The sequence below is a fragment of the Hemitrygon akajei genome, chromosome 7 (genome assembly GCF_048418815.1).
Source record: "Hemitrygon akajei chromosome 7, sHemAka1.3, whole genome shotgun sequence".
Lineage (NCBI taxonomy): Eukaryota > Metazoa > Chordata > Chondrichthyes > Myliobatiformes > Dasyatidae > Hemitrygon > Hemitrygon akajei.
The window spans coordinates 182,163,328-182,282,195 of record NC_133130.1 but is presented as its reverse complement, the minus strand read 5'-3'; the positions used below and the strand labels follow the sequence as shown (position 1 = coordinate 182,282,195).

General features: G+C 43.4%; 1 protein-coding gene and 1 long non-coding RNA gene across 2 annotated transcripts; one reads left to right on the top strand and one right to left on the bottom strand.

Annotated features, from left to right (window-relative positions):
• Window positions 1–47,548: 47,548 nt before the first annotated feature.
• Window positions 47,549–106,331, top strand: urm1 (ubiquitin related modifier 1). Its single transcript, XM_073052810.1, has 5 exons — window positions 47,549–47,609; window positions 54,612–54,682; window positions 86,876–86,957; window positions 104,774–104,822; window positions 105,824–106,331. The coding sequence occupies exons 1-5, from the start codon at window positions 47,575–47,577 to the stop codon at window positions 105,890–105,892; spliced, it is 306 nt and encodes a 101-aa protein (XP_072908911.1). The 5' UTR covers window positions 47,549–47,574; the 3' UTR covers window positions 105,893–106,331.
• LOC140731258 (uncharacterized) lies at window positions 99,409–108,169 on the bottom strand. Its single transcript, XR_012099758.1, has 2 exons — window positions 107,872–108,169; window positions 99,409–100,183 (listed from the first exon to the last, which is right to left on the bottom strand). It is a non-coding gene; the product is annotated as an uncharacterized lncRNA (long non-coding RNA).
• Window positions 108,170–118,868: the final 10,699 nt, after the last annotated feature.

The window sequence follows — 118,868 nt, the reverse complement described above, 5'->3', positions numbered from 1 at the left end:
AGCCATAGGAGCAGAATTAGGCCATTCAGCCCATTGAATCTGCTTCGCCATTCCATCATGGCTGATCCTGGATTCCACTGAACTCCGTAACCTGCCTTCTCGTCATATCCTTTGATGCCCTGACTGATTAGGAAACGATCAACTTCCGCCTTAGATATACCTATAGACGTGTCCTTCACCGCAGTCTGTGGCACAACATTCCACAGATCCACTACTCTCTGGCTAAAAGAATTCTTCCTTACCTCTGTTCCAAAAGCTCACCCCTCAATTTTGAGGCTGTGCCCTCTTATTCTGGATACTCCCACCACAGGAATCATCCTCTCCACATCCACCCTATCTAGTCCTTTCAACATTCAGTAGGTTTCAATAAGATACTCCCGCATTCTTCTAAATTTCCAAAGCAGCCAAATGCTCCTTATGTTAACCCCTTCATTCCCAGAATAATTCGTGAACCTGCTCTGGACTCTCCAATGACAACAAATCCTTTCAGAGATATTGGACCCAAAACTGTTGACAATACTCCCAAGTGCAGCCTGACTAGTGTCTTATAAAGCCTCAATATTATCTCCTTGCTTTTATATTCTGTTTGCCTCGAAATAAATGACAACATTACATTTGCCTTCTTTACCACAGACTCAACCTGTAAATTAACCTTCTGGGAGTCTTGCACGAGGACTCCTAAGTCCCTCTGCACCTCTGATGTTTGAATCTTCTCCCCATTTAGATAATAGTCCGCACTATTGTTCCCTTTACCAAAATGCATTATCATATATTTCCCAAAACTGTATTCCACCTGTCACTTTTTAGCCCATTCTTCCAATTTGTCTAAGTCCTGCTGCAATCACATTGCTTCCTCAGCACTACCTACCTCCATCTATCTTCGTATCATTCACAAACTTTGCCACAAAGCCATCAATTCCATTATCTAAATCATTGACAAACAATGTGAAAAGCAGTGGTCTCAATACTGACCCCAGAGGAGCACCACTAGTCACCAGCAGCCAACAAGAAAGAGCCCTTTTTATTCCCACTCACTGCCTCCTGCTTGTCAGCCATTCCTCTATCCATGCCAGTGCTTTCCTGTAACACCAAAGGATTTTATCTTAATAAGCAGCCTCATGTGTGGCACCTTATCAAATGCCTTCTGAAAATCTAAGTAAATGAGACTTCCTCGAAGAACTAACAGATTTGTCAGGCAAGATTTCTCTTCACAGAAACCGTGCTGACTTTGACTTATTTTATCATTAGTCTCCAAATACCCTGAAACCTCATCGTTAATGACACTTTCCCAGCCACTGAGATTAGGCTAACTGGCCTATAATTTCCTTTCTTTTGCCTTCCTCCCTTAAAGAGTGGAGTGACATTTTCAATCTTCCAGTCCTCTGGGACCGTGCCACAATCAAGTAATACTTGAAAGATCATGACCAATGCAGCTGTTACCTCTTCAGCACCTTCCAGAGGACTTAATCACCTGAAGATCTTTGAGTGTGCCTTTGTAATAGCAATAGCACGCACTCCTGCTCCCTGACACTCGCAGACCTCCAGCACACTGCTACTGTGTTCCACAGTGATGACTGATGAAAAGTACCCATTAAATTCATCTTCCATTTCTTTGTCCCTCAATACTACCTCACCAGCATCCTTTTCCAATGGTACAATCAACTCCCACCTCCTTTTTACTCCTTATATAACTGAAAATCTTTTAGTATCCAGCTTTACATGATTGGTTAGTTTGCCCTCATATTTCATCTTTTCACTTATAGCTCTTTGTAGTTGACTTTTTTTTGGATTTTAAAAGCTTCCCAATCACCCAACTTCACACTCACTTTTGTTACCTTGTATGCCCTTTCCTTGGCTTTTATGCAGTCCTTAACTTCCCTTGTCAGCCACGGTTGCCTGTCCCTGCCATTTGAGAACAACTTCTGTGGGACATATCTATTCTGCAACTTGTGAACTATTTCCAGAAACCTCAGCCGTATCTGCTCTGCCGTCACCACTGCCGGTATCCTCTTCCAATCCACCTGGGCAAGCTCCTCTCTCGTAACTCCGTAATCCCCTTTATTCCATTGCGATACTGATACATGTTTCTTGTGCTTCTCCCTCTCAAATGAATTCATGAATCGCTATGAATTCAATCATATTATGATCACTGCTTCCTAAGAGTTCCTTTACATTAAGCTCCCTATTAAGATCAGAACACCCAATCTAAGATAGCCTTTCCCGAGTAGGCTCAAGCACAGGCTGCTCCAAAAGGTAATTCAACAAACTCCCTCTCTTGCCATCCAACACCAACCTGATTTTCCCAATCCCCTTGCACATTGAAATATCCCATTACAATTGTGACATTACCCTTATTACATGCCTTTTCCAGCTCCCTTTGCAATCTCAACCCCACATCTTGGCTACTATTTGCAGGCCTGTATATGATTCCCATAATGTTTATTTTTACGCTTGCAGTTTCTTAACTCCACCCACAACGATTCAACATTCTCTGACCCTATGTCACTTCTTTCTAAAGATGTAATTCCATCTCCTACCAACAGAGCCACACCACCACTTATTGCCTTTATGCCTGTCCTTTCAATATAAATATATTCTTTGATGTTAAGCTCCCAACTGTGGTCTTATCGACCAGTCTGTAATTGTACCACAAGTTCATCCACCTTATTTCAAGTGGTACACACATTTAAATACAGCACCTTCAGTTCTGCATTTTTCACCCTTTTAAATTTTCCTCTGTGGTACAATTTAACTCTGTTTTTTTGTACTACATTTACTACATGTACTAAATGTACTACATTTGTACCCTATCATTGGCTTGTCCTTTCTTACATGTTACATCCATCATCTACTAGTAAACCTGCTGGTTCATCCTCAGCTCTGTCGTACTGGTTCCCATTGCCATCCCCTTGCCATATTAGTTTGAACCATTCCCATCCCCCTTGGATTTAAGTGCAACCTGTTCCTTTTGTAAGGTCACACCTGCCCCTGAAGAGGTTCCAGTTATCTGGAAATCTGAATCCTTGCCCCTGCTCCAATTCTTCGGCCATGCATTTATCTGCCACTTCATTCTATTCCTATCCTCACTGTGGTGTGGCACAGGCAGCAATCCCAAGATTACTACCCTTGAGGTCCTTCATAACTCCCTGTATTTTGTTTTTCAGGACGGTGGTGCCATATGTACCACAACTTCTGGCTGCTTACTCTCCCTTTTCAGAATATTGTGGACACATTCAGAAACATCATGCACCTGAGAGGCAAACTACCATCTGTGTTTCCTTTTTGCGTCCACAGAATCGCTTATCTCCCCTTGACTATACAGAGTACCCTATTACGGCTGCCATCCTCTTCAGCTTCCTACCTTCTGAGCCCCAGGGCCAGACCCAATGCCAGAGGCATGGCCAGTGTTGTTGCCCCCCACCCCCCCCCCCACCAGTACAAGAAAGTGGAGTACTTATTGTTGAAGGGGTGCTCTCCCTTACATGATCTCCTGACAGTCACCCATTTATCTGTCTCCTGTAACGTTGAGATGACTACCTCCTTGTAGGTCCTGTCCTTCACCTCTTCACTTTCCCTAACAAGTGGAAGGTCACTGAGCTGTAGCAGTTCCTGACAAGGTCTGTAAGGAGCATCATCTTGATACACCTGGTGCAGATGTCACCCTCGGGGAGGCTGGAATTACCCTGGAAATCCCATATCTAACACCCAGGACAGAACATAGATGGGGCTGTGTTCTCTGCTGTTTAGAAGACCGAGAGGATAATCTCATTGAAATTGACATAATTCGTAGAGGGATTGATGGAGTAGATTCCAAAGGTGGCAGGTTTCAACTGACTGGTGCAGGATTGGCACTCAGCCTCAGAGTAGATACTCATCCATCAGGTGTATGTTGAAGAGTTTTTCAAGGAGAATTGAGAAATCATCTTCATACACTGAAGTCTCATCCATAAAGTTTTTGGACAAGGAGGAACCTGGAGGTAAGGCAGGAACATGTATCTGAGGAACAAGTTCAGCCTGGATCTTACTCAGCGATGCAATTGGCTCAACTACCCATATAACCTGCTCTTTTCGTTTCTTTGAGCAATTGTTCTTCTCCCAACATCTGTCCCAAACAATTCCTGTTTGGAGGAGGTAACAAACAGGGCAGGGAGGGAAGCTGCCAGTGGGGGGGGGAACAGGGCAGGGAGGGAAGCTGCCAGTGGGGGGGGGACAGGGCAGGGAGGGAAGCTGCCAGTGGGGGGGGGAACAGGGCAGGGAGGGAAGCTGCCAGTGGGGGGGGGCAGGGCAGGGAGGGAAGCTGCCAGTGGGGGGGGACAGGGCAGGGAGGGAAGCTGCCAGTGGGGGGGGCAGGGCAGGGAGGGAAGCTGCCAGTGGGGGGGGGGACAGGGCAGGGAGGGAAGCTGCCAGTGGGGGGGGGGGGCAGGGAGGGAAGCTGCCAGTGGGGGGGGACAGGGCAGGGAGGGAAGCTGACAGTGGTGGGGGGGACAGGGCAGGGAGGGAAGCTGCCAGTGGGGGGGGGAACAGGGCAGGGAGGGAAGCTGCCAGTGGCGGGGGGGACAGGGCAGGGAGGGAAGCTGCCAGTGGCGGGGGGGACAGGGCAGGGAGGGAAGCTGCCAGTGGGGGGGGGGGGACAGGGCAGGGAGGGAAGCTGCCAGTGGTGGGGGCAGGGCAGGGAGGGAAGCTGCCAATGGTGGGGGGGGACAGGGCAGGGAGGGAAGCTGCCGTGGGGGGGGGCAGGCAGGGAGGGAAGCTGCCAGTGGGGGGGGGACAGGGCAGGGAGGGAAGCTGCCAGTGGGGGGGGGGCAGGGAGGGAAGCTGCCAGGTGGGGGGGGGACAGGGCAGGGAGGGAAGCTGCCAGTGGGGGGGGGCAGGGCAGGGAGGGAAGCTGCCAGTGGGGGGTGGCAGGGCAGGGAGGGAAGCTGCCAGTGGGGGGGGCAGGGAGGGAAGCTTGCCAGTGGGGGGGGCAGGGCAGGGAGGGAAGCTGCCAGTGGGGGGGGGACAGGGCAGGGAGGGAAGCTGCCAGTGGGGGGGGGGACCAGGGCAGGGAGGGAAGCTGCCAGTGGGGGGGGAACAGGGCAGGGGAGGGAAGCTGCCAGTGGGGGGGGGGACAGGGCAGGGAGGGAAGCTGCCAGTGGGGGGGGGGAACAGGGCAGGGAGGGAAGCTGCCAGTGGGGGGGGGGAACAGGGCAGGGAGGGAAGCTGCCAGTGGGGGGGGGGGCAGGGAGGGAAGCTGCCAGTGGGGGGGGGGGCAGGGCAGGGAGGGAAAGCTGCCAGTGGGGGGGGGACAGGGCAGGGAGGGAAGCTGCCAGTGGTGGGGGCAGGGCAGGGAGGAAGCTGCCAGTGGGGGGGGCAGGGAGGGAAGCTGCCAGTGGGGGGGGGAACAGGGCAAGGGAGGGAAGCTGCCAGTGGGGGGGGGAACAGGGCAGGGAGGGAAGCTGCCAGTGGGGGGGGGGGGACAGGGCAGGGAGGGAAGCTGCCAGTGGGGGGGGGGGAACAGGGCAGGGAGGGAAGCTGCCAGTGGGGGGGGGCAGGGCAGGGAGGGAAGCTGCCAGTGGGGGGGGAACAGGGCAGGGAGGGAAGCTGCCAGTGGGGGGGGGGAACAGGGCAGGGAGGGAAGCTGCCAGTGGTGGGGGCCAGGCAGGGAGGGAAGCTGCCAGTGGGGGGGGCAGGGAGGGAAGCTGCCAGGTGGGGGGGGGAACAGGGCAGGGAGGGAAGCTGCCAGTGGGGGGGGGCAGGGAGGGAAGCTGCCAGTGGGGGGGGGGACGGACAGGGCAGGGAGGGAAGCTGCCAGTGGGGGGGGCAGGGCAGGGAGGGAAGCTGCCAGTGGGGGGGGGGACAGGGCAGGGAGGGAAGCTGCCATGTGGGGGGGGGACAGGGCAGGGAGGGAAGCTGCCAGTGGGGGGGGTGACGGACAGGGCAGGGAGGGAAGCTGCCAGTGGGGGGGGCAGGGCAGGGAGGGAAGCTGCCAGTGGGGGGGGGCAGGGCAGGGAGGGAAGCTGCGCAGTGGGTGGGGGGAACAGGGCAGGGAGGGAAGCTGCCAGTGGGGGGGGGAACAGGGCAGGGAGGGAAGCTGCCAGTGAGGGGGGGGGCAGGGCAGGGAGGGAAGCTGCCAGTGGGGGGGGGGAACAGGGCAGGGAGGGAAGCTGCCAGTGGGGGGGGGCAGGGCAGGGAGGGAAGCTGCCAGTGGGGGGGGAACAGGGCAGGGAGGGAAGCTGCCAGTGGGGGGGGGGACGGACAGGGCAGGGAGGGAAGCTGCCAGTGGGGGGGCAGGGCAGGGAGGGAAGCTGCCAGTGGGGGGGGGAACAGGGCAGGGAGGGAAGCTGCCCAGTGGGGGGGGGCAGGGCAGGGAGGGAGCTGCCAGTGGGGGGGGCAGGGCAGGGAGGGAAGCTGCCAGTGGGGGGGGGGCAGGGCAGGGAGGGAAGCTGCCAGTGGGGGGGGGGGAACAGGGCAGGGAGGGAAGCTGCCAGTGGGGGGGACGGACAGGGCAGGGAGGGAAGCTGCCAGTGGGGGGGCAGGGCATGGGAGGGAAGCTGCCAGTGGGGGGGGGAAACAGGCAGGGAGGAAGCTGCCAGTGGGGGGGGGGGACAGGGCAGGGAGGGAAGCTGCCAGTGGGGGGGGCAGGGCAGGGAGGAAGCTGCAGTGGGGGGGGGACGGACAGGGCAGGGAGGGAAGCTGCCAGTGGGGGGGCCAGGGCAGGGAGGGAAGCTGCCAGTGGGGGGGGGAACAGGGCAGGGAGGGAAGCTGCCAGTGGGGGGGGGGGGGGGACGGACAGGGCAGGGAGGGAAGCTGCCAGTGGGGGGGGGGCGGACAGGGCAGGGAGGGAAGCTGCCAGTGGGGGGGGGGGGGGGAGGGCAGGTGCCAGTGGGGGGGGGGGAGGGAGGGATGGGGAGTGATGGGGGGGGACGAGCAGGGAAGGGGGAAGCTGCCAGTGGGGGGGGGGGCAGGGCAGGGAGGGAAGCTGCCAGTGGGGGGGGGGGGGGGGGGGGACAGGGCAGGGAGGGAAGCTGCCAGTGGGGTGGGGGAGCCTTTAGAAGATCACTCAGACCAATTCTGACAAAAGCTGCAGGACCACCATTTCACTCTTGCTGCCCTGCCAGTGAACTGCAATTGAGGCCTGTGAAAGCACTTCTTCTTTCCGTTCAATCTCCCCTGAGCCTTACAGCTCTGGTGCAATATCCCTCCCTCCTGCATGATCTGTATTTATCCTTGTCCAGTGCCACCATCCTTCTAATTTAGCATGGCCCTGTACTTTGGACCCTTATGTTCGAGGTTTCCTGGTGTAAGTGGCATTTTGATGGGAGTTGCTGCAAGATCGAGGGAATGGGTTGAGGCACACGAGAGTGTGAACGGAACGTGAATATCAACTTGGGCAAAGGTGAGAACATTGGTTGAACCCAACTCGTTTTGTGCCCCTTTATTCAACCTTCGGCATGAAATACCCGTTCACCTGTCACTCACCCAGGGTCTGTCACTGATGAAGCAAATCCACCTGAATCTGGAATCACCAGGAGTTTGGACAGAGACTGGGTTGGGGGTGGGGGGGTGTTATTGGAGAAGTAGCTGGTGACATGGTGATCACTAGTGTGGTTGTCTGTGAAGAAAAATCTGCAGATTGCATCTTCAGTGAGAGGGAACAAACTTCTGAGTCTCCAGCGTCATCTGAATTACTTCCTCCTGCTTTAAGATTGCCCACTGCCTATGTGCAAGTACAGGTCAGGGGCAGGAATAGGCCTTGCCCTCCAGAGCCTCCTCTGCGATTTGATGAGATCACAGCTACCGGTAATCTAACTGCAGCCACATCTCCCAATTCAACTCTTTCAGGCAAAGGATTCCAAAAACATGGTCAAGTCAAGTCGCTTTTTATTGTCATTTCAACCATAACTGCTGGTACAGTACACAGTAAAAACAAAACAACTTTCCTCCAGGACCAAGGTGCTACATGAAACAACACAAAACTACACTAGACCATGTGAAACAACACAGAACTACATTAGACTTCAGACCTACGGGACTACATAAAGTGCACGAAACAGCGCAAGACAGTACAATAATTAATTAACTATAGGCACAGTAAAGGGCAAATTACAATATAATAATAATATAAATGTTTTAGCAGGAATTGAGAAAGAAATTAGCAAAAATTGCAAAGGGAGTGGAGTGGTGTTCAGTTGAGTGTGTGTGTGTGAGTGTGTAAGTTGGTGTCAGACTAGACTTTGGGAATTGAGGAGCCCAGGAGCAGAATTAGGGAGATTTGACCCATCAAGTTTACTCTGCCATTTCATCATGGCTGATCCATTTTCCCTCTCAGTCCCAATCTCCTGCCTTCTCCCCGTATCCCTTCATGCCCTGACTATCAACCTCTGCCTTAAATATACCCAATGACCTGGCCTCCACAGCCACCTGTGGCAGCGATTTCCATAGATTCACAACTTAAGAAGAAAAACAAGCTGCCACATGCCTTAAATGGTCACCCGCTTACTTTTAAATAATACCGTCCAGTTCTACATTTTCCCAAAAGAGGAAACATCCTTGTCACATCTGCAGAATTTGCTATTCTAGTTGTGTTACCTCTCACTGTGAGTAAGCAGTGTAATTCAGATAAAGTCTGGTCAGCAGCCCATCATCAATGCAAAATTATGTCAATATTTATCTGTGTCAGTGAGAAATGAATGAATGAACATCCTGACAGTGCCTATAAAAAGTATTCCCCCCCCCCCAACCCTGGAAGTTTTCATGTTTTATTGTTTTACAACATTGAATCACAGTGGATTTAAGTTGGCTTTTTTGACAATAAAACGTGAAAACTTCCGGTGGTGGGGGGGGGTTGAATACTTAGAGATTTTTAGTGCTATGAGATACTGTAGATATTTTCACACAGTAATGGATGAGGGAGTAATGTGGGGCTATTCAAAACCACAAGCCAGAAATAAATCCAAGGAATTTGACAAGGTTCCACATGGTAGGTTTATTCAGAAAGTCAGAAGGCATGGGATCCAGGGAGGTTTGGACAGGTGGATTCAGAATTGGCTTGCCTACAGAAGGCAAAGGGTCGTGGCGGAGGAAGTACCTTCAGATTGGAGGGTTGTGACTAGTGGTGTCCCTCAAGGATCGGTTCTGGGACCTCTACTTTTTGTGATTTTCATTAACGACCTGGATGTAGGGGTAGAAGGGTGGGTTGGCAAGTTTGCAGAGGACACAAAGGTTGGTGGTGGTGTAGATAATGTAGAGGATTGTTGAAGATTGCAGAGAGACATTGATAGGATGCAGAAGTGGCAGATGGAGTTCAACCCAGAGAAGTGTGAGGTGGTACACTTTGGAAGGACAAACTCCAAGGCAGAGTACAAAGTAAATGGCAGGATACTTGGTAGTGTGGAGGAGCAGAGAGATCTGGGGGTACATGTCCACAGATCCCTGAAATGCCACAGTGGAATGCACTGCCTGAGTCAGTGGTGGAGGCAGATACACTAGTGAAATTTAAGAGACTACTAGACAGGTATATGGAGGAATTTAAGGTGGGGGGTTATATGGGAGGCAGGGTTTGACGGTCGGCACAAAATTGTGGGCTGAAGGGCCTGTAATGTGCTGTACTATTCTATGTTTTATGAATTTGGGAGAGGTGTCCAGATTGAGAATGATTCAGATCACATTCTGGAGGGGTTGGGCAGTGTAGGTTGTTCGGATATTCAGATCACATTCTGTGGAAGAAGGTAGGAATAGACTATTGTGCTGAAGATCAGATACAAAGAGATGAGAGAAGTCTTGTGTGGAGCAGGAACGTAGGCATATATTTGTGTCTGGCTGATGTAAAAATCAGTGTGAAGAAGATAATAACAATGGGAAACTGTCATTCATTCCAATCTCATAGCTCCAGACTTTAAACATGAAACCTAGAGCAGAGGCTAAGATTTCTGTTGTCTGACCAACAAGAAAACGTTGCTTGTACATTGGCCACTGAAGAGTTGCTGCTGCACCAGATCAGTTGCCTGCTAGTTCCTGAACATTCAAATGAAACCCAGGTGTGCCTTACTGGTCAATGTCCCATTCTGGTCCTGCAACTGTAGTAAAACAGGCACAGGTATGCTGGGCTGGATGCCCTTGATCAACATGTCATTCTAATCCCATAACCTTCTGGCTAGAGAATAAGCAAGTGGAAAATTGAGGTGACTACGTTGCACGGTGTGGTTTGTTGAGTGCCACACCTGAAGATGAAAGTTTCCTCTATCTCTGCTGGCTGTAAGGGTTAAAGGGAATTAAGTCAAAGTTCACAGAATATTTTATTATCAAAGTAAAGATAAGTCACCATATACAGCACTGAACTTTATTTTCTTGTGGGCATACTCAATAAATCTATAGAATTATAACCATAGCAGAATCAATGAAAGACCAGAAATGGAATTATTTAAACGGCATTCACAAGAAAAATGAACACATACACATTTCTTATAAGAAAACACAATTAAAACAAAAGTCAATTTTAATTCAAAGTACATATTCACAGTGTTGTTAAACTGTAGTGATTAGGATTTTGCTGGTTGGTTCAATAATTGAGTGGTTGAAGGGAAACAACTGTTCCTGAACCTGCTAGAATGGGACCTGGGCTTCTGTACCTCTTGACCGATGGCAGCTGTGGAAAGTTGGCATGACCCACATGGTGGAGGCCTTGGGTGACTGACGTTGCCCTCTGCAGATAGGGTGGGGAGGGATGAACCCGTGACGTTGCCCTCTGCAGATAGGGTGGGGAGGGATGAACCCGTGACGTTGCCCTCTGCAGATAGGGTGGGGAGGGATGAACCCGTGATGTAGCAGGCAGAGTCCTCTAGAGACCACAGCTTCATAAGTTCTTGCATATCAGCCAGAGCATGATGTAGCCAGTTAGGATACTTTCAACTGTACATCTGTAGAAGTTTGTGCGAGTGTTTGATGATAAGATGAACCTCCTTAACCTCCCATGAATGTAAAGGTGCTAAAGTACTTTCCTTATTATTGTGTCTATGTGTTGTCAGAAGTTACAACAGTTGTGGTTAACCATCTATTGGGTAAGCTACAGACACAAGTCTTGCTCCCAGAGGTTAAACTAGTGCACCAGAAATCCAGAGCTAAACTAATACTCCAGTACATGAATCCAAATTATAAATACTATTAGTCAGGTACACTCAGTAGCCACTTCGTTAAGTACATCCTCACATCTGCAGCTATCTAATCAGCCAATCATATGATAGCAATCAATTCATAACAGCAAACAGACATGGTCAAGAGGTTCATTTGTTGTCAGATCAAACATCAGAGTGGGGAAGAAATTTGATTTAAGTGACTTTGATTGCTGTATGATTATTGGTGCCAGATGGGGTGGTTTGAGTATCTCAGAAACTGCTGATCTCCTGACAACAGTCTCCAATTGACAGAGAATAGTGCAAAAAAACAAAAAAGCATCCAGTGAGCAGCAGTTCTGTGGGTGAAAATGCTTTGTTAATGAGAGGAGTCAGAGAAGACTGACTGGACTGGTTCAAGCTGACAGTAAGTCAAATAGCCATGCATTTCAACAGTGGTGTACAGAAGAGCATCTCTGAATGCACAACACGTCAGACCTTGACATGGATGGACTGCAGCAGCAGCAGACCACACCAGGTTCCACTCCTGTACCTAATAAAGTCGCCACAGAGTGTAGATGTAGAATTGGAAGGTGATGGTGAAGTTTAGTACAGGTGATGGATCAGAAGAGGATGCAGAGGGTTGTAAACTTAGCCAAGTCCATCATGGGCACAACCCTCCCCACCATCGAAGACTCTTCAGGAGCTGGTGTCTCCAGAAACCAGCATCCATCATTAAGGATATTTTAGGAATAGTTTTTCCTCACCTGCCTTTCTGAGCGGTCCATGAACTCCTGAACGCTACCTCACTATTCCTCCTTTGCACTATTGCACTTCTTATTTACTTACTGTACCTTATCTAGTATTTTTTATGTATTACACTGTACTGCTGCCACTATACAACAAATTTCACAACGTATATTAGTGATAGTAAGCCTGATTCTGAACATGAAACAGGACTCAGATGAATTAAAACTGTTTTGTTGATGTACCATAAAAAAAAATTCTCCTTTCACCCTGCCCTCAAATTTACCTGGTCCATTTCTGACACCTCCCTCCCCTTTCTTGATCTTTCTGTCTCCATCTCTGGAGACGGCTTATCTACTGATATCTACTATAAGCCTACAGACTCTCATAGCTACCTGGACTATTCCTCTTCCCACCCTGTCTCTTGCAAATATGCTATCCCCTTCTCACAATTCCTCTGTCTCCGCCGCATCTGCTCTCAAGATGAGGCTTTTCATTCCAGGACGAAGGAGATGTCTTCCTTTTTTTAACCAAAGGGGCTTCCCTTCCTCCATCAACTCTGCTCTCAAATGCATCTCTCCCATTTCCCGCATATCTGCCCTCACCCCATCTGCCCACCACCCCACTCGGGATAGGGTTCCCCTTGTCCTCATCTACCACCTCACCAGCCTCCAGGTCCAACGTCTAATTCTCCGTAACTTCCGCCACCTCCAACGGGATCCCACTACCAAGTACATCTTTCCCTCCCCCCCCCCCCTTCTGCTTTCCACAGGGATCACTCCCTACGCGACTCCCTTGTCCACTCGTCCCCCCATCCCTTCCCTCCGATCTCCCTCCTGGCACTTATCCTTGTAAACAGAACAAGTGCTACACCTGCCCTTACACTTCCTCCCTCACCACCATTCAGGGCCCCAGACAGTCCTTCCAGGTGAGGCGACACTTCACCTGTGAGTCGGCTGGTGTGGTATACTGCGTCCGGTGCTCCTGGTGTGGCCTTTTATATATTGGTGAGACCCGACGCAGATTGGGAGACCGTTTCACTGAACACTTACGCTCTGTCACCAGAGAAAGCAGGATCTCATAGTGGCCACACATTTTAATTCCACGTCCCATTCCCATTCTGATATGTCTATCCATGGCCTCCTCTACTGTCAAGATGAAGCCACACTCAGGGTTGGAGGAACAATACCTTATATACCAGCTGGGTAGCCTCCAACCTGATGGCATGAACATTGACTTCTTTAACTTCCGTTAATGCCCCTTCTTACCCCATCCCTGACATATTTAGTTGTTTCTTTTTATTCTCTCTTTCTGCCCATCACTCTGCCTGTTCTCCATCTCCCTCTGGTGCTCCCCTCCCTCTTTCTTTCTCCCTAGGCCTCCTGTCCCATGATCCTTTCCCTTCTCTAGCTCAGCATCCCTTTTGCCAATCACTTTTCCGGCTCTCAGCTTCACCCCACCCCCTCCGGTCTTCGCCTATCATTTCGCATTTCCCCCTCCTCCCCTACTTTCAAATCTCTTACTATCTTTCCTTTCACTTAGTCCTGACGAAGGGTCTTGGCCCGAAACGTTGACAATGCTTCTCCCTATAGATGCTGCCTGGCCTGCTGCATTCCCCCAGCATTTTGTGTGTGTTTGAATTTCCAGCATCTGCAGATTTCCTCGTGTTTGACTCTCCTCCCTTTACCCAGTTTGTGTGGTTAACACTCAGCTGCCTTCATGATGGCCGAACAAGCTAGTTTAGTTCATTACAGAATTGTAGAATTGTCATAGAATTGAAGGGAATTGTATGGTACAGTAATATTTTCCTCACAATCCCTCGTCTCCTTTCTAGCAGTAGGAATAGTATCCTGAAGACCTAAACTCAACAATTAACAGCTTTTCCCTTCACCATCAGATTTCTGAATGTCCCACGAACCCATGAAGACTACCTCAGTTTTTCTTTGTACTTTTATTTAATTTTGTAATTTGAGGTAATTTTACGGAGCTGCAAAGCAACAAACTTCATGTTAATTAAGTCATTGATAATGAATCTGATTCTGATATATTTTGCCCTATATTTTAAATCTGTGTCCATTGGTCCTTTTGAAATATGTGCTCATGGGAGCAACATGTCTCTGATCTGTGATCTTGATCTGTACTCTGTGCGTCCTTAAAAAAAGGAATTATTCTCATTCATGGTCTTGAAGACCTCTACCTCAAACTTCTTTGTTCTTCTAAAGAGACTATCCCCACATTCTCCTTTTTCACTCCACTGATATCTCATCCCTCATCGTTCTGTATAAATCTTTAACCATCTTTTCGAACACCTTGACATCCTTCCTAAAGATGGGTGTTTGGTCTCAATTCAAGTGCAACACTTTGAGACTTTTGGAGATGGGTAACAAATGCTGGCTGAGGCATCACTGTTCCAATCCTGCCCAGCAAGAGTATGGGATGAGGAGCAGTCTAACAGAAAACAGCTGGATTATCTGGAGGAACTCCGCAAGTCGGGCACCAATCCTGAAGAGGCGTTTTGGCCTGTGTTTATGAGGCAACATCTACAGTTGACTCTTAGCCATCAGTCCTCAGTCCAGTCCTGATGAAGTGCCTTTGCCTGAAACTTTGACTGCTTATTCCCTTCCATAGATTCTGTCTGACTTGCCAAACAAGCTGTTTAGTTCATTATAGAATTGTAGAATTGTCACAGAATTGAAGGGGATTGCATGGCCTAGTAGAATTTTCTTCACAATCCTCCAGCATTTTGTTTGTGTTGCTCAAGATTTCCAGTATCTGCAGAATCCCTTGTCCCTGTTACCTCCTTGCATTACTCGGATCAACCACTGGGTGTCACTGTGTCACATGGAACAGTTACTCCCTTCTTTCCCCAGTCCCTTGGGATCAGGGATGGCCGGTTTCTATTCCAGTCCTGTGGGTTCTAACGTGGCGGTGGGGCCACAGTGGGACCTCTCTCCTCATCTCCGATTCAGCCACAGGGTGAGGGGTGAGGTATGTGGGGATATACGGGTGGGTCATTTGTGAGATGGTATAGCATCTTCCTTTTATTGCTTATGTGTGATCCTAACAAATAAATTTGCTTCTCAGTGATATCCTAAACCACCTCCTCCATCTGGATACCTTCTCCATCTTGAGTGGTATTAGGTCATGGATCCCAGGTGATCAATGGGGGATAATTCTCTTCTATCCAGAGGCTTTGAGAATGCAATTGAACTTTTCTCTGTGTCCGCCTGGTAATCCCTTGCCATGACAGGGTTCAGAGCAGGTCACATCTTTTGGTATCTGGCATGGAAACAATGCGGTCTGCCCAGTGGGGAATGTTGGGAGAGGACACTGACATTGGACCGTCTTTATTACTGGGGTGTGCGCTAGTGTTGGACGCAGACTGAGTGTGTCTGAGCATCAGGGACAATCTAAATGTGTGTGTGAGTGGCTGGATGAGATTCGACGGGTATCCTGGTCTGACATTGGCTGTTTACAAAGGTGGTTTCATGGTGCACAGCTTGCATAGCACAGGCAGTCAGCATTCAATTCCTGCTGCTCTCCGTAAGCAAGTCTGTATGTTCTCCCCTTGTTCGTGTGGGCTTCCTCTCGGTACTCCCACTTCCTGTAACATTCCAAAGACTGTTAGTGAGGGTGAGCGGGTTGTGGGCATCCAATGTTGGCGCCCGAAACAAAGCGATGCCTGCGGGCTCCCCCAGCACGTCCTCGGACTGTGTTGGTCATTGATGCAAACAACGCATTTCCTTATAGATTTCAATGATCAGATTTTGGGAAAGGATCCTGAAACACAGTCTCACTTCCTCTCACACAAAATATCATTCCATACCCTGTCGACCATCACAGGAGACAGTTTGGCCCACTGAGGCTCTGCTGCTCCCAGGATCTCCTGTTATACTGTGAACTGGTGGCTCCTCCTTCAGACACAACCTGTCCCTCACTGCGAGGGTGAGGGTGACCTGAGACCCAGGAAGAGATATTAAAATTGAACAGCCACTTGGTGGAGCACATTGCTTGGAGAAAAGTATTTCTAGCTACACAAGCATCTCAGAGAATTTGCGAACAACACGCCAGCCCAGAAACATCATTATATTTCTCGAGATTATTTTGTTTGATGAAGGAAACAGTGACCTTGAATGTAATTAAAAACCACAGTAGATATGGTGCTGCCTCCCACACCCGAAGAGAAAGCCTCCTTTTTGTTGGTTTCAAGAAGACTCATGATTGACCAGTGACTAAATGGATTCTGGTGAATCGGAAGCAGAATCAATTTATTTTCACTGACATTCACTCAGCGTACCTCCCGTACCTAATAAAGTGGCCAGTGAGTGGTCTTCTGCTCCTGTAGCCTGTCCACTTCAAGGTCTGATGTGTTGTGTGTTCAGAGATACCCTTCTGCACACCACTCTTGCAACACGCGGTTATTTGAGTCACGTGTCAGCTTGAACCGGTCTGGATATTCTCTGCTGACGTCTCTCAATAACAAGGCACTTTTGACTACAGAGCTGCCGCTCACTGGATTTTTTTGCATCATTCTCAGTAAACTTGAGAGTGGGGGTTCCCAACCTGAGGTTCACAGACCCCTTGGTTAATGGTAGGGGTCCATGGCATAAAAAGGTTGGGAACCTCTACTCTAGGCACTGTTGTGCTTTAAAATCCCAGGAGAACAGCAGTTTCTAAGATATTCAAACTGCTCGCCTGGCACCAACAAACATTTCACTGCCAAAGTCACTTGGATTACATTTCTTCCCTGTTCTGATGTTTGGTCTGAACGACAACTGAACCTCCTGATTCTGTCTGAATGATTTTATGCATTGACTTGCTGCCAGATGGTTGGATATTTGCATTCATGAGCAGGTGTAGCTAATAAAATGGCCGCTGAGTGTATGTCCTGAAATTTGTTGTTTTGTGGCAGCAGTACACTGAACCAATTCCACAACCTGCAATTGCGTGTTTAATATTTGAGTAATGTTGCAAATATTTTGTTTGATTAAGCATTCTTGCTTGTTTACATAATTCATTATGGATTATATGTAAAAGTATGTGAATGGCATACATCATTAGGCCAGCACGTCATATGCGTGTGCCTCGCTTTGAAGTAGAAATGAAAGTAAGACATGCATCTCCTGGCTTCTTGGTTTTACGTTTTGGAGTTACCACAAGACATAATAGTGGCAACAACGAAGTTTTAAATGAACCCGAGATGACCTTTTGAAGCACAGCAAGTTGTTCAAGTTAAAAAAAAAAGTGTAGCAAGGAATGTTTGAGTAAAAAAATACAGCATAGCTCAGTTGAGTTAAAACGAAGGCAGAAAATGGACAAATTCATGGGTTCATAAACAGTGAGTACCCAGTCATAATAATCATAAATTTAAAAAAGCAGAGATGGTTGGCTACATCAAAAAGATAGACACATTTGATTGCAGAAGGGATAACTGGCTATTGTATACTGAGCAAATTGAACAGGTTTTTTTAAGCAAATGAAGTAGCCAATGAAAAGCAAGTACCAGTTTTGCTGAGTGCATTAGATTTAAAATCATACTGTTTGCTTAGAAGTTTAACTGCTTTAACGAAACCAGCTGTAATGAGCTTTGTGAACATTGTGAAAATAATGCATGAACATTTAGAATCAAAACCATTATTGATTACAGAATGCTTTAGGTTTCATAAGTGGAATCAAATGTCACCAGGTTCAGATATGGCCCAAATGCAGAGCAAGAGAGACTGAAGCAGGTCAATAGATCACAGACTTTAATGTGAACAATGCTAAAGGGAAAAAGAAACCAATAGACGCTAGGACAAACTGGGCCTTTGACTAAAACTTTCAAATGGAAAACCAAGCCTGCACACTGCGGCTGAAAAGAACAACTAAGAATAAAACGAATACCGCTAGTCCTCCGAGTCAGCTGATGCGACAGTCCAATTTCCCTTGCAAGGTGGAGTGCAGATAGCGAAGCATAGCTGTGTCCAAGTCTCGACAAATACTACGATGGAATGAATGGAGTTAAATACTATCACAACGAGTAATAATTAGCTGACATGTGCATATTCACGAGCGCAATGGCCGAATTCATGGTTGTGACATCAAAAGGAAGGGGGGTCGATTTCAGTGTACATGGCCGAATTGAAAAGATTGTCTGAGCATTGTCAATTTAGTGATGGGCTTAATGAAGCACTGTGAGATTGTTTAGTTTGTGGAATTTAACAAGAAAATATTCAAACACAGTTCTGAACTGAAGCATGATTCGCATTTAAAAACAGTTGAAATTGCTGTATCAATTGAAACAGCAGAGATGCAATTGAATTGCAGTCAGGAATGAAAGTCAGTGTGACCAAAATTGCAATGTCTAAACAGAAACGTGCCTGGCCGAACAACTTGTGTTACCATTGTGGCAGAGGCTCACATACACCAGACCAATGCAGGTTTAAAGGCAAAACTTGCAGAAAATACAACAAAGTAGAGGACATACAAAGAGCATGTTGAACAGACATAAATGGACTGCACAGGGGAGGTAAAAAGTCAAGTTGCAGTTTCAGAAAGAACACTAATCTGCATACTGTTGTTGAAAAATCTGATAATGTTGAGAGTGACACGGGACTGTGCAGCCTTGGGATTTACAATGTGAAACTAACAGGTGGCAATCAGTATGGCTTACACCAGAAGTAAATGGCAAATTAATTAAAATGGAATTGGACACTGACTCAGCTGTTTCATTCCACAAAATGAGTTTGAATGGCATTTTGAAAGATACTGAACTGAAGCCTGCAGATAACCAACTAAGAACTTACACTGGAGAACAGATAACTCCTGTGGGAATGACATTTGTAACAATGAAATACAACAATCAATAAACCACCTTGTATATGGTAAAAATAGGAGGCCCAGCATTGTGGGGCTGTGATTGGCTGAGACAACTACAACTTCATTGGAGATCCATCTAAAATTTGATGCCACGTCCCCTGCAATAGAGTCAATTGCAAGCAAATTAAGAAAGGTACTGGATGATGCCACATCAGCATTCAAGGATGGCATTGGAAAGCTTAAACATATCAAGGGAAAAATAGTGCTAAATGAAAATGCCACACCCAAATTTTACAAAGTTCATCCTGTTCCTTATACCAACCATGACAAAGTAGCCAGTGAACTAAACATCATGGAGGCTGAAGGAATTCTTTCCGAGGTTGAGTGGAGCCCGTGGGCAACACCAGTGGCCCCAGCAGCCAAGAAGAATGGGTCTGTCAGGATCTGTGTTGATTTTAAAGTCACCATCAGCCCAGTATGAAAATAGATCAATACCCCCTGCCCAGGATAGAGGATAGATTTGCAAATCTTTCCAGATGAAGGCACTTCAGCAAAGTGGACTTCGCTGAGGCCTACCAATAAATGAAAATGAAAGCAGAGACTAAAATGTTTCTCACCATAAACACTCGCAAAAGCCTTAGACCATAAGAACATAAAACACAGGAGCAGAATTAGGCTATTTGACCCTTTGTGTTGGCTCCACCATTCAATCATGGCTGATCCCTTCCCCCTCCTCAGCCCCACTCCCTGTAACCTTTGATGCTGTGTCCAATCAAGCTCTTCCTTAAAGACACCCAACAACCTGGCCTCCATAGCTGCCTGTGGTAACAGATTCCACAAGCTCACCACCCTCTGGCTAAAGAAATTTCTCCGTATCTCTGTTTTAAATGGACACCCCTCTATCCTGAGGATGTACCCTCATATGATAACCCTTTCATTCCTGGAATCATCCTTATGAACCGCCTCTGAAACCTCTCCAATGTCAGCACATCTTTTCTTAGATGAGGAGACCAAAACTGTTCACAATACTCAAGATGAGGCCTCACCAGTGCTTTATAAAGCCTCAGCATCAAATCCCTGCTCTTGTATTCTAGACCTCTTGAAATGCAAGTTAACTTTTAGGGTGTTCTGCACAAAGACTCCCAAGTCCCTTTGCATCTCAGATTTTTGGATTTTCTCCCCGTTTAGAAAATAGTCTACACATTTATTTCTACTACCAAAGTGAATGACCATACATTTTTCAACATTGTATTTCATTTGCCACTTTCCTGCTCATTCTCTTAATCTGGCTAAGTCCTACCTATTTCCTCAACACTACCTGCCCCTCCACCTATCTTCATTTCTACATCATAAAAAGGAACAGTCCCAACATTGACCCCCGCAGAACACCACTAGTCACTGGCAGCCAACCAGAAAAGGATCCTTTTAGTCTCACTCGCTGCCTCCTGCCAATTAAACAATGCTCTAACCATGCCAGTAACTTTCCTGTAATACCATGGACTCTTAACTTGGTAAGCAGCCTCATGTGTGGCACCTTGTCAAAGGCCTTCTGAAAGTCCAAATATACAACATCCACTACATTCCCTTTATCTATCCTGCTTGTAATCTCTTCAAATAATTCCAACAAGTTTGTCAGGGAAGATTTTCCCTTTAGGAAACCATGCTGACTTTGTGCTATCTTGCCCTGTGTCACCAAGCACTTCATCACTTCATGCTTAACAATTGACTCCAACATCCTCCCAACCACTGAGGTCAGGCTAACTGGTCTATAGTTTCCTTTCTGCTGGCTTCCTCCTTTCTTAAAGAATAGAGTGACATTTGCACCATGCCAGAATCCAATAATTTTTGAAAGATCATTACTAATGGCTCCACAAACTCTACTGCAACCTCTTTCGGAACCCTAAAATGCAGTTCATCTGGTCCGGGTGACTTGTGTACCCTTTCTCCCTTGAAATAGTAGCTGCACTCATTTTTCTTCCCTCATACCCTTCAACATCTGGCACACTGCAGATGTGCTAGTGTCTTCCACAGTGAAGACTGATGCAGAATGCTCATTTAGTTCATCAGCCATCTCCTTGTCCCTGTTATTTCTCCAGCCTCATTTTCTAGCAGTCCTATATCCACTCTCAAATTTCTTTTCTTTTTTACATACTTGAGAAAGCTTTTACTCTCCACTTTGATACTGTTTGCTAGCTCGCTTTCATGTTTCATCTTCTCCCTCCTAATGATTCTTTTAGTTGCTCTCTGTAGAGCTTTTAAAAGCTTCCCAATCCTCTATCTTCCTGCTATTTTTTGCTTTGTTGTATGCCCTCACTCTTGCTTTTACATTACCCTTGACTTCCCTTGTCGGCCTCAGTTATACTGTTTTGCTATTTGAGTATTTCTTCATTTTTGGAATATATATGTCCTGCACCTTCCTCATTTTTCCCAGAAATGCACCCCATTTCTGATCTGCTGACATCCCTGCCAGCAGCTCCTTCCAATTTACTTTGACCAACTCCTCTCTCATACCACTGTAATTTCCCTTACTCCACTGAAATACTGCTACGTCGGACTTTACTTTTTCCCTATCAAATTTCAAGTTGAACTCAATCATATTGTGATCACTGTCTCCTAAGAGTTCTTTTACCTTAAGCTCCCTGATCACCTCCGGTTTATTACTTAACATCCAATCCAATATAGCTGATCCCTAGTAGAGTCAATGACAAACTGCTCTAAAAGGCCATCTTGTGGGCATTCAACAAACTTTATCACTATAATAGGCTTAGTTTTGGAGTAGCATCTGCATCTGTTAACTGACAGAAAGCTATGGACCAGGTGCAGCAAGCCAGGAGCTCAGTGTTACTTGGATGACATCACTGTTACTGGTCAGGATGACAAGGAACATCTCCAAAATCTCAAGACAGTGTTAAAAACATTAGAAGATTATGGGCTTAGTGCACAACGCAACAAGTGTGAATTCTTTAAACCAAGTATTACTTACCGTGGCCACACCACTGACGCACAAGCATTACACAAGTGTTCTGAGAAAATTCAAGCAGCGGTGGAAACCCCAAGGCCAAAGGACACGTCACAGTTGCGGTCTTTCTTCGCATTTGTCTATTACTATAACACTTCCCTGCCGAACCCGGCTACTGTGCTCCCTTCCTTGAACATAAGAAATAGGAGCAGGAGTCGGCCATCTGGCCCATCGAGCCCGCTCTGTCATTCAATAAGACCGTGGCTAATCTGGCCATGGGCTCATCTCCACCTACCTGCCTGAGATGAACTCATTACTACAGATCGGGAAGAAATGGCAATGCAACAAAACTGTGTGGGGTAGCTTTCCAAAAGGTAAAGGAAATGGTGACGTCAAACACTGTTTTCACACATTATGATCCATATCGTCCAGTGAAGCTTGCTTGTGATGCCTTGCTTTATGGTATATGTGCAGTCAGGTCACAGGTTATGGGTGATGGAAGAGAACACACCATGTGCTTTGCATCACGTTCCCTTACCGCGGCAGAGTAAAATTATGCACAGATCGACAGAAAGGCTTTGAGTCTGGTTTCAGGTGTAAAATGTTTCAACCAGCACTTGTATGGGAGAGAGTTTATCCTCATTACTGATCATCAACCACTGGTGTCCATTTTCAATCCACAGAAGGGTGTTCCACTAACAGCAGCAGCATGAATACACAGATGGGCTCTGTTTCTCAGAGGACACAATTACAAGGTCGAATTCAAGAGGACAATTAATCATGGGAATGCTGATGGATTGTCCCATTTACCCTTGGAAAAGGGAAATACCGGGAAAATTTACAAAAGAGAGCACTCTCCTTGATGTATTAAGCAGCTTGTCATAAGTTGTTTGGAAAGCCAACACACCCAGAAGATGCCAAAAGCATCTTTGAAATGTCCAGAACTGTCAAAACCACTTCCTGCAGACCCAGAGCCAACTCGTACAACCTTCATGGAGGAGGCCCAAGAACCTGAAATTGTTTCACAACCACAAGTCTCACCTGCCAAGCAGAGTGACTTCCCCTGTCAGGAAAGATGTTATCCCACATGAGTAAGAAATGCTGCACAGTAATTGGATCTTTAGGTCTGAATGGAACTATATAAATTTTACTGTGCTGTGGATGTCTGTATTGTAGTTATATTATATAGCATACTATGTATGTATGTGCGTGTGTATATATATATAAAACTAGAGAGCAATATGTTACATATTTGAGTTAGATGCACTCTATATTGAGTTGGAGTTTATAGCTAAGTGAGGAGGAATATATTGTGTATTTAATGTTTGAGTAATATTGCAAAGACATTGTTTGATTAAGCATTCTTTATTACTTATATAATTAATTATGGATTAAAAGTAAAAGTACATGAAAATCATTACAGCACCATGTCCTACATGTGCACCCGCTTAAAGTAAGAATGAATCTATGATGCTTATCTCTCAACTCCTTGCTTTTATTTTTATTATGGATAAGGTGTTGGTAAGTATTTCATTCTCCAGCAATGATAATTGATAACTCCAACCAACCAAAAGTAATGACAGAAATATTAAATGAAAAATAAACACGAGATTCTGCAGACGCTGGAAATCCAAAGCAACACACACAAAATACTGGAGGAACTCAGCAGGCCAGGCAGCATCCATGGAAAAGAATGGAAGTCAACGTTTTGGACCCATCATCGCGACTGGAAAGGAAGGGGGGAGAAGCCAAAATAAGGAGGTAGGAGGAGGTGAAGGAGTACGAGTTAGAAGGTGATAGGTGAAACCAGGTGGATGGAGAGGTATGAAGTGAGAAGCCAAGACGCACTAGATGGAAGGACTAAAGGGCTGGAGAAGAAGGAATCTGATAGGAGAGGAAAGTGGACCATTAGAGAAAGAGGAGGAGGCGGTGGGCAGGTGAGAAGAGAAGAATTAAGAGGGGAGTCAGTGTGGGGAATGGAAGAAGATGGGGGGGGAGGAAAGGGAAAATTACCAGATGTTAGAGAAATCAGTGTTCGTGTCAACAAGTTAGGGGATACCCAGACAAGATATGAGGTGTTGATCTTCCAACCTGTGGCTGTAGAGGAGGCCACAACCCAGCATATCAGAATGGCTGTGGGATTGGAATTGAAACGGTTGGCCATCGGGTAGTCCTGCTTGTTGTGGATGGTGCAAAGGTGCTCGCCAAAGTGGTCCTCCAATCTACATTGGGTCTCATCGACGTAGAAGAGGGAATATCGGAAGCACCGGATATTAAATTCAACCAAGTTATCAATCAGCATTAACAATCGAGGCCTATTTATACTGAAGTCTTGACATCATTTTTATTCATTGAAATTCATTTTTGGGTATCATTAATTTGTCATTTCTCACCTTAGTACAGTGGCTGCTGACCCATTACTGTGCTATCATTAAGACTGAGACTTTTCCCTGGGCTCCTGACAGTGGAAACAACGTTCTTGCCTCCTTCCTAATCTATCCCTTTCATCATTTTATATGTTTCTATAAGGTCCCCTCTCGCTCTTTTGCGTTCCAGTGAGTATAGTCTCAGGTAAGTCGATCTCTCCTCAGAGGCTAACCCCCTCATTTCTGGAACCAACCTGGTGAACCTTCTCCTTGACACTCTGAACAAAACGAGACACTCTAACCTGATGGCACAAATATCAATTTCTCCTCCTGGTAACCACCCCCCCCCCCACCCCTCCGCTTCCTCTATTTTGCACTTTGACCTTTTACCTCTTCACACCTGCCTATCACTTCCCCCTTGGTCCCCTCCTCCTTCCCTTTCTCCTATGGCTCACACTCCTCTCCTATCAGATTCCTTCTTCTCCAGCACTTGACCTTTCTCATCCACCTGGCTTCACCTATCACCTGCCAGCTAGCCTCTGCCCCCTCCCCCCCACCATTTTATTCTGGCATTATCCCCCTTCCTTCTCAGTCCTGAGGAAGGATCTCGGCCCAAAGCGTCGACTGTTTATTAATTTCCATTGATGCTGCCTGGCCTGCTGAGTTCCTTCAGCATTTTGTATGTGTTGCTCTGGATTTCCAGCATCCGCCGACTCTACACTATTATTCCTGGTGAAGGAAATGGGGCCTGTCACTGTGGGCTACACTGGAAGACTACACCGGGGCGGCAAAGTCGTGTGGCAGTAGTGTAAAAATATTATAGCACCAGTGACCCGGGTTCAATTCCCGTTGCTGTCTGTAAGGAGTTTGTACGTTCTCCCTGTGATGGTGTGGATTTCCTCCAGGTGCTCCGGTTTCCTCCCACAGTCCAAAGACGTACTGGTTAGTAGGTTAATTGGTCACATGGGCGTAACTGGGCTCTTTGGGCCGGAAGGGCCTGTTAGCGCGCTGTATCTCTGCCCTTGCACTTTGTTCATTGATGGGACTTTGCAGATGATTTCAAGTTAACTTCACTCACTGGCATCAAATGAAGACCTACAATTTAAAACACCGGCACTGCCTAACTAAACTCTCCCCATAGGCATTCGCTGAATGAGACAGAGACAGCTGAGATACTGAGACCATTGCGTGACCTGAGGGTTGTCCCTGTGTCGGTGGTCCGATCCCTCATGTTTGTATCAGGCCATTGCTTTCTCAATGACACTCTCAAGCATTCTTCTCTAGACTTCCATTTCCATCTTACTGAGTGGAATAGCTGGAACGGAACGTCTGCTTAGCACTAACAGCCGAAGAACTTCCATCCTGTGGACTGTGGACAGCGACCAGAGAAGGCTCCCCCTCGACGGTCATGTCCTGGTACAAAACCCAAATTCCAAAGGTGAAGAGGTTGCCCGCTTCTTTCCTGCCAGGACCTCCTGGCTTGGTTTTTCAGAACATGTAGAACCATTCCAGTATCTGTCAGTCAGAACAAGAAGGCAGCAATTCTTTGGCAGTTGTGGCATTGCTACCTTGGTGACATGGACAACTTCCATCGTAAGGTGCCAATGCAAAACTGGAGGAAAATCAATCAAAATAAACTTGAGAAGAAGTTCAACATCCACCAGGACGAGCCAGTTGGCATTTTACTTTTCTGTTTTGCAGCCATTTAATTATTTCCTCACTGGCTCACTTCAATATTTTTTTAAAATGTTTTCATTTTATACGCCAGTGACCCAATTCTGTGAAAATTCCAGCCTGTGAATCTTGGCGATACTTTTACAGTTTGGGATCCCACTCGGGTTGACAAGGCTTGTTTCCCAAATGTGGCTTTGTGCTGCACAGACAGGGCAAGCTTCTATGCTGAGTGATCTGATCTCAGCAGGAGCAGAGCAGTGACCACGAGAGAGAGGTGGCATTAGACACTATCTGCCCTTCAGGGTGGAGAATGTGGAAGAAGGCAATCTGGCCCATTGAGTCCACTGCAGGAGCAGTGTAGCTATTCCCACTCCTTTCCCTCACTCCAAAGTACCTCAACTTTTCAGACAACTGCCCAGCTCCCTTTCCAACATTACAATTGCCCCTTGCTCCCCCTCACTGCAGACAATGCACTCCACACCCTGCCAACTTGATAAGTGAAAAAAATTATCTCGTGCCACTTGTTTTTTTTTAGTCAACCATTTTCATTCTGTGTTGCCTAATTCTTGACCCCTCCAGCAATGTGAACAACTTCTCCCTGTCCACCCCATCTATACCCTTCATGATTTAAAATATCCATGTCAGGATCAGGAACAGCTACTTTCTTACTAATATCAGATCCTTGTACAGACCTGCACAACCCTAATCCTGCTTCAGTAATGGCCACTTCTTGTACTGCCATGGAGATGTCTGTGATTGTACCTCCCTCTTTGCTGTAAGATCTAGTTTTTGCACAGTTTATTTTTCTCTCTCTGTGTGATGAATATACAATGTGTATGTATGCGCCTACAAGCCTCTAGTGAAACTGCATGCACATTTTTATGCCAAATCTGTACTTCAGCACCTAGAACGATAAACTCGATTTGACTTGACTTGATAAATTTCCCAATGAGTGCAAAAACACCTACAAGTATACACAAAATTGTTTTACATTACTCTGCCTGATTGCTAAAAGCACAGTTGTATTACCCATAGGGATTGTGTGAATGAATATCTAACCTCCCCTTTAGACTCAGGTACTAAGTTTATGTGGTGTATGTGGAGATACCAATACCACATTGGCATCTTGGTCTTTCATTAATTCTATTCTGTTTAGAATACTGAACATAGAAATCTACAGCACATTACAGGCACTTCGGCCCACAATGTTGTGCCGACCATGTAACCTACTCTAGAAGCTGCCTAGAATTTCCCTACTGCATAATCCTCTATTTTTCTAAGCACCATTTACTTATATAAGAGTCTCTTAAAAGACCTTATTGTATCTGCCTCCACCACCGTCACTGGCAGTGCATTCCACACACCTGCCACTCTCTGTGTGAAAAATTTACCTCTGACAACCCCCTTGTACCTACTTCCAAGCACATTAAAACTATGGCCCCTTGTGTTAGTCATTTCAGCCCTGAGTTTAAGAGCTGAGAGGTAATGGTGCAGCTATATAGGGCCCTGGTCAGACCCCACTTGGAGTACTGTGCTCAGTTCTGGTTGCCTCACTACAGGAAGGATGTGGAAACCATAGAAAGGGTGCAGAGGAGATTTACAAGGATGTTGCCTGGATTGGGGAGAATGCCTTATGAGAATAGGTTGAGTGAACTCGGCCTTTTCTCCTTGGAGCGATGGAGGATGAGAGGTGACCTGATAGAGGTGTATAAGATAATGAGAGGCATTGATCGTGTGGATAGTCAGAGGCTTTTCCCTAGGGCTGAACTGGCTAGCACGAGAGAGCACAGTTTTAAGGGCTTGGAAGTAGGTACAGAGGAGATGTCAGGGGCAAGTTTTTTTATGCAGAGAATGGTGAGTGCACGGAATGGGCTGTCAGAGGTGGTGGAGGCGGAAACAATAGGGTCCTTTAAGAGACTCCTGGATGGCTACATGGAACTTAGAAAAATAGCAGGCTATGGGTAAAGCCTAGGTAGTTCTAAGTTAGGGACATGTTCAGCACAGCTTTGTGGGCCGAAGGGCTGTAGGTTTTCTATGTTTCTATGAAAAAGCCACGATCAATGCCTCCCACCATATTGATGCAATTGCGAAGAAGGTGCGCCAGCAGCTGTACTTCATTAGGAGTTTGCGGAGATTTGGTAAGTCACCAGAGACTCTAGATGTACAACGGAGAGCATTCTCTTCGGTTGCATCACTGTCTGGTACAGAGGCTCCAATACGGAGGATCACACAAGGCTGCAGAGGGTTGTAGGCTCTGCCAGCCTCATCACGGACACAAGCCTCCCCACCATCAAGCTCATGTTCCCAAGAGGGGGCCACTATCACCATCCAGGACATGCCCTCTTCTCTTAGAGAGGAGATACAGGAGCCTGAAGCCACACACTCAATGTTTTAGGAACAGCTTCTTCCCCTCTGCCATCGGGTATCTGAACGGTCCATGAACACTATCTCACTATTCCTCCTTTGCACCCTTTATTTGTTTATTTTTCAGTAACTTGTGGAAATTTATTGGGCCTGCACTGTACTGATGCCACAACACAACAACTGTCATGACTGAAGTCAGTGGTGGTACACCTGATTCTGATTCTGAATGGGTTGATGGACCAAACATTCTGATCTATGCTGCACAATGCTACGGCTGTAGGATTCAGACAGAAGAGCCAAGCTCTAACTCCACAGCTCATCATTGTACTTAAAGGCAACTAATCCACTAGCTGGCTATTATACTTGATTTCCCCTATGATACATTACTATTTACATAAGCTGTCTATCCTCTATAATTAATAATTAAACTCTTAATTACAGTTGTCTTGATATTCTCAGTGATGGAATATTAATAACAAACTAAAATTATTTGAGAAGTAATAGAGAACAGGACTGATTAAAAAACACTGAGCATAAGCCAGTGCTGATCTCTTCTTTGGTGATAAAGGAGCCTTGTTAAAGAGTCAGTTTTTGGCTTGTTGGTGGGGGGGGGGGGGGGTGGGAACCAGGGATCAGACTAGAGTTAAAAGTAAACTGTAGTAGGAACTCAGTGGATCAGGCAGCATCTGTGGAGGTCAAGGAATAGTTACTCTTTCCCTGGATCAGGACTGAGAAAGTAGGGGGAGGGGTGAGATATGGGATGGAACCAGGTGACGTGCAGGGTGATGAGAGAAGGGAAAAGCAAATTACACGGGAGAAGGAACTTGGATGGATAGGTGTGTGGGTGATGGGCAGATGGAGCCACATGAAGAGTGGTAAATGTTCCGCATGCATGGAGCAAGAGCGACAATGGAATAGTACGATTAAATGTTTCTACTGAGTCATGTTAGTAAAGGTTCACGCTAGGCAACTGACAGTGCAGGAGTGACGAACCGAGCCCGCCAAGACAAAAAGCACGCACACTCAAAAAGAGGGCCTGCGTGAAGGAAGACCAATCGATTCGCCACAAATATGGGGGAAATAGAGAAGGGTACCAAAGGGCAAGAGAACCCAGGAGGATTAGTGGGAGTGAGAGTGGACCACAGGTCATACCACTGGACTGTAGGCTGCCTGGATGGAATAAGAAGAGTTGTTCAGTGCTGAGATAAAGGAGAGAAGTAATGAAACACACCAGAGTGATTCTCATCCCCACAATGGAACAAAACCGTTAGGGAGTAGCAACGTAGAAGATAGAGCAGTACAGGCCCTTCAGCCATGATGTTATGCTAACCCTTTAACCTTCTCAATGATCAATCTAACCCTTCCCTCCTTCATAGCCCTTCTTCTTTCTATCATCCACGTGCCTATTTAAAAATCTCTTAAAGGACCCTAATGTATCTGTCTCTACCACCACCCCAAGCAGCGTTGTTCCACACACCCAATAGTCTCTGTGTAAAAACCTACCTCTGACATACCCCTGTACTTTCTTCCCTGCTCCATAAAGTTATGCCCCTTTGCATTAGCCACTTCCACCCTGGGTAAAAAGTCTCTGGCTATCCACTCAATCAATGTCTCTTATATCATATGTAGGCCTCAGTTAGTCTCGATAGACCATGGATTTGCAGCTTGGAAAGTTTCCAGGGTGCAGGCCTGGGCAAGGTTTTTTTATGGAAGACCAGCAGTTGCCCAAGCTGCAAGTCTCCCCTCTCCATGCCACCAATGTTGTCCAAGGGAAGGGCATTAGGACGCATACAGCTTGGCACCAGTGTCATCGCAGAGCAATGTGTGGTTAAGTGCCTTGCTCAAGGACACACACGCAGCCTCAACCAAAGCTCGAACTAGCGACCTTCAGATAACTAGACGAACACCTTAACCACTTGGCCATACGCCAACAATTGTATTATCTTATACACCTAAATTATTAAAATTTGTTCTGAACCCATGCAGATGACAGGCACAGCTCAGAACATGTATTCATTTCATTGATAACTACATTACTCTATATTCTCCAAAGTTGTAACACCACTATACCACGATGCAAAAAGTATCTGTCAAAGTAGCATGATTCATTATGGAAATTGTTACAATTGCATTCCACTGCAAAAAGGATTAATTTTCATATGCTTTGCATTGAATAAAACACACTCATAAATTAAGTTCCAAACAGTGTCACCAGAGGGCAGTGTTTTTAACAAAAGTTTGCAATGAACCATCTTTATTGCAGTTACTGTTTCTGTAACAGCCTCTGTTATGCTCACAGATAAAGAACAATGAATATTTGGACAACTGTAGTGTGTTGTGTTGAAAATAAAATTTCCAATATTAAGATGATTATAAGTATTGGCAGGGTACAAATTTTGAGCTTGAAGTCAATGGTAACTTTCTCAACAGAGGCTATTCAGAGTTTTGTGCAGAGAGGGTTTGAAGGATAGTAAGTAGAGTGGGTGGATAGAGTTAAGATACAGATTAATTTTGATCTAATTAGCAAAAAGTTTCAAGAAGCAGAAATACTATGTCTTCCTCCACTGATGGTACTGGATCTCTGAGAAAATGTGTTTTGACTGACAAAACCCAATGTGTCTGGCTTACTATAATACCAAGCTTCCAGTCACTTCATCTCATTCAATGTCGAACAGTAGGGTACAGGAATAGACCCTTTGGCCTATAATTTCTGTGCCAAACATGATGCAGAACTGAACTAAATCTCATTGAGAGTAAACTGACAATTTACAAGGATGTTTCTGGGACATACAGACCTAGGCTATAGGGAAAGATTGAATAGATTGGGACTTTATTCCCTGGAGTGTAGAGAATGAGAGGAGATTTGAGAGAGGTATACAATACAACTGCCGGTCTTTCAGAAACACACACACACACACACACACACACACACACACACACACACACACACACACACACACACACACACACACACACACACACACACACACACACACACACACACACACACACACACACACACACACACACACACACTTACTTACTTACTTACTTTCCAGCACATCAAACCAGAATGAGAATCTGGGGTGGATCCTTGCCCACCAGAAGCAGAACTAATTTGGAATTGTTGGAGGTTGATCACAGTCTGTCTGACTGCCAGTTTGTCAGGGAGAGTTTGATCCACTCAGGAAATCGGAATTTTGGTTGAGTGATTGCTGTTGGGCAATCTGTTTCTTGGCGGTTATCGGCTGAACTGGGAGGTCGGATGTACTTTTATCCATGGGATGTATACTAAGCAGAGGTATGAAACCAAAGTTGAAGCTTAAATTTACAGACAAGTATGCCCATCTCCCCGGAGACTCAGCCTTCAATTCCAGCAGCAGACACCATGCCAGGAACAACTACTTCCAATAAACATGACAACGTCCCAGTGAATCAGAATACAAATAAAAGAATGAACACCGCCAGCACTAAAATGACTCAGATAACCAGAACTCTGAATAGCAGCCAATGCATTCCACTGGTGTATCGTCAGAGATTAGAGAGATGAACTTCACCATGTCCCATTTGCCAGACAGCAATTGCTAAACGCTGTCAATCCTTGTCTCACCTTTGGACGACAGAACGTCAAGGACAACCATGGGGTCATGACTGGAACCATAAGACAAGATGGCAACTCCTCCAGCATTTTGTCTTTTCGTGTCTCTTTCTACATTTCTACCAAGCCTTCTGAGTAATTCTCATGGCTCCCAGAGTCATAACTCCAGGTCCCCACAACCCAGAGGGAGCTACACTATTGGATGTGATGTCTCACCTGTTCAGCAGTTAAACCAAGGGTCTGTTTATTCTCTTAGGTAGATGTTAGCACTGCACTATTTTGAAGAATACCATGTTCTCACTGATGTCTTGACAAAAGACTATCCCTCAGTTGTATCTAAGAACAGGTAATGAGGGGTGACCTCATTGAAACCTATCGGATATTGAAGGGCCTCGATAGAGTGAATGTGAAGAGCATGCTTCCTATGATGGGCAAATCTAAGACCAGATGACGTGGCCTCAGAATAGAGGGTCTTCCTTTTAGAGTGGAGATGAGAAGGAATTTCTTTAGCCAGAGAGTGGTGAACCTGTGGAATTTGTTGCCACAGGCACCTGTGGAGGCCAAGTCATTGGGTATATTTAAGGCAGAGGTTGATAGATTCTTGATAAGTCAGAGCATGAAGGGATACGGAGAGAAGACAGGAGATTGGGGCTGTGAGGGAAATGGATCAGTCATGATGAAATGGCAGAGCAAACTCGATGGGCCAAATAGCCTAATTCTGCTCCTATATCTTACAGTTTTATAGTAATCTGGCCATTTGTCACTCTGCCTTTTTGGAACCTTGCTGTATACCAATTGTCTGCTAAATTTCTACTTTACAAGATTTATAAAGCACTTTTAGGGCATCCTGAAAATCCCTTACTAAAAAAGTAGTACTTGCATTTAAAAATATTTTTTTTTCTTTTCAAGACTGTCCTGTCCCACCCCTACATCAAACTTTGCTGGCTCAAATCATGAGCTTCATACACCAGGATGTTGTTGGATTTATTGGCCATGGCTCTGTTCTAGATGCAGAACCATGAGGACAGACAAGGCTCTGAGTTACTCAAGAATAACGGACTCTTTGGACCATGGAGGGAAATAATCTTCTCGTTTCCCGAGACTTCTTGCTCCTCAATAAATCCGCTGTGCACAAGAGCCAGGGAAACTGGTTAAGAATTTGATTTGAGTCTGATGAATTTCATGGCTGAATAGCCTACTGGTAATTAACAGGTACTGCATTGGGAACGATCACCAGGGCAAGGTAAGGAGATGTAACTACCAGTCAGCAGGGAGCCAGCTGCCCAACAAAGAACAAAAGATAAGATTAGCTTTATTTGTCACGTGTACATCCAAACATATGGTGAAATGTGTCGTTTGTGACAAATTAAGTCAGTGAGGATTGTGTTGGGCAGCCTGCAAGTGTTGTCACGCCTCCTGTGCCAACATAGCATGCCCACAACTCACTAACCCTAACCGTCCATCTTTGGACTGTGGGAGGAAACTGGAGCAGCCAGAGGAAACCCACACGGTCCCAGGGAGAAGGTACAAAATCCCTACAGACAGCGCCCGGAATCGACTGGCACTGTACATCGTGGCGCTAACCACTATGCTACGCCCTGGACACCGTTCTACCCAGGCACACTGAAAGAGTTCAAGATCCCTCTGAGTGGAAATCAAGCAAGAGGAATTATAGAGTGGGAGGGGAAAAAGCAGCAATGGTCTCCCCTTATCCTCTGTATAAAATGCTGCAGTTATTGGTGGTCAAATGCCGATTTCAGAACTGAGATCCATAGAATTTTACTTGGTAAGTATATCAAGGTAAATTCCACCTATAGTGGGATCCAAAACAGGATGTCATAAATAGGTAATCAGTAATCTGAAATTCAGGGGAAAACTCTAACCTACAGAATGGTTAGAATGTGGAACTCACTTGTAAATGGATGGGTAAGGCAAAACATCGGATGTTTCTCAGGGAAAACCATGTAAGTTCATAAGGAACGTAGTGAGCTGGGATGTGGTCGAGGAAGGATCTTGCAGATCTGTAAACACTTTCATACAGATTTCAGACTTAAAATTGTAAGCAGTGTTGATCTACATAGCAAGCTTGAGGGACTGAACTTCCAACTTCCCAATGCTCCTGAGAGTATTTAGAGAGGAAAGGAAATGGCAGGAATATTCTCAGCTGAATCCACTGCAAAGTGAATTGCTAACTGGTTATGACATCAGCATAGCATGTCATACTTGTGCAGTTGATTTTTTTTTTGGCCATTAACTGAATGAAACTGCTTTATCACACAGCACTGTTCATGTGCAATTTCACGCATTCAAAACTTTTCTTCCCCCCCCCCTCTCTCTCTCTCTCTCTCTCTCTCTCTCTCTCTCTCTCGCTCTCGCTCTCTCTCTCTCTCTCTCTCTCTCTCTCTCTCTCTCTCTCTTTCTCTCTCTCTCTCTCTCTCTCTCTCTCTTTCTCTCTCTCTCTCTCTCTCTCTGTCTTGCCTCTACAAGACAAAAGAAAGCCAATTCACTGAGTACCACAGTCTCACAATTCTTCAGCACAAATGTCGGTAAATGGAGTTCAGCTGAGGATTTTCAGGAAGTCCAAGGGGTTATCTGCTTTGTATCCATCTGTTAGCAGGCATTGACCTTAGCAAGTTAGTAATCATGATTTTGAGAGGGTTCCATATTTATAGGGTGGCAACAATGGTAACAATATTTTAGAGTAATTGTGGGACTATACCTGGACTTGCAGGGCCATGGGGGAGGGGGGTGCAACATAAATGGGGCAAGTCAAAATCAGTTGCACAAATATAGCATGATGTGCTGCCCTAGGGGGTACGGAGAAAATGGGCAGACATACTGTAGGTGGAAATCCAAATTTACAGAATCACTGCTGAGCTTTTAAAAAGTCAAAACCTATTTTGTTTAATTAATAAAGGCACCTTAAGATCTTAAATCTTTCACTTTAGTTCAGTGATCATACTGGGTCAAGAATAACTCATGATAAGGAAAACAAAAAAGTTAGATTTATATGAAAACTTTTGCAATCTCAGAACATTCCACATTTCACATTAAGTGCTTCTAAAAGTGTTTTTCGCTCATGTCTAGCTGTGGGACCTTGGTGTTTGCATGTTGGCCGCAAGCAGTGGGCAGTACAGGAGCACCAAGGTCCCACAGCTGAATGTGAGGTAAATGACCAGACACGGGGCCTCTCCAGAGTTCAGTTCCCCCAGAACTATTTGAAACCTGTAAAATTTGCAAGTTGGAAATGTAACTATCCAGTAATATATTGAAATAGAAATATATGCTGGCCAAAGGCAATATAGTTAAAGCAGAGCATTAAACTCAACCATTCATATTTCTGTGCAAGATGCAATGATATTGCCACAAACCAAGTTTCCACATAGATGAAGATAACTGCAACCCTACAGCAGCCAGCAAGTCCACCCCAACAGTGTCCCAAACTCTCTTTATGCCTATGGGCTGTATGTAGGCTGGGTGCTCATAACCTTCGGTCTGTTTCTGCAAGCATTAATTGGGAGATCAAATCACAAATATGCTGAAATCTGCAAATGCTGGAAATCCAAGCAACACACAATAAATGCTGGAGGAACAGATCTTGCCGAAGGGTCTCGGGCCGAATCGTCGACTGTACTTTTTTCCATAGATGCTGCCTGACCTTCTGAGTTCCTCCAGCATTTTGTGTGATTAATTGGGTGATATCCATTTTCCCGCATACGAAGAGAGCTTCCAAGCTTATGCTGATTAAGTACAATGGGATTGTAGGTTTGCGTAAATAAAATGGCAACGGCATTTTAAGTTTAAGGGAAACTGTAAAACGCAGCAAAAAACATCATCACGTCAGACCAGCCTCTTCAAGTGAGCCCCAATTCAATATTGGTGGTTGTGAATTATCCATGAGTTTCCACCCCTTATGTTACCCTACACAGGCACCCCACCAAGAATTCACCAAAACCGGCATTGTGAGAGCCCGCCCGGAGCTGAGACAAGCCGCCCAGCTCGGGTCCTAGTTCCTAAGGGTGGAGGAAGAGCAGCTGCCTCTGACTCATCCAGAGGTGTGTTGACGTGCTCATGGTCCTGCCGTGATGCTAGTGGCATGGTAGCGGAATTACCCTACAGGGTCCCTACACTTCCCTGAGAGGGCTGGAAGGATGCTGGCTTTTTACTGCCTCCAGGAGGACCTCATTAACCCATTACCCTCGATGGAGAGTTTAGGTTTTAGGAATGGAGCTTATTCTATGACTAGGGTGCACCTATGTTTAGGTGCTAATGTTGACAGGTATATGGGTAGGAAATGCCTGGGCCAAACGAAAACAAATGGGACTATCTTAGATGGGCATCTTGGTTGGTATGCATCAGATGGGCCAAAGGGCCTGTTTCTGTGCTACGTGACTCTATGTTATTCAAGGTATACAGTGGAGAGCCAGAGGAGGAGATGTGGAGAATTTCTCTAGATTGTAAATTGCTGTGATCCTGTATGCACTGCTGCTCAAAGTGGAGAAAACCCATAATCTTCAAAAGGTAATTGAAAACAATCATTTGAAAGTGGACGAATTGCAAGGTCAGGGGGAAGGAACAATGGACTAATTCGACAGCTCTTTCAAAAAACAATACTGGCCCAAAGACTTTTTAACGCACTGTCCTTATTCTATAAATCTACATATTTCACTCTCTCGTGTCACATATAGAGTCCACCAGATGTTTCAATCAATGGACCTTGTAAGTGGGGGTGGGTGAGGACTGGGGTGGGGTGGTACCTACTCAGATAAATGCTGAAGGCAAATGTATTGCCTCTTTCAATGTCCATTTGCAGGCATTCAATGTCCATTTGTACTGTCAAAAGCCTTACACTTATGTATATTAAAGACTGCTATATTAAGGAGAAAAAGCATAACTCACAGTGTGAACTGTTATAAGCAGTAAGACAGGATGGTAAAATAAGGGAAAGCTTGTAGACTAAGACTTTTACCCAGATGAAAGAGACTAGTTGGTATTTCATGACAAATATATTTTAGACAATTACTTAATGTTTTTGGAAAGAGTCAGACCCAAGTTTCTAATGAACATATGCAGCGTAGTTATATTTATTCACATTTTTACAAACATCATCCTTCCCAGCCTATGAGAACGCCACTTTTTAAAAAATGCCCGGGTTAAGTGGTTTATTTTTGAGGCCTTTGTTTGACTGGTTTGCTTTAATTAAAAATACAATTCATTGTGAACACAAGGGCTCCCAGCAAGCCGCTTCCTGCATTTCCAAGGGCTCGTCGGTGTCATTCGGAGTTCTAAGGCTTCCTCTAATCCTTTATTTTTATTCAGTTTAACCTGTGCAAAGCGGCAAGGTCAGCTTGGCCCATTGCATGCTTCACTATCAATTAGCACATGAACAGGGAGACTGCAAATGGCCCCTGCAGCCCTGACAGAAGCCAATGATACACAGGATCTGCAATTCAAATCTTTCCTGGGACATTTTAAAGAGACAGTGCCCCTGTTTGTCATGGATTATGGTCAGGATCAACAAAAGGGGTGGAAAAAACATTTTTCCCACAGAGTCTGATGAAAATATTTCCCAACTTTCACCTCTTTAATCCTGAGCATCAAGTGTAAAAATAGCAAACAAGCAAATTGGTTGTGAGTATGACATTTACTTGTATGTTCCAGTGGTAATGGTAAATGCCAGAAAATGTTTTTACACGTTTCATTGGTCTAAGTGTCTTCATCTGTCTTCATGTTCGGCTCCCGTACTTGGGCTGACATTGGCACTGAGCTTGATCCCACCAACATCCAAAATTCAAACAACGGATAGAGACAGGATTAAGGAATCCTCTCTACCTCCTACTCAGCAATGAGGCAACAATGAAGTAGCTGTAAACACAAAGTACACTGCAGATGCTGTGGTCAAATCAACACGTACAAACAAGCTGGAGGAACTCAGCAGGTCGGCCCAAAACATTGACTGCTCATTTCAACGGATGCTGCCCGATCTGTTGAGTTCCTCAATGAAGTAGCTGTGCATCCTCTACCAGGGATTTTATAACATAGCACACAGGAACATAAGTGGACCTCTCACCTCTTTGAGTTCTGCCATCCAACTCATTGGCCAGTATCGTTTTTCCTCTGCTGATCTTGGCTCGGAGTCACTTAGAAACCAACAAAAATCTACAAAGCTCAGTTTAGAGATTTTCAGTTGTTTCCCCACACCCCTGCCCATTTTTACCATCCTTTGTGTTGTATCGCCTTCCTTACTTATCAGAGTATTTACACTACATACGTAGCCCCCCCAGTACAATGCAACTGGTGGTCTTCATATTGATTTGATAGCCAGCCACTAACCCTTATTCAGGATATGGACAGGGATCGATTTGATTTTGACAACTCCCCCCTTTCTTAAGCTGTATTTATTCTCGTGCAGAATGGGACCTTCTTGCTCTTCGAGCCATGCCACCCAGCAATCCCCAAATTTAATCCGAGCCTAATCACGGGACAATTTACAATGACCAATTAACCTGCCAGCCGGTACGTCTTCGGACTGTGGGAAGAAAGCGGAGCACCTGGAGGAAACCCAGGGAGAACATATAAATTCAATAGTGGGAAATGAACTCGGCTCACCTGTACTGTAAAGTGTTGTGTTAATCACTATACCTGCTTGACACCCCATGAAAAACCATGCATGGCAGAGTGGAGATACATCTCTACCAAAAGAGGTGTAAGGCGCTCCTTCCCTGCAGGTCACCATTGGACAAGGTGCAACACCTACTTAGACCCCTGATCAGGGTCATGTGAAGCCATGGGAGCAGGTGGTAGATGGCCGTATGAGCAGCCGGTGCATATCACAAGCCCTGGCTCCACTGACACCAGGTAGACAATCTCTAGAGAGTATTGATAAAGGCTGGGGTCACCCACTTACCCACTTGTAAGGACACTGCCCAGAAGAAGGCAATGGTAAACCACTGCTGTAGAAACATTTGCCAAAGACAATCATGATCAAGATCATTATCACCTCCATTATATGACATGGCACATAATGAAAAACTGACATTTAAAATCTGTCATTTTGATAACATACAAACGGTGAGACTGTAGTCTAAAAGCTGTTACAGCATCAAGGGCAAATTTCTCACTTAATTCTCTTCCTGGACTTGCCTTTAACGGGGAAAAAATGGCTAAAACATAGATCTGGGATTGCAGATCCATAATTCCTTGAAGGAGGTGTCACAGGTACAAGGGTTTGTAAAGAGAACTTCTGGCACATTGCCCTTCATAAATCAGAGCAGTGTGTACAGAAGTTGGCATGAAATGTGGAAGCTGCGTACGATGTTGGTGAGCTGAATTTGGAGTATTGCATGCAGCTCTGGTCATCCACATACAGAAAGGTATCAATAAAATTGAAGGAGTGCTGAGACAATTTACGAGGATGTTGCTGGGGCTTGAGGACCTGAGTTATAGAGAAAGTTTGAGTGAGAGGAGGTCTTATAGAGGTTTAAAGAATTATGAGGCTCCTCCCCCTGAAGCTGTGTGAGACTAGAACTAGAGGTGATGGGTTTAGGGTGAAAGGTGAAATATTTAAGGGGATCTTCATCGCTCAGCGGGTGGTGCGAGTGTGGAACGAGCTGCCAGCAGAAGTGATGAATGCAGGTTCAATTGCAACAATAACGAGATGTTTAGATAGGTACATGGATGAGGGGGGTATGGAGTAGATGAGTGCAGGTAGACTGGAGTTAGCAGATAGACAAGTCAGCCCAGGTTAATGGGCCAAAGAACCTGTTTCTCCATGACTCTGAATTTAATTCATAGACAATATTCTACATAATTATCTGTAAATATGGAATAAAACCACCCACCTGGTTTCACCTATCACCTTCTAGCTATCCTCCTTCCCCTCCCCTCCCCACTTTTTAATTCTGGTGTCTTCCCCCTTCTTTTCCAGTCCTGAAGAAGGGTCTCGGCCTGAAATGTCAACTGTTTATTCATTTTCATAAATGCTGCCTGATCTGCTGAGTTCCTCCACAAATTTTTGTGTACATTACTCTGGATTTGCAACATCTGCAGAATTTCCTGTGTTTTTATTTATTATTATTATTATCATCAATTTTTGTTTTTTGCACTTTTTCTTCTTTTGTACATTGGTGGTTTGTCAGCCTTGTGTGTAGTTTTCCATCGATTCTATAGTATTTCTTTGTTTTACTGTGAATGCCTGCAAGAAAATGAATCTCAGAGTATTAATGATGACATATAGGTACTTCGATAATAAATTTACTTTAAACTTTGAATGGGGTGAAATGGTGACTTGGAGGGGCGAAAGGCTTTCTCCTGCTTACATTACTGTTGTAGGTTTCCCAGTGACTTCCCGTGCTCTGAGAGTGTCATGGAATTGTTTTCCACTGATTGTTACCTACTAACCTTTCACCATGAAGGTGCTTGGACAGAGTGACTGGTATCGAGGTGAGCTGCCCTCTGCAGCTGGCCCGGTGTAATTAGGGGCACGGTCCTGGGATGCTGGTCTGGGATTTCACTTATCCTCAAATTGGATTTGGTAGATTTTAAGTTGGTGATGTCAAACGTTCCCTCTAATTTCGTTTTAACACTGCACAGACCAACAACTGGCCTGAGCAGGAAATTTTTACACGGCTTGAATACGGCGCAGCACTTCAAACGTTTTGTTTTGTGATATGCATACTATGAATTTTGATAATGAAAACTGGAAAACCACATACTGTACTTTTGATTTTATTTATTAATTAAAGGGTACAATGAAATACAGTACAACAAAGAAAATCTTTTCACATTTCATAAACATTTTCTCGTCTGTCTTTATTCCAGCTGAGCAGCAACGATGGCCGTGTGCGTGGGAGCATTTCAGTTACTGTGCGACCGTGCACCCAGGCATCTTAGAGGGAACAGTGGTGTTGCCTATCTTGTGCTTTGAGGTGCCGAGCACTGAGGCTAAATGGATAGTGTCATAGGGTCATAAAGAACTACAGCACAGAAATGGTCCTTCAGCCCATCTAGTTCATGCTGAACTATAATTCTGCCTAGTCCTATCAATCTACATGTGGGCCATAGCCCTCCCATCCATGTACTAATCCAAACTTCTCTCAAATGTTCAAAATGAACCTGCATCTGCCACCTGCTCTGGCAGTTCATTCCACACTTGCATTATTCTCTAGGTGAAGAAGTTCCCCCTTGGATTTCCCTTAAGTATTTCACCTTTCACCCTTAACCTATGACCTCTAGTTCTAGTCTCACCCCACCTCAGTGGAAAAAGCCTGTATACATTTATCCTATCTATCCCATACCAAATCCTGCACACTCTACGCTCCAGGGAATAAAGTCCTAACCTACTTCGCCTTATAACTCAGGTCCTCAATCCCTGACAACCTTGTCAATATTCTCTGTACTCCTTCAATTATATTGAAATCTTTCATATAGGTAGGAGACCAGAGATGCATACAATACTCTAAGTTCGGCCTCGCCAACATTGTATGCAACTTAAACATAACATCCCAACCCCTGTACTCAGTGCTTCGATTTATGAAGACCGAAGTGCCAAAAGCTCTCTTTACAAACCGACACAACATTCAGTGAATTATGGATCAGCATTCTGAGATCCCTCTGTTCTGCTGCTCTCCTCACTGCCCTCCCATTCACTGTGCAAGTCCTCCCAAAGTGCAATACTTCACGCTTGTCCGCACTAAAACCCAAATGCCCCTTTCCAGCCCATTTCTCGAGCTGCTCAAGATCCCACTGCAAGCTTCGGTAGCCTTCCTCGCTGTCCACTCCACCCCCAGTTCTGGCAAATTTGCTGATCCAGATCTTTGACAAACAACAACGGACCCAGCACCCATCCCTGCGCCACATCACTAGTCACAGGTCTCCGGTCAGAGAGGCAACCATCTACTCCCCTGAAGCCAATGTGGAATCTAATTTACCACCTCATCCTGAATACCAAGCAATTGAATCTTCCTGACCAGTCTCCCATGCAGGGCTTTGTAAAGGGCCTTGCTGAAGTCCATGTAGACAACATCCACTGCCTTGCCTTCATCAGCTTTCCTGGTACCCTCCTCCAAAGATGCTAGAACATTGGTTAGACATGACCAAACAGAGACACCTGGGAGCATGAGTACGCAGTTGACTGAATGTGGCCACACAAATAGACAGGACGTGAAGAAGACCTTTAACATGCTGGCCTTCATCAGTCAAGATATCGAGTAGGAACATTATATTACAGGTATATAAGTCATTGATGAGGACAAATTTATATATTCATTTCAAGAGGAGCAGAATGTAAAAGACAAGGATGTAATGCTGAGGATTTATACGGCATTGGTCAGACTGCACTTGGAGTATTGTGAGCCGTTTTGGGATGCTTATCTAAGAAAGGGTACTGGCTTTGAAGAGGTCCAGAGGAAGTTCACAAGAAAGATCTTGGGAATGAGCAGGTTAATGTATGAGGAGCATTTGGGGGCTTTGGCCAGTTCTCTGGAGTTTAGAAGAATGAAGGGAGGTCTCATTGAAACCTATGAAAGACCTAGATAGAATGGAAGTGAAGAGGATGTTTCCTATAGTGGGGGAATCTAGGACCAGAGAAGAGAGATGAGGAGGAATTTCTTTAGACAGAGGATGGTCAGTCTGTGGAATTCACTGCTACAGTTGGCTGTGGAGGCCAAATCATTGGGTAAATTTAAGGTGGGGTTGATAGGTTCTTGATTGCTAAGGGTGTCAAAGATCATGGGGAGAAGGCAGGAGAATGGAGTTGAGAGAGATAATAAATTGGCCATGATGGAATGGCAGAACAGACTTGATGGGCTGAATGGACTAATTCTGCTCCTATGCCTTATGATCTTATGGGACAGGCAGTATTGAGCTGGAAAGGATGCAGAACTTATTTATGAGGATGCTGCTTGGATTAGAATGCCTGAGTTATAGGAAGCAGTTGGCCATGTCAGAGTTTTATTCCCTAGTGAGCAGAAAAGTGAGTTATGACATAGGTGGATGGTCAGTGTCTTTTCTGCAGAGCTGGAGAGTCCAGATACAAGAGGAGACAGATTTAGAAGAGACCTGAGAGGTAACTTCTTTACAGAGAGGGTAGTGAGTACCTGGAGTGAGCTGCCAGAAGAAGTGGCTGAAGCAGGTACAACTGCAACATTTAAGAGGCGTTTGGATAGGTACATGAAAAGGAGGGGCTTGAATGGTTATGAGCTGAATGCGAGCAACTGGAATCAGCAGAGAGGATGCTGTCGTTGGCATGGACCAGTTGGGTCCAAAAGCCTGTATCTATGCTGTTTTATTCTCTGACTCCAGCCACCCTTTTACTCTTAATATAGCTAAAGAACCACTTGGGATTTTCCTTAATGGTACCTGCCAGATCCGTCTCATACCCTTTCTTTGCCTTTAGAATATTCTTAATCTTTTAAGTGATCTCACTTTTAAGGACTGTTTATCTCATGTTCTTGTTATTTATTGCTATTTCTTTATATTTGCATTTGCACAGTTTGTTGTCTTCTGCACTCTGGTTGATCTCTCACTGACTCTGTTATAGTTACTACTCTATAGATTTGCTGAATATGTCCATAAGAAAACAAATCTCAAGGTTGCATATGGCAACCTCTATGTACTTTGATAATAAAATTAACTTTAAACTTTTATGGTCATCAAGGGATTCACTTGACCCCAATCTACATTTCTTTTTCCTGACTAGAGCCTCAATATCTCTCATCAATCAAGGTACCTTAAACTTGCCAGGTTTATCCTTAATAGGAACATGCTGTTCCTAGACACTTGACATCACACAATCTCATACGAATATTAATATATTAGTATTCATCCTAGACTGCTTTATCTGCAGGAAAAGCACATTCAAATTGAGGTGCAGCATTTTAGTAAGAAAGATGAAGTGTTACCCCACTAGACTCCGTGTCCGGCACAAATTCTCCATAACTTCCGCCATCTCCAATGGGATCCCACCACCAAGCACATCGTTCCCTCCCCCACCCCCAACTTCCTGTTTTCAAAAGGAATTGCTCTCCATGCAACTCTCTTCCCTCTCCACTGATCTCCCTCCTGGTACTTATCCTCGTAAGTGTCCCTACACCTCCTCCCTCACTACCATTCGGGGCCCCAAAGAGTCCTTCCAGCTGAAGCGACACTTCACCTGTGTCATCCACTGTATCCGGTGCTCCCAGTGTGGCCTCCTGTATATCGGTGAGGAGGTGAGGAGGCCCAACGTAGATTGGGAGACCACATCACTGAGCACCTATGCCCTGTTTGCCAGAACAAAGCAGGATCTCTCGGGAGAAACCCGTTCCAATTCTTCTTCCCATTCCCATACCAAAGTATCAGTCAATGGCCTCCTCTACTACTCTGATGAGGACACACTCAGGTTGAAGGAGCAACACCTTATATCCTGCCTGGATAGCCTCCAACCTGGGGGCATGAACATCGATTTCTCTAACTTCCAGAAACTGCCCTCCTCCTCCCTCTCCTTCACCATTCCCTATTCCTGTTTCCCTCTCTCACCTATCTCCTTGCCTGCCTATCACCTCCCTCTGGTGCTTTTCCTCCTTCACTTTCTTCTATGATCTTCTACCCTCTCCTATCAGATTCCCCCCCTCTCCAGCCCTTTATTTTTTTCACCTATCAACCTCCCAGCTTATGGATTGTAAGAAATGCAAGAGAACATGGGAGAGAGAAATCAGGAGGACTAAAAGAAGGCATGAGGTTGCCCAAGACAGGGTGAAGGAGAATCCTAAGGGATCCTACTGATATGTTAAGAGCAAATGGATTGCTAGGGACAAAATTGATCCCCTGGAAAATCAGAATGGTAATCCATGGATGGAGCCAAAAGAGATGGGGGAGATCTTAAATGCACTTTTTGCATCTGTATTCACTCAGGAAACGGACACAGTGTCTATAGAAGTGAGGCAAAGCGGCATCAACTTTATGGGACCTATACAGATTACAGAGGAGGTGTTTACTGTCCTGAAGCAAATTAGGGCCTGACAAGGTGCTCCCTTGGACCCTGTGGTGTCAAGTGCAAAAATTGCCTGGGCCCTAGCAGAGATATTTAAATCATCCTTAGCAACAGGAGAGGTAGCAGAGGATTGGAAGTTAGCCGATGCTGTTCTGCTGTTTAAGAAACACTCTAAAAGTAAACCAGAAAATTATAGACCAGTGAGCCTGACATCAGTAGTGGGAAAGTTATTGGATGTATAAGTATCTGGATAGCCATGGATTGATTAAAGATAGTCAGTGTGGCTTCGTGCATGGTAGGTCATGTCTAACCAATCTTCTCAAGTTTTTTGAGGAAGTTACCAGGAAAGCTGATGAAGGCAAGGCAGTGGATGTTGTCTACATGGACTTCAGCAAGGCCCTTTACAAAGCCCTGCATGGGAGACTGGTCAGGAAGATTCAATTGCTTGGTTTTCAGGATGAGGTAGTAAATTGGCTTTGTTGGAGAAGACAGAGAGTGGTTGTCTCTCTGACTGGAGGCCCGTGATGAGTGGAGTGCCGCAGGGATCGGTGCTGTGTTTGTTGTTGTCATCTATATCAATGATCTGGATGATAATGTGGTAAACTGGATCAGCAAATTTGCAGATGACACCAAGATTGGGGGTATAGTGGACAGTGAGAAAGGCTATCACGGCTTGCAGAGGGATCTGTACCAGCTAAAGAAATGTGCTGAAAAATGGCAGATGGAATTTAATGCAAATAAGTGCGAGGTTTTGCACTTTGGTATGGCCAACTATGGTGAGTCTTACACAGTGAATGGCAGGGCACTGAAATGGGATGTTACGTTAAAATTATGAGGGCTAAAGATAGGGTAAATGAAAACAGCCTTTTTCCACTGACATTGGATAGGATGACAATCACAGGTCATGGCTTAAGGGTAAAAGGTGAAAAGTTTAAGAGGAGCATTTTGGGGAAACTTTTTCACTCAGAGGGTTGTGAGAGTGTGGAATGAGATGACAGCGTAGGTGGTGCATGTGAGCTCAATTTCAATGTTTAAGAGAAGTTTGGATAGGTACATGGATGGTAGGGGTACAGAGGGCTATGGTCTCGGTGCAGGTCAATGGGAGTAGGCAGTATAAATTGTGTGGCGTGGACTAGATGGGCTGAAGGGCCTGTTTCTGAGTGGTACTTTTCTATGACTCTAAGCCAGCAGTTCTTAAGATCTATTAACAGTCCTTTGGTGCACAGAAAACCTGTGCCAAGCAGGGGTCTACAACTTTAGCTAAAACAAAGTCTCATGTGTAGAGTCATTTGCTGAAGCAGAGTGTCACACGTCATGTCTCGTAAGTCCAGATCATGCTGCCTTTGGTGGCCTATAGCGAGGGTCTGTCGCTCTCTGCCTTATAATCAGTGGGCAATGCTGGCAGCACACTAACTTGAGCACCCGTGTCACACAGGAAGCTTCGCCTTGAAAGGGTGTCTTTAATTAACAACAGATGAAACCCATGGTGCTCACAGACTTCCAACGTCCTGATGCACTGACACTGTTAAAGCAGCATGGCGTTTGTGGTAAAGGCATGGATCCAGCTCCGTCTGGTCTGGAGCCACAGATGTTAGTCTGTTGACAGTGCTTACTGAGATATGGAAAAGAGGAGGAACGATGCACCTCTGCCAGGCTGAGTGTAAACTATCGGTCATTTTAGCAAGCTCTCCTTAGTCCTTCATGGATGTATTAGTGAGGACTAGGTGAACTTGATCAGGCATTTGTTGCATAAAGAGTTCTTTAAAAATACAACAAGGATGGTGATTGCCCAGAAGAGATAGTATGTGGCCATTAGTTCTGAAGGCCTAGTGTCACCCAGGCCAAGTGAGGAGAGCAAATGTTTGGTGCACTCAGACTCACCGACAGTTCAAAAGTCGGCAGTAGTTGAGTTTTCAGAGTGACATGTTTATCACGTGCAGGCAGGTCTACTAGTAGATTCACCACTCTGGTTGCAGCGGAACTACTTTGTGATGCCACACCTCAGTAATATTTGAAATTGTCCACAGTGATTTCTTGCAGCGCGAACTGGGCTTCTGCCTGTGCAAACCACGTGGTAGCATGCTGCTCCCAAACCTCCGGCAGCTTCAAAGCCACTGTGTTGGTTGACATGCCGTTCAGTAACTCTGGAATCGTCCCTGAGCGTTAGGGTCACCAGTGTAGGATTTTGCGAATAAAACACGGCAGAATCATTTCATATGCTTAATAAAAGCCGCAACCCTTTTGGTTTATGAACAAACCAAAAGCAGTTGCCTTTCACTGATTTCATCACCTCAGACACCGTCTCTTAAAGTGAACACACAACTCAGTGACAGTGTTTGTGAATTATGTAGAACAGTTTCTATTCTAAACAGTATGTGTCATCTGTCACCCATTGCATTACCCTACAGTGGCAAGGCTGGACTACACAGTTTGCTGTGGAATGGAGTCAAGGGTGCACAAGTCAGGGACAAATAAGGTAAAGGGAACACTTTCATCAGGGGAAGAGAAATGCTCTCCTGACACAGTGATTGTTGCTGTCTACAGTGAGGTATTCAAGCATCTACACATCTCCCCCTGTGACATAAGACAAAGGTGACAGATGAATCATGACCCCAAAAAAGGGCTGAGGAGGATCTGCAAGATGCAATAGCTATGGTTGGATTTTGCAGTGTGTCTAAAGCTCAAAGAGCTGGGGCCCCATCTAGATGACAGCCAAGAACCTCAAGGGCAGGAAGGCAGTCAGGGTTCATAACAGGGAAGGTTTTAGCGACTCCTGGACAGTGAGTCTGCCAAACATCAGTAATATACTCGCTGCACCCTATGCAGCTGACCTCCTGCTATTGAGAGGCTTCTGCCCACATCACTAATGAAGGGTCTCGGCCCGAAACATCAACCGTTTATTCATTTCCATAGGTACTACCTGTCAGCCTGAGCTCCTCCAGCAATTTGTGTTCGTTTCCAGCACCACTTCCGGGTTGCAGTACATCAACTTCCGGGTTCATGGGAGCAGCATGGCGGCGTCCATCGGTGTCCATCTGGAGTTCAGGTTTGTTTCCGAGCGTAAAGTTAGAAGCTTTCTGTGTGACGGGCTTTCTCTCTCTCTCCTGCCCTTCCCGATGTTGTCTGGGTTTCGGATGCGGGTGTCGGGGTCTCCGACCGGCAAGGGGTGGGATGGGCAGGCCGGGAGTGGGGTTTCTCATTGGGATCAGAATCGTGGCCGGTCCGGTTTGTAGTTGTTGCTTTAGATTTGATATTTCGCTCAGCGTAATTGTACGTTTCGAATGCAGAGCAAGGCTGAGGTCAGCGACTCGTCGCTATTCTGACCACGAAGTGCTGAACACTTACCTGTAGACTTTTAGTTTGGTCTAGGTGCCGGGGCGAGAAATGCTGAGAGCAGGTTGTGAACTGGTTTCTACGATGATAAAAAGCAGGGATAGAGTTACTAGTTATTATCATGACCGTGCAAACTTAAGATATAAATGCCTTGAAAATTAGCTTTTTACATCACAGTACCTAACAAATATGAATTAACATAAACTTTAATCAACATGAATTATACTTAACTTACATGATTAAATAAATATTATGTCATTAGTGAAGGGAATTATAGTCTGAGGTAGTGTTAGGGGTTTTCAGATTGGTTCAAGAACCTGACAGTATTGAGGAAGAAGCTGTTGTTGACCCTTGAAGTCTGGATCTTCAGTCTTCTGTACCTCCTGGCTGATGGTAGCAGTGAGAAGAAACAATGGCTTGGATGTTGGGGGTCCTCAATGTTGGATGAATATGATGCTATGATAAATATAAAAGTATATTTTGTGTCAGGTTGTCGTGATGTGCTGTTGATATGCAATCACTGTTTTTATGTAGTACGGCAAGCTCCCAAAGCCAATATTTTAAGGGTCATCTATTTTAGTGATGTTGATTTAAGTAACAAGGGGTTGTAAGTACAGGGGTTGATTCCACTGTTCTTCAAAATAGCAGCATTGGATATTTTAGTATACTAGTGAGAGGTATTTTGTTCCCAGTATTAAAACTCACGCTGGCCAGTGGTGTAGTGGCATCAGTACTGGACTTCGAGGCGAATGGTCCTGGGTTCAAATCTAGCCAGCTCCTTGCACACTTTCCATCCATGCTGTGTTGAGTGTTAACAACTTGGTCTCGTATAATGCTCAGAAAACAGCAAGATGTTGCCCAATGTACCACAAGGCGCGGAAAGGTATATAGATAATATATGAAAACTCATCCAAAAGGTCACAATCTTGGCAATGTAGGGACTACACTATTAGATTCTTACACTGCGGTCGGTCTCTGGAGTGGGCCTTGAATATGCAACTTTCTACTGCAATTGAGCCATGGTTGACACTCGTCAATGGTATTGACAAGCTGTTCTACGTCAATGCTGCACTGCAAAACTGTGCTCAAATATCTGTTGTACATATGTGATATTACTGTCAAACTATTTAATAAGTTTATTACAGTCAAGTCAAGTCAACTTTTATTGTAATTTCGACCATAACTGCTGGTACAGTGCATAGTAAGAATGAGACAACGTTTTTCAGGAACATGGTGTTACATGAGGCAGTACAAAAAACTATTACAGAATGGAATTACAGTAACAATTAAGATTTCTAGTTAATGTGATAACACTGTAAGCACCAGCCTGATGAGCCACAAAGGTTCGGGACAGGACTTTGACTTTGATGATAACACTGACTGTTCCCTCTGAGGTAAGCGTTCCCAAACACAATGGATTTTGGTTTTAACAGCATCCTTTTATCCAGCTATATCCATTAGCTGGTACAACAATTTGTAGAATAGTGAAATGTAGAGTGGAGACTCGAATCAATGGCATTCTGCAATGTGAATTCAAACGATGGGGCTTGCGGCAATTTATCTAAACTGACTTTGATCTCAACAATACCACCGCTCCAGATCCCTTTTGGCAAGTCCCATCTCTGACTTGTTCCTTCAGTAAAGTTAATGAGCATCTATTCCCTTAAAATGTCTGCAGCATTTGGCTTCATTGTGTCACCCAACTCATTTAATTTCATGTACACTTTAGGCATGGCAATGATGATAAGTGCTGATGATTTTTATTAACTTGCACTAATAGAATTCATTTTCTTATCCCACTTCTCAATTACTTGTGAAATGTGTATAAACTTAACAGTTAAATTTCTAGTTTTTAACTGCCACCGTCATACTTCACTCTACAACACGATAGAACTAGACTGGAGTTCCATTTCCCAAGGAACAACATTGCAGAATGTGTATGAACATTGACAATGTCAGCTAAGGAATTGACCCAATTGGGGGTGGGGGGGGGTGTTTTGAAGTGTGTGTATTTTAATGCTAGGCTAAGGGTGATAAACTTTGAGCACGGATCAGTACATGGTCAGAACAGAGAATTGGTTGAGGGAGGGACAGGAATGGACGCTTAATCCTCTAGCTCAGGGCTTCACAACCTGGAGGCTGTGGACCTCTCGGTTAGTTGTAGGGGTCTATGACATGAAAAGTTGGGAGCTCTGCTCTGGAGTTTTGATGCCTTATTAAAAAATAGAGAACGAGGTAAAAGAAGAGGTAACAACGAATGTTGAAAGTTCTAGATAAGGTGGATGTGGAGAGGATGTTTCCTATGGTGGGGTATCAGGAGCCAGAGTTAATTGAGAACAGCTGTTTTTGGGGAAATCCACATTGTACCTGTGGGGATGGTGTGTTTAAAGGCCAACTGCACAGAACACAGGACAGGCATGTTCCTGAAAGAAGGAAGGACAAAGGTGGCAACATAAGGGAACCTTGGATGATGAGAGAGGATGGTGAATTTAGTCGAAAAGAAAAAGGAAATGAGCGTAAGGTTTAGGAAACTAAGATCAAACAGAGCCCTTGAGGATTATAATGAAACCAGAAAAGAACTCAAGTGGAATTTGGAAAGCCAGGAGGGCTTTAAGATGTCCTCGGCATGTGCATACATCAAGAGGGTAAGTAGAAAGTGGGCTGATAAAATAGGGATAGGATTTACAGCCATTTGGAAAACTATGGTCTAATTAGGGACAGTCAGCAGAGCTTTTTGTGGAGCAAGTTGTGCTTCACTAGCTTGATTGAGGTTTCTTGAAGAGGCAGTGAAAATGATTGATGAAGGAAGAGCTGTAGATTTCAGTGAAGCATTTAACAAGGTCCCTCATGGGAGGCTCAAGATGAACGGGGTCCATGGTGAAATGGCCATTTGGATTCAGGTTGGCTTGGCCATAGGCGACAGACAGAAGTGGTTGATGGGACTTATTTTGGTTGGCGACTAGTAGTGCTCCACAGGGATCTGCTCTGTGCCCTCTACTATTGGCGATGTATATAAATTACTAGGATGAAAACATAAATGGAAAGGTTAGTAAATTTATAGAGAATGTGATGATTGCGGGTGTCCTGGAGAGCGTAGAAGACTGCCAAAGCATAGACTGGGCTATAGATCAGTTGCAAATATGGGCAGAGAAATGGCAGTTGGGGTTTAACTCGCCCACATGTGAAGTGATGCACTTTGGAAGATCAAATGTAAAAGAAGAGAACACTTTTACATTTGACTTCATGGCAAGATTCTTAGTGGTGAAGTGCAGAGGGATCTCAGGGTCTGAGTCATAGCTCCTTGAAAGTGGCTACACGGGTAGACGGTGGTTCAGAAAGGCTTATGGTATACTTGCCTTTATTAGCTGAAGAACTGAGTTCAAGAATCAGGAAGTTATGTTGCAGCTTTATTAATCTTTAGTTAGGTCGCATCTGGAGAACTGGTTGCTGCATTTTAGGAAGGATTCAAGACTACTTGTTGCCATTCGTCAATACACAAGCGGAAAGAAGAGCAAAATAATTCTTACTCTGACTGTGATGTAGCATCAAAAAACACAATGAATATAAATACACAAGATTAAGTTGTATACACCGACTGATTGTATAGTATGTACGTAAAGAGAGGCTGTTACAGGAGTATCTGAACATAAGATGATTCTGACAGGAAATGATAAAGTGGTGGTGTTGGGGAGTGTGGTAGGATGGGTTAATGGATGGAGATGTTGATCATTTTTGACTCTGGTGGTCCTGTTGTGTGTGTTGCATAGTCTCTTCACTGATGGGAGTGGACCAAGCAAACCCATGAGCAGGGTGGGTGGGTGGGATCCTTCATAGTATTGCCGGCCTTTTTCCAGCACCTTTTGCGTAAAGTTTGTGCCCTTGATGGTGGGTAGGCTGGTGCAGCGGAGGCTTTGGGGAAAGCACAGAAGAGGTTTACCAGGATGCTCCCTGGATTAGAGGCCATGTACTGTGACGAGAGGGTGGACAAACTTGTCTTGTTTTCTCTGGAGCCGCGGAGGCTGAGGGGAGATCTGATAGAGGTTTTTAAGAGGGACTATGAGAGGCACAGATACAGTAAACAGCCACTCTCTCCCAGGGCTGAACTTTAAAATGTCTAATACTAAAGGACGTGCATTTAATGTGGGGCAGGGGAAATTATAGAATTAGAATTTTATTTCTTAACATCCATCACAGAACATGAGGGGCTAAAAATCTTTATGTTGCATCTCCGTCGCAGTGTACAAGCAATAAGGAAGGGAAATGTGGGAGGGTATTGCCCAGACACTAAGATTGTGTACATAATTGTTTGTGTACTTGTATGACCAGTCAGATACATTGTACAGTCAGATAGGCAATCAGATCAATGTGTATTGATCAATCTCATGGGCTGGTGAAAGAAGCTGTCACAGAGCCTGTTGGACCTGGCCGTAATTCTGTGGTATCGTTTGCCAGACAGAAGCAGCTGGAACAGTTTGTGGTTGGGGTGGCTGGAGTCCCCGATGATCCTCCGGGCCCTTTTTACGCACCTGCTGCTGAATAGAGGAGAGTTCACACCCGCAGATGTGCGCTGGGCTGTCCGCACCACTCTTTGCAGTGCCCTGGGTGGAGGGTAGCACAGTTCACGTACCAGGCAGTGACGTAGTCAGTCAGGATGCTCTTGCTGGTGCCCTTGTTGAAAGCCCTGAGGATTTGGGGACTCATGCCAAACTTCCTCAGCCGCCTGAGGTGAAAGAGGCGCTGTTATTTTTACACAGAGCGGTGGGTGCCTGGGGTGATGGAGGAGATAGATGCAGTAGAGGCAGTCGGTGGGCTCTTAGGCAGGCACATGAATGTACAGGAAATGGAAGGATATGGACATTATGAGGGATTAATTTAGACAGGCATTTGATTAACAATTAAAATGTACAAAAAAGCTGGATGAACTCAACAGGTCGGGCAGCATCCGTTGAAAGAAGCAGTCAACGTTTCAGGTCGAGACCCTTCGTCAGGACTAAAGAAGGAGGGGCCCTATTAAGAAGGTGGGGGAGGGTGGAAAACCAATCAGAGGAAAGATCAAGGAGTGGGGGAGGGGAAGCAGGGAGGGGATAGGCAGGAGAGGGGAAGAAGGAATCTAAGGGGGAAGCTCTATGGGTAGTAGAAGAAGGCAGAGTCATGGGAGGTGATAGGCAGCTAGAAGAGGAGACAGAGAAGAGGTGGTATGGGGGAAGGGAGAGGGAGGGAATTACCGGAAGCTGGAGAATTCGATGTTCATACCAAGAGGCTGGAGACTACCCTCCTTCTTTAGTCCTGACGAAGGGTCTCGACCCGAAATGTTGACTGCTTCTTTCAACAGATGCTGCCCGACCTGCTGAGTCTTGATTTGACCACAGCATCTGCAGTGTACCTTGTGATTAACAATTAGTTTGGCACAACAATATAGGGTGAAGGGCCTGTCGTGTGCTGTAATGTTCTACGTTCTATTCTATTGCTGGATCTTTCTGCTCCACAGTCAGCTCTTTACTGCTCCATTTGCAGGTGCATGTTCCCGCTCCTCTTGATTTAGTAGTGGTTCCTCAGTGAAATTCAGAGAGTGAGGCTTGAAAAGCAGGTACTGGAAAAAAAACTGAGAATGACATAATTATAGTTCTATATAGCAGCCGTACTGCATCTTTCTAAGATGAACCCCAGGAAAGTGTTTCCTGTGACCCACAAAACAGAGCTCTGTACGTGTGGTATTGGTGCAGTCCGTCTCCCCTGAGTCTTTCAGGCCCTAAACTAATTCCCACAACAGCCCGAGGAGGGAGCAAACATTTTGTGCATGAGCAAGAAGAACAAAATACAACTGTGTGAACTCAGCATGACTACAGATGGTCTCCATATCCAAATTGCTCAATGGTGGATGCCAGAGGCATGGAGGTGTAATTGATGTTTAGTTTTTTAAAAAGCTATGTATTTCAAAAGGCTGATAATCAGAAAGAAAAAAAAACAATTCTTAAGGATACTGTATCAAATCTATCCCATTTTAGATAAAATTAAATATCCTAAGTTTGCTTTTGGTGAACAAAATTACCTGCCCTCGAATGTGGAAACTCTTTTACCCACAAGGCAACTGGATTTAACTGAGCGTCTCAGAACTAACATTGTCAAATAATTGCAGCAGGAATTTGAAAGCAGATCAGTGGAGTTGAGATTTAGTTTAGCTGTGAGCCAGTGAATGGCAGGACAAGTTAGGAATAGAAAGGATTGTAGATTCAATGCCATTTTGGCCACAAGCACGAGATTCTGCAGATGCAACACACACAAGATGCTGGTGGAGGAACTCAGAAGGCCAGGCAGCATCTATGGAGAGGAATAAAGAGTTGCTGTTTCAGGCCGAGACCCAGCGTCAGGAACGTTGACTGTTCATTCATTTCCAAAGACGCTGAGTTCCTCCAGCAGTTTGTGTGTGTTGTGATATCATCATGATTTTGGCCTTGCTATGGAAAGCTGAAATGCTGGTGGCATTGCCCAGAGCTGCAGAAGTTACAGGGCTAGAACAGAAGGATTGTGACACGTTATTAAGACCATTCTCTTCTCAAGTGGGATTGTGTGATTTGACACAAGGTGTTAAAAAGGTTCTTCAATACCCCAGTGCTGCTGATTCCTTATCCTCAAAGACACCGTGAAGTAACTGATTTTCTCAGACATGTAATGGCTTTTATTTAATTAACTCATTTATTCTTCTGATTAATTGCAGAGGTGGTGCTGAGCTGCTCTTCAATGGGGTGAAAGAGCAGGACGTCAAATTGCCGACCCAATCAATGCCATGTGAGTGTTAGATACTATTTACTAATATCGCATCCTCTTGCAAAATAACCAAAGTAAATACAGGCAATTGTTTTGTACCTTCTTGGGAGTTGGGGGCCACAAGAACTGCTGGGCGCAAGAGCACAAATGTGGAGAAGTGTTCATTAAGAGAAAATTGACTTATGCATCAAAATGATCCTTTACCAATGATGAACTGGAGTTTGTGCCTTTTCTTTTTCTCCTGCCAAGTGATCTCCTGGCAGGGATAAAATTTCAGCACCAATCCCAACAGGACAAAACAATCTGGGAAATCCTGAGCCCTTCAGGTACCTGAAACAAATCCAGTCGGGTCGTGTCGTTTTCGGTTCAACAATTCCTGCTTTGTGTAGCACTGTCTTGCTGCATCAGGGTTAGAGTCAGATCTGTTATTACTGACATATGTTGTGAAATCTGTTGCTTTGTGGCACTACTTAAAATGTAAAATACAGAATATAGAACCACAGAACACTACAGTTCAGGAAACAGGCCATTCGGCCCTTCTAGTCTGTGCCAAAACTTTATTCCGCTAGTCAAATTGATCTGCACGCACTCCATAACCCTCCAGACCTCTCCCATCCATGTATCTATCCAATTTATTCTTAAAACTTAAGAGTGAGCCTGCATTTACATCAGATGGCAGCCCATTCCACACTCCCACCACTCTCTGAGTGAAGAAGTTTCATATATAAGAAATTAAATAATCAGTGCAAAAATACAGGTGTTCCCCATTTTTCAAACGTTCGCTTTACGACACCTCGCTGTTACGAATGACCTACTTTAGTTACCTTTTCTCGACTACAGAAGCTGTTTCACTGTTGCGATAAAAGGTGATGCACGGGAAAAGGCAGCGCGCGCTGAGCAGCCAAGCCCCTCCCCCGGCACTACATTCCAGCCGCCATTGCTTAAACACGTGCCTGTGAGCATCTGTGCTTTATGTCGATTTATTTTGTGCATCCGTTAGCAAGATGAGTTCTAAGGTATCAGAAAAGCCTAAAAGAGCTCGTAAGGGTGTTACATCTAGTGTAAAACTAGACACGATTAAGCGTTTCGATCGTGGTGAACGAAGTAAGGTCAAAGTGAGTTTGGCTTGTGGAAGTTGATGAAGATGATGTTGAAGATGTTTTGACATCCCATAACCAAGAACTGACAGATGAAGAGATGATGAAGAGGAAAGGATAACAATCGAAACCGAACGCAGTAGCGAACGGCTTGAAAGTGAAGACGTCCAGGAACTGAACGTGAAGCAAAAGCAATTGCGTGAGATTTTCACTGCGATTGACAACGCTGCAAAGATTGCAGAAAAGTATGACTTTAATTTTGAAAGGGTACGTAGGTTTAAGGCATATTTGCAGGATGGTTTGAGTGCTTACAAAGAACTGTATGATAGAAAAGTGCGTGAGGCTAAGCAGTCAAGCATACTATCGTTTTTCAAGCCTTCCACATCAGCCACAGCAGGCAACGAACCTCGACCTTCGAGATCAAGGCAGGCAGACATAGAAGACATTAGTGACCTGCCTGCCCTGATGGAAACAGACGACGATGAGATGACACCTCAGTCTCCTCTACCTCCCACCACCCCAACCTCCGATGACTCAGCCTAACACACCATCATCAGTGTGTTCACTGTCTTCCCGATTCTGGTAAGTGAAACTACATTGGGCGTACATTATTTTTACTCTATAAAGGCTGTGTATTTTTATGTGTTATTTGGTACAATTTGGCAGCTTCATAGCTTAAAGGTTACTGGAGAGAGTGTTTCTGCCGAGAACGCTTGCGCTGTGTGTTTCTGCCGAGAGTGCTTGTGTGAGGTTTTTGCTACGGTGGACAGTGCTGCAATGATTGCAGAAAAGTATTTCTACTTTATATAGGCTGTGTATTTATCAGATCATTCCTGCTTTTACTATTTGTTACTGTTATTTTAGGTTTTATGTGTTATTTGGCATGATTTGGTAGGTTATTTTTTGGGTCTGCAAACGCTCACAAATTTTTCCCATATTAGTACATGGTAATTGCTTCTTCACTTTACGACATTCCGGCTTACGAACCGTTTCATAGGGGCGCTCTACCTTCGGATAGCGGGGGAAGCCTGTATTGAGGTTCATTGACCATTCAGAAGTCTGATCGTGGAGCTGTTCCTAAAATTCTTCACTCTGATGGTAGTAGCGAGAAGAGGGTCCTGGGTAGAGGAGGTCCTTAATCATGGATGCTGCCTTTCTGAGGCATCCTTCTTCAGTGGTGAGGAGGCTAATGAACATGTTGGAGCTGGTTGAGTTTACAACATTCTGCAGCTTTTTATGGTTCTGAGCAGTAGCTCCTCCATACCAGACGGTGATACAACCAGTTAGAATGTTCTCTGTGATACATCAGGAGAGATTTGCGAGAGTCTTTGGTCCTACTCCCTCTTGAAGCCAGAGTGGTGACTTTGCTTACTAAGCTGGTAACAAAATCCAAAGTGGAATAACCGGTGGATCTGTTGCCTATGATCCAGGTTCAGTACTGGCTTCTGGTGCTGTCTGCGTGCAGTTTGCCTGCTGTCCCTGTGACTGTGTGGACTTGCGGCAGGAATCTTGCTTCCTTCTAAAGATGAATAAGTGAGAAAGGGAATCTGGGGAGAGTTGTTGGAAAACTACAAGTTGAATATCCTGTTTCTGAAATGCTTGGGCTGGAAGTGTTTTGGATTCTGGATTTTTTTCAGATTTTGGAATATATAATAAGATAGTTTGGGATCATCACTATCATTTCTGACACGGAATTTATTTGCTACCGGTAAGCAGTTTTTGTCTCACACTTGTTCCTCACAGATGATTGCATACCATTAATGTAATGAAAATATAGTGTGTGCAGGGTAGCAAAAGCAGCTCAGCAGCATCGGGAGAATCAGCTAAACAGCAACAGACAATGGCAGGCTTTCAGGCTCCATCTACCATGCTGTGTTTTGATTAAATGGTTACGGTACACTGTGTTTGTATTTTACCTTTTTTTTTTGGTTTTGTGTGAGGTATGCAAACATTCAGCATTGTAGACTTATTCTGGTGTAAGATTTTCATCAGTGATGCTTTAAAACTTTAATGCCATTATTTTTTAAAATTTATTCATTTACGGGATGTGGGCATTGCTAGCTAAGCCAGCATTTATTGCCCATCCCTAGTTGCCCTTGAGAAGGTGGTGATGAGCTGCCTTCTTGAACCGCTGCAGTCCCTGAGGTGCAGGTACACCCACAGTACTGGTAGGGAGGGAATTCCATGATTTTGACCCAGCGACAATGAAGGAATAGCGATATGTTTCCAAGGCAGGGCAGTGAGTGACTGGGAGGGGGATTTCCCAGGAATCTGCTGTTCTCGCCCTTCTAGGTGGTAGTGGTCGTGGGTCTGGAAGCTACTGCCTTATATGTATAAAAACATTCAGTATTGTAGACTTGTTCTACTGCTAGATTAGCAGATTCTTAGAAAAATTAATATCATGCCTTTTTAAATTTCTGCAACCACCCTGATGAATATTCACCGTTACCTTCAATTTTCCAGTTCATTGTGATAGATCTTTATTTGTTTCATGATCAGCATATCGTTAAGCGGCAAATATTCACTCCAACGCTGTCAATGCACGATCGAGATCTTCATTTTTTGCTTAATTTTTAAAAAAAATTTTCTTAACTTCTTTTCATTACATATGTGAAGTCGCTTCTCAGAAGTGTCTGTGGTGTGCAGAAACCTGCGCATCATCTGGAACCTTCCCAGCACCTTGTGGAATTTTCCAGTTGTGTCATCATGTCAGCGCTCAAAAAGAATTCAGATTTCAGAGGTTTTCGGGTTAAGGGGTACACATTTGTAAATGCGTGTAGTTTGGTTGGCATGTTCTTGATGGGCTGACAAGCCTGCTTCTGTATGATTTTGTGATTGAAATCCAAAGATTCCATTCTCTCTGAGAAAAGAAAAACCCCCTAATATCAGGCCTGTTAGTATTTTTGTATAGGTCCATTGTATACTAACATCAGGAAAACTCTGTTATTTTATGCCATCTCATAGCTATTTGGTGGAATTTGCTTGTTCAAATTGACTGGATACTCTTCCAGCGTATTTTATTGGCTACAAAACATGTCAGGATGCCTCAAGGTAAAATGTAACCTCTCTCGCCATGTCTTGATCTCTCATTCTCTCGCCATTCAGTAATGTTGAAGTGCAGTTGCCATGAAGCTATTTATGTGAGGTAAATTTAGCTCCAGGACATTACAATCCTACATACGTTGAATGATCAAATTTATCCGCCATATATATTTACATGTATAAGGAGTTTGCTGCGGTGTATTGTTGTGACTTGCAACTAAAGTCAATAACACTCAACCGTTATGAAGAAAGAATTATAAAAAATTAAGTTAAGAGGTTAAAGTATGAATATGAAATAAAATGGCATGAAGTTTTTGTTTTAATAGCCCTATAGCGCTTTCCAGAGGAAGGCTTTTGGAAAAGGCATTTTGCAGGGTGGTTAGTGTCTGCAAAGATTTTTTTCTGCCCACTTCTTTGTCCTGGACACACACAAGTTCTGTAGTGATGCTAGACTGCAGCCAGTGGCCTTTCTGCTGACTCTGTTCAGAAGTGAATTTTTCAGCACAAATCAGTGGTAGAACAACTCCCGTGCCTGCCTTCCCTGGCACTACCCCGCGTATTGTCAGATTCAGGCCGTTGAGTTTCAAATCTTGCCACAGTGACATTTGAACTCCTGACTCTATCGCTCTGGTCCACGACACTATCACAGCCAATGTGTACTAAGAGTTCACAGCAGTCAGCCTATGTACTCTGGTGCCACAAGCCCCTGAAGCTTGACTTTGTATTCACGCAACCGTTGTCCCCTGTAGAGTCCAAGTGTGTGAAAGTGTAACGATTTGACACTCCCGAGATAATCTTTGATTTGTTTCCCCCTTCCCCCAGCTTCCCAACAGGTTGTGTTCTATTTCATGTTATGAATGGGCATCTTATGATCCCATTGTTGAGGTATTCTGAGATGTATGTGTTTTTTTTGGTTTACTTGATTGGTCTTAATCCTGGATCAAATTCAAATCTAGTTTTTTAAAAGTTGTTCCACCATAGAAACCCATCACTCACCTCCCTTTGCTCCACCACCCCAATTCAAAATCAGGTTATTTGTTATGTCTTGCAAAGGTTAGTGTGGCTGCCACCTAAAATTTACACTGCCTTTCTCTTTTATCCACTAACCTTTCCGTGTGGATTCCACTTTCCCTCCCACAGCTCAGGTAAGATACGGGCGAATGCTTGTTCCAGTGCTGGGCAACCATGGCATTCTTCCAACAATGCAGCCTTGAACTCTGACAACTGGCCTGCTGAGGAGCTCTCAGTACTGTCATCGGAAGGAAAAAGAGTGGAAGAAAAGGACTCTGCCCCGCCACAGCTTTCGATGGCCCAGGATTTTCAATGTGCTAAGTTGAAACACTACACTCTAGCCACTTTATTAGGTACCACCTCTATGTTATAAAGTAGCCACTGAATGTATATTCACAATCTTCTGCTATAACCATCCACTTCGAGCTTCAACGTGTTGTGCGTTCACAGTTGTTCTCCACACCACTGTTGTAGCGCGTGGTTATTTCAGTTACTGTCACCTTCCCGCCAGCTTGAACCAGTCTGGCCGTTCTCCTCTGACCTCTCTTATTAACAAAGGCTTCTTGCCCACAGAACTGCTGCTCACTGGAATTTTTATTTTTTATTTCCCTGTAAACTCTAGATGTAAAAATCCCAGGAGATCAACAGTTTCTGAGGTCTCAAACCACCTCATCTGGCACCAACAATCACTCCACAGTCAAAGTCACTTCGATCACATTTCTTCCCCATTCTGATGTTTGATCTGAACAACAGCTGAACCTCCTGACCATGTCTGCTTGCTTTTATGCATTGAGTTGCTGCCACACGATTGTCTGATTAAATGTTTTCTTTAATGAGCAGGTATTGAATAAAGTGGCCGTTGAGTGCATAGCTGGAATGTTGGGCCAATGGAAAATGCCTTAAAGTTCCAAATGAGCGAGAACAGCAAAGGATCCTTTAGAAGATTAGTTCATAGCTTTCTCCTGCATGGTTTAGCAGGGTTAGCTACTGGAGCATAGGGGCTGTGTTTTTCCGATCATTGTGACCATGCTATGTTAGCCAGGGAATGTGTGGCGACACTTGCAGGCTACTCCTTGGGTCTGTTGGTTGTTAATGCAAATGACACATTTAACTGTATGTGCGTATGATCATCTGAAGACTGAGGATTACCAAGAATGATTCCCAAGTGATGAATTTTGTAGTCAACTTTTGTCAAGTATGAAGAATGGGCCCAGACAGCAATCAGCAGCTACGGGGCCAAAATCCTGCAAAGAGAGTCACCTGATTGAGGAATGACTGGAGAAAACGGTTTTATGTTTGCAAAAAGTGAAACCAATAGATTAGCAAAAGAATTTGGCAAGAATTTAGACTTTTAACAGCCAGTAACAAAACACAGAATGTTCTCCACGTGCTGTGAATGCTTATGGTTTTCTGAGGCACATCAAGGATTGTGATAGTACCATGTGTTTCCAAGATACAGATGCCACAGTAAAACCTTGCAGGAGCATAAGCAGTGGATTCTGCTCAATCGGGCCATCGGTTAATCAGAGCAGCCACTTATTTGGGACAACTCTTCAAAAACAAAAACTAATAGGGAAAATTGCCAGGATTCCCTTTGTTTATTTGGGATACCATGCCGCTTAATTGGGGCAGGAGACTGTTGCCGAGTAGGTTCTAACTACTGTCAGTCACACGCACTTGCATGGCCGTTTAATGCTGCACTTTGCTTAGAGCGAACAGTTTTTACATAGTATCAATTGTGTATGTTTGTGTTCAGAAAGTAGCGATTTTTGTCGCTGATAGTTGGTGAGAAATAAGCAGTAAGACAATTCTGAACTGTTGTACTTACTTTGGTTTCAAGCCTTGCAAATACCAGAACTGGCTGGGAGTGAAAATGAAACCATTTCACTACTGAAGCAAGTTAGGAACTAGAAAGAATTTGAAGGTATCAATAGTCATCTTGAATGTTGCAATGAAGATGAAGATTTGGAGGATCCAATCATTGATAGCATTGTAGGAGGACAGTCCATTATCTGCACCAGGTGTCTGTGCTGAATTTGTTCATTGTGTACTCTGGATGAACTCCATTGATAACTAATAGGAACTAATACACAGTTTATAGTACTATAATGCTATTGGTAGTGTTCTAATTTGTTCTATATTTGATTTAAATACATAATTTCTTACTCAGTTAAATGGTCGTTTGTCTTTTTTTAAAAACCTTTTTAACTATTTCCACGAAGCTTCAGCTAATTGAGGCAGCCATTTAATTGAGCCAAAATGTATTTGGCTCAATACAATCCTGATGTGCCCCAATTAACCGGAATCCACTGTTCTGAAAAATGATACTTAGTCAATGAAGAGCTGTCTAGCCCAGATGATAAAAGATGTTGGCAAAAGTTTGAAAGAATGTTAAAAGGAACGAGATACTGGGCAATGATAGAAAGTGACGAGACTCCATTTGGTACTTCAATAATTTAGTACGTTTGTTTTAACCATTATTTACAATCTAAAACTTAAATCAGCTTACTTCATGTCTTTGGAATGGACTGAAGTGATATGAACTTGGCTAAGTTAGTGATGTATTACTTTGGATGAAAAGCTGGGATTATCTTAAAAGACATAATATGTATTTTCCTGTATATTTAAAAATGGCATGAAAACACTTAAATATGATTAAAATATTTGATCAGAATAGTTATTACCTTTGGCATAAAAGAGCTATGTAAAAATCACAAGTTGCCCATTTTCTGTAATGAAATTTAGAGGCAAAATCTTCCCAGGCCCTCACTGTTGGAAGCATTTAAACATGGTTCCGTTTGCCTGTGCATCTTCCCTTGTATCCTGGGTATTATTTACCTTTCAACCAAGATCTATAAATAGGATTGTTCGATCAAGTCTCATTGTTGTTAGGGGGACTCTGCTGAGTACAAATTGTTTCTGTGGTTCTTGGCTGCACTTCAAAGCATGGTGATCTTCTTCAATATTGCATCTTTAGAAACCTGGCGAGTCAGTGGCATGTAAAGTTACGGATTTATGAATACTATTTAAGATGCTTCTTTCAGTAAATTGACTTTTGGTTTGCTAATATTTATCTTCTAGATCTCTGTATCATACAGGGTAGATCGACAGCTTTGAAGAGATCATTATTCAAATCCATGTGGAAAATTATTCATTGTGACCAATATTTCAGATGATGATCAAAATTTCGGTTTAAGTGTGAAGCCAGTGATTGGATAACACTAATTTAGGGTTACAGTTTTTATTGGGTAAGTTCTGTAAAGCAAGTTGTGAGGAGTGAAACGAGAGCCTTGCTGTCCAAAAATGCTTCAGTGTGGGTTAGAAACAAGTGAAGAAATTTGGCATTGATGGCAGGATGCACTGTAATTCAAAGCAGCTGCCAGGTTGGAGAAGGTCTGCATCTCCAGCTGTTTTGTAAATTAGATTCAAATATTGATTTATCTTGCCTTCAAAATGTACAGTTTATGCATATTGAACTGACTGATTTAACCAGCATTCATCCATCCTTCTGCTCCCAATCCACATCATCCCTCCCTATGGAAATGTTTGCCTGCAATTTGGGTTTGACAGCAGAGTTTTAATATTTATCTGCAAATTAGAAATGTGTTCAATGTTGTTCTGCTTCAAGGAAGCACTCTAGAAAGACAGATCATGGAAGATAAGGTATATTCAAGACAAGTTTTTGTAGATTGGCTGTGGTTTTATTTCCCTAGTTTGGTGCCCTTGAGCAAAATCAATTCATCCAGGTCCAGAAGACGAGCAAGAACAACTAAGCTATATTTTGATGTTTTATTCCTACTGCAGGCAAGTAATAGACTTTTACTTTCTCACAGAATGATACATCACAAAAGGTGGTTCAATCTATTGTGTCTGTGCCAGCTGATTGAAATACATTAATTCTGACTTCTGACCTGCTCCCCATAGCCATGCAAAAAATAACAGAATATCTGCTCATTATTCTATCTCTGGGAGGTTGCTCTGTGTAAATTGGCTGTTGTGTCTTATGTGTTACGCCAATGAATAAAAGTCTGACGTAATTTATATGCATCTGTTCTCCAGCTATTGAAATTTTTCTGAAGAGAATATTTTATTTGGAACGACCCTTATGTATTCTCCTAATGTAGAAAATTGCAGAACAACTTCAGAAAATTCCAACAGATCCATCTAACATGAATCCATGCTGACTTTCCCCAATTCAATTATTATTTTCCAAAAGCTGCGTTAATGGTAAAAATCCAACATTTTCCTGACTACTACATCTTGCTAACTGTTCAAAAGTTCCATATTTTTTTCTGTCCCTCCCTCTTTAAATCATGGTGGATCCTTTCAACAGCTTCCAACTGGGAGAGGTTGCTGTAATTTTTGATTTGGTCTGCATCATTTACCAATGAAACAGACTGAGTGATCATTGAAAACTGTGGTGCATAGGTTGATGTATTTTCACCCAGAAGGATTGAGAAGATGAGATCAATGAAGATACTAAAGGTAGATTTTCTTTTGAAAATTGTGCAATTGAGTTCTTTGGCAAATTGGCACAGAAGAGGGTTTCAGGCCTGTGGCGATCACGTTGAATAACTGAGCAGGCTTGAGGGCACAGATGACCTGCTTCTTATGTTCTTCATCGTGACTGCTGAAGAAATTGTCTTTGCAGTACTTTTGAGTGTTTGCTGTGAGCCCAGACATGCGTCAGTCTATGTTGCCTCCAGCTCATTAAAAAAATGCATTTTATTGGCTGCCATTTTCTTTGGTGATTCTTGAGAATACAAAAGCTATTATATCAGTGCATGCCTTCCTATGCCTGCCCATACTCAGTCCCCAACAGTCTTCCTCACCTGCCCGCAACCCAGCCTATGCATTAGTACGGCCTGCCATGTCCCTCTCGCTGAAATCCACTGCTGGAAACTGATCATGACCTGATAAATAATTAAAAGTTAAATGGTGGATTTTCCAACAGTGTATTTCACTGGCTTAGAGCTATAAAGTATCGAAGGATATCAAAGAGGGTCAAAGCAAACTGGCTATGGAAAGTCAAGAGAGTAAAAACATCTGAAGCTGATGTTGAACAGGGATCCACCTCATTGAATGTAAAGTGCATTGAGACGTGAAATACATTTTCAATACAAGCAGAATCATAAAATGATTCATAAATCAATTCGGCTGCAGATATGTGGAAAGGAAAATATTAGCAGAAGTTAATGTGGGTTGCTTACACACTGAGAAGAAGAAATTATATTGGGGAATAAGGGAATGGTAGAGTAATTAAGCATATTCATGGAAGATGACATGGAAAACCAGCTTGGAAATAGTGGAGGACAACCAGTAAGTGAAGAGGTGAAAGAACTTGGAATTAATGACAATGACTGTTGGAGAATTCAGTGGGATCGGAAGCTGCTAGATCCCCATGACCCGATGACCTGCTTCTCAGTGGTTTGAAGCTGGTGGCTCTGGAGATGGGAGATACAGTCATCTTTGAAATTTCCTTACATTCTAAAATAGATCCTGCAGGTTGAAAGATAACAAATGTAACTCCACTATTTAAGAGAGAGAACAAGGAACTTTTGAACATTTGGCCTGAAAGTAGTAGTTAGGAAGATGGTGTAACTTATTGTTAAGGGATTGATAACAGGGCATGTGGAAGAGAGTAAAAGGGTTGGGTGGAGTCAGGATGAGCATGAAAGAGAAATGATATCTGATGAATCTAGTGGAATCTGGTTTTCAAGGACGTATCAGATGAAGCTTCAGAAGACATTTCATAAAATGTCACACAGGAGATTATTCAACAAAATTAGATGGCCTGGTACAAGATTTGATTGTTAGAAAAAACACTTCTTGTTACATTTATATAGAGCCCGGTGAGATCACATCAGGAATACTGTGTACAAGTCCGGTTTCTTTTGGTAGAAGAAATAAATGGGCAGAATATTATTTAAATGGGGAGAGAATTCAAAGTTCTGAGATGCAACAGGACTTGGGAGTCCTCATGCAGGATACCCTTAAGGTTAACCTCCAGGTTGAGTCGGTGGTGAAGAAGGCAAATGCAATGTTGGCATTCATTTCTAGAGAGCAGGGGTGTGATGTTGAGGCTCTATAAGGCACTGGTAGGACATCACTTGGAATACTGTGTGCAGTTTTGGGCTCCTTATTTAAGAAAGGGTGTGCTGACGTTGGAAAGGGTTTAGAGAAGATTCACTGGAATGATTCCGGGAATGAGAGGGTTAACATATGAGGAACGTTTGACTGCTTTTGGACTGTACTCCTTGGGGTTTAGAAGAATGAGGGGGGACCTCATAGAAGCATTTCGAATGTTGAAAGGCATGGACAGAGTGGATGTTGCAAAGTTGTTTCCCATGGTGGGGAAGTCTAGTACCAGAGGGCATGATTTAAGGATTGAAGGGCGCCCATTCAGAACAGAGATGCGAAGAAATTTTTTTAGCCAGGGGGTGGTGAATCTGTGCAATTTGTTGCCACAGGTGACAGTGGAGGTCAAGTCATTGGGTGTATTTAAGGCAGAGATTGGTAGGTATCTGAGTAGCCAGGGCATCAAAGGTTATAGTGAGGAGGCGGGGGAGTGGGACTAAATGGAAGAATGGATCAGCTCATGATAAAATGGTGGAGCAGACTCGATGGGCCAAATGGCCGACTTCTGCTCCTTTGTCTTATGGTCTTCCCTACCTATGGAAGGATCTACTTGAGACAGACTGAGTGCAGCGAAAATTCTCCAGTTTAATTCCCAGAGTGGTGGATTTGAATGAAGAGAGATTAAGCTGACTGGGTTTGAGTATAGAAGAATAAAATGTGATCTTATTGAAACATACAGCATTCTTATAGAGCTTAAAGGTTGGTACACACTTAATTTTCTTTCTGACTGCAACGTTTAGACCAATGGTCAAAGAATGCGCCCTCTTCTTTGTGGTGGCGTGTTGGGGAGGAAGCATTAAGAAGAAGGACGCCTCACGTCTTAACAAGCTGATAAGGAAGGCGGGCTCTGTCGTGGGCAAAGTACTGGAGAGTTTAACATCGGTAGCTGAGCGAAGGGCGCTGAGTAGGCTACGGTCAATTATGGAAAACCCTGAACATCCTCTACATAGCACCATCCAGAGACAGAGAAGCAGTTTCAGCGACAGGTTACTGTCGATGCAATGCTCCTCAGACAGGATGAAGAGGTCAATACTCCCCAATGCCATTAGGCTTTACAATTCAACTGCCAGGACTTAAGAACTTTTTTTTTTTAAAGCTATTATAAATGCTTTTTGAGTTAGTGATTTAGATGCATATCATATTATTACTGAGTTAAGTATTGTATGTAATGAGTTTTTGCTACAACAAGTGTATGGGACATTGGAAAAAAATGTTGAATTTCCCCATGGGGATGAATAAAGTATCTATCTATCTATCTATCTATCTATCTCTGGAGAGGGCTTTGGAGGCTCAGTTGCTCAGAGCAGATCTTTGAACACTGAATAGAGGGAGATCACCCAGAAAACTTATTGAATAATGCCTTACTGTGTTATTTATAATACTTATAGCTGCTCTTTGGTAGAGTTATGGAATGGTCCCACTCTCCTGCTTTTGCTCTCCATTACCTTTTGCCTTCAAATTTTTTTTGGTGTTTAATGTGGAATGTGCTTTCATCATACTTTCTTGAAGGAGATTCCAGATCACAGCGTGCTGTTGGGTTTAAGCCAAACCTCCTTTTCTCACCTCGGTTGTTTTGAGAGATCATTTTCAATCCATGTGCTCTTGTTACTAACTCTGCTGGAATTGAAAATAGCTTCTGACTTTTTCTTTTAAAATTGTCATTATTTTCAAATCTCTGAATCATCAACCTTGTAAGGCTAGCCCCATCTATGTAAGTGGAAGCAGTGCGGTTAAGATTTTATTTAGTTTTTTTTCTCCTGCCTTTAATTTCTCCATTGGTGTAATCCCAGATACACATCATTTTAAAAGGAGTTCTGTCCCTTTAAGCTAAAATGGGCCAGTCACGACCTGCTGGGGAGTATGAGGTGTGGGAGATGCTGTTGTATTTAAAATTCCGTTCACACGCTGCTCATTACCAGCTGGTCATTCTGTGCTGGTTTGAAGAGTCCTGTTTGCTGAACTCTGAGCAAAGTTTAAATGCCCTGTGCCTCAGTGCAAATCACATTTTAAAAAGGCAAGTTTCTGCCTAATTAAACAATGAGCAGTGACTCTGTACAACATCTGTGAAAATCCATCTTCTGCCTCATTCTTTACAGAAACCGTGTCTTTGTTATGGGCCATTCACTTGTAAATGTAGCCACTGATCCTTCAGCTTAGACTTTATTGGGGGTGGGGGCAGGGTGGAGGAGAGAAAGATGAGGGTGGCAACACATTTGGGCTGTTATATCAGGTTAAGTGCTGAGTTGCGGCTGTTCTCATATTTGGCTCTTGGAAATCTGAGGGTAAATATGTTAGATTTGCTAAAGCTGTCTGCCAGACTATTGAAGAGACCAACCGGCTAGTATTTGTACAGTGTCTTTCACACAGTTGGGGCGCAGTGCACTGCAGAGTCAGTGAAGCACTTACTTTTAAAGTGTTATCACTTTTGTAATGTGGGTTAAAGTTTTGGGCATCCAGCTCAGCCACTGTTGAAATGGAACATAGAATGCTACAACACAAAACAAGCCCTTCAACCCCATGTGTTGTGCCGACCTTGTAAACTATTCTAAGATCATTCTAACCATTCCCCCCTACATAAGTCCTCCATTTTTCTGTCACTCGTGCACCAATCTTCAATGGCCCTACTGTATAAAAGGGTTTGTTTACCCGTTGCCACTGGTGTCTCTCAGACCGCTGTGAATCCCTAGATAAAGCAAGCTGCTTTACTGCTCACTCCACACCTTGATGCTTCCAATTAACCTGGCCACAAGCGTTCAAATCTTTAGCCAACAGAGGTATTTCCTGCAAGTACCCGCTTTCTCATGAAAGTCACAATCACCGTGGGTTAAAAGAATGAGCTTGCATCACTAACATGGCCAAGTAACATCTCAGTGTACTTTTTGCCCAATAAAGTATTAATTTTTAAAGGCAGTTACTGTTGTAATATTAAAAATGTGGACCTATTGACTTTTACCCGTGTTATAATTTTACCATAAATCTTGGTAGATCTGGCTTTAACCTTTGGGACACAGGTTTGCTCCATTGTCTGGATATCCACAGTGCAAAATGACCAGAGAAAATTGCAGAAAGCTAAAAAGAACACCTGCTGTGGCTGTGCACTGATACGGGGACGTTTCTCACTGCTCCATTCATGCCTGCCTCTGCCACTGTCCTACAAATGGTGCACGGGTCAACTGATTCAGGCCAGTGATAGCTTTTGATCAGTTTGGTTTGTTTCTATGAGAAAGTCTGAGAATGGGAGGACTTATTGTGTGTGTGTGTGTGTGTGTGTTATAAACTATAGCTAAATTGCACTGGAATCTTATTAACGTGGTATATCTATTTAATAAGCACAATGGATCTCATTCATATTCCATCAACTTTCTTGAATTGGTGCAACACAAATGGAAAAATATCAACCTACCTATAAAGAAGCAAATGCAATTGCTTGAGAAACACAGGGTCCTCACAAAATTAGAGCTGTTTTGACACAGGAGCCAGTATGTCTATAACCTCTGACTTGGCTCATCAATCACACATTTAAAAGAGATGACAGCAAACTAGGCAGCCCAAAAACAATTAAAATCTTGTTTTACCCTGTGTTTTATTTACCAGCAGTTAAACTCTGTATTCATAATGAGAAGTTAGCTCACCAAAGCAGCAGAGTACTGCTTTGTACACAACAACATTATGTTAAGACAGTTTTTGTCTGATTTAAACACAGGTAACTCCACGGTGAGCAATGGATGTTTGTGCAGTGGCTGGAATGCTGTGGCCAAACAGTCCTGATGAAGGGTCTCGGCCCAAAAAATCGACTCTATTCATTTTCATAGATGCTGCCTGACCTGCTGATCCCTCCAGCATTGTGTGTGTGGTTCTTGGTATTTGCCACTTTCCTCATTGTGTTAGTTTGCTCCGTGTCCCAAGGAAAAATTTAACTTGTCAAAAGGCAAGTAGGAGTGAATGTTGCCTTGTGGGCACAGTGGAACCATGTTTTCTTTAATTGTAGAGGTTTACTTGTGCCTGCTGTTAACGCCATTTGTGTAAAAATATCTTTATCACATTGAGGATGAAAAGCAGGAAAACTGCAGATGATGAAAATGTGAAGTAAAAGCAGAAGATGCTGTAAACACACAACAGGTCAGACAGCATCTGTGGAGAGAGAAACATACATGGTAGTGTAGAGGTCAGCACAATGCTTTACAGTACAGGCGACTCGGTTTCAATTCCCACCGTTGCCTGTAAGGACTTTGTACGTTCTACCCATAACCGTGTGGGTTTCGTCCAGGTGCTCTAGTTTCCACCCACAGTCCTAAGACGTACCAGTTGGTAGGTTAATTGGTCATTGTAAATTGTCCTGTGATTAGTCTAGGATTAAATCGGAGGATTACTGGGCGGCATAGCTTGAAGAGCCTATTCTGCGCTGTATCTTATTGAAGTAAAAAAATTACGATTTCAAAATAGTGTTTTATTCCTCCTATATTCTCCTTCTACTTACACCTCCTACAGACATTAATAAGTCCTTACTATCCTCTCTCACCTGACACCAATCCATGTCATACATTTTCTCTCGATCTTCATCGTGTAACAGATTACTTGTTCTCCCTCCTACCATTTTCCCTTCTCTGCAATAAAAAATTACGTATGTTTGCTGAATTTTCCCAGTTATAGCAAAAGCTCACTAAGTAGCTACGTGGGTTCTGATGAAGGGTCTCAGCTGGAAACATCAACTGTTTATTCCCCTCTATCGATGCTGCCTGACTTTCTGATTTCCTCCAGCGTTTTGTGTGTTACTTAAGATTTCAGGCATCTTCAGAATCTCTTGTGTTTATGCCGAACCTAAACATAATTTTCTCTCTCCACAGCTGCTGCTTGAGTATTCTTGCATTTTTTAAAAGTTTTTATTTATTGTTGGTCATACTAACATTAGGGAGCATGATCTCAAGAATTTAGGTGAGAAGAATATATGCAGGACACCACCACAAAGTTCTTCTATATTATGCATCAACACAGTGTTCCATTTACGCCTGTAAAGCATACACAAAACTTAGTCTGAAGTATTTTGCAGAAACCTACATGACAAGCTTCTGTTCAATGGTAATAAGGGTGTGCAATCCTTCTATACCTTAGGGTACAGTGCACAGGGGGAGTAAAAGTCTGGCAGTACAGGGTGCAGCAAATGGTAAGTTATATGTTTTTTTACAGAAGTTGTTAACTTGTTGCCCAGGATGGAAAGTCAAGCAGATTGGTTCATGGTGAAAATGTGAAGGAGCAGGACTGAAGTTGCTGTGAGGTCTGCTGCTTGTGATGAGGAGCGGTGACTAACAAACCAGAGGAGTAGCGACTGTTACGACTCTTGGATTTGCTGAGTATGCCCACAAGAAAATGCATCTCATGGTTGTATGTGGTGACATATTTGTACTTCGATAATAAATTTACTTTGAACTTTGCTAGGAAAAATGTGAGGCTCAGTTTTGAATTCTGAAGAAATGAAATGGCTTTTTTTACAGATGATTTAACACCTTAAATCACTTGAAGTGAATTTCGTGTTTTCTTATGGAAAGTCAAAAGTTTGCTTTGTTTATTTAACAGTCCAATCAGTGTGTTCTTGCTTTCTGTCACCTGAGTGTTTTGTTTCATTGGCTGGGAAAAGGATGTAGATTCTTGTATTGAGATTAGCTAGAATTTTTTATATTGAGGAGGGATGAACAAGGAACAAAGGGGTGCCATTATTCCACATTTGCATGAAAACAAAGGCCTCTTGAGTGCTCGTGTGCCAGGCGTACTGGCTTGCGCGCGCTGCCATTGTTTCCAGCAGGAGAATACCATCTGGGGGCTTTTACTCTACAGACCAATTTATTTGGCAACATGTTCTGGGTGTGACAATGACGATCTCATTCCCAGCTGCATTGTGCTCGGTGCTTCCATTGACGTGCGCTCGCTCTCTTAAAGGTGAACTGTCTTGAGGAGACTGGCTGGGAAAATTGTTTTATTGTGCCTGATTGCAAACTGTACAACTGGATCGCATGTAATAAAGTATTGCCTCAGCTAATGTGACATCACGATGAAGCTTACAGATGTCGCTTTGTGTTATTTTAAAATTTGGCTTTGCTGTTTTTTTCTAACAAAGGAAGTATCCCTTTAGAGCATAGGTTCCCAACCTGCGGTTATGGTTAATAGTAGTGGTCCATGGCATAAAAAAAAGTTAGGAACCCCTGCTTTAGAGAATACTATACACTCAGTGACCACTTTATTAGATACCTTCTGTACCCAATAAAGTGGCTACTGAGAGTATGTTCATAATCTTCTGCTTCTGTAGCCCATCCTCTTCAAGGTTTGACATGTTATGCGTTCAGAGGTGCCCTTCTTGCACACCCCGGTTACTTGAGTTACTGTCGCCTTCCTGTCAGCTTGAACCAGTCTGGCCATTCTCATCAGTGACTTTCTCATTAACAAGGCATTTTCACCCACACAGCTGCAGTTCACTGAATGTTTTTTTTTTATTTTTCACACCTTTTCTGTAAACTCTGGAGACTGTTGTCCGTGAAACTCCCAGTAGATCAGCGTTTTCTGAGATACTCAAGCCACCCCATCGGGCACCAACTATCATTCCAAGGTCAATGGCACATTTCTTCCCCAGTTTGAACACCAACTGAACCTCGTGGCTATGTCTGCATGCTTTTATGCATTAAGTTGCTGCCACATGAGTGGCTGATTAGATATTTTCATTAATGAGCAGGTGTACCTAATAAAGTGGCCACTGAGTGCAGGTTGCTGCATTTAAAATTAGCATTCAATATATATATACTTATTGTAATTTACTGTTTTCATTATTATGTATTGCAGTGTACTACTGCTGAAAACAACAAATTTCATGACATATGCTGATGATACTAAACCTTTTCCTGAATCTGATTATGCTTGGATTTGAGGTTTGAACAGAATTTGAGCAAGAAATTCACAGGTCCAAAGCCCCACACCACCTGTTTCTATAGCAGCTACTTCCCTTGAACCATCCTGCAGAACCCCGATCACAGCCTCAGTACACCAACTTTCTGGCCACTTTGTGCTGCAGTGGACTTTTCATTGTTATAATTGTGTTCTTCCTTGTCTAATTATTATGTTTTTTTCTTGTGAATGTTGTGTCTAATACAAGGTGCCAGTGATGCTGTTGCAAGGATTTCATGCTCTTGTGTTTGTGCATATAACAATAAACGACTCTGAACTTGTCTGTCAGGAGCAATAGTCAAGGTTACTAGATGTTGCCTTACCCTAATTTCTTTCCCTGGAATTTCTAATCCTATCATACTTCATGCTTTATTGCATGGCTACATCGTCACCTTAGGATTAATTCTTCCTGATTTCTTCCTCGTGTTTCTCTGATTTGTTTCACTTCAGTGGCCACATTGCAGATGTGGATTTAAGATGATGGCTTGTTAGTTGAGCACCTACCATTTTCCCCACGTGTTTCTTTTTTTCTGCCCCCTCCCGCCCTGGCATTCTTGGCTACATATCCGAGCATTTTCTCATCCATTGGATTTGCCACTGCTTGATAATGAATCTCCTGGATACTTCTGTGCATGATCAGCATTGTAAAAGATTGTCCATTTTGTTCCTTTGAAAATAACTGCTCAACTGCACTGGACAGTAGAAGAGATGGTTGGAGGCAAGATATGATGTATAGATATCATAAGGGGAGAACTGAATCAGAGTTGGTGATCCTCTCCTGTTCTAAACTCCCCTCAACACCCAAACCCTCCTTTCGGCAACCACAACTACAGAGTAGTTTGCCAACTCTATAGACAGAATGGAAAGCAAACTCAACTCTTTTGGAGTCATTTGGTTTCGGGTGGAAGGGACGCATTCAGTTTTCAATGGACAGTTTTAACTGAAGGAGAAGCTTGTCTTCACTCTGAAATTGATCCATTAACGTTTGTATGGTGAAGACTTGCTCACTACTTCGCTTTAATAGATGGCCTTTATCCATGAGCACTTTTGTAGGGGCAAAGGAATGATCCTGGTTCCTTTGGCCATTTAATTAATAAAATAAAATTACACCACTTGGTGGATAAGGAATTATTCCTTCCAGTTGATTAAGATGGTACTATTTTTATATTTGCATATATGTAAAATGCAAATATAAAAATGTTTTTATGTATATAATTTTATATATATATGCAAACATAAAAATTACACTGCTTGGTGGAGAAGGAATTATTCATTCCAGTTGATTAAGATGGTATTATTTTTATGTCTGCATATATATAAAATGCAAATGTAAAAATGTTTTTGTATATAATTTTATATATATGAAAACATAAAAATAATACAATCTTAATCAGTTGGAATGAAAAATTCCTTTTCCACCAGGTAGTGTAATTTTATTTTATTGATTAAATGGCCAAAGAAGCCAAAATCTTTTATTGAAATGTTTTAATCCATATTATGAGTTGGATAAATGTATAACAACAAATCAGACATTTAAACCAATAGATCTATGCCAGTCTTTATGCTCCCCTTGAGTTTCTTCTCAACTCATATCATCCACTCCTTTTAGCACAATCTCTCAGTCTCCCTTTAAATATTTCTCTTTGGAGGCCTTTGTAAGTTGAATCTCTTGGTTTATGCCTTTCTTTATTCATGGTCTCAATGCCATTCAAATTGTATTTTTGGACTGGTGCACTTGGCAAGCTGTCAGCTAAAAATATTTCAATGTTACTTTTGTAGTCACAAGAGTGCCCACTGTTTTCTGTTCAACTGGTACTGAGCAACTGGGATGAACGTACATTGCTGTCGTGTTGCCAGTGACTGACTAGTTGATCCACACCTATTTATCTATGAATTTTTCCCGATTTTTTTCCATTCTGTTGATAGTACTGGCGATCGTGCAAATCGCCAGTTGCATTGTATGAACTTGCAGCAGTAAAAATAGCAAATTGCGTTTATAGTGCACTTCTATAACAGGAAAATGTTCAAAAATGCGTCAGAGCATTGGTTATTAAACTGAATTTGTCAGCAGGCCATCGGAGATGTTAGAACATCACCTGAAGTGGACATTATGAGAAGTATCTTAAAGAAGAATTGGTGGGCTTTTAGGAAAGCTCATCCCCACATGGCCACCCCTCTTTGGTCCTGCCACTATATTAACAACCATTTTTTAAAGTATGGGAGTGGAACCCGGTGTGGGCTTCTGCTGCTACACACCATCCACTTCAAGGTTCAACGTGTTGTGCTTTTGGAGAAGCCCTTCTGCGCACCAGAACACCACGTGTTGTAGCACGTGGTAATTTGAGTTACGGTCACCTCCTTGTCAGCTTGAACCAGTCTGACCATTCTCCTCTGACACTCTCATTAAGAAGGCATTTTCATTCACAGAGCTGTTGCTCACTGGATATTATTAGTTTTTTTGCACCATTCTCTGTAAACTTAAGAGACTGTTGTGCATGAAAATCCCAGAAGATCAGCAGTTTCTGAGATACCTTGACTGGAATTATTGGCACCAATAATAATTCCACAGTCAAAATCACTTAGATCACATTTGTTCCCGTTCTGATGTTTGGTCTGAGCAAAACTGAACCTCTTGACCATGTCTGCATGCGTTTATATATTGAGTTGCTGCCACATGATTGGCTGATTAGATATTTGCATTAACAAACAGGTTTACCTAATAAATTGGCCACTGAGTGTATGTAAATTGTTGACTACTTTTCTAACATTCATTGAGAGATAGAACATAAAACAGTACAGACCTTGCAGCCCATGATATGCTGACCTAACTCACTCCAAGATCACACTAACTAAAATAACTCACCATTTTTCTTTCATCCATATGAGCACTGGATGGTCAGAAATATTCTCCAATTAAATGTTGGTAAGAGTGGAGCAATTATTATCAGTCCCATTCATTCCAACCCCATGACACCTCCCATGTATTCAGAACTGGGCATATTTTCAGATTAAAAGTCACCCAGATTAAGATGAATATGTTCTCTCAGAGGTTCATGAACCTTTAGATTTCTCTGCCTGAAGAGTGGTTCATTGCTGATATCTGGCTTGAATAAGTCGACATTTAAACTACAAGTGAGTCAGGATGTATGAGGCTATGAGGAAAGTGTAGTAGAGATCAGGACTGGATCATTCATGATCGTTGAGAATGGAGAAGCAGGCTCTTTGGACTGATTAACCTCCTGCTCCTATTACGTTCATGTGCTGGCCTGGGCATACTACTAACTATCTTGGAACAGGAGCTTCTGTAGTTATGGAATTGCCAAGACTGATCTCAATGCCACTTAATAAAAAAGTTATTCTGTGGATCTGAGCATCAGTAATATATGTATCTATTTTAATATTTTATTTAGAGATTGAGCGCGGTAACAGACCCTGTACCACCCAGTTACACCCATGTGACCAATTAACCTGTTAACCGGTATATCTTTGGAATGTGGGAGGAGACAGGAGCACCCGGAGGAAACCCACACGGTCCCGGGGAGAACTTGCAAACTTGCGGAAATGGAATCAAGTTTGCTGGCGCTGCAAAGTATTGCGAACTGCTTTACTACCGTGCTCCCTGAGAACCATGATAGCATAGCAGTTAACGCAACCCTATTACAACTAGGGTTGTCCTGAGTTCAGAGTTCAGATCTAGTGCTGCTCCATAAGGAGACTCTGTGTGTACTCCCTGTGGAATGTGTGAGTTTCCTCCCACAGTCCAAAGATATACTGGGTCATTGTAATTTGTCCCGTGATTGGGTTAGGGTTAATCGAGCCGGTGGTGTAGTACCATCTGCGCCGGACTTCAAGTCGAGTGATCCCAGGTTTGAATCTAGCCGGCTCCTTGCACGCTTTCCATCCGTGCTGGGTTGAGCGTCGAGCTAGCAACTCGGCCTCGTAAAAGCCAGACAAAACCGCTAAAGAATCAGCAAGGTTGCTGCCCAATGCACCACGAGGCGCAGAGACGAATACAACAACGACAGTCGGAATTGTGGGGTTGCTGGGGTGGCGTGTCTCGAACAGCCATAAAAACCCACTATGCACTGTATTCTGGCACATGTCCTTCTCCTTAATTCCCCGTGAAGGTGGATAATGAGAAGCTTCCTATGATCATTTGTAGTAAGGTACAGGAACTCTCTCAAACCTCGGTACGATCAAACAGCAGTGAAGGAGCAGCAATGTGTCTGCAGGTCAGGAGTTGTAAGTGACTGAGAGGTGATGTTCCCATGGATCTGCTGGCCCAACTCGCATCGATGGCACTGGATCTAAAGAGCTAAATGTATTAGAAGTCTGAATGTTACTCATTATCCAGTGATTCCATGCTGGAAAATGGTCAGGCTTACTTGTAATGCCTTGTATGAGACTTAGGGTAAGAAAGGTGTTGCCTCTTTATCATGACTTCTTGGTATTAACCTTTGGAGAAATATATATTGCTGGTTTTACTGTGTTTCAGGCTAATCTGTGTTGAGTCAGTATGGGGCGTTTATGGCAAGCTGCTGTCTACCCTCCACCCCCACTGCTCCACAGGACAATGTCCCTCTCCTCTCCATTCCCTGACAGCAATAAATGGGCAACTTTTCCATAGTGACTGCACCACAAAGGGTGATACAAGACTGGAATGCACTGGGGTCATGAGTCTGAAGCCACAGGACAGCTCTGATGACCAGACCTTATAAATGACTCATCTTTTGTATAAAAAGAAGCTACCAAGAGTGTGATTGCTTCTTTGTGAGTGCAAGGTGGAATGATTGGAAGTTTGCAGTATTGGGAGGAAGTTTGGGGGGGGGGGGGGGTGGGATCTACTCTGTCTGCTTGTCGTTCTAAACTGGATGGAACTGGTGCACATACCTCCCAGAGAGTCCCTGGCAACAACCTGTCGCTGTGCTACTACACTGCACAGTACAGAGGCCCTGCTTAGCACGGCCGGCAGGAACACATACTGAAGTCACTGTTTAAAAAGTTGGCTCAGTGTTTCTTTAACCTTCGTTGACTCTAAAACCCCCATGACGACCTGGAATGTTGCTCATTATGGCTGTTGGGAATGGGCAATGATTTCAGTTCTGCCAACATTGTACACATGCCAAGAAAATGCAGAAATTCACATTTCACCCAGTGTAGTCTGGCCAAGCTAGCTGTTGACGTCTAAAGACCCAGATAAGTACAAAAATCGGTTTTGTTGAAAAGTTATTTTCCTGCCGTCGTCGGTGCCTTTGTGCTGCACATTCCATGAAGCTGATTTCAAAGTAGAATATTTCACTGGATTCAGCATGTTCTGCGTTCTCTCTCAGCTTTCTTCCAGCTGAGCACAGTGACTCAGATACACACAAATTCATGCACTTCCTTTCTGTGAACCTGAACAGTAATTAGCAGCATATTCTGCCATAGGAGGTATCACAGGCAGACCCTGCATGCAATTGTTGCTGACCGATCAGGATCAGATTTATTATCACCGTCCGATATTAATCCAATTTTTGTCACTGCCATGCTCCTTTCTCACTGCTGCCAGATTCAAGAACAGTTGCTACCCCTTAACCATCGGATTCTTGAACAAAGGGAATAACTACACTTACTTGCCCATCCATTGAGATGTTCCCACAGCCAATGACCTCACTCTAAGGACTCTTTATCTCATTATCTCATCTTCTTGTTATTTATTGCACCGTACAGTCGGCCCTCCTTATCCGCGAGGGATTGGTTCCGGGACCCCTCGCGGATACCAAAAAAACGCAGATGCTCAAGTCCCTTATTCAATGTGGTGGACTTTAGGACCCAGTGGAACCCCAGACCTTACTTAACCTGTCTCAGTGCGGTTGACATTAGGACCTGGTGGCGGAGCTCTGAATCCGCAGTGTTTCTGTTCACAAAAATAATCACGATCATGATTGAAAATAAAGCGATCGGAAAAAGGTGAAATGCCATCGGTCATTGTAAAAGTGTTAGACTATGTTGGTCAATGATTGGAACAATTTTAAAGGATAAACTGAGAAAGGCCCTGCCCTGATGAAAGCTACAATTATTACTAAGCAACGCAGTGGTTTAAATATTGGGTTTTGGGGTTTTCAGTTTTTAATCCTCCACATCAACCCGGCACGGATGGAGAGCGCGCTCGGGAGCGATCTGTCACTGGATCGAAATCGGGAACTTCCGTTCCTGAGCCCAGCACTGAAACATACATTCTTAAGTGTTTTATATGCATAGAAAGGTAAAATATATCCTATATACTAAGACAAACTGACGCTAAATAATACTAGATGCAATGCTCCTCAGACAGGATGAAGAGGTCAATACTCCCCAATGCCATTAGGCTTTACAATTCTACCGCCAGGACTTAAGAACTTTTTAAAAGCTATTATTAATGCTTTTTGAGATAGTGATTTAGATGCATATCATATTTTTTACTGAGTTAAGTATTGTATGTAATTAGTTTTGCTACAACAAGTGTATGGGACATTGGAAAAAAGTTGAATTTCCCCATGGGGATGAATAAAGTATCTATCTATCTATCTACCTGTTCCGACTTACTTAGTAAGAGAACTTCCGATTTTTTAAATCCCGATCCACGATAACCCACGCACATCCTCCCATATACTTTAAATCATCTCTAGATTACTTATAATACCTAATACAATGTAAATGCTATGTAAAATGGTTGTTATACTGCATTGTTTAGGGAATAATGACAAGAAAAAAAAGTCTGTGCATGTTCGAACAAGTGCTGGAAGAGCACTTCCAGGTTTTCTTGATTCGCGGTTGGTTGAATTCGCAGATAAGGAGGGCCGACTGTATTTATATTTGTATTTGCACAGTTTGTTGTCTTCTGCACTCTGGTTAATCTTTTATTGATCCTGTTTATAGTTACTATTTTATAGATTTGCTGAGTATGAAAATGAATCTCAGAGATGTATTTGGTGACATATATGCACTCTGATAATAACATTTACTTGAACTTTGACATGGAATTTGAAGGAAAACAGTCTGTATTTCATGAGCAGGAAGGGAGTGACCCAAGGTGATGTGTGGAAAAGCTAAGGGGCATGACAGAACATTTGGTTTATGTTCATATTTACTTTTTTCCCAATCAAGCACCACTCAGTGGGAATTTTAGCTGATTTCTTTTGTAATATTTGCCCCTCTCCCACCACTGGTGTAGGCCACACCTAGCCAACACTGGCTCATGCCAAATCCCTCATTAATCCAGGATGTTGAGGTCAGTTCTTGAGTCCCAGCAGACAGCCTGACTTCAGTGGAGTGGCTGTCGCTGACCAAAGTTTGAATTCCGTCTGCCCGGCTGAGCCGCCGCGAATATTGCCCAACATCTTAGATAGATAGATAGATAGATAGATAGATACTTTATTCATCCCCATGGGGAAATTCAACTTTTTTCCAATGTCCCATACACTTGTTGTAGCAAAACTAATTACATACAATACTTAACTCAGTAAGAAAATATGATATGCATCTAAATCACTATCTCAAAAAGCATTAATAATAGCTTTTAAAAAGTTCTTAAGTCCTGGCGGTTGAATTGTAAAGCCTAATGGCATTGGGGAGTATTGACCTCTTCATCCTGTCTGAGGAGCATTGCATCGATAGTAACCTGTCGCTGAAACTGCTTCTCTGTCTCTGGATGGTGCTATGTAGAGGATGTTCAGAGTTATCCATAATTGACCGTAGCCTACTCAGCGCCCTTCGCTCAGCTACCGATGTTAAACTCTCCAGTACTTTGCCCACGACAAAGCCCGCCTTCCTTACCAGCTTATTAAGACGTGAGGCGTCCCTCTTCTTAATGCTTCCTCCCCAACACGCCACCACAAAGAAGAGGGCGCTCTCCACAACTGACCTATAGAACATCTTCAGCATCTCACTACAGACATTGAATGACGCCAACCTTCTAAGGAAGTACAGTCGACTCTGTGCCTTCCTGCACAAGGCATCTGTGTTGGCAGTCCAGTCTAGCTTCTCGTCTAACTGTACTCCCAGATACTTGTAGGTCTTAACCTGCTCCACACATTCTCCATTAATGATCACTGGCTCCATATGAGGCCTAGATCTCCTAAAGTCCACCACCATCTCCTTGGTCTTGGTGATATTGAGACGCAGGTAGTTTGAGTTGCACCATATCACAAAGTCCTGTATCAGTTTCCTATACTCCTCCTCCTGTCCATTCCTGACACACCCCACTATGGCCGTGTCATCAGCGAACTTCTGCACATGGCAGGACTCCAAGTTATATTGGAAGTCTGATGTGTACAGGGTGAACAGGACCAGAGAGAGTACGGTTCCCTGCGGCGCTCCTGTGCTGCTGACCACCGTGTCAGACCTACAGTCTCCCAACCGCACATACTGAGGTCTATCTGTCAAGTAGTCCACTATCCAATCCACCATGTGAGAGTCTACTCCCATCTCCGTTAGTTTGTGCCTTAAGATCTTGGGCTGGATGGTGTTAAAGGCACTAGAGAAGTGCTCTGCTTGTAACAGGCATATGAATGGCAACAAAATATTCTTTATTTCTTATCCTGAATGAGGATACGTATTAGCAAGGGCATATCAGAAATAGGAGGATTAAACTAAGCCTCTCATAAAGTGAGATCTTGACCAATCCCGTAGATGGCATAACTCTTCTATTCTTCATCAGTGTTGTGTCAGGGTATTTTTCATGTCTATCTGAGAGAGGAGATGAGATGTGTTTTTGGTGTTTTATGGGCACCATGGCAATGAGGGTTTTGAACATAGAACATTGAAATCTGCAGCATGTTACAGGCCCTCGATGTTGTGCCGACCATGTAACCTTCTCTAGAACCTGGCTAGAATTTCCCTACCACGTAGCCCTCTATTTTTTCTAAGCTTCATGTACCTATCTAAGAGTCTTTTAAAAGCGGTGGTATCCGCCTCCACCACCGTCGCTGGCAGTGCATTCTATGCATCCATCACTCGCTGAGTGAAAAACTTACTTCTGACATCCCCCTTGTACCTACTTTCAAGCATCTTAAAACTATGGCCCCCTCTTGTGTATCACTGTAGTGTCAGCCTAGGTTGTGGGGGAGTGAAACTATAATCAGTGACTCAGTTGAGTGCTGTCATTGTGTAGCTAACAGCACAGGATTAGTGAGAGGGACAGCCAATGCTGCCTGCACCTACTGAACGGCTTGGTCAAAAGGTGAGGAGTGATTCAGTCCTGACGAAGGGTCTCGGCCCAAAACATCGACAGCGCTTCTCCCTATAGATGCTGCCTGGCCTGCTGTGTTCCACCAGCATTTTGTGTGTGTTGAGTGATTCAGTTGCCTTGTTGTTGGGTAGAGGTCACAGACCTGAAGAAATGCATTTCTTTTCACACAGATATTTTCTGACCAATTTTCATGAGCTGGACTGTACTGTTTTGCCATTGGTGTCAGTGTGGCTGGAGTTGAACATGAAGGGATTTGTTTCATTTACGCTCTTCAGTGAAATTCTTTTTGCTCATCACATACCCTGGGCAAAGTTTTATTGGCAATATTAGTAAGCCTCCAAGAGGACCACAACCTTGTCTTAGCGATCAGAGGTTTGTGTGCCTCAGTGACCCGGACAGCTGTGTTGGCTGGAGTCAGAGCTTTATGCTTTGGCTCCTGGTAGGGTCACCCATGCCAAACACATCAAAGGGTAGAGGCCAGACTAAGAGTGGTCCACCGGTCCTCCAGGTTTGGAGGCTCAGCTCAGAGCTAACAACTCTGATAAAACAAAATTATTATAGAAACAGCAATGGAGAATCCTTCTCCATCTGAGTGCGACAGTATTCCTGAGTTGCAAGGCCGACAGTAGTGAAAACTGAGAGGAAGATACTGACACCTTGAAGAAAGTCCTGAATACAGCCAGAGATGGAGGTCTTTCACTGCTGTCCTAAATGCCAGTAGTGTAACGGGCAAGGAAGAAGTGAGTGAGCCTAGAACGTGTTAGCAAAGATTCTTCTTTTATTTTATTGCCAGCATTTGGCTAAATATTTTAAATGTGATAACCTCTGGATTACAATGGTAGACTGTAGGCTCCCCCAGTATTGCTTCTGGCATTAATTTCTAATCTCCCTTATGTGAAGGTGCTCAGACTCCCCAGGATACTTTGAAGATGCTTTGAAGATTATATTAACATTATTAATGGGATGCAGGTCCACCCAGGTTGTGTCAGGGTTGCATTCCATCAAACTGTTCATAACCCATTCAGTTCACAGGTTGGAAATATAGCCACAAACTGTGTTCAATACTGCCCGTCTCCCGAGTGCGTGTATGGGCCGTATATAAGTCAAGGGAACTGAATACATTCAGTTTGAGTGTATAAACCTGTTGTCAAACTAACAGACACAGTGAGTTGTTCTTGTGTTTCTGCACCTCTGTAACACTGGACAGCAAACATTTTTGGAAGTGTTGCTTCCCCAGAAATTTTTTGTGGTTATGATAGACTGCTTGAAGCTGAACACAAGTACAATTTCAGACTACAGTACTCGTTTCTCCAAATTCCTACTTGATACACAAAATTAGCTTTTATTGAACGTAATGTGTTTAATTGCATAATGGTTCTGATGCTTTGCACCAGTTCAATGAAGCTAAAATGTTTTGTTGATGATTTTCATTTGTACTCAGTGTCTAAGGCTTCTGGCTTAAGTGTCCAACAATAATCGACCAGCATTGATGGATTTCAGTTCCCCTGATACCGTTTCTCCATGACAGCAATGTCCTGGTGAAACCTTTAGTGTTGCTTCTCTTTCTTTCTTTTTCAATCTTTTTATTATTATTATTATTAATTATAATTAATTAATTATGTATAAGATTAATACATAGATAGTGGGATTACAAACTTACAAATTTCAACTGAACATGAAAGGATACACAAGCAATAGTTACAATATAGTTAAGTCTTCCCAAATCATGAATGATACAAATATCATATAAACAAAGCAAAACTAGGTATATCATATCATATGTAAAAAAAACAGAAAAGAGAAAAAGAAAAAATCTAATCTAACAACCTAATAACTAATAAAGAGAAAAAAAAAAAGAATAATGGGCTGTTTATAGTATCTATATAAAAAAATACAAAATCATCAGTGTCGCCAACTCCAATCCTCTCAACATATGTATAATCAAAACCGGAAAAACAAATAGGTTTGGAACAGGGTCAGTGTTGCTTCTCACTGACAGCGCCAAGATTTGCAGGGAAGAAGTTGAGGGAATGCAGAAAGTGAGTCTTTAGTGACATGTAGCGCTTCAGGATTTTCTATGCTTGAAGCGTGTTGTCAACCAGCTGCATGTAGCTTGGTTCTCTGCAGTTGCCAGGAAAATTCTCAACAACATCCTTGAATGCCTTCCATGCAATTTTCTCCGGTCCCACTGGAAGTTCTTTGAATTGCCTGTCATTGATGTGATTTGTGGACCAACAAAAATGCCTTCCTTAATCTTGGCATCAGTTATACTGGCAATCATCTGTCTCAAATATTGAAATCCTCCATGGAAATTTTTGTGCCTGGTGACAGCAGATTCCATCCCAGTAATTTTACTTTTGCCTTTGACAAACCCAAGTTTATGACTAGGTCATTTAACTCAGATTGAGCTGTCAGATCGGGCTCACTTGATAAAAAGGGTTCAAAATCTGTATCAGTATCAGTGCTGTTTTCCATTCCTGGCTCGTGCATCATGGCATGGCAACTTTGTCTGCTCTTCTAGACTCTGTCTCTGGTGGCGTTGGTACTGGAAGACTTGTCATGCTACACAGGTCTCATTGCTGAAGGGAGATTGGGGAATTCAATGGCTTTCTTGTTTTAGCAGAGAAACCAGACACACTGATCAGACTGAAGTATTAGTCTGTCACGTGATCCTTCTGCTCTCACCATATCACTGGGACAGTGAATGGCATTGACTTCTGAGCACCTCTAAGCCAAGCTCCAAGATCGACAGTACATGTTGTGCAACAAATGTGAGGAGTCCAGGCTTTGTCTTGGTCGCCGACTTTACAACCAAGGTAGAACTGAACGGCTTCCTTAATAAGAGGAGTCATGCTCTGTTTTTGAGATTTAAGTGTAAACTCACCACAGATATAACAGCAAGTATAGTGACTGTTAACAACATTAGTGAGACATTTTGCTATCATAAATACTCCTGAAAATATAATTACTTTATTATAACAAATACACAGTGTGCTACATGCATAGAGCACGCGCATCAACGTGATTGCAAACCGATATACGTGTAAACAATGCGTAGAACAGTGTGTGTGATGCTTTATAGCCTTTCTAAACCCTCTCCTGCCATACTGCATCCACCCTGCCAAAGTCGGACAAGATAGAAAATCTTTCAGCTTACATTGTGGACAACATTTTAATTAACTTGAATTGTGAATTGAAATAACAAATGTAGGTGATTTCAAAAGAAACAGTACATGATAGGGAAATTGCATGGTGATTTTCATAATCAGTAGCCCAAAATCTATAAGGTACACTGGAAAGTATTCAGGAAGCAAAATCTTTATTGTCCTCTTTAACTAGACTTGTGTGTTCTGTTCAAGTTTGGCATGGCGGCAGACACTGACACTCAGCATCACATTTAAGAGGTCTGCAGGGGTATCATTAATTCCTATTCCCAAATCAGATGGAAAGATGGAATCAGATTTATTATCATGTATGTGCGTGTGTGTGTGTCGTTGCAATGAGAACTATAAAAATAAGTAGTGAAAGAAGAGAGTGATATAGTGAGGTAATGTTCATGGTTTATGGACCATTCAGGAATCTGATGGCGGAGGGGAGGAAGCCAGCAACCCCGATTCAGTTCCGGCTGCTGTCTGTAAGGAGTTTGCATGTTCTCTCCGTCACCACGTGGGTTTCCTCCAGGTGCTCTGGTTTCCTCCCACATGCCAAAGACACATGGCTTAGAAGGTTAATTGGTCATACGTGTAATTGAGTGACATAAGTTTGTTGGGCCTGTAACATGCTATATCTCTAAATCAATGAATAAATAAGTGAAATAAAGCTGTTCCTAACACAGTTGAGTGTGTCAAGTAAATTTCTCAGAATAGATATGTTACGGATTATGAGATTCCTTTGGCTGCTCTGCAGTTTCCCACTTAATATTAAATCTGGCAACGTAATCCCCCACTTGGTGATGGCTTGGCCTGAATCACCTATCTCGAATGCAGGTGCTCTGTCTTCCTACCAGTACTTACAGTTTCTGTTATTGTCAAAAAGTAATTTACCAAATTACTGCGAAAAGAAATGAGTTTGGCTAAGCACGAGACTTCTTTATCTGGTTAGGATTAATGTGTTTTAATGATATTCAGACTGGTTGCTTAAGTATTCAGTATTCCTCGTTCATTCAAGTGATGGTTAATTGAACTTGTGTTCTTCACCGCCCTATTCTTTCCATGGGTTTTCCCCAGTGAAATACTTAAATACATAAATAAGCAGTGAGAGGAAAGTCTGTAGGGATTACTTGAATATTCAGTTTGAGGCTTACAAAATGATCTTCAGCTGACTTTCCTGTCACTTGCATAAGGCTGCCAGCCATTTCTTGACCCCATTGACCTGTGTCCCTTTTGTTACATTAACCATATTATTTCCATCTACTGCCGTGATAAACTTTCGTATTCCTAGCAGAAGTTTTTCAGTTGCAGTTTGGGGGGGACATCCCTTCCAAAACCACTGTGAATTGCCTTTTGATCAAGATAGACTTACAGTGAGTCTGTGTGGAATTCAGTGTGACCATGCTATTACCTGTATAATATTTAAAGAATACTGCGTTTTCTTGAAAGAAAGTCTTATGGTTTTTTTTTCTATTAAAGTTTGTCCAAAATTACAATTGGACTATCCTATGCTAATCTTGCAGCAATAGATAAACTTGGACTGAGGTCTTTTCATGCCACCAAATTGTTACAGGCTCACAGTAATGCAATTGTTTGACCAAATATGAACTATTTAGTATTACAGCTGTCTATTTTCCTTTAGGGGATATTCGGCAGCTTCTGGTGTGGATCAAAACCAATATGTTGAAGGATCGGCCAGAGCTTTTCATTCAAGGTGACACCGTGTAAGTACAAACCGGCTTCTGTTTCTTGAGTGCCAATAGCCTTGTACTTGGGGTTGGCTGGGATATACCCCAGGTTGCTATAGGAAATGAGGGAAGGGATTGCTGCATCTTTGGAGATGAACTTTACGTCCTCACTAGCCACGGGCGTAATTCAAAAGACTGGAGGTTGGCAAATGTTATTCCTTTGTTCAAGAAAGGTAATAGGGATAACGCTGAGAATTATAGATCAATAAGTCTCACTTCTTGGTGGGCAAGCTTTCGGAGAGGATTCCAAGAGATAGGATTTGCAAATATTTCGAGAAGCATAGTTAAATAAAAAAAAATTAACATGACTTTGTGAGGGGTGGGTCATGATTGGATACTTCAAGAAAGCGACAAAGCAAATTGATGAAGTTAGAGCAGAGGATGTAGTGTATATGGATTTTAGTGAGACACTTGACGAGGTTCCCCATGGTCGACTCATTCGGAAAGACAGGAGGCATAGGATCCAGGGAATCTTGGCTGCATGGATTCAGAACTAGCTTGCCCACAGAAGGCAGAGGGCAGTAGTAGATGGAGTGTATTCTGCCTGGAGGTTGGTGATTGCTGGTGTTCCACAGGGATCTTTTCTGCGACCCCTGCTCTTTGTGATTTTTATAAGTGACTTGGAGGAGGAAGTGGAAAGGCGGGTTAGTAAGTTTGCAAATGACATGAAAGTTGGTAGTGTTGTGGATCATGTAGTAATTTGTCATTAAAAGGGTGCAGAGCTGGGCTGAGAAGTAGCGGATGGAGTTCAATCTGCAAAAGTGTGAAATGATTCACTTTGGGAGGCCAAGCTTGAAGGCAGAATACGGGGTTAGCCATAGAAGTTTTAGCAGAGTGTAGGAAGAGAGGGATCTTGGGATCCATGTCCACAGATCCCTCAAAGTTGCTGCACAAATTGATAGGGTGGTTAAGAAGCTGTATGGTATGGTGGCTTTCATTAGTTGGGGGAATTGAGTTTAAGAGCTACAAGCTCTGTAAAACCTTGGTTAGACCACATAAGTTATTGTGTTCTGTCTGGGTCTGGCTGCTTCATTATAGGAAGGATGTGGAAGCTTTAGAGAGGGTGCTGAGGAGATTTAGTAGGATGCTGCCTGGATTAGAGAGCATGTCTTATGAGGGTAAATTGAGTGGGCTAGGGCTTTTCTTTTTGGAGTGAAAGAGGATGAGAGGTGGTTTGATGGAGGTGTATAAGATGTTAAGGGGCTGAGATAGAATGGACAGTTGGAGACTTTTACCCAAGGCAGAACTGGCTAGTACAAGGGGGAATAACTTTAAGGTGTTTGGAGAAAAGTATAAGGGGTAGAAATTTTACACAGTGAGTTGTAGGTGTGTGGACTGTTCTGCGAGGGATGGTGGTAGAAGCAGATACGTTAGGGGCTTTTAAGAGCCTCTTAGATTGGCACCTGGATGAAAGAAAAATGGAGGGCTGTGTAGGATGGAAGGGATAGATTGATCTTAGAGTGGGGTAGAGGGTCAGTACAACACTGTGGGCCACAGGGCCTGTGCTGCATTGTACTGCTCTATGCTTTACTTATTAAAAGTCACAACTGCATTTGAGATGTCTATCACTCACTGTCAGCCCACAAGCCCCAAGCACAAGAGAGTAAGCTATCAAGCAGCAGCCAATCCAGATTCAATGTCTTTCCCATTTATTTATGGAGCTCTGGCAGGCACATGAACTGTAATTCCCTGCAGCAACAATGAATTTGGACACATTAAGCATAATCTTTATCCTGTGCAGTGGGCAGCTTTTATGCTATGTGGTGTTTAACTGGCAGCAGCTTTGGTGCTGCGCAGAGTTCAACATCGAGCAGCTTTTTACACTGCAGTGTTTAATAGAGTGCAGTTTCTCCACTCTGCAGTTTCACAGTGTTCAAGTTGCGTTCAACTGTGATGTCTTTAACTGTGCAAGTTTCTTACTGTGCAGTGGTACACTCCGTGCAGTTTTTGTTCTGTGCAATGTGTAACATGGTGCAGCTCTTACACTGCAGTATTTATCATTGTGTGGTGTATATAATATGCTGTGCTTCATGGTGTGAACACTATACTGTGCAGTGTTTCACAGAATGCAACATTTATGCCATTTTCACACTGTAGAGCTTTTATTCTGAGGGTAATTTAACCAAGAGTAGGTTTTAAATGGGAGATTCAGATGTTGGGATGCAGACTGGAGTTTCTGTAGTTTTGTATCAGCCTCCCTGATACCACAATGCCGCTACAGAGCATCCGCAAAGGCGGAAAATGCACATCTAGATCTCACAATCCATAACGTAGGCAGAAAGAGGAATGAAGTCAGGAAGACAGCATTGACAGAGCTCAGAAAGGGGTTAAAAAGCAATATGTCTTTGCATTGCTACCGATGCTGTGTTCTAGTTGGTACGTGAGCAGGATGATTGAACAGATAAATGTTAGTTGGCGAGGAGGTTTTAGATTCAGGAGGAATGTTTCTCAGGAATGTGAGGCATCTCTACAAGCCAAGCAGTTTGCTTCTTAGCATGAAGAGGGTTAATATCTTCAGAGTGGTTGAATGGGGGTGTTGGGGAGGGGTGTTTGCTAGTGTTGTTGGGGTGGGTTTCAATAAATCGACAGGGGTTTTGGAACTCAGGTGTATTCTGAATGGACAAAAGCTAAACTGGGAACAGCAGATCAGGTTCGGATGAAAGTGTATTTACAAAAGCAAAAATTAAAGGCTTCGGTATAAACCATAAGATATAGGAACAGAAATAAAGCCATTTGGCCCATTGAGTCTGCTCCACTATTCGATCATGACTGATTTATTTATCTCTTTCAGTGTAGTGTACCAAATCAGATAGTGTGTCAGCAAGAGGCACAGTGTACAAGTATAGGAGTGTATCAGCAAATCAAGGGAGAGTAAAAAGATAAGGTAAAATTAAGATCTCTTCATCTGAATGCATACTGTTCCCAATGACACAGACGAATGGATAACACAAATAGAAATAAATGTATGATCTGGAAGGTGATTGCAAGGTGAGCAAGACTGGGAAACTGACGCTAACATTTCAGAGAGATGGGGGAGAAAGGAAATGGAGGTGAATTAACTCTGCTGGTAAAGGATGAAGTCACTATAGTAGTGAAAAAGGACATTGGCTTAGAAGGTTAAGGTATAGAATCAGTTTGGGTACAGATAAAAATTGTAAAGGTGAGAGGTCATTGGTGAGAGAGGATTTGGACTGATTAGCAGTAGTTAATGCAGATGCAGGAAATCCAGAGTAGCAGACACAAAATTCTGGAGGAATTCGGCTGATCAGGCATGTGTGGAAAGGAATAAAGATTTGACTTTTCGGGACAAGACCCTTCTTCAGGACTGGAAAGGAAGAAAGAAGAGCTGGGCAGAGGGAAAGGACTACAAGCTAGAAGGTGATAGGTGAAGCCAGGTGTGGGGGAAGGTAGGTGGGTGGGGGATGGGGGGAATGAAGTGAGAAATGGTAAAGAGGCTAAAGAAGGAATATGATAGCAGAGGAGAGTGGACCATGGGAGAAAGGGCAGGAAGAAGGTCACCAAAGGGAGCTAACAGGTAGCCGAAGAGAAGAGGTAAGAGCAGAGCCAGAATGTGGAAAGGAAAAAGAGAGGAGAGGCGGGGGGAGAAGTTACTGGAAGTTAGAAAAATACATGTTCATGCCATTAGGTAGGAGGCTACCAAGATGGAATATGTATTTTGGTGGACAGAATATAAATGAAAAATTGGGTGGTTTTAAGAAGAATGATCATATATGATTTTAATTATCACATAGACTGCTGAAATCAAATTGGTCACAGAATCCATATCATTCACTTACGATGGTTACAGAACTAAATATTAAGGAACCAACCAGGGAACAAATTATTTTAGATCTGGCATTGTGTCTAGAAAAATAAGTCAATTGGTTAATTATTTTGTAGTGAAGGTTACTGAGAAACATAATCCTAACATGATCAAATGTCAAATTCAGTCTGAGAGTGTGAAACAAGGACCTGAATGGCAATTATTATGATGTGAGAGCAGAATTGGCTAAAGTGAACAAGGGAAACAGACTGAACAGTACCATAGATCAACAAAAGAAGTCTTATGAAGAAACAGCTCGTAAATCCCAGCAAAATTCTATTCCAGTGAGAAGGGTACACCATCTGTGGCAAACTAAGTTAAGGATCGTATCAGTTTGAAAGAAAAGGCACAGAGTGTTATAAGGATTATTCCAAGGGGTATGGTGTATAAAAGTAATTAAGTTGTGAAGCAGCATTAAAGGGCAGTGGTGAACTCTGTGTATAGTTTTGGTCTCCATAGTAATAGAATGATTTACTAACGTTGGAAATGGTGCAGAGCAGGTTTCTGAGAGGAGAGAGAGGGTTGATGTGTGAAGGACAGTTGAGCCAATGGAGGCCGATAATTAAGTCCTGAAAAATGAGAGATGATCTCATTGAAACATTCTGAGAGGCCTTGATGGGGTGAATGTTGAGAAGTTTGCTCTTGAAAGGCATCTAAAGCCAGGGTACATGATCTCAGAATAAGCTTGCCCATTTAAGATGGAGGTGAGGAAGAATTTCATCTGTGAGAGCTGTGAACTGTTAAAATTATCTATACCCCAGAGGACTGCAGAGGTGGAGTCATTGTAATCGTCAGGGTGGTGACTGACAGCAAAGGAGTTGGGGTTTGGAGAGAGAACAGGAAAGTAACGTTGACGCAAAATTTGGATTACGGTGATCTTATTGAATGATACAGAAAGCTTGAGGTGTAGTTTATTATACTCCTGCTTGTATTGTTTAGCAGGCATGCTTTATACCAAGCAGTTTTATTTCACAGATGCGGCGTTAGGCAGGATCCAGTTGTCCCACGTGCATTGTTTTACATGTAAGATCAACAATCCAGAATGTTAACTCCATTTTTCTGACTCCACAAGAGCTGCTTGACTTACTGAGTTTTTTTACTTCAGCATTTTCTGTTTTTCCTGTATTATGTGTCAGGGTACAGTTTTTGCATGTACTAAAACATTAGAACAACACAACACAGGAACAGTCCGTCCGGCCCTTGAATTAATTAAACTAGTAATCAAATTCCTAACTAAACTAATCCCTTTTGCTTGCACAATGTCCATATCCCTCCATTCTGCACACATTCTGTGCCTACCTAAGAGCTTCTTAAACACCCCTATTGTATTTGGTTCCGCTAGGGCTATACGTTTAGATAGGCACATGAATGTGAGGAAGATGGAGGGATATGGACATTGTGTAGGTAGGAGGGATTAGTTTTTGTGGGGGGGAGGGATTTGATTTATTTTTCAGCTGGTCCGGCACAACATTGTGGGCTGAAGGGCCTGTTCCTGTGCTGTCCTATTCTATGTTCTACGTACCAAGCCTGGTAGAGTTGATTAGGGAGCAGTCATTTACACGGTGTAGTGTTTTGCATGGCACAGCTCTGACATCATGCAGTCTTTCACCTGGTGCAGCTTTTGCAAGGTGTAGAGTTCTGCTCGGTGCAGCTTTTAAACTGTGCCCCGCTCCACAAGTCGTTCTCTTGCGCAGGCAAGCAATGTGGATCAGCAATATCATTGCTTTCTGATGAAGAGGTACATTGATATTCTGGACCCGAGCTGCGATCACTGCTTAGTAATAGCGTGCTCACTCACGTGGTTTCTGGAATTTTCTGAGTCATTGTTTTCTGTAGTGTTGCCAGAGAGAGGACTCTTTCTGGAATCTTTTGATGAAACTGAAGATTGACTTTAGTTTCTACAATCCAAAGCCCGTTTCTGTATGTGACAACCAGACTCGGTCTCAGGAACAGGATTGCTATTCATTAGATATTTTTAAAGCAAAGGTGCTTTGGGATTCCCTCTTCCCCACCTGTCCCAGTTCAGCATCCTCTGCATTTCTCATCAGGTATTGACTAATACACTTGTGTGGGTACTGAATGAGATCACATTCTAATGGTCTCCTCATGCTCTCCGGTTAAATGGCTTGTCAGCTCAGCTCTTGTGTGAAGGATGCTTTTTGCATTTCATTTATCCTGCCGATCGCTATCTCTTTACAAGTGGGATCATTCACGGGCAAGTGGAGAGAGGGGACAAAATCCTCATCAGTTGTGGATGTCGGCACTGAGGGAAATGGTGAGGAGGTTGTTAACCTGAAACATTAACAATGCTTCCCTCACCAGAGTGGCAGATGAGTCACTCAGTGATCCCAGTAATTTCAGATTCAGATTCAGATTTTGAACATGTTGTGAGATAGAAAATCTTAAAAATTTGACAGCAATAATTTTTATTCATATCTCTGGATCAGAGTCAGTGGCAAGGCCAACATTTACTACCCATCCTTCATTGTCCTTGAGAACATCGCAGTGAACCATTCCCTTAAAGAAAGCAGTATTCCTCTCCATAGTGCTTTTGGATAAAGATTTCCAAGATTTAGATCCAGCGATGATGGGACACTGGCGATACATTTCCATAAATTTAAGGTGTATTTGCCACTTTATTAGGTAGGCGCACCTGTACACCTGCTCACTAATGCAGCTATCTAATCAACCAATCATATGGCAGATGCTCATTGTGTAAAACCACGCAGACATGGTCAAGAGGTTCGGTTGTTCAAACCGAACATCAGAATGGGGAAGGATTGTGATTGAAGAGTCTTTGACCATGGAATTATTGTTGGTGCCAGATGGGGTGGTTTGAGCGTCTCAGAAACTGCTAATCGCCTGGGATTCTCATGCACAACAGTGTCCTTTACAAAGAATGGTGCGAGAAACAAAAAACATCCTTGAGTAGCAGTTGTGTGAGTGAAAATGCTTTGTTAATGAGAGAGGTCAGAGGAGAATGGCCAGACTGGTTCAAGCTGACAGGAAGGCGACAGTAACTCAGATAACCAGCCATTACAACAGTGGTGTGCAGAGGAGCATCTCTGAATGCACACACATCGAACCGAGGTACCTAATACCTCTGAGTGTATATTTGGTCGTCTATATATTTGGGTATATTTAAAGTGGTGGTTGATTTGTTCCTGATTAGCAAGGGTGTCAAAGGTTACGGAGAGCAGGCAGGAGAATAGGGTTGAGAGGAATAATAGATCAGTCACGATGAGCAGAGCAGTCTCGATGGGCTGAATAGGCTAATTCTTCTCCTATGTCTTATGGTCTTGTGTCAGAATAGTTTGCGATTTGGAGGAAAATCTGATGTTCCAGATCTGCTGCCCTCATCATCTTCGCAGTGGAGGACACAGATTGAAAGATATGCCTGAGTAGCCTAGGTAGCTAACTGCAGAGCACCTTGGACGTGCTGGTTACTCTGTCACAGGGTTGGAGGAAATGAATGCTTTGGGCGGTTGATGGATTCCAATAAAGTGAGCTGTTTTGTCCTGGATGGTGTCAAATTTTTTGAGCGTTATTGGCACTGCACTCATCTAATCAAACATTTGGGCCTTCTACCAACTTGCACAGCTCTAATGACTGCATCAGTGATAAACACTATGATCACTTAACACTACAGTGACAGCACTGACAATAGATTTTACTGTGGGACTTCTCATAGAATATTCAACCTGCAGTACCACGACAGATTTTTTTTCTAATTATATTCATTCTCGTATAATTTTGTATGATGTTGTTAATTTTTTTTGGGTGTGAATATTGTGTATCTGATGCTATCTCCCGGTGATGCTGTTGCAAGCTTTTCATTGCACCTGTGTATACGACAATAAACTTGATTTTGACTTTGCAGTCTATCATGGACCAGATTTGTGCCTTGCAGATGGTGGAATGGCTTTGGGATGATAGAAAGTGAGTCATACACCACAGGATACCCAGCCTCTGAGCTGTTGTGTGTCACACTATTTATGTGGCTGGTCCACAACTGGTCATTACCTTTGGATTGTTTATGGTGGGAGACTCAGTGATACTGTTGAATGTCAGGGTTAAGTAGTTACTTGTTGGAACTGGTCATTTTTTTGGGATTTTTGAGGAATGGGCATTTCCCCCCACCTTTTAACTAATGCCTGAATATTTGGATGTGGCAGGCTTGGATTGCCTCATTTGCTGAGGGTTGCAAATGGAATTGATCACTGTGCTATCAAGATTCAGATTTTTTTTATCACATGTGCTTCGAAACATACAGTGAAATGTTTGCATTAACAGCCAACATACCCGAGGGTGTGCTGGGGGCAGCCCGCAAGAGTCGCCACACATTCTGGCACCAACACAGCATGCCCAGAACGCTTGGCAGAACAACGTACAACACAAGAAGTAACAAAACGAGCCACGTTCCTCCCTTTCTCCTATCTACCCATGCACGTATATAGTCCTCTAACCCCAGGCCGTGCATCTTTGACCTTCAGCAGACTCGGACTTGCAGATATTGGGCCTTTGACTTCCCAACGGACTCTCAGACTCTGGGCTCTGGCCAACACCAGTGAATGTTCCCACTTGTGGCCCTGGGATGGGGTGGAAGATCGTTGATGAAGTAGTTGAAGGTGGATGTGCCTGAGATGTTGCCTGGGCTACTCCTGTGGTGATGTTCTGCAGCTGGTATGAGTAATATCTAGCAATCACTATCATCTGGTTTGACTCCACCTGTTGAGTATTTTCCATGTGACGCCCATTGACTGCAGCTTTACCAGTGCTGCCTTGATATAGAGGAACAAAAAATAATGGAAAATCTCAACAAGTCAGCCAGTATCTGTGGAAAGAGAACTGGTCAGTGTTTTGGGTTTGCAGCTTTTTGGTGCATGTTTAAACCAAACCGGTGAAGTCTGGAGTGAGGTGGTAGCCTGTGGGGAGGCGTGGCTTATTCTGATTGTCAAAAATTGCTTCCGTTGTTATTAGTTAGTTTAGAAACTGCAGCTGCTTTTCCCATTGGATAGATGCCTGGTGTCCAGTTTCAAATATTCTGGGTAAATAGTGTGTGGAAGCAGCTTGCTGTCTTCTTCCTTTGTTTAAGGCAAGAATGCACATGATGATTGGGACGGTATGCTCTGCACGCACTTTTAACTAAGTATATTTGTTGAATGTACGGATGTTTGTTGAATATTTATCTTTGTAGTGTCTGTAACTTGGGGAACATCAATATTTGGTTGAATTTTTACTGTTTGTAAATAAATGATGAACATACCTATTCGAAGTCAGTGCATTTCCTGTCTCACTTGCTGGACCTGCGAACCTGATTTAACATTGCAGATGGTCTTTGTCAAACGAAACGAGGCATCAGTGAGCAGGTTCAATGTTAGAAAAGACATCTGCCAGCCCTGTCGATGTACTCCCTCCAGTGTTTTGTGGAGATGATTGAGAGTAGACTAGGTATTGATGAGCTGGATTGGTTTTATCCTGCTTTTAGTGAACAGAACATACTCTGGCGATCTTCCATATGAGACATTAACTCCTAGGACAGCTTGCCTCTATGTACAGCTAGTTCTGGAGAGCAAGTCTTCAATACTAATCCAGAGATTTTGTCTGCTCCCATACCTTTTGCTGAGTCATTTCTTGGTATTGTATGGAGTGCTGAAGACTCTCTGCTGTAGCAGGGATCTCAGGAGGAAGCTGAGGTGGATCACTCACTCAAAACTTGGCTCAGTAGTTTCACTCCACCATTGTAGGAGAGCTCCTTCTGCCTAATAGCTGACTGCAAAGCTTTGAACCAGTAGTGGTCAATTGTATGATTTCTACCTACTATTTTTAAATTTTTTGTTATATAGTGCAGATGCAATGCCACTACTTTACCTGAACTGACTGGCACCTCAGTTTTAGTTATTCCTGTTACTTCTCCCAGGAAAACCTTTCCACACTTATCACTGGATCAACGTTGATCCTCTGGCTTGGTGGTAGTGATAGATCATGGGATAGACCTCGTCATGAGATCATTGACTCCAATGCTGTGTGTTGCTGCTAATGATGGTCCACAGCACTTTGTGAATGTCCAGGTTTGAAATGCTGAATCTATTTAAAATCTATCCCACATCAGACAACAGCATTGATAGATTTGGCATTGAAGAGGTTTAGTGCACTTCAATTGTTTCAGTTTTTTTTTTCTTACATTGATTCCATTTTCAGGTCATTGGTCTCATGGGTGTAATTGGGCTTGGTGGTCTTAATGGGTTGGAAGGGCCTCTCACCATGCTGTATCTCTAACTAAAATAAATAACGTATTTATTTTCCTCATATTCTACCATGGATCTACACATTAGCATCAATTTACATTGGTCTATCAATGCTGCTTGACCTGCTGAGTTCCTCCAGCATGTTGTGTGTGTAGCTCACCATCCTTCTCGGGATGTGGATCACCTGGAGGAAACCCACACAATCAGAGGGAAAACTTGGATTCTCCTTACGAAGGCTGAGGTCATGATCAAGCCTGGGTTGCTGGAGGTTTGTGGTAGCAACACTTCTAGCTGGGTAGGAGGCACAAGAGAATGCAGATGCTGGAATCTGGAGCAAAATCGATGTGCTGAAGGAACTCAATGCGTCAGGTAGCATTTGTAGAAGGAAATGGACTGTTGACATTTTGGGTCAAGGTGGAATACAGACTGATATCCTGGAACACAGCTCAGAATTCTCTGGGTAGTTGACTAAGAGATGCATAAACCTAAAAGTTCCCTGTCTGGAAACTTGGAGCAGTTTTCTAATCAGGATAGATGTAAGTGAGAGCATATTCTTCCAAAGTAGCCCCAGTTCATCCATGTTAGGAGATTAGCGATCTTCCTCAGCAGTTTAAACACCTTTGAACAATTTTTCTGCCTTCACTGAATCAGTACTTAGGAGTTCTTAAGAGTTTCATAAATCAAGGAGATGTATCACAAAGAATCAATACTATAGAAAATAGTCAAAATTTGGATGTTGTAAATGGAGAGGGATCTATATGTTTCATAGTTTGTCTTTCAAATGTTGACATACTCCTGTAAATAATAGCACACTCTCTTGAGTCTCTTATCAAAAATTGATATAATCTCGGCTCGCTGTAAACAGTACCAACTTTCAAAAGACTAAAGGAATGCAGAAAGCATTCTTTATAATTATGATAATTAGGGGGGAAAAAACCTAAGCAATAAATCAACTTATTCAGAAATTTGGGAACTCTTTGGGTTCTTGTTCTTAACAATGAACTGTCTCTTTACTTCTGACCTACCAATATGCAATGCTTCACATTTGGCCAGGTTAAACTCCATCTGCCATTTCTTTGCCCATATCTACAACTAACTATATGCCGTTGTATTCTTTGGCAATCTTCATATCATATCATATGCAAATTTACTACCCCACCTGTCTACATTTTCATCCAGGTCATTTATATACATCACAAACAGCAGAAGTCCAAGTCCAGATCCTTTAGCTAGAATAAGTACCTTCGACCACTCCCATCAGTCTTCTATGGGCAAGCCAATTCTGAATCCAAATGACCAATTCCCCATGGATCCCATGCATCTTAATCTTCTGGATCTTCACATGTGGGATCTTGTCAGACACCTTACTAAAATCCATCTAGACAATATCCACAGCTCTGTCTTCATCAATCACCCTTGTCACCTTGTCAAAAAACAAAAATAATGAAACCGGTTTCGCCCCCAACCACCTGATTTCTGATTGGAAATTTGGTGGTATCATTCCCTCTCCGTCTGGACAGCAGTGTCAGTCGATATGTGGCTGTTGTACGAGGCCAGGATTGTGTCCCCTCTGGAGAAATGGCTAGCAGATGACAAATGACCATGGCAGGGGCAATGGGTGCTTGCTGACCCGCACGTACCTCTGGATGAGTCGACTCTTTGAAGAGGAGAAAGGAAATGATAAATAGTGGAGCCCTTTTACTTTTAATGCTGCTTGCCACATTAAACTCTCTCTCAGAATCCCACTGAAGGCCACTGCTGTCACAATGTATGATGCGCCGCAGTGAGTTTCAGCTCCCATCTGGCGCTGTGCATCTGCTTTTGAATTAAGGGCACACTAAATGGCTCAGAGTATGGAATGCTCCTATTCTGAAGATGGTTGAAGTGTAGTAATGATCAAACAGCTTCTCCATCCAGTTTTCATCATTAACTGATGTACTAATGCCTTCCTTTTTGTTGACGGGCTTTAAATGAATAGCTTTGATAGCACTTCCAAGTGTCACTTTAACATGCCTCTCCTCTGTTTGCGCACACTGCCAGGCAACTGCTCCCAGCTCACTCATCTGAGATTTAGTGGTTACAGCCGTGCCCAGCAATGAATTAAAGTGAGAGGTGGGTCCGCGGGTATCCTGCCATTCACGACTTGCCCATTAAGTGCTTCTCCGGGTCAGATGCTATTTCTATTTGCTCTTCCACATCACCAGGTTTCTGAGGGGGACTTGGAAGGGTAGAAAGGTTGAAACAAGAATTCTATGGTACAGGGTTGTGATAAGTGAAGATTCTGTATATGAAGGGTGCTGAGAGAGGGAGGGTGTAGACCAAAGGACAGGGATGTAATTCTTAGTTTTCAGACTACTTCGAAGTTCAAAGTAAATTTATTATCAAAGTACATATATGTCACCATATACTGTCCTGAGATTCATTTTCTTGCAGGTATTCACAGTAAGTAGAAAGAAACACAATAGAGTTACTGTAATGAAAAATCACATACTATAGAGATGGACAAACAACTGATGTGCAAAAGAAAACAAACTGCAAATACGAAAAGAAACAAAAATAATAAATAAAGAAACAATAAATACACAAGTTGTAGTGTCCTTAAAAGTGAGTCAGTAACTAGTGGAATCAGTTCAGTGCTGGGGTGATTGAAGTTATCTTCTTTGGTTCAAAGCCTGATGTTTGAGGGATAATACTTGTCCCCGAACCTTGTTCAGAGGCTCCTATACCTCCTTCCTGATGGCAGAACCGAGAGGAGAGCATGGCCTGAGTGGGTGGGGGTGCTTGATGATGGATGCTGCTTTCCTGCAACAGCGCCCTTTGTAAATCTGCGAAGTGGTGGGGAGACCTTACCTCTACTTGTTGTAGGATTTTCCATACATCAGGCCATGATGCAACTAGTCAGTGTACTCTCCACCGTGCATCTATAGAGGTTTGTCAAAGTTTTAGATGACATGCTGAATCTGCACAAACTTCTAATAAAAAGTAGAGATGCTTTCTTTGTAATGGCTATTACATGTTGGACTCGGGACAGGTTCTCTGAACTGATTACGCCGAGGAGTTTAAAGTTGATCACTCTCTCCACATCTGATTCCGTGATGATGACTGGCTCATGGACCTGCAGTTTTCTCCACCTGTAGTCAATAAGAATATAAATGTACAAATTAGGAGCAGGAGTGGGATCACTCAGTCCGTTGAATCTAGTTCATCATTCAACAAAATCATGCACAGTCTGATGGTAACCTCAACTCCTTGTTACTAGCAATCTCTGGTAATTTTTCACCTTTATCATGTATCTGTCCTTTTCTGCTTTAAAATATTCAGAGTCTGGTTTTACTACCCTTTGAGTTACAATGACAGCATGGTGCTTTGCACGATGCTTTGCAGTACCAGCAACCCGGGTTCAATTCCCGCCACTGCCTGTAAGTCCCCATGACTGAGCGTTCCGCTGGATGATGGCAGCACCCAGTCCAGCACGAGATCAAACCAGCCAGTTTCCCTCTCCTGTTCTGTGTTATAGGCAGCTACAAACCTGCTGTTGGTTTGGTGGTCAGGGAATGGACAATGAGCCAAATACCCACCAATTGTGATCACTGAGCCAAACTTCCTATAATGGGAATGAATGTGTGGAGAACCAAGGGCCCAAGTTAACTGTGCCCCTGGGAGAGGTAGATGAATTTTAGTAATGTTAGAGAGATGAGGACTGAAGTGGGTCACTTTTGTGATTAAGGGAGGTGAGCCAACATTGTTTAATTTGACAAACTGATTCAGTCTGATCCAGGCACTTAAGGAAAATAGAATCACAACTTTACAACAATATGGCAGTCCATAAATTGTCAAAACCACTTAACAAGTTCCACAACTGTCAGCTTCTTTTCCTACAGCTCACAAGAGAGTAGTTTGACTGGAAAACCAGCAAGTGGTCATTTGGCAGCGAAGTAGATGCAGATCAGAATGTCAAAGTTAAATATAATTAAGTCAAGTGTACAGACTGTTAATGGTGAACTTCATTCATGCTGAGCTTAAAGAAGATGTAAGCATCCAGTTGATACTTGAACTTGTTGTACCAAAGAGCATTTTTATATAGGGCACTGGGAGAAATTACCAGGTGGCATTTGACATAATATCATTCCCATCATCTAGTTGGATGGAAACCAGTGCTCCTGCCTCAACCCCAGTGAAGTAATATTTATAACACTTCAAAAATTTCCTTCCCAAATGTCCTGCATGCTATCAAAAACTTTTGTCAAGCAATAATCCAAGACCAAAGTATCTTGGCTAATGTTCCTCCCTCAACAAATTCATATGTCTTTTATCACATTGTTTGTGGTTGCTGTCTTTATCCAGTTTATAATAATGATTGGCTTCAATATCTGTGAAAACAGCCCGGCCATTTATAAATGGAAGTTTCTTTTTGCCTTTACTTAAAACTCTTAGTGTTCTTCCAACATGTCACCCCAATCATTTCTGGTAATTGTCTATTGCAAAATACAAGTTTTGTTCAGGTCAAACGGGGATTTTTTGAACAGTTTGATCGGCACTTGGCTGTTAAAAATCATGTATGGCTACTAAGTTATTGTGCGAAGCTGTAACCTGGCAAGGGGGAAGGGGTGGTATTGGAGGCAGTTGAAAGCTGAAAGAGGTCTGAGAATATTAATAAATTAAGGTGAAGGGGCAAGAAATCAGTGAATATTGTAGAGTTATTTTTTAGTGCTGAATTAATTAAAGCCATTGAATGTTGTCTCTGTGTGGAATGTTCAACCCATAAAACTGACTTTTACTAGACAGCCCACAGAATATGCAATGAAACACATTGCATCACACATCTGGTGCTTTTATACTTCAATAAAATTACATGTCTGTGAATATTCCTCACCTTGCACTTTATAGACATAGAACATTAATGGACAGATAGACATATTTTTCCCATCAACATTGTGCCACACACCATGCTAGTCAGAACATTAGGTCTTGCTGTTTTCCCCTTCCCAAGAGCTGTGTAATCACTAGGGAGAGGTAAACTTAAATGAGGATAAATTCTCAAGAATGAGAAGAAAAAAATATTCTTGGACAATTTCTGTGGCCTCCCTCCCTCCCTCCCTCCCAGCCATGTGTTATTGATAAAATAAACCTGCATCACTGTGGATGCTGCTGATTTTGTTGTTATGAATTAACAAAGGTAATAGGATCCATCATAAAACAGTGTGCTAACTGTCTAAAAGATTTTAATACTTTGTCCAAAAATTGCAATTGTGACTTTAAGTTGACTGTCTAGCCAACTCAAATGGCAGGCCCATACAACCCGAAACTTGGAAGGATGTAGAATCAGAATCAGGTTTAATATCACTGGCAGATGTTGTGAAATTAGTTAACTTTACGACAGCAGTACAATACAATGCATAATAATAGAAGAAAAAATGTGAATTATGGTAAGAGTATATATAATTAAATTAAATAAGTAGTGCAAAAATAGAAGTAGTGAGGTAGTGTTCATAGGTTCAAAGTCCATTTAGAAATCAATTGGCAGAAAGAAAGAAGCTGTTCCTGAATCATTAAGTGTGTGTTTTCAGGCTTCTGTACTTCCTTCCTGATGGTAACAATGAAAAGAAGGCATGTCCTGAGTGATGGGTCCTTCATAGATATGGGGCACGGCATTTATGCTGCTACTTTCAGTAAAGCAACTGACCCTTTGGCAGCTCTGGCCCATGACTACAGTGAGCTTCTCCATTTTACTGGTATCTCTGAGCAAAAGGAAGAACCAATGCCCTTACAGGCAAAGTGGTTAAATTGCTGGACTGGTAATCCAGGGGCCTCAACTAATGAGTTCAAATCTACCGTGACAGCTGGCAAATTTAAATTCCGTTAATTAATTAATATGGAATAAAAGGCTTGTATCAGTGATGGTGACCATTAAACTCCTAGATTTGTCATTTAAACCCATCTGGTTCTTGTGATGTCATCATGTTTGTTGAGCAGCAAATCATGTTGGAAAAAAAAATCACACAGACTGCATACCCAGAAGCAAAAACACAACTTTAATTAACTTTTTAAGCATTATACACTGTTAGAATGAGACACGCATCCGATATGATTAAAACAGCAGCTGAAATACAATGAACATTTCTTTAGAAAATATTTAACATTTTGAAATACTTTTAAGGATCACAGGCCTTGTAATTTGCAGGCACAAGAGATTCTGCAGATGCTGGAAATCCAGTTTAAGCCACACAGAGTGCTGGGGCATTTATCAGTAGGTCAGCACGGAGAGGAATAAAGTCAACATTTCAGGCTGAGACCCTTCGTCAGGATGATGAAAGGTCTTGATGAAGGGTCTCGGCCTGAAACGTCGACTCTATTCCTTTCCATAGTTCCTCCAGCACTTTGTGTGTGGTATGCATAATTTACAGGAACAGTCTTCTAAGCAATAACAGCATGGTACACGATTTAAAAACTTAAACCTCAAGAATTAAATCGAAAGATTTTCAGTGTATTCTGGAATGGGTCAGGGAGGCTTGGAGTCATGGAAAGGGAATGGAGTTCTGGGAACAATGAAAGACGGTTTTGGTTTTCCTTGTAATTGGAGGAATCTCTGGTTCTCCAACACCAGGTGCATGCCTGAAGCAAGTGCAATGTGCAAGTTTTTGAACTGACTAGTGTAGCATCAATAGTCTCCCAGTGGTGTCTGGCGTTAGAGGCTAAGCTATGTTGTCCAAGCAGACACACTCTTTGCAATGCTGAATGCTTGAAGGATCCAAAACTGCAATGCTACAGTATTTGAGATGTAAAATCATTTGTTAAGCTGAGGTCCTGACTACAAGAAGGGGCACTGGGGGTGATTGAACAGTGCAAGAGGTTCCCTTCAATACAAGATGCTGGAAATCCAGAGCAACACACAAAATGCTGGAGGAACTCAGCAGGTCAGGCAGCGTCTATGGAGGGGAATAAGCATTATTCTGTCTCTTCACTATTTCAGCCAACATAATCTAAATTTATCATTTTGCCATAATCACGCTATGACTTGTAGGCGTTTGCTGGGTTGGAATTGATGGCCAGATTCGCCACTGAACCACACTTGTGAAAGTATTTAACTGGCTGCAAAGTGCTTTGGAGTGAGTGCCCTGAGCAGTGGTACAGAAATGGCTGGCGACTGTGTAGCAGAGGCAGTGATTCTGGTCTTGATCAGCTGCGCATTAATGTCTCAGCATATGACCTGCAGAAGCATCCGAAATTAATAGGTGATTTTCCCAAAGAGTATCTGCAACACCGTATTGCGGAGAGATTTTGCCTCCTGCACAGTTATTTTTTTAAAGTCCCGATTTGCTGTGTTGCTGAGTGCGAGAAGCAAGCGGTGTTGGCAAATGTTGAAATACGCCCACTTGAAGCTGGAATCTCCTGCACCCCCCCCCCCCCCCTCGAGTTTCTGTGGGCCTGTACTCCACTATCTAATCGACTCATTTAGATACCTGAAGTTAGAAAAGGCTAGAATTAATTGAACAATGATCAACCCACCATAACCATTTTTAAACTCCAAACCAATAAAGCGATACAACATAGCGTAGATGCACGGTCAGATGTTAAATATTCGACAATTTCCCATCTAATTCCCATTGAACACCCACCTATACAGTCTTTTTTTTGACGCTGAATCGGAACATAAACCTGAGATCTGCGATTTGGAGAGTTGTCTGGTGACTGATCTCCATTCTGTCCCTTTCTTCTTCCAGGAGGCCCGGTATCCTCGTCCTGATTAACGACTCCGACTGGGAATTAATGGTGGGTATCATCCGGTTTGATTTCGCTTTACAGCCCACTTCCGTCCGCCTCGAATCGGGAGCAAGTAATTCTTGGAGCTAGAACCGTCACAGTTCACATGGTGTTTAGTTAGGCGGGTGGAAGGTTCCCGTAACACGCAAAATGCTGGAGGAACTTAGCATCTATGGAAAGGAAGGTTCCCGTTACTGACAGGGCGCCGTCTGTCCATTGTGTGATACAATCATCACATTGCACAAACAAATCAGACTGCTTTATATGGGAAATTATATCAGCAAGTCTTAAGTGTATTGCTTTTGTATCGGTTTTGCGTTCAAATTTGTGATTACAGCAACTGCCATTGCGTGTGCCACGCTTTTTTACACTGAAAATATTTACACCGGTTTCGAAGGGTGAACCGGAGTACTTAGAAGACTATATAAATGACTTGCATCATTTTTGCTTTTAAAAAAATGCAATAAGCATCCCTCCATTTTATTCTCCCAAATAGAAAATGGCTGCTGTCGGTGTCGGACTGTTCGTTAGGGCCGAATAACGTTGTGGCCGATTTATTTTGGAAGCACGGTGGAGAGTGTTGGAATGCTTTCTTTTTTTGTTTTGTTATATTGTTCTCTTATCAATTTCGGGACCATTTCAGCCTTTTTTTTTAGCAGGAGGAGCCAACTTTAGAAACTGGTCCACTTTAAACTGGGAGTTAAATCCACTTCAACCAAAATGTATTTTGACGGTAGTTGAGAGATTGGGCAAGAGGAAGGTCGTTTATAAGAAACGGTCCCACTCCGGATGAGGCAAAGATATAATAAACGATAAATCGCATTACAGCTGAGCATTCGGCCAAGGAAAAAGGCACAACTGCATAGATAATAGAACACGCTAACGAATACTTCATTTTGCTTTCTAAATCTGTTGTAAGTTGTTGAACGAATTAAACAACTGGACTTGTTATGTGCTCAGTAACTAAGAGTGACAGGGATTTTCCCTTCTATCGTTTTGTGTTTTGGTAGGGCCAATTGGATTATACACTGGAAGACCGAGATAACGTTGTGTTTATATCAACTTTACACGGTGGCTAAGAGAACATTATCTTAAAACGGCAAGAGATTCTTTATGGCAAGATTTAATCGTGGTTTACTGTTTCGCAGTAAAGGGACGCTGATCTCATGGTTATGCAGATTTATTTTGTATAACTTATACATCATTTGACCTCTAGAACATTAGGATTCCGGCCAAAACCAAGAATATTAATTTTAAGCTGCAATATAATAAAATAGAAATAAAAAAATAAGCTTCTGTGATCCTTATAGTCCTTAATCCCTTCTTTACAAAATAATAATTCCATCAAATTATATGGCAATAAAGTTGCATGTTTTAGCATAATCCAGTTAACTTCCACAAGGATTAACAACGCTAGTGAAAATTCGACGAAATTATGACAATTTAAGGGTTATTTGTGTTGTTTTATATATTTGTTGTAAATTAATATTAAAAACGAATCTTGAAGGATGCTGTTTACCCTGTAGTCTCTTTCCAAGTTATTTTGTTCCCGTTTTCTCTCCACCCCCTCCACCTTATCCAATACGCACGCAGGTAGAAACCGTCCAAAATTCAGTCCACAGGGGTGAAACACGATTTACAACGCAATGATCACTAATTAAAGATACTGCTAACGGATACCGTTCCCTGCTCCTGCCTTTTATTTGCCTTCGGGCCCAAAGCCGCAGTTCACTGGAACTACACACTTTACAACTTAAATTCTTTCAAATATGTAGTGGGAAATTGCGCAATACCATCTAGCTCTAATAGAAAATTAACTGACAAATTCTGGAGTTAAATGTTGTCAGTTGAAAACGGGTTTTGCGAACGATTCGAGGCACAATACTTTTAACGAATATCCGCTTTGCAATACTAAATGTAACTCCCTCACTAATGTATTATCTTGAAAGCAGTACCCCATTGGAAAAAAGTTGGGGTGGGATGGGGGTTGAACAGATGCTATTAAGTTTCGTAGCAACGTCAGAATATTTTATTAATATAAGTGAATATATACAGGTCACATTATAGTCGTATCTATCTTAAATGCAAAATAAACGAAGCCTGATCATTTGCTGCATGTCTTGAATTACATACAAGAAAGGAAACAATTTATCGAACACAAAAATTTACCTAAACGAACATAACCTCCTAGTCATTGGAATAATTTCTCGCTATTGTGTTTGCACACTAAGACATGATTTATAAACGCGATTTTATATAGACACTCTTGTTTTAAAACTATTTTTTCACATAACAAACCACTTCCTTGTAAAACAAATGATGTAAACATGTAATCAGATTTTTTTAAACTCTAGTATAGTGAGAGTTCGGTTTACCAGCTGTATTCACTCTTTGTGTTTTGGGTACGAAACTTGCTTTCAAAAATCGGAAAATCCATTTTTTCCTCTTTGGCCTCTGCTGAAGATTCTCCATCCCGCAGTTCCGCTTAGTTAACCTCGTTTTATCCCTCCGGTTCTGAATATAAACTGAAGTAGTTTCTTTAAAAAATATGTATGTATATACTAATTACAGCGGCCGGAGGCAGAATATGAAAATCCAGCTACAGATGTCCATCCACAATTCTCGGGGTCCGACTCTTAAAAGCACAAGAATTGCGTTTGGACAATCAATAGCGAGAATTTCTTTTTTTTCCGGAGGCAGCATTTTGTCTTCGATGAAAACACACACACACACACACACGTACATTTTAAGCAGATTTGCTGACAAACGCACTCTCCGCCAATTTGCATCTCTTCTGGTTGTGATCCAGTAATGCTGGAAACACGAGAATCAAATCGAACAACGTTTTCCAGAGAAACTGCGGGGAATTTATAGACATATCGGCTCGGCTAGATGGACACTTGCCGGGTTTTCTCATTGTAATAAGGGCCGCATTATTTTGGCCACCATTTTCGCGTTAACACAGAATGATGTCGTTCAAGCAAGCACAAGCATTTAAAAAAATACATAATCTTCCTTCTAAAGATAGAGAAAAAAGAAATTAGAATCTCACTTTTACCTTTGAAATCTAACACGCCATGGTTGCAGCAAATCGTGTAGATACGCGCCTCATACACATATAAAAAGACCTGTAAAGGATTATGAGGGAGGCGGGGGAAGGTTCTCCCTTATTCCCTCTTGTTTAAAGCATCGGTATTCCCGCTGTTGTGACTCACCCCTCCAACTAAGGTGACATTTCAGACTCGTGGTACTTAAACTCCGTTGGAGGATGTGCATTTCGCACCGCGTTTGCTTGCTCAGTTAGTGTGAAACGGGGCTGCTTCTGAGCGCAGTCTTCCTCCTCAACCACGACCCCCCCCCCCCCCACCGCCGCCGAACAATAAATGTACAGTGACCAAAGGGGAGAAAGAGCGAAAAAAGACGATTGTCTTCAATTGGCACTGCATTTGAATAACGCCACGGGGTGATAAATGGCCATTGTGACCGAAGTAATGAATCTGTGCAGTCTCTATAGCAGAGAACGGCAGCTGGGAAATATCCAGGCTCTTCTTAAAGCAAACGCCATTGGGGGAAAAAAAAACCCCTTTATATAAGGTTCGAAGCTTTATTTAATATATGTAGTACGTAAACAAAATGCACAGCTATATCACGCGCAAATTATTTGTTTCTAAGTTAATAGCAGGTGTCTTCTCTCTGTTATATATCAAGTAGGCAGTTTGGCTTTTACCGAGGACCACGTGCATATCTATTTATAAATATCCCAATATTATATGTAGTGCACTTTCACAACGCATTCTGTTCGGGCCCAGTGCATTTGCGGCTGTGCGGGGATGCGGTACACACAGCTAACAGCTGGACATCCGCGACATTCTCACTACTTTTCGGCTGTATTCGTTGTTCACCTCGTCGCTCGGAGGCAAATACTTAACTGTTTTGTTTTGTAACTTTTATTTAGCCGCCAGGCGTCAGACTTCAGCCTGAAGACTCATTTCTTGATATGTTCCCTGACATTCACTGTAAACATGTATGTTATTTATCAGTGTTGATTTCAGGGCACTCCACAGGCCATAGTTGTCTGTTATTCAAGTTGTTTTTGTTCTTCTTAAAACAACTTCAAACAACTTTATTTTGGCGTACAACTCCAGGCCAACTCAGTCATCTTTTCTTTAATATGTGATTGGCCCCGGGTTATACGTTTAGCAGTGTAATATACAAATGATTCGTTTAAGTTATGAGTTCATATAAATGTTAACTATTTCATATTAAAACAAGAAACGTACAATTGTCCGTTTCCATTCCCTTTCTCCACTTTGCCTGTGTGTGTGCGTGTGTTTAGATATATTTTGGAAAGGAAGATTTCTTGGCTCAATCGCACAAGTTGCCCAGCAACAGCAAATCAAAAGGGACAAATGTAACCAATCAGAAGATAAAGAATAAGATTTTCTTGACGTCTGACCCTTTTAAGTGAGAGGAACAAAAATCCCTGCAGTTATAAAGTGCCCCGCTGCGCGCTCTGTTCCTGGGCCCTCAGTCTAACTTTAAATGGAACCGATAGTGGAATTTACAGGTGCAAATCCCCGTTCCCTCAACGCAAAACAAAGTGAGAATCTGGCACAGGGTCTACTTCGCTCCTCCGTCCATAACATTTGCGTTGGCTTTCTGATACAATTAAACACTCAGACCCACTTTCTTCGTAACACCACAGAAATCTCCCCTTCAAGCAATGTAATGTCTTAAAAAGAGAAACTCGTCAGTATTTCGTTCTGACTAGGGGCGACGTAGTTTGAATTGTTGATTTTGTCTTTTTTTTGGAGTCAGAATATGCAGAGAGTTTGTCACAACACCAATTACTAATTTATAATAAATTACAATGTATGTGTGGTAAATGGTTGCGGCCGCTTCAACATAAAATGGATCTTTTCAGATGTATTCTGCAGAGGGGTGTCCTGACCAGAAATCTGTGGTCACTTCTGTACCCCTGTTAATCCAAGACCATTGTGGACCCCACAGATTTCCAAATTTGACCTGCTGGTTCGAAGTCAATTCTTCGTACAAACCCTTCCCGAAAATAATTTCTCCTTCCCGACGAACGGAACATTAAATATTGTGATTTACCCGTTAAACCAGACAACGTCTGAAGAGAACAACTTTTGGGCAACCAGCAAACAGCTCGGGTGGCGCTTGTGGGAAAAAGAACCGGAATTAATATTCAGGTCGAAGACTCTTAGTCAATACGAAATCCGTTTTTGTTTCAGATTTCCAGCATCTGCCGTTATTATTTTCGAATTTTGGATGAAGTTTTCATAAGTCCGCCAGTTGTAGTTTGTTCCACGTTTGTCCAATTCTTTCGTTAATCACAGTTTGGGGGAATTCCTTGTATTATAATTGAGATCCTTTCAAAACACGCCGAGTCTAAGTTAATTTAACAATTCCCCGCGCAGACGGCTGGGCAGCTGCTTACGTACCTGAATTGCTGTCCTTTGTCCGGCTTGTCACTTTGATTCGTTTTACGGGCCGACGCTTATTAACGCCAGCGCAAAACAAAATTTACCCCGCCGTATAGTGCGGTGTGCTGGGGTGTTGGATAAAGGCGACTGTAAAACAGATTTTTTAAAAAAACAACAAAACGATTTAAACTAAACAGGGTAAAAACCAAGGTCTCTTGACACGGCCTATAGGCAATTTTTGGTCAATTTCCCCAGCGGGTATCTCCTTTGAAGTGATTATGTAAGCTTTTCAAAAGATTTCAGTAGTTCAACGAATATAAATTTCAATGACTATCTAATTTAATCTATCTATTGTCGATAGACCCAGAGAGATGGGGTTTAAAATGATGAAGAGGCGGAGCATTTGAGTTATAAATAATTCAGCTGAAATCTCTCTCCTGTACCTCCCCCCCCCCCCCCCCCACCACCAAGCTTTTGGTTTTCTGACGTAACAGTTCTCTGCGTGATTAGATGTCAAAATCTGTTTTGAGATCTTCGTGTGAAACTGCCCGGGACATTTTAATGGCAGCAAAGGTTCTGCGCACGTGTCGATCTTTGCTCTTAGGTACGATATTCCGGAGCCCTTAGTAAGTTCAGTGTGAGGTTAGTTAAGGGGACTGAATTAACGGGGTTGTGAGCTGAGATATGCTGTCGCCTCGAGGTGTAGACGAACCAAGCTAAGAGGCGGGAGAAGGACAATTGTCCTCATGGGGCAAACGTCCAATCTGCCTGGTGGACGCTGTGATCTCTGCATATTTTCTCTGACAGTTCCTCACTTATGATGCTCCAGTCCGCAAGTGAGAGGGCCGCTGATCCGGAGTCATGCATTGGCGACGTCTCCCTCTCGTGGGCAAATCTTGCACAACCATTTTTAGCTTTACCGTGCAGGGTCAGGGTTTCCACAACTGGTTTATAAAGCAGCCTCCTTTCTGACTGCGTTACCCACAGCATCACAGTTGGTAGGCATGATATGCCGCTCCATTGCGGAGTCTCTCGGAGGTATACCTGCCCTGAAGAAATTTAAATCTCCTCTTCGACGGGAGTTCAGTGAGGCCCACTCTCACTGCCCCCCTCCTCTGCTGCTCTCCGACTCTCCGCGACTAGCTTATACTCCTTCCCCTCCCCTTGATATCCTGATTTATTTCCCCCTTCCTTTCCAGTTCCGATGAAGGGCCTCGGCCCGAAATGTCGACTCTTTATTCCTCTCCATAGATGCTGCCTGGCCTGTGTGTGTTATTGATAGACATAACGGTCATTAGAGTAGAATAAAGGCACTAAGAATTGCGGGGCGGCATGGATGTGTCGCGGTTCGCCCAGTCGCTAAACAATGCCAGCTCCGCAGGTGGATTTCGTACGTTCTCCCCGTGACGGTGTGGGTTTCCTTTGGGTGCTCCGTTTACCTCCCCCATTCTAAAGACGCACGGTTGGGGTTAGTGAGTTGTGGGTGTGCTAAGTTAGCGCCGGAAACGTAGCGATGCTCAGCTGATTTCATTTGACGCAAAACAATGTATTTCACTGTATGTTTCAATGCATTTCACTGTATGTTTCAATGTATTTCACTGTATGTTTCAATGTATTTCACTGTATGTTTCAATGCATTTCACTGTATGTTTCAATGTATTTCACTGTATGTTTCAATGCATTTCACTGTATGTTTCAATGTACATGTGACAAAAAAACTAATCTTAAAAAAGAAAACGAGAGACGGAGCTGTTTGCTTAAATGACACTGCATTGTATCTAGTTCTGGGTCAGTTTGGCATATCTGGAACAAGCACATTGGAACAATCGTCGTGGTTTCCATGCTATTGGAATCAGTTGGTTGATTTGTGAAGTGTCGTGTGCTTCTTGGAGCGCAACATCAAGTACACGTTAAACAAATACACGCACAGGCTTCTTCGCTCTGTGGAAACGGATCGAAGACCATCACCCTCGACATTGGAGCAAAAGTCGATGCTACACAGACAGCACCACGGTTCAATATTCTAAGTGCAATGTGCACATCTGGAACGACGATCCAATTGTTGTGTAGTTACCACAGCTGTATGAGAGCCTGAAGATGGTTATGGCATCTCCGACTTCAGCTTGAGAAGGGATTGATCGGCAGACCCAACTTTGTGCTTGGAGTCTCTTTGAGAAAATGGTCATTCCCCCACTGACTGCAGGGAACATTTCGCCCAAAGTGGAGAAGGAATATTGCGGATGGTCTTGAGAAATTTGAATCTACGTTGGAGCGCAGAAATTCAGTGTAAAGTCGAAAGGAGCTCACAAGCTACCTGCCCTGAGCGGGGCCCCTCTCCCACGTGAGAGTCTGTGGATTCCACATCAATAAGAACACAGTATATGACAATACATACTTCCCTTATAAATTTGAACTCAGTCCTGAGGAACAGCCCATGAAGAAACAGGACGATCAGTATTACTGAGCTCAACATATGGAACATTATTTCTGGTCAAAAGATCTTTAACATCAGCCCTACTGTTATCTGGTAAAGCAACGCAGGCAGTAAACACATCGGGAAGAACAGTACTAGTGCTATACAGCTGGTGCATCTTGAGTGGTTGCCCTGGAACAACAATCCACGGATACAGCTTGAATGGCGGGTGTATAGTCAGATCACGGGGGGGGGGGGGGGGGGGGGCAGCTGTCCTAGTGCAGGAGAGCCACGCAACATGTTCAGCCCCACTTTGCGATTGATAGATCCATCATATTCACGGTGTCTCCACACTTCTCCCGATTCATTCTGAGATGGTGTGCATAATATAGCAACAACTCAGAGTTAATGGGGAGATTTGCCAACAAAGTGAGCATCTTTACGAATTCCTGGCATTATTTAATTTGAACGGATCGGTTGTCATCCACTTTTCAAAGTCATTCATCTATTTACATATGAAATCAGCAGCGACACTTTGCAGAGAGAGGATCTCGGCAGGTCGGGCAGCATCTATGGAAAGGAATAAAGAGTCGATGCTTGGGACCGAGACTGCAGAATCTCGTGTTTGCACTTTGCAGATGTTACCATTAATATCCCCTTTGCTGATTTTCATCTACCATGCCACACTTTATTCATAAATGAAAAAATACAAAGGGGAGCAGTTTAACATAGGCAACATTATGGAGTTTATTCCTAAATGGTTTTGTGATACTCTCAGTAGTGTTGGCCGCGTGTTCGTTATGAAATGTCACTGTTTAATATCGCTTGGCAGCGCGCACCCATGTTTTTGCATCACTTGTTCTTAATTTTTGGTTTAGCTTGAGGATGTTTTGTTTTCATTTCTGTTAGCGGCCCACAAAGTTAGATATTTTCATTTCTTAACAAAAAGTTCACTCAGGATGTCACAGCTTTGAGTCTTCTTAACATGCAAACTGGTAATAACGGGAATCACGGACGATTTCAAGTTTTATCCTTATTTCTTCGACCAAATCTTCATTTTATATCATCGCAAAAGCCGTTTGCCTGCGATTTTCTCTACCGGCCTTTGTCACCAGTCCCCACCCCCGTCACTGGTCGGAGTCCACTTCAGTATTTCGAATGGCAGGTACAGTACTCTTAAAACAAATTCAGTCATAATGTACAGGGCTGATATTTTACTGCTGGCATGGAGTTTCACCCGTGATTTAAAAAAGGATCAGTTCTTCGCGTTGTTCTCCGGTAGTGTTTTCGCGTTTCAATGTTCAGCCCTACTTGTAAAACTCCGGCTCCCCGCGTCACACAGGGCGGTGCTCCGCGCAAGATTGCCCCGTCTTTAACGTGGTATCGCTTGCTGCAAGCGCGTCGCCGGCTCGTATTTACACATGCGCGCACACAGACAAGCATGCATCCAGACAAAAATATTTGTGTTGATGGCGAACCTTGTACAGAGGATACTTGAAAATCCGTACGCGCTCTCACAATTGCTCATTCAACTTTACACCCATCTTGACGCGCATCACACTCTCACTTCCAGTGTAGACGGACTCACAGACTACCGTAAGCATGCTCGTACACAAACATACATACGCGCGCTCTCGTTCGTTCACAGGCTCTCGCCAGCGCATACTCACTCACCAAGACTTCTCAACACTGACACGTATTTGTACAAGAGTAAATATTTGGTGTTACCATTGAGAACATTGATTCTATGGCACGACACTGTTATGAAACATTGAATCTTTCCCCATAGACTCTCCTGACTTGCTGAGTGTTTCCAGCATTCTGATTTTATCTCCGATCTTCAGCATCTGCAGATATTTGCTTTTCGCGTGGTCACGGCACTAAGTTTGTAACTTGCACCAATATGAAAGTAGCAATATGACTCTGAAGGTTGGTTCTGATTAACCACAACAGGACCTCTTGTTACATGTAGAAATTAATTAACATGAAATGGCTAGCACGAGAGGGCATAGTTTTAAGGTGTTTGAAAGTAGGTACAGAGGAGATGTCAAGGGTAAGATGTTTTACACAGAGAGTGGTGAGTGCGTGGAATGGGCTGCCGGCGGTGGTGGTGGAGGCGGATACGGTAGGGTTTTTTAAGAGACTCCTGTATAGGTGCATGGAGCTTAGAAAAACAGAGGGCTCTGGGTAAGCTTAGTTAATTTCTAAGGTAAGGACGTGTTTGGCACAGCTTTGTGGGCCGAAGCGCCTGTGTTGTGCTGTAGATTTTTCTATGTGTCAATGAAGTTTCAGCCCATGCTTTCGGTGCACTGAAATTCCTTGTTTATATGAAGCTCACAGAGAAAACAATACACGTGGGTAATAATAAATACAACAATACATACAACGATGAACACAGAATGGTGGGATAATGCAATACCATTTTAAATAAAGATTTGGGGTGGCTGGCAGCTTCCCATCAACCTCCCAGCAGTTAAGAGTCCAGATAATACTTGAAAAGTCCCCCAAGACAGGCTGATGTCTAAACTCAGCGTTCCGGCACTCCTGACTAAATCTGGAGATGAAATGGAAATTCAAAGTTCAAAGTCAGGTTATTATCAAAGTACTTACTGCCCATCACGCTGCTGGTAGCGATGAAGGTCCTTCGTCTCTTGCAGGCTTCATCGTGAAGAATCAGCTTCTTCCTGATTTTCACTAACCATGCAAGTCCCGGGTGGAGACTCGGGAATATTGTTGTACTCAGATGCAGAAGGATTCTTCATTGCTGTCTTCATAACAATTGAGTTTTACCAGCGAGGACCCTTGAACCTGGAGGACCGGTGGACCACTCTTAGTCTGGCCTCTACCCTTTGACCTGTTTGGCACGGGTGACCCTACCAAGAGCCGAAGCATAAAACCCTGACTCCAGCCAGCACAACTCTGCGTTGAGGCACGCAAGCCTCCAAACCCAACGACAAGGTTTTCGGAGGATTGAAGTATGTATATGTCACTATGTATCACCCCGAGGTTCATTTTCTTGCAGGCATTCACAGTAGAACAAGTAACAAAACCAATGAAAAACTACACACAAAGACTAACAATGTGCAAAAGAAGACAAACTGTGCAAACGCAAAACAAATAATACTGAGAACATGAGTTATAGAGTTCTTGTAAATGAGTCCATTGGTTGTGAAATCAGTTAGCGAAGTTATCCACCTTGGTTCATGAGCCCGATGGTTGAAGGGTTGAATTGTTGCTGAACCTGGTGTGAAAATGGCTTAAGGCAAGAAATGAAGTGGGATTTCAAGCATATTCAGGGTAGGGACAATGAACGAGATGATTTCAGGATCAGCATTGACATAACTACAAGTGGTAGTTTACACGAATAGTATTTGAGACAATGTGTTGCAGATACACCTCTGAAAGTAATAAATGTTGAGGAGGCAGGTAACTCAAAAGATACAAGTCAAAAAGAAGAAGGTTTGGATGTGCAAGGAAAAGCCAGAAGTGTGAAGTGTAAAAGACTTGTTGTTAAAATAGGTAAAGCTGAAGTTGAAGAGATGTAGGACTCCTCAAGTCTCAGCAATAGCGGACTCCCACCAACACCTTCAGAATGCGGATATCAATAGCCCGAATACAGAGGCTTGAGGGAAGTGGCAAAGGAACTAGACAGGAAGCAAGAGGGAAATAAATTTTGACCGCAAATTGTTGTGATCAGAATAACTGTCTAAAGGGGTTAAATGAGAAATAAATAGTATAAATGGAAACACTTGCGTTATTACAGGTGCTCAGGGAAAACATTTCAGGGATCGGGAGGAGCCTGGGGATTGATAATGTGAAGGGCGGAGAATCTGTTTCCAAGCCCCAGCTGGTAAAAGACTAGATTTAGCAAAGTCATTCTTAAAGCGGAGAGTGATCAGCGTGCGTGGAGCAAGCACTACAAAGGAGTATATAGGTAGCATGATGAAGCGTTGTGACTGAGTCATGTTGTACACTCCGGGCCACTGACGGTGAGCGAGTGATACCCGGTGGAAAGCCTGCGCGAAGGAGGCCCATGCGCCATCAAATTGACCGCATGAACACTCGCTGCATTCTCGCAATCGATCTGATACGGTTCACCCCTCCTTCACTATGGATGGGAACCGCAGAGGAAGTGGGGGAATCTGAGGGAAAAATGGTTACCGGCCGTCTTATCTTTCTGGTTAGCTAAGGTCGAAGCAGTGGATGGTGAATTTCCTCTTGATGTCAGGTAGGGTAAAATGGGGTAAATAAAGTGAAAAGAAACAGCACTAGTATGATTTCAGGAAACTTCAAAGTCAGTGTTAAGAATTTTCAATGGCGTAGTAGTGATTGGAGTTCTATTTTTTGCCGGCTGATTTAAAACCTTAGCAGTTAAAGGGAAGTAGCCACCCCGAAGCTTTGTTGCGAGAACTCAGGCTTCTGTACCTCCTGCCCGGTGAACGAATGGGTTCAGGGAGTCCAAAATATTACAACCAACCAGCTAAAACGAACCTTGCCTCCTCTGTGTATATACTGTCTGTGCTTGCAGCATAATTGGAGCACATTATTGAGTATTTACATAGCATCCCAGGGTCCTGCACGGTACCATTATCAAACTGAATTTGACATAAAGACAAGTGTCTCAAGTTTGACCAGACAACAGAGTTTGGAGAGTGTCACCTGGTTCAAGATCAGATTTTGTTTAATCACAGTCCTGTGGAGAGTTATGGAATATCAAGGTGTTACTGGATATAACTACTTGGTGTTGTTAGTGATGGAGTTCAGTAGAATGAGGGGGAGAAACATTGAAATGACTGGATACCTAAAGCCTGGATAGAGTGGGCATGGAGAGGGATGTTTCCACCAGTGGGAATTGGGCCTTCCCGGGCACAGTCTGAAAATAAAGGGATGTCCCTTCAAAACTGAACTGAAGATGAATTTCTTCAGCCAGAGTGTGGAGAATCAATGCTTTTTTTTTTGCCACAGAAGGTGAATTTAAGGAAGAGAGGGTTAGGTACTTGAAATGTAAAGGGGTTAGGATTACAAGGAGAAGGCAGGAGAAAGGAGGTGAAAACATCAGCCGTAATTTAATGGGCGAGCGGACTCAGTGGGCCGTATGGTCTCATCTGTGCCGAAATCTTGTCCGATTGTAATTGAGAAAGATGGAAAGGCAGATATATTTAGGTTGGGAACGTCGAAGCTTTGGATCTCAAGGAGCTGAAAATGTCACCATCGGTAGAGGAGAGAAAAAGAACTGGAGCTGCACAAGCTTGGAAGAGCAGACAGACTTTGCACAAGGTTTTCTGCAGCAGATAAATAGGGGTGAGACAGACTTACCGAGATAGAAGGAGGCGTTCTTGGTACCTCTACTTCCATTAAATTCAGACGTGGGGCATGGTGTATTGACAGCAAAACCATCCCCTACTCCTGTTGTGTGATTAAATTCAGACGTGGGGCATGGTGTATTGACAGCAAAACCATCCCCTACTCCTGTTGTGTGATTAATGTAGGAATGAAAATAGACAGCTGAGGCAAATATCAGAATCAGAGTCAGATTTATTATCACTGGCATACGTTGTGAAATTTGTGCTTTTTGTGGCAGCAGTTCAGGGTAAGACAAAAATATAGATATTAGGAGAGAGTTTAAAGGGTGGTTAAAATGTTTGATTTTAAAGATCCCATGAGAAGATGGTGGAAGGGAGGCAGAGGGTTATTATAGGATCACATGGCACAATGGGAGACCATTTGGTCTGTCGTAGCTTTGATGACTCTGAAAGATCCACCCTATAGGCTCTTTGCTTCTGCCCTTTCCCCAGATTCATGAAAATGCTTCCCTTTCAAGTATGCAACCGATTTCCTTTAGGAAGGTCCTATTGAATCTACATCCAGCGTCCTCTCAGAGTTGTGAATTCGTTGGCTGGTTGAAAACATGGACTCAATGTTATGCAGGCGAATTAACAACAGTTTGAAATATACTGAGTGTATGGTGGGCACTTTATTAAGTACACCTGTACACCTACTTATTAAAGCAAATATATAATCAGCCAATCATGTGACAGCAACTCAATGCATAAAAGCGTGTAGATATGGTAAAGAGGTTCAGTTGTTATTCAGACCGAACATCAGATTGGGGAAAAATGTGATCTAAGTGACTTTGACCATGGAATGATTGTTGGTGCCAGATGGGGTGGTTTGAGTATCTCAGAAGCTGCTCAC

What these genes read in the sequence shown, in the direction of transcription:
- urm1 (XM_073052810.1), top strand. Translation starts at nt 47,575, where the DNA reads ATGGCGGCGTCCATCGGTGTCCATCTGGAGTTCAG. An exon ending in GCCGACCCAATCAATGCCAT is followed by an intron (nt 54,683 to 86,875) that starts GTGAGTGTTAGA and finishes ATTTTCCTTTAG; the next exon opens with GGGATATTCGGCAGCTTCTG. An exon ending in TTCATTCAAGGTGACACCGT is followed by an intron (nt 86,958 to 104,773) that starts GTAAGTACAAAC and finishes TTCTTCTTCCAG; the next exon opens with GAGGCCCGGTATCCTCGTCC.